Source organism: Anomaloglossus baeobatrachus, chromosome 4, assembly GCF_048569485.1.
Source record: "Anomaloglossus baeobatrachus isolate aAnoBae1 chromosome 4, aAnoBae1.hap1, whole genome shotgun sequence".
Classification (NCBI taxonomy): domain Eukaryota; kingdom Metazoa; phylum Chordata; class Amphibia; order Anura; family Aromobatidae; genus Anomaloglossus; species Anomaloglossus baeobatrachus.
Genome location: NC_134356.1, coordinates 684796305 through 684918849, shown reverse-complemented (window position 1 = coordinate 684918849; position 122545 = coordinate 684796305). Strand labels below are relative to the sequence as shown.

Below are 122545 nucleotides of genomic sequence, written 5' to 3'. Positions count from 1 at the left end.
CAGAACTGTTGGCCTCTATCTCTGTCTTTACTGTGGGAAGGACCTGGGGGGATAATCCATGGGCAACAAGCAGCCGCTCAAGAGGTATGTCCCGCATGTCACAGACCCTCGCACCCAGCCAGGCCCACACTACCACCAAACACAATATCCCCCACCCTGTGGGCATGGACGGGGCATCTGAGGACCGAGCCCCAACAGACAATACTGGGCCACACCCACACAACCCCCTGAGGAAGCCCATGCGAAACATCGGGGCATTTGGTAAGAATGCACAGACAGTGTCACATGGGTAAAGCATTTACTACACACTTCTCTTATACCAATGGTCATTCTTCTAACATTGTTTGGCGACCATTGCTCCTTACCTTTTTTCGGCTCCATGTGCCCAGGCCTCTTTTTGTGACTGTCACTGGGACAACTCACTGGGAAACCACTTTTTGTCTTTGGTGCTGAGCACATGGGCTCCATCTAGTGGTCAGTATTTATTACTACCTATATGTACCTTGCTACCACTGTTATTTCTGCATATGCTGTTGTCCTCGGAGCTGCCATATTTTGTGTCCTCACCGTTTACCTGCTACATACAGTCACTATTTATATTTTACCTATTATTTGATACATCTAATGAAATTACCATGCATATTAACATTACTAGGTCTCTTTAATGTTTCTTCCTATTGTCATTTTGTCATACATTGCAAAATATATTTTCTGTGATCATGTGATCTGTTGATTTATCCATCGTTTGTGGCAAGCATTATGACATGTCCTTAGAGTCTGTGGTGGATGCTGTATATAACCTCTATCTGCTGCTTCCAGAAACTTGCTGGTTGTTTGCTGTAAGCATCACAAACTGTTATTAACGTGTATTCACATTACACTACAATCTGTTGTGGATTCCATAACTTGCATCTGCAGCTTATATGACCTGCTGGTTAAACTATCATTTGCTGTAAGCATCACAAACTGTTATTAGACACTGTTTTGTTCATACCATGCTGCATGTTGTTGTCTATTCTTCTGCCCACATTTCAGTTCTACTTCAAACCTGCCATGATGCTCTTTATCTGCCCTCCTGGTTCAGTCACTAATCTGAAGTGCATTCTATAACTTGCATCTGCTGCTCCTGTGATCTGCTGATTAAACTATCATTTGCTGTAAGCATCACAAACTGTTATTAGAGACTGTTCATATTACACTGCCATCTGTTGTGGATTCCGCTACCTACATTTGAGTTCTAATTCAAACCTGCCGTGCTGCTCTTTATCTGCCCTCCCGATTCAGTAGATAATCTGTCATGGATTATATAATTTGTATCTGCTGCTTTTGTGACCTGTTCCGGCGCTCAGAAAATGGTTACACCATCATTTGCTGTAAGCATCACAAACTGTTATTAGAGACTGTTTGTATTACACTGCAATCTGTTGTTGATTATGGTACCTACATTTAAGTTATATTTCAAACCTGTTACTTTTCTTTTTATCTGCCCTCCTGGTTCAGAAGCTTTGCTTTTTTTGTCTTCCACCTAGCGTAGCATGTTATTCAAGCCCTTGCTGTTCCCATGCCAGTGTCATAATGAGACTACAGAATAGCAAGGGACAGGGGGCTCCTATACTGACCCTCATGCTAGGGAACACTAGGCTATCCCTGACCTCTGGATTACCCCTGAAGGTGGAGACGCCGGATCCTGTGCCTTATTGTTCTCCTGATCAGATGTAATCTGTTACCCGCCCCCTCTTCTCCTCCCAGGGAATGAAGGAACAGATTAAGACAGACAGGGCAAAACCAAAACACAGACACACTGCAAACTCACAGGAACAAGCAGTAACAAACTAAGGAGAAAAGCAAGAGCAGGACGGCAGCAAGGGTTAACACCACAACTGCTCACAGCAATAATAATCAACAAACTCTAGTAAGTCTGGATCATAACAGCTTACCAGACCAGTGTAGAGAAGCTATAGCTGGCATTAATGGAATACTCCAGCCAGCATATATAGGAGGGAAGGGAACGTGATTGGCTCCCCCAATACTTGTGATCAAGGAGACTAAAAAGCAGACAAACAGAGATTAACTCTTGCTAGTCTGCCTAATGCCGGCGTCACATGGTACGATATATTGGGCAATATGTCGTCGGGGTCACGTCGTTAGTGACGCACATCTGGCATCGTTAGAGATGTCGTACCGTGTGACAGCTCCGAACGACTGTGAACGAGCAAAAATACTCACGTTATCGTTGCTCGTTGACACGTCGTTCATTTTCATAATGTCGTTCCTCCTTCTGCGCGCTGGTTGTTAAATGTTCCCGAGGCAGTACACGTCGCTCCGTGTGACACCCCGGGAACGATGAACACAGCTTACCTGCATCCTCCGGCAATGTAGAAGGAAGGAGGTGGGCGGGATGTTACGTCCCGCTCATCTCCGCCCCTCCGCTTTTATTGGCCGGCTGCCGTGTGATGTCGCTGTGACGCCGAACATACCTCCCCCTTCAGGAAGAGGATGTTCGCTTCCCACAACGACATCGCCCGGGAGGTAAGTGCGTGTGACGGGGGATTAACGGCTTTGTGCGCCACGGGCAACTAATTGCCCGTGACGCACAAACGACGGGGGCAGGTACGACCGCTCGTGCGATCGCATGATAGATCGTACCGTGTGACGCCAGCATAAGTCTGTGGGTCAACACCTGAGTCTTCATACCCTGACTACAGACATCAGAGAAAAAATAGAATTTGTAGTCTCCACAGATCCTGACGCCGCCATGACAGTTGACAATGTCCACACATACCTCCATGTGACAGCCTCGCGTCCATGTGTCCGTCCTGACCTGCGGATTCATGAGTCCACCTCACCAGGTCGGCCCTAGCACAAGTCCAGCAATACTGCAGTATAGGGTATATGGAAAAACCAACATTAAAAAAAAAATGTAAAAAAAATCCTCCCGCTAAAAAATACAGGAATAAAAAAAAATAAACATAATTGCTATAGTTGCATGTTAGCGCCATCGATCAAAATATAAAATGATTAAACCATTGAAATAAATGTAATAAAGAAAAAAAATGGAGTTCCCGTTTCTCATCTAGAGAAAAAATGTAATGAAACACGAACAAAGCAACGTTTGTTCCCCAAAATCGTGTGAATAGAAAAACGTGAGCTCGTCAGATAAATATCCAGGCCCCAGCGGAAAGAGAAAACAATGATAGGGCGCTTAGAAAATGGCGACATAAGCAAAAAAGATAAAAACTAACCTCTTCATGACACATGACGTACTGGGTATGTTATGGATCGCGTGAGGTTAATCCCCGTGGGCAGTCAGCGGCGATCCGCACACATCAGCTGAAGACTCCTGCACCTATCATCAGTCACTTTCACTGCCTCGTGTGAGAGGAGAGCAGCTTTTCTCCAGATCTCAGCTCTGTAGCTGTGATCTGGAGAAATGGAAGAGCGATCAGACTGCAGATCATTATAGTCCCTTAAGGGAAAATAGTAAAATAAAAAAAAAGTTAAAAAAAAAGTTTTAAAAAATAAAAAAAATAAGAGTTCAAATCCCCCCCCATTCGCCCCATGGAAAATTAAAGAGTTAAAAAAAAATTAAATATATACACATATTTGGTATTGCGGTGTTCACAAATGCCCAATCTATCAAAGTCTAAAATCAAATAATCTGATCGGTAAACGGCGTAGCGGCAAAAAAATTAAAAACACCAAAATTACATTTTTAGTTGTCGCAAATTTTGCACAAAATGCAATAACAGGCGATCAAAAGGTAACATCTGCGCAAAAATGGTACCATTAAAAACATCAGCTCGAGATTCATCATTGAGCCCCTTTTCCCGAAAAATGAGAACGCTATGAGTGTTGGAAAATGGTGCAAAAATGCGCCATTTTTTGGACAAACTTGTGATTTTTTAACCCCTTAGATAAAAGTAATCTTATACATGTTTGGTGTCTACAAACTCGCACCGCCCTCAGGCATCAAACCCACACGTCAGTGGTGGGATAGCTTTATGCTTTTTTTGATCAAAAACAGTGTTTACTAAGTACCCTATGTTTATATGCACTATGCTTTTATTTAGTTACAGCAGGGTATGTTTTCACAATTTTTCCCTTGGTTTCTCTTAGTCTCATGGCCAGTGTGAACATGAGCTCACAAGTACCATGTATACCATCTCATACTCCGGCTCATTTTTTTGTTTTTATGTAGTTTTTTTGTATTCAGTACAAATGGGGTGTGGCCCTCCCTCTTGGTGAGCTGGACATTTCATTCTGTGAATCCCCCTGACTGTGTGTGTCCTGTTGGGACCCGGTCGCTCTCAGCCCTTAGCCACATTGAGGCCTATTTTAGACCCATGGTAAGGTTTTAATATTAGAGAGTGTAGGTACTATCCCAACTGGGTACACCTTGACGTTTGGTGGGATAGCTTTATGCTTTTTTTGATCAAAAACAGTGTTTACTAAGTACCCTATGTTTATATGCACTATGCTTTTATTTAGTTACAACAGGGCATGTTTTCACAATTTTTCCCTTGGTTTCTCTTTGTCAGTTTTACCATATAGTGAACATGGTGAATAAAATATCCCAAAAACTGTTTTCCAGCACACTATATAGTAAAACTCATGTTTTCATTTAAAAATACAGCTCGTTCCGCAAAACACAAGCCCTCATATGGCAAGATTGACAGAAAAATAAAAAAGGTACGGCTCTCAGAAGAAGAGGAGGGGAAAAAAATGGAAAAATGGAAAATCGCCCTGGGTGAAGATGTTCTATCTCCACCAGGTGGCGCTGTGTCATATGTACACGTGCATTATGTTCTATCTCCAGCAGGTGGCGCTGTCATATGTACACGTGCATTATGTTCTATCTCCACCAGGTGGCGCTGTGTCATATGTACACGTGCATTATGTTCTATCTCCACCAGGTGGCGCTGTCATATGTACACGTGCATTATGTTCTATCTCCACCAGGTGGCGCTGTGTCATATGTACACGTGCATTATGTTCTATCTCCACCAGGTGGCGCTGTGTCATATGTACACGTGCATTATGTTCTATCTCCAGCAGGTGGCGCTGTCATATGTACACGTGCATTATGTTCTATCTCCACCAGGTGGCGCTGTGTCATATGTACACGTGCATTATGTTCTATCTCCAGCAGGTGGCGCTGTCATATGTACACGTGCATTATGTTCTATCTCCAGCAGGTGGCGCTGTCATATGTACACGTGCATTATGTTCTATCTCCACCAGGTGGCGCTGTGTCATATGTACACGTGCATTATGTTCTATCTCCACCAGGTGGCGCTGTGTCATATGTACACGTGCATTATGTTCTATCTCCAGCAGGTGGCGCTGTGTCATATGTACACGTGCATTATGTTCTATCTCCAGCAGGTGGCGCTGTGTCATATGTACACGTGCATTATGTTCTATCTCCACCAGGTGGCGGTGTGTCATATGTACACGTGCATTATGTTCTATCTCCAGCAGGTGGCGCTGTCATATGTACACGTGCATTATGTTCTATCTCCAGCAGGTGGCGCTGTGTCATATGTACACGTGCATTATGTTCTATCTCCACCAGGTGGCGGTGTGTCATATGTACACTTGCATTATGTTCTATCTCCAGCAGGTGGCGCTGTGTCATATGTACACGTGCATTATGTTCTATCTCCACCAGGTGGCGCTGTGTCATATGTACACGTGCATTATGTTCTATCTCCAGCAGGTGGCGCTGTCATATGTACACGTGCATTATGTTCTATCTCCAGCAGGTGGCGCTGTCATATGTACACGTGCATTATGTTCTATCTCCAGCAGGTGGCGCTGTGTCATATGTACACGTGCATTATGTTCTATCTCCAGCAGGTGGCGCTGTCATATGTACACGTGCATTATGTTCTATCTCCAGCAGGTGGCGCTGTCATATGTACACGTGCATTATGTTCTATCTCCAGCAGGTGGCGCTGTGTCATATGTACACGTGCATTATGTTCTATCTCCAGCAGGTGGCGCTGTCATATGTACACGTGCATTATGTTCTATCTCCAGCAGGTGGCGCTGTGTCATATGTACACGTGCATTATATTCTATCTCCAGCAGGTGGCGCTGTGTCATATGTACACTTGCATTATGTTCTATCTCCAGCAGGTGGCGCTGTGTCATATGTACACGTGCATTATGTTCTATCTCCACCAGGTGGCGGTGTGTCATATGTACACATGCATTATGTTCTATCTCCACCAGGTGGCGGTGTGTCATATGTACACATGCATTATGTTCTATCTCCACCAGGTGGCGGTGTGTCATATGTACACATGCATTATGTTCTATCTCCACCAGGTGGCGGTGTGTCATATGTACACATGCATTATGTTCTATCTCCACCAGGTGGCGCTGTGTCATATGTACACATGCATTATGTTCTATCTCCACCAGGTGGCGGTGTGTCATATGTACACATGCATTATGTTCTATCTCCACCAGGTGGCGGTGTGTCATATGTACACATGCATTATGTTCTATCTCCACCAGGTGGCGCTGTGTCATATGTACACATGCATTATGTTCTATCTCCAGCAGGTGGCGCTGTGTCATATGTACACTTGCATTATGTTCTATCTCCAGCAGGTGGCGCTGTGTCATATGTACACTTGCATTATGTTCTATCTCCAGCAGGTGGCGATGTGTCATATGTACACATGCATTATGTTCTATCTCCAGCAGGTGGCGCTGTGTCATATGTACACTTGCATTATGTTCTATCACCAGCAGGTGGCGCTGTGTCATATGTACACTTGCATTATGTTCTATTTCCACCAGGTGGCGCTGTGTCATATGTACACATGCATTATGTTCTATCTCCAGCAGGTGGCGCTGTGTCATATGTACACTTGCATTATGTTCTATCACCAGCAGGTGGCGCTGTGTCATATGTACACTTGCATTATGTTCTATTTCCACCAGGTGGCGCTGTGTCATTTGTACACTTGTATTATGTTCTATTTTCAGCAGGTGGCGCTGTGTCATTATGTTCTTTCTCCACCAGGTGGCGCTGTCTCATATGTACACTTGCATTATGTTCTTTCTCCACCAGGTGGCGATGTTTCCCATGTACACTTGCAATATGTTATCTCACCACCAGGTGGCGCAGTGTCATATCAACACTTCCATTATGTTCTATTTCCACCAGGTGGTGCTGTGTTATATGTACACGTGCATTATGTTCTATCTCCAGCAGGTGGCGCAGTGTCATATGAACACTTGCATAGTTATTTTCTTTCTCCTCCAGGTGGCGCTGTGTCATTATGTTCTATCTCCAGCAGGTGGCGCTGTGTCATTATGTTCTATCTCCAGCAGGTGGCGCTGTGTCATTATGTTCTATCACCAGCAGGTGGCGCAGTGTCATTATGTTCTATCTCCAGCAGGTGGCGCAGTGTCATTATGTTCTATCTCCAGCAGGTGGCGCTGTGTCATTATGTTCTATCTCCAGCAGGTGGCGCTGTGTCATTATGTTCTATCTCCAGCAGGTGGCGCTGTGTCATTATGTTCTATCTCCAGCAGGTGGCGCTGTGTCATATGAACACTTGCATAGTTATTTTCTTTCTCCTCCAGGTGGCGCTGTGTCATTATGTTCTATCACCACCAGGTGGCGCAGTGTCATTATGTTCTATCACCAGCAGGTGGCGCAGTGTCATTATGTTCTATCTCCAGCAGGTGGCGCAGTGTCATTATGTTCTATCTCCAGCAGGTGGCGCTGTGTCATTATGTTCTATCTCCAGCAGGTGGCGCTGTGTCATTATGTTCTATCTCCAGCAGGTGGCGCTGTGTCATTATGTTCTATCACCAGCAGGTGGCGCAGTGTCATATGAACACTTGCATTGTTATTTTCTTTCTCCTCCAGGTGGCGCTGTGTCATCACGCAGACCCGTCACGTGACGCAATTACAGATTATTAAACAGAGGTGACTACAATCAAACCAGGTTGGGCAGTGAGTAATTTGCATAAAAAAAATTCGGGACCAATGAAAAACCAGCAGGTGGCAAAGGCGCTAAGTGATGCGAGAGCGTCAATAGCCAATAAAAATGGTGAAAGGCGGAGTCTTACATGACAACTCACCAATCACAGAGCGCTGCTAATCATCACCAAGGATACAAGCGAAGTGAAAGTGAAGAAAGGGCAGAAAAGGCGCGGTAATGACGTCACCCCGCTTTCAGCCGACGAACCAATCAGCGCTCCCCACGCTTTCGCCAGCTTGTCAGTGATTGGCCAGCGCTCTGATCCCGGATGCGTCTCCTGGAATGGTTGTCAGATGCGCGTTTGTGACAGCCGGAAGCGGAAGTGCCGCAGAGTCTGTGTGCAGGGGATGTGCAGCGCAGAGGGGTGACAGGCTGCAGGTGTGTGCTGCAGGGTGGCTGCTCTGGGCTCAGCTTCTCCTCCAGAGCTGCACTCCCCAGCCCATGTTATGTATTGGTGACTTCTGTATCCCCCAGGTGCAGCAGAGCGCTGACATGGAGCGAGCGCGGCGCGGTGTGAGCGGGGTCCTGTCCTCCCTGTCCCTCCTCTGCGTCTTCCTGGACCTACAGCTGGACGGTGAGTTCTGGAACGTCCTTCGCCCCCATGACAACTCTTCCTGTCTTCACGGCGTCCTCTGGGGGTCAGTCTGGGCTCTCCCTCCCTGTGACTGTGTCCTCTGGGGGTCAGTCTGGGCTCTCCCTCCCTGTGACTGTGTCCTCTGGGGGTCAGTCTGGTCTCTCCCTCCCTGTGACTGTGTCCTCTGGGGGTCAGTCTGGGCTCTCCCTCCCTGTGGCTGTGTCCTCCGGGGGTCAGTCTGGGCTCTCCCTCCCTGTGGCTGTGTCCTCCGGGGGTCAGTCTGGGCTCTCCCTCTCTGTGACGGTGTCCTCTGGGGGTCAGTCTGGGCTCTCCCTCCCCGTGACTGTGCCCTCTGGGGGTCAGTCTGGGCTCTCCCTCCCTGTGACTGTGTCCTCCGGGGGTCAGTCTGGGCTCTCCCTCCCTGTGACTGTGTCCTCTGGGGGTCAGTCTGGGCTCTCCCTCCCTGTGGCTGTGTCCTCCGGGGGTCAGTCTGGGCTCTCCCTCCCCGTGACTGTGCCCTCTGGGGGTCAGTCTGGGCTCTCCCTCCCTGTGACTGTGTCCTCTGGGGGTCAGTCTGGGCTCTCCCTCCCTGTGACTGTGTCCTCTGGGGGTCAGTCTGGGCTCTCCCTCCCTGTGGCTGCGTCCTCTGGGGGTCAGTCTGGCCTCTCCCTCCCTGTGACGGCGTCCTCTGGGGGTCAGTCTGGCCTCTCCCTCCCTGTGACTGTGTCCTCTGGGGGTCAGTCTGGGCCCTCCCTCCCTGTGACTGTGCCCTCTGGGGGTCAGTCTGGGCTCTCCCTCCCTGTGGCTGCGTCCTCTGGGGGTCAGTCTGGGCTCTCCCTCCCTGTGACTGTGTCCTCTGGGGGTCAGTCTGGGCTCTCCCTCCCTGTGACTGTGTCCTCTGGGGGTCAGTCTGGGCTCTCCCTCCCTGTGACTGTGTCCTCTGGGGGTCAGTCTGGTCTCTCCCTCCCTGTGACGGTGTCCTCTGGGGGTCAGTCTGGGCTCTCCCTCCCTGTGACTGTGTCCTCTGGGGGTCAGTCTGGGCTCTCCCTCCCTGTGACTGTGTCCTCTGGGGGTCAGTCTGGGCTCTCCCTCCCTGTGACGGCGTCCTCTGGGGGTCAGTCTGGGCTCTCCCTCTCTGTGACGGTGCCCTCTGGGGGTCAGTCTGGGCTCTCCCTCCCTGTGACTGTGTCCTCTGGGGGTCAGTCTGGGCTCTCCCTCCCTGTGACTGTGTCCTCTGGGGGTCAGTCTGGGCTCTCCCTCCCTGTGACTGTGTCCTCTGGGGGTCAGTCTGGGCTCTCCCTCCCTGTGACGGCGTCCTCTGGGGGTCAGTCTGGTCTCTCCCTCCCTGTGACTGCGTCCTCTGGGGGTCAGTCTGGCCTCTCCCTCCCTGTGACGGCGTCCTCTGGGGGTCAGTCTGGCCTCTCCCTCCCTGTGACGGCGTCCTCTGGGGGTCAGTCTGGTCTCTCCCTCCCTGTGACTGCGTCCTCTGGGGGTCAGTCTGGGCTCTCCCTCCCTGTGACTGCGTCCTCTGGGGGTCAGTCTGGGCTCTCCCTCCCTGTGACTGTGTCCTCTGGGGGTCAGTCTGGGCTCTCCCTCCCTGTGACGGCGTCCTCTGGGGGTCAGTCTGGGCTCTCCCTCCCTGTGACGGCGTCCTCTGGGGGTCAGTCTGGCCTCTCCCTCTCTGTGACGGTGTCCTCTGGGGGTCAGTCTGGTCTCTCCTTCCCTGTGCCGGTGTCCTCTGGGGGTCAGTCTGGGCTCTCCCTCCCTGTGACGGTGTCCTCTGGGGGTCAGTCTGGCCTCTCCCTCCCTGTGACGGTGTCCTCTGGGGGTCAGTCTGGCCTCTCCCTCCCTGTGCCGGCGTCCTCTGGGGGTCAGTCTGGCCTCTCCCTCTCTGTGACGGTGTCCTCTGGGGGTCAGTCTGGTCTCTCCTTCCCTGTGCCGGTGTCCTCTGGGGGTCAGTCTGGTCTCTCCCTCCCTGTGACGGTGTCCTCTGGGGGTCAGTCTGGCCTCTCCCTCCCTGTGCCGGCGTCCTCTGGGGGTCAGTCTGGGCTCTCCCTCTCTGTGACGGTGTCCTCTGGGGGTCAGTCTGGGCTCTCCCTCCCTGTGACGGCGTCCTCTGGGGGTCAGTCTGGGCTCTCCCTCTCTGTGACGGTGTCCTCTGGGGGTCAGTCTGGTCTCTCCCTCTCTGTGACGGTGTCCTCTGGGGGTCAGTCTGGTCTCTCCCTCTCTGTGACGGTGTCCTCTGGGGGTCAGTCTGGGCTCTCCCTCTCTGTGACTGTGTCCTCTGGGGGTCAGTCTGGTCTCTCCCTCTCTGTGACGGCGTCCTCTGGGGGTCAGTCTGGCCTCTCCCTCCCTGTGACTGTGTCCTCTGGGGGTCAGTCTGGCCTCTCCCTCCCTGTGACGGTGTCCTCTGGGGGTCAGTCTGGGCTCTCCCTCCCTGTGACGGCGTCCTCTGGGGGTCAGTCTGGGCTCTCCCTCCCTGTGACGGTGTCCTCTGGGGGTCAGTCTGGGCTCTCCCTCCCTGTGACTGTGTCCTCTGGGGGTCAGTCTGGTCTCTCCCTCTCTGTGACGGCGTCCTCTGGGGGTCAGTCTGGGCTCTCCCTCTCTGTGACGGTGTCCTCTGGGGGTCAGTCTGGTCTCTCCTTCCCTGTGCCGGTGTCCTCTGGGGGTCAGTCTGGGCTCTCCCTCCCTGTGACGGCGTCCTCTGGGGGTCAGTCTGGTCTCTCCTTCCCTGTGCCGGTGTCCTCCGGGGGTCAGTCTGGGCTCTCCCTCCCTGTGCCGGTGTCCTCTGGGGGTCAGTCTGGTCTCTCCCTCTCTGTGACGGCGTCCTCTGGGGGTCAGTCTGGTCTCTCCCTCTCTGTGACGGCGTCCTCTGGGGGTCAGTCTGGTCTCTCCCTCCCTGTGACTGTGTCCTCTGGGGGTCAGTCTGGTCTCTCCCTCTCTGTGACGGCGTCCTCTGGGGGTCAGTCTGGGCTCTCCCTCCCTGTGACGGCGTCCTCTGGGGGTCAGTCTGGTCTCTCCCTCCCTGTGACGGTGTCCTCTGGGGGTCAGTCTGGGCTCTCCCTCCCTGTGCCGGTGCCCTCTGGGGGTCAGTCTGGCCTCTCCCTCCCTGTGCCGGCGTCCTCTGGGGGTCAGTCTGGCCTCTCCCTCCCTGTGACTGTGTCCTCCGGGGGTCAGTCTGGCCTCTCCCTCCCTGTGACTGCGTCCTCTGGGGGTCAGTCTGGGCTCTCCCTCCCTGTGACTGCGTCCTCTGGGGGTCAGTCTGGGCTCTCCCTCCCTGTGACTGCGTCCTCTGGGGGTCAGTCTGGGCTCTCCCTCCCTGTGACGGTGTCCTCTGGGGGTCAGTCTGGCCTCTCCCTCCCTGTGACTGTGTCCTCTGGGGGTCAGTCTGGCCTCTCCCTCCCTGTGACTGTGTCCTCTGGGGGTCAGTCTGGGCTCTCCCTCCCTGTGACTGTGTCCTCCGGGGGTCAGTCTGGGCTCTCCCTCCCTGTGACGGTGTCCTCTGGGGGTCAGTCTGGGCTCTCCCTCCCTGTGACGGTGTCCTCTGGGGGTCAGTCTGGGCTCTCCCTCCCTGTGACTGTGTCCTCCGGGGGTCAGTCTGGGCTCTCCCTCCCTGTGACTGTGTCCTCCGGGGGTCAGTCTGGGCTCTCCCTCCCTGTGACGGTGTCCTCTGGGGGTCAGTCTGGCCTCTCCCTCCCTGTGACGGTGTCCTCTGGGGGTCAGTCTGGCCTCTCCCTCCCTGTGACTGTGTCCTCTGGGGGTCAGTCTGGCCTCTCCCTCCCTGTGACGGTGTCCTCTGGGGGTCAGTCTGGCCTCTCCCTCCCTGTGACGGTGTCCTCTGGGGGTCAGTCTGGCCTCTCCCTCCCTGTGACTGTGTCCTCTGGGGGTCAGTCTGGCCTCTCCCTCCCTGTGACTGTGTCCTCTGGGGGTCAGTCTGGCCTCTCCCTCCCTGTGACGGTGTCCTCTGGGGGTCAGTCTGGCCTCTCCCTCCCTGTGACTGTGTCCTCTGGGGGTCAGTCTGGGCTCTCCCTCCCTGTGACGGCGTCCTCTGGGGGTCAGTCTGGGCTCTCCCTCCCTGTGACGGCGTCCTCTGGGGGTCAGTCTGGGCTCTCCCTCCCTGTGACGGCGTCCTCTGGGGGTCAGTCTGGTCTCTCCCTCCCTGTGACTGCGTCCTCTGGGGGTCAGTCTGGTCTCTCCCTCCCTGTGACTGCGTCCTCTGGGGGTCAGTCTGGTCTCTCCCTCCCTGTGACGGTGTCCTCTGGGGGTCAGTCTGGGCTCTCCCTCCCTGTGACGGTGTCCTCCGGGGGTCAGTCTGGGCTCTCCCTCCCTGTGCCGGTGTCCTCTGGGGGTCAGTCTGGGCTCTTCCTCCCTGTGACGGTGTCCTCCGGGGGTCAGTCTGGGCTCTTCCTCCCTGTGACGGTGTCCTCCGGGGGTCAGTCTGGGCTCTCCCTCCCTGTGACGGCGTCCTCTGGGGGTCAGTCTGGGCTCTCCCTCCCTGTGACGGCGTCCTCTGGGGGTCAGTCTGGGCTCTTCCTCCCTGTGACGGCGTCCTCTGGGGGTCAGTCTGGGCTCTTCCTCCCTGTGCCGGCGTCCTCTGGGGGTCAGTCTGGGCTCTTCCTCCCTGTGCCGGCGTCCTCTGGGGGTCAGTCTGGGCTCTCCCTCCCTGTGACGGTGTCCTCTGGGGGTCAGTCTGGGCTCTCCCTCCCTGTGGCTGTGTCCTCCGGGGGTCAGTCTGGGCTCTCCCTCCCTGTGGCTGTGTCCTCTGGGGGTCAGTCTGGGCTCTCCCTCCCTGTGACGGTGTCCTCTGGGGGTCAGTCTGGGCTCTCCCTCCCTGTGGCTGTGTCCTCCGGGGGTCAGTCTGGGCTCTTCCTCCCTGTGCCGGCGTCCTCTGGGGGTCAGTCTGGGCTCTCCCTCCCTGTGACGGTGTCCTCTGGGGGTCAGTCTGGGCTCTCCCTCCCTGTGGCTGTGTCCTCTGGGGGTCAGTCTGGGCTCTCCCTCCCTGTGACTGCGTCCTCTGGGGGTCAGTCTGGTCTCTCCCTCCCTGTGACTGTGTCCTCTGGGGGTCAGTCTGGTCTCTCCCTCCCTGTGACTGTGTCCTCTGGGGGTCAGTCTGGTCTCTCCCTCCCTGTGACTGCGTCCTCTGGGGGTCAGTCTGGTCTCTCCCTCCCTGTGACTGCGTCCTCTGGGGGTCAGTCTGGTCTCTCCCTCCCTGTGACTGCGTCCTCTGGGGGTCAGTCTGGCCTCTCCCTCCCTGTGACTGTGTCCTCTGGGGGTCAGTCTGGGCTCTCCCTCCCTGTGACTGCGTCCTCTGGGGGTCAGTCTGGTCTCTCCCTCCCTGTGACGGCGTCCTCTGGGGGTCAGTCTGGTCTCTCCCTCCCTGTGACGGCGTCCTCTCGGGGTCAGTCTGGGCTCTCCCTCCCTGTGGCTGCGTCCTCTCGGGGTCAGTCTGGGCTCTCCCTCCCTGTGGCTGCGTCCTCTGGGGGTCAGTCTGGCCTCTCCCTCCCTGTGACTGCGTCCTCTGGGGGTCAGTCTGGTCTCTCCCTCCCTGTGACGGCGTCCTCTGGGGGTCAGTCTGGTCTCTCCCTCCCTGTGACGGCGTCCTCTGGGGGTCAGTCTGGTCTCTCCCTCCCTGTGACGGCGTCCTCTGGGGGTCAGTCTGGTCTCTCCCTCCCTGTGACGGCGTCCTCTGGGGGTCAGTCTGGTCTCTCCCTCCCTGTGACTGCGTCCTCTGGGGGTCAGTCTGGCCTCTCCCTCCCTGTGACTGCGTCCTCTGGGGGTCAGTCTGGCCTCTCCCTCCCTGTGACTGTGTCCTCTGGGGGTCAGTCTGGGCTCTCCCTCCCTGTGACTGCGTCCTCTGGGGGTCAGTCTGGTCTCTCCCTCCCTGTGACGGCGTCCTCTGGGGGTCAGTCTGGCCTCTCCCTCCCTGTGACTGTGTCCTCTGGGGGTCAGTCTGGGCTCTCCCTCCCTGTGACTGCGTCCTCTGGGGGTCAGTCTGGTCTCTCCCTCCCTGTGACGGTGTCCTCTGGGGGTCAGTCTGGGCTCTCCCTCTCTGTGACTGTGTCCTCTGGGGGTCAGTCTGGTCTCTCCCTCCCTGTGACTGCGTCCTCTGGGGGTCAGTCTGGTCTCTCCCTCCCTGTGACTGCGTCCTCTGGGGGTCAGTCTGGCCTCTCCCTCCCTGTGACTGCGTCCTCTGGGGGTCAGTCTGGCCTCTCCCTCCCTGTGACTGTGTCCTCTGGGGGTCAGTCTGGGCTCTCCCTCCCTGTGACTGCGTCCTCTGGGGGTCAGTCTGGTCTCTCCCTCCCTGTGACGGCGTCCTCTGGGGGTCAGTCTGGCCTCTCCCTCCCTGTGACTGTGTCCTCTGGGGGTCAGTCTGGGCTCTCCCTCCCTGTGACTGCGTCCTCTGGGGGTCAGTCTGGTCTCTCCCTCCCTGTGACGGTGTCCTCTGGGGGTCAGTCTGGTCTCTCCCTCTCTGTGACTGTGTCCTCTGGGGGTCAGTCTGGTCTCTCCCTCCCTGTGACTGTGTCCTCCGGGGGTCAGTCTGGTCTCTCCCTCCCTGTGACTGTGTCCTCTGGGGGTCAGTCTGGGCTCTCCCTCCCTGTGGCTGTGTCCTCTGGGGGTCAGTCTGGTCTCTCCCTCCCTGTGACTGTGTCCTCCGGGGGTCAGTCTGGTCTCTCCCTCTCTGTGCCGGTGTCCTCTGGGGGTCAGTCTGGGCTCTCCCTCCCTGTGGCTGTGTCCTCTGGGGGTCAGTCTGGGCTCTCCCTCCCTGTGGCTGTGTCCTCTGGGGGTCAGTCTGGGCTCTCCCTCCCTGTGACGGCGTCCTCTGGGGGTCAGTCTGGCCTCTCCCTCCCTGTGACGGCGTCCTCCGGGGGTCAGTCTGGCCTCTCCCTCCCTGTGACTGTGTCCTCCGGGGGTCAGTCTGGGCTCCCCCTGGGTGCGGTATCATTTGTGGTCACTCTGTGTCTGTGTTATCTCCGCAGGGTCCCTGGCTGCCGGGCAGGCGGAGGTGGAGAGTCACCTGGAGACGGGACGGAAGCTCTTGGCTGCAGGACAACTGGCCGAGGCGCTGTCTCATTACCACGCGGCCGTGGGTGAGTGGTCGGGATGTATATCAGGTGCTGCCCACCAGAGGGCAGCATATCCCACATCACTGACTGGTGGAGGCACAGGTGATGGACGAGCAGTACAGTGCAGTCACTATTCTGCTGTTACATTGTGTCTTATCCACCAATCCCCTCCAGAGCTGCATTCACCATTCAGCTGTGACATCACGTCTTACCCCCAGTCACCTCCAGAGCTGCACTCACTATTCTGCTATTATATTGAGTCTTATCTTCCAATCACCTCCAGAGCTGCAATCGCTATTCTGCTGTTACATCATGTCTTATCCCCGGTCACTTCCAGAGCTGCAGTTACTATTCTGCTGTTATGTCGAGTCTTATTCTCCAGTCACCTCCAGAGCTGCAATTGCTATTCTGCTGTTACATCGTGTCTTATCCCCGGTCACCTCCAGAGCTGCACTCACTATTCTGCTATTATATTGAGTCTTATCCTCCAATCACCTCCAGAGCTCCAATCGCTATTCTGCTGTTACATCATGTCTTATCCTCCAGTCAACTCTAGAGCTGCGGTCACTATTCTGCTATTATATTGAGTCTTATCCTCCAATCACCTCCAGAGCTGCAATTGCTATTCTGCTGTTACATCTTGTCTAATCCCCGGTCACCTCCAGAGCTGCGGTCACTATTCAGCTGTTGCATAATGTTTTTTCCTGCAGTCTCATCTGGTTTTATCCGCCCCTGTTGTGCCCTGATGCATTACAGCAGAACATGGTGAAAGCCTAAGGCTGTGTCCACGGTAGAATGTACCTGCGGATTTTTCTGCCTGAAAATCCGCGACTTTCGCGGCAAATCCGCACCCGCGGATTTGCCGCGGATTTTGATGCGGATTTTTTTTTTTTTTTTCCCCCATTCAAAACCAAAAATCCGCACCAAATCTGCACCAAACAATTGACATGCTGCAGATTTTTCCGGATCAAAATCCGCGGCAAATCCGCAGCGGAAAAATCCGCAGCATGGACACAGCATTTCCAAAATGCCATTGAAATGGCTTGGAAGTGCCGCTGCTGCAGATTTTCGGGAAATCCGCGGCAAATCCGCGCAAAATCCGCAGCGTGGGCACATAGCCTTAGGTGTAACAGGACAGCAGCAGAGCTGTGATTTCAGCTCTGGATGTGGCTGCAGTGTGTGATGCATCCCTGTTTATCCCTGTGATGTCAGGGGTCTGGGAGAAGATCCGGGGTCCGTCCTCAGGGACCGGTTGTCTCATGATTATATCTTTCTTTTCCAGATGGAGACCCCAAAAACTATCTGACCTATTACAAGCGAGCGACGGTGTACCTGGCCATGGGGAAGTTTAAGTTGGCGCTGCCGGATCTGAGCAAAGCCATCGACCTGAAGCCGGACTTCCTGGCAGTAAGTGCCCCCCCCCCTCCCCGCGATGTCACCCCTGCCGATTATTCGGGATCATAGTTGGGTGTTAGTCCTCCAGGACTTCAGCGCCTCTCGGAGAGTCTGTCCTCCCGGGGGCGGCAGCGCCTCTCGGAGGGTCTGTCCTCCCGGGGGCGGCAGCGCCTCTCGGAGGGTCTGTCCTCCCGGGGGCGGCAGCGCCTCTCGGAGGGTCTGTCCTCCCGGGGGCGGCAGCGCCTCTCGGAGGGTCTGTCCTCCCGGGGGCGGCAGCGCCTCTCGGAGGGTCGGTCCTCCCGGGGGCGGCAGCGCCTCTCGGAGGGTCGGTCCTCCCGGGGGCGGCAGCGCCTCTCGGAGGGTCGGTCCTCCCGGGGGCGGCAGCGCCTCTCGGAGGGTCGGTCCTCCCGGGGGCGGCAGCGCCTCTTGGAGGGTCGGTCCTCCCGGGGGCGGCAGCGCCTCTCGGAGGGTCGGTCCTCCCGGGCTGCAATCCCTCTCTATTCCTGTAGGAGCGCTGCAGAGGCAGTTATCAGTAGAACTGTGTTCACATTGTCCCGTGGTGTCTGATCTAGTCTTTTCCTCCAGGCCAGACTCCAGCGGGGGAATATCCTCCTGAAGCAGGGGGACGCGCAAGGGGCCAAAGAAGATTTCCAGGCAGTGGTGAGTGCGCCCCCGTGTGGTCAGGCAGGAGCGCTGCATTGTGGGAGCGTTTTCCTCCAGTGAGATGCAGTAGATTGTGCTCTGTACACAGACCCTGAGGTATTGAGGCTCGTGTCACTCCAGAGCTGCAATCACAATCCTGCTCTTGTTATTTCTCAGTCCCCGATGCACTTGCTTTGTCCAGAGCTGCAGTCATTTTGTTAATATTCCTGTACCTGAGATTACTGGTGCCTCATGTAGCGACAACATCCCCACAATGCACCACTTCTGAGGGGTGGTGTCTGATTCCAGCTCTTGCAGCTTTGTATGTGGCTGGAGTATAAGATGTGAATGCAGCCATGCCCCGGCCCACCATGTGAGGTTACTGACGTTATTGCTTTCTCCCTGTAGCTGGCGAGCAGCCCCTCCAATGAAGAAGCCAAGAGTCAGCTGGAGCGGGCCCTGGAGGTGGAGGCTCACAGGGACGCGGCCTGGGGGGCCTACAACCAGCAGGACTATGTGGGGGCCGTCAGCTCTCTGGACAGGGTGGTGGAGGTAATGATCAGTGGGGTCCTCACCTCCTGTGACCCGGGCTTCTCCCCGGCTGTTACTGTTCACGGTCCTGTGTCTTCCAGTATTCCCCCTGGGATCCCAGTATCCGGGAGCTGCGCTCCGAGTGTTACCTGCACAACGGCGAGGTGATGAAGGCCATCCAGGACCTGAAACCCACCACCAGGCTCCGCAACGACAACCGCGCCGCCTTCCTGAAGCTCAGCACACTCTACTTCATCATGGGCGACCACGAGGAGAGCCTCAGGTGGGGAGACAGCGGGGATGATGTCATAAGGCTTCAGTGTGTGATGTCATGTGCTCACTGTATGGTGATGTCACCTGTCCACAGGTGTGATGTCATGTGCTCCCTGTATGGTGTATGGTGATGTCATGTATCCACAGGTGTGATGTCATGTGCTCACTGTATGGTGATGTCACCTGTCCACAGGTGTGATGTCATGTGCTCAGTGTATGGTGATGTCATGTATCCACAGGTGTGATGTCATGTGCTCCCTGTATGGTGTATGGTGATATCATGTATCCACAGGTGTGATGTCATGTGCTCACTATATGGTGATGTCACCTGTCCACAGGTGTGATGTCATGTGCTCACTATATGGTGATGTCACCTGTCCACAGGTGTGATGTCATGTGCTCACTATATGGTGATGTCACCTGTCCACAGGTATGATGTCATGTGCTCACTATATGGTGATGTCACCTGTCCACAGGTGTGATGTCCTGTTGCTCCCTGTATGGTGATGTCACGTATGCACAGGTGTGGTGTCATGTTGCTCCCTGTATGGTGTTTTCTGTCTGTGACGCTGTGATAATCGTCGTCTCCACGCTCGTGACTCCCCGGGTTCTCCTGGAGGTGGATGATGAGGCGCCGTCTCCCCCCTCCTCACTGTGTTCTCGTCCTCTGCAGCCAGGTTCGGGAGTGTCTGAAGCTGGACCAGGACGATAAGGATTGTCACACCCATTATAAGCATGTGAAGAAGCTGTCCCGACAGCTGGAGGCCGCCGAGGAGCTGGTCCGCGAGCAGAGGTGGGTGCTGCCCTCTCTCCTGGAGTGGTGCTGACCTCCTGTCCTCGCCCTCCACCGCCGTGTACCGGGACTTTGCCTAATGTTATATTATCAGGGTGGATACTTCTCTGCAGATATGAAGCCGCCATCGAGAAGTTCGAAGCCGCCATGAAGTCAGAACAAGAAGTGGAGATTTACAGGAAGAGAGCGAAGGAGCGGATCTGTCACTGCCTGTCCAAGGTGCCCTACATACACCCCAATATGTCCCCCGCACTCCAGAGCAGCCATGAGAAGATCTAACCCCGTCTTCTCCTTCTACCCCAGAGTCAGCACATAGAGGCGGCCATCAAGGTGTGCACAGAAGCTCTGCAGAGAGACCCCCAAAATCCTCAGGTGCTGAAGGACCGGGCAGAGGTCTACATCCTGAACGAGGAGTACGAGAAAGGTCCGTCCAGGCCTGTGATGGGCACAGAAGACATCTCACATTTCCTCTATCCTCTTTTTTTTTTTTTTTTTTTCTTGTCTTTTTTTCTTTTTTTCATCATTTTCCAGTCCTTCCTTCATTATCCTTTTCTATGGTCTTCCGTGCCCCTTACCTTGATTGTTCATCTCGCTTCCACTCATCCATTCTTCCTTCCTTGCTCTCGCCCCTTCTCTCTTCTGCCCGGTTCTTTTCTTTGTTCCTCCCTTCTTCTCCCCTTCCCTTCTTCCTTTCCTTTGCTCAGTCTTCATCGTTCTCACAATTCTTGCCTCGTTCACTCCTTTCCTTTATTTCTCTGATCTCATCCCCTTCCTTTATCTCTCTCTGGTCTCACTGAGACTTTGTTTCATCCTTTTACTCTTGATTCCTATTTTTTCTAGTTATTTGGCCTCCATTTTTTTTTACTTGGTTCTTTTAACTCTTTTTCTTTTTTGTTGTCCCTCCCACTCTCTTTTCTTTGTGTTGTCTCTCCCCTCTTTGGTGCTTGCTCGTTTTCACTCCCCCTCTTTTGTGGGTCTTGCTTGTTGGCTCTCCCGCCCTCTGCTCCTCTCGCTCGTCGCTGGCTCTCCCGCCCTCTGCTCCTCTCGCTCGTCGCTGGCTCTCCCGCCCTCTGCTCCTCTCGCTCGTCGCTGGCTCTCCCGCCCTCTGCTCCTCTCGCTCGTCGCTGGCTCTCCCGCCCTCTGCTCCTCTCGCTCGTCGCTGGCTCTCCCGCCCTCTGCTCCTCTCGCTCGTCGCTGGCTCTCCCGCCCTCTGCTCCTCTCGCTCGTCGCTGGCTCTCCCGCCCTCTGCTCCTCTCGCTCGTCGCTGGCTCTCCCGCCCTCTGCTCCTCTCGCTCTTCGCTGGCTCTCCCGCCCTCTGCTCCTCTCGCTCGTCGCTGGCTCTCCCGCCCTCTGCTCCTCTCGCTCGTCGCTGGCTCTCCCGCCCTCTGCTCCTCTCGCTCGTCGCTGGCTCTCCCGCCCTCTGCTCCTCTCGCTCGTCGCTGGCTCTCCCGCCCTCTGCTCCTCTCGCTCGTCGCTGGCTCTCCCGCCCTCTGCTCCTCTCGCTCGTCGCTGGCTCTCCCGCCCTCTGCTCCTCTCGCTCGTCGTCTGCATCCCTTCCTTTTTATCTTGCTCTGCTTTCCATTCTCTCACCTTCTGTCTCTCCTTTTTCTCTTTTTTCCCTTCTGTCTTCAAGGTCTTCACTATAACGCCCACATTTTGACCCATTCTTTCTGCCTATCCTTCCAGCATTCTCTTCTAGTCTTCTCCATCCCATACTCTGTCCCTCTTGGTTACCTGCTCTCCTTTTATGTTGCTGCAGCGGTGGAAGATTTTCAGCAAGCGAAGGAACTGGATGGAGAAAATGAGGAGATAAATCAGGGTCTGGAGCGGGCGCAGAAGCTGCTAAAACAGTCCCGGAAAAGAGATTATTACAAAATCTTAGGTGTCAAAAGGTAACTGCTGAATTACATAAAGCTTGACATTAACCACTTCTTACACCGATGACGGCCTGTGTCCCTGCTTCTGATGCGCGCTCACATGCTGAGCCCGCATCTATTCCCACACATGACGTGATCAGCCGTGAAGTGCCACTGGCAGCCACGGGATATCCAGCCCCGGCTGTTAACCAGTCACATGCTGCTGTCAATCTCTGACAGTGACATGTAACACACATTTACTGGAAGCGTGTCTATAATCCCACCCATCGTTGCCCACATCACGTGAGCACGGGGCGCCGATGGTTTGTCATGACAGACGTGGGTTATCTGCGAGTCGACAAACGCAGGAGATGGTGATTTCTGCGGTGCTGACGCTGATCCTGACGCCCTGCTCTGCACAGCACAAGCTCAGCATTACTAGCCAACAATAACATTACATAATGACAATATGGCCGCTTCCTCCCAGAAACGCCAACAAACAAGAAGTCATCAAAGCTTACAGGAAGCTGGCCCAGCAATGGCACCCGGACAACTTCCAGTCAGAAGAGGACAAGAGAGAGGCAGAAAAGAAATTCATTGATATTGCAGCAGCCAAAGAAGTGTTAACTGATCCAGGTAAGTGACAAGAATATCTATAATACTGCCCCCATGTACAAGAATATAACTACTATAATAATGCCCCTATGTACAAGAATATAACTACTATAATACTGCCCCCTATGTACAAGAATATAACTACTATAATACTGCTCCCTATGTACAAGAATATAACTACTATAATACCGCCCCTATATACAATAATATAACTACTATAATACTGCTTCTATGTACAAGAATATAACTACTATAATACTGCCCCTATGTACAAGAATATAACTACTATAATACTGCCTCTATGTACAAGAATATAACTACTATAATACTGCCCCTATGTACAAGAATATAACTACTATAATACTGCCCCTATATACAAGAATATAACTACTATAATACTGCCTCTATGTACAAGAATATAACTACTATAATACTGTCCCCTATGTACAAGAATATAACTACTATAATACTGCCCCTATGTACAAGAATATAACTACTATAATACTGTCCCCTATGTACAAGAATATAACTACTATAATACTGCCCCTATGTACAAGAATATAACTACTATAATACTGCCCCCTATGTACAGAATATAACTACTATAATACTGCCCCCTATATACAAGAATATAACTACTATAATACTGCCCCCTATATACAAGAATATAACTACTATAATACTGCCCCCTATGTACAAGAATATAACTACTATAATACTGCCCCTATGTACAAGAATATAACTACTATAATACTGCCCCCTATGTACAGAATATAACTACTATAATACTGCCCCCTATATACAAGAATATAACTACTATAATACTGTCCCCTATGTACAAGAATATAACTACTATAATACTGTCCCCTATGTACAAGAATATAACTACTATAATACTGCCCCCTATATACAAGAATATAACTACTATAATACTGCCCTCTATGTACAAGAATATAACTACTATAATACTGTCCCCTATGTACAAGAATATAACTACTATAATACTGCTCTTATGTACAAGAATATAACTACTATAATACTGCCCCTATGTACAAGAATATAACTACTATAATACTGCCCCTATGTACAAGAATATAACTACTATAATACTGCTCCTATATACAAGAATATAACTACTATAATTCTGCTCCTATATACAAGAATATAACTACTATAATTCTGCTCCTATGTACAGGAATATAACCTTGTGTAACCACTATTCTAATTTTCAGAAATGCGTCAGAAGGTCGATGCTGGAGAAGATCCACTAGATCCTGAGAATCAGCATGGCTCTGGACACCACCAACAATGGCCTTTTGAGTTTAACCCTTTCAGTTCAGGAAACTTTCACTTTAAATTTAACTTTAACTGAGCCTCCGGGCCCCTTGTGGTGGCGGATTGGAGACCGGAGAACACTCCATACATGGCCGTTCTGTAAGGACCTCGTCCTTCTTCTAGCATTTACAGCGGTGGAGGAGGGGGCGTCCTCACGGGTTCTGTTACCTCCATACTTGATCGTGGTCAGTTCTTGGATTCTTTATGATGATGGGGTCACCCCTGGAACATTCAGCACATCAGCCCGTTCATGGACAGGGTTCACCCTCTGCATAAGAACGAGAGTCGCACACGTCCTCTGGAAACGGGATATACCGAGGATTAAAAAAATAAACTCTGGGTAGGGGCAGATGTATATTAAAATATCTATGATTTTAAGAGCAATGTATTATTGAGTATTTTCTACTGTTTCATTTATTCACAGCAGCACAGAGTATTTCAAGATATCCAGGACAGTATTAAACCTGGTGCTAAAATAATATTCCCATCAAGTACTCCAAATAATACTGCGATACAGCACTGATATAGTGGTGTCAAATACTGCCCTGCAACTCCATGCTGTGCTGTTTAGCATCCACACTTCCATACATTGCTTGACGTTAATTTCTCTATGGCTTTCTTGTCCTGCTTGACCGTTAGGTCAAAAGAAGAATTAGGAAATCCCCTGATACTTGCCCGGAGAAGCGAGGATGAGGACTCTTTATGGCTCAATCTCCTCCTTAAATCACAGGACTGGATGTAGAGTCGGGGAACATTGACACTCATGGACATGGGGTCACATGATGACCACCTCTGGATGGAGATGTTAGTCTTTTGACAGTGGAAAATGTTAAAAGCAGATGCAGCCATTGAGTACACGGTTGGTCAGGTGCCGAAAACTGCAGAAGGGCCTACGACTTCGAGCAGTGACCCTATGGAAGACTTCATGTCGGCTCTTACGAAGTAAGGCTGGGTCAAGCTTTAAATCAGGAGCAATCGCTGGAGAACCTTCCCCAAATCCAACCTGTACCTACAAGAATAAGCTATACCCCTAAATTCAGATTGTCTTCATATCCTACGGAAGATTCTGACCCACCAAGGAATATGCTATGGAAAGATCCAATATAACTAACCAAAGGGAAAATGGTTCTTGCCTTCCCTTTCCTCTTAAAACGTAGTGGGATATCCCCCAGGAAGATGTCCACTTTTAGGTAGTGGAGAAGACACCTTCTTGTGTCCAGAATATGACTACTTCCTTCGGAGACTTTGGGTTCCTCACAGAAGAACAATCTCCTGGGATCTATGAGAACTTTATGCAACAATAGGCAAAGATGATGGGTCTGGCTTATTGATCACTCTATCCGGAAGATGTCAAGAATGGAGCGAGCTGTGATGTCTGTCAGGAGAGTTAATGAATTACAGAATATCAACAGGACCGGTTTAAGAGTTCGGACCTTGATGGAAGCAGAATAGATTGGTGTGAAGAGACCTCAACACAAAGTTCAGATCCCATTGAACCACTCCGACCAGCAACCTGTCTGGATCTATAGGAAGCCCTGACAAATCTCCCCACCCTGGGTGATCAATAATTTTATAGTCAAACAGGTCCCCTATGACTATAATCTGAACTTTGTGCCAGTGGAGAAACCGTTCTTTGCCCTTTTTGCAAAAAACTAAAGGGTAGAGGATAAATGATAAACATTTCAGGAGAAGATATTTGTTGGAACTTGCAATGAACTTACTCTAAGTTCCATCATAAACTGGTGATTAAGTTACTCCTTTTTTTTTTTAGGAGAAAAAAGGCGAATTCTGAAGACCTCTCCCCTGGCTCTCAAAGCTACCTTTCAAATTTCAAGCTGTTACGTGTAGACTGTGCACCTGCGGATGGAGAAGTGGACCTTGATAAAATAGAAACTTCCGGAGGATCCATGGATTCGACACCTTTTAAGATTCCAAGTCACAAAGAGGCTATATGTATAAATCTTGGCCTGTTTTCCCAAATGTTCATTAATATCAACAGGTGGAAAGGTGTCAACTAGTAGATTAAAGACCTGGTTATCCAAATCGGAAGGGGGAAGAAAAGGAGGATATAGAAAAATAATAGATGAAGGGAAATCACTTCTTCTCTGAGGGACACCAAGCAGCCATGGCATCAACTAAAGACTACAGTCATTTCTCAGCAGTTGGCCTTCAGTTTCAGTAAGTGGATGGACCCCAAACACAGTGGGGAAAGGTCTGCAGCTGGAGTCTGCCTCATCCCCCAGAAAAGTTTTAGGAAATAAAAAAAGACATTCTTCCACCTCCACCAATCTGTTATAGAAAATACTCCTCAGAAACCATGTTCTGCTGCTTGGTGTCCCTCAGAGATGAAGTGATTTTCCTTCATCTGTTATTTTTCCATCTCCTCCCCCCCCCCCCTTCTGAGGGGAATACCCAGGTGTGAAGTGTGTTTTTTAAATTCTAGTTTACATATTTCTACCTTTTGATACTTTGATACTAAGGAAGATTTGAGAGGACAGGGCTAGAATTATAGATATAGCCTCCTTTTGGCTTGGGAGTCCTACAGATGTCGAATCTATGGATCCTTCCGAAAGTTTCCGATCTGTTTTCTCATCTGCAGGATGACATTTTACACCTAACGGCCTGAAATTTGAAAAGTAGATTTTGAAAGCTAGAGGTCCAGATTACAGACTTAGGGGACCTGTGTGATTTATAAAATTACTGATCAATCCGGGGTGCGGCGATATGTCAAGGCTTCCTATAGATCCAGGCCGGTTCAATGGTGTCACGGGGTCCTTCTCCAATATCCCACAATCAACAGAGCGAGAGATGAGTGACAATTCAAAGAATATTTCATGCAATCCAGAATGTCCATCAAATAATCCTCCACACAAAGGATGAAGTAGTCCAGCAATGGCAGAAATGTCCCAAGGATCAGTCCCACTTCTCCAGCAGTCCTTCTCCAGGGAAATCTGAGTTTCTCAGTCTCTCTGGGGTGCTGGCTGCAGCCTCAGCTTTTCCCTCAGAGGATCAATCCTTCGCTCTTGTCCTTCACAGCCTGAGTGACCCATTCTTCAAGTAAGCAGAGAGTTTAGGTGGATCCCAGGCCCCCCTCCCCCAGACCTAGGGACAGAAACACTAAAGGGGTGATTACGTACAGACAATACAATGTACACACAACAAATACAAATAATGGACAGTGAACCAAGCCTAAAATACGAACCTACACAACATGATACACAACCCCCCATATTTCACAATCACAAATGGGAACTCAGCTTTGTGTTGGGGTCTGTTTGAACCAATCTCTTCTACGGCCATCAATGTCTGAACTCTTCAAACAATCCTGTTCTTATTCTGTAATCCACTAACTCTCCTGACAGACATCACAGCTCGCTCCATTGTTGACTATTCTTCCGGATAGAGCGATCATTAAGCCGGATACATCCTCTTTGCCCATAGTTACATAAAGTTCTCATAGATCTCAGGAGATTGTTCTTCAGTCGTTTTGTAAGGACACCAAGTCTCGGAAGAATGTAGAAGGTCATATTCTGAACACAAGATGTCTTCTCCACTACCTAAAAAGCTGTATCTTCCTGGTGGAAATCCTCTTACCTTTTTAGAGTAATTTCACAAGGAAAGATAAGGCAGAACCAGGTTTTCTTTGGTTGGATGGGTTATATTGGGTCTTTCCATAGCATATTCCTTGGTGGGTCAAAATTTTCCTAAGGATATGAAGGCACACTCAGCTTAGCGGTAGAGCTTCTTATTGTAGATTCAGGTTGGATTTGGGGAATTCTTATCCTTTCTTTGGCAAAGGTTCTCCAGACAATGCTCCCTACCTAAAACTTGTCTTCTTATGCTACTCTATCTCTGGAGGATTGTCTTGTTTCCGGATCCCAAACCCAATATAAGAATCTGGGGAACTGAACTAACGGGCTCGATTCGAATAATGAGTATAATGGATGTCAATTATTGGGCATACAGCCAGTCGTAAACAGCATTTTGGGGGAAGGTAGGGCAGGGTTTGGGTTTTTTTTTTTTTGTTTACACACCACATCCTAAAATATTTTGTGTTTTTTCTTACCCCAGTGACAGCCATTGAGAGACTGCAAATGGCTCTCACTGGGCCGAGCACCCCGATACTCCATAGAGTGGTTCACATACGAAGAGCACCACAACTTGGACATAGACTTTTTTTAAAGACTATGTTTGGATTCGAGCCCCAGATACCCAGTTCGCTCATCCTTACTGATGGGTGGGCAGTACGGTGCTCGGTACTCTTAATGATGAGTGAACACTACGATACTCAAGTGCTCATTACTGGAGTTGAGCAGGTCAGACGCTCGGACAGGCTCAACTCGAGTAACGAGTATAATGGAAGCCAATGATTGTGCAGTTCGTCGATCCACCCACATACAGACAGCCATAAACAGCATTTGTGGAGGCGGGAGGATGCGGTTTTTTTTGAGGGACATGCTACATCCAAAAATGTTTTACCCCCAATGGGAGACATTCAGAGAATGTAAACAGCTCTCACTGGGGGGGCCAGCTTTTTGTGTTGGATCGTTCACTCGGCCAAGTACCAAGTGTACCCAAGCGCCCCAATGCTTGATCGAGTTTAGAGCAGTGGTAAGCATGCTCACTCATCATTAGACATTGCTCCAGAGACAAGTCTTCAGCCATTATGGGCCTTTTTTTTTTTTTTTACTGTCCAACGATTATCCCCAAGCCCCGTATTGAACTCAATCGGACAAACTGAATGTTCATGTATGTGGAGTAATTGGGAAAAAATGCTGTTGGCTAAATAAACATTTGGTTAACAAATCTTTTTATAGCCTAAGTCTAAAAAAACAAGAATAGGCTACAGATAATACCACAAGTTCAACTGTCTGATATCTAACAAGGTACCGAGTGGGGTCCTGACCGGAGAGCCACTCTTGCGGTCCCTGTGTCATGGAGAAAATGAGGCGGTCCCTGATGATGCCATCTCTGCCTATTCTTGTCACATGTAGATTCAGAAATGGTAGAAACAACCTCATAACAGAAGAACCTCAGTGAAAATTTCCCTGTTTAACCTTCTGTGGGACAGTCTAATGAGGGCCACATGGCGTCAGCGTGAAGATCCAATCTACTTTTTAGCATTGGCCCCTGAACCAACACTTGAAACGGAAAGATTTTTCTAAATGTATTGCCTATAATATTATGTGCTCCTGTCTCATACTGGGTTAGATCAGATGATGTCTCCAACTGGCCTACAGTCTCGAATGGAGACTTCACAATGACGTCATGCGAGAAGCCACCTCAAAAAGGGTGCACATGCGTGGCCTTACACACCCATGAGGCATCCCTATTATAGCTCCACATGAAGCTGGAGGACAATAGAAGGAACCATTGCCCATTATAATATCATGGGCGGAACCACATGATGCTACAATAGAATTAGAGAAACCTTTATTTTTCGAGAGTTAGTCCAATGGGTCAATGGTAAATACTAACACTCAACTGCCTTTAAGAGTAATGAGCCATTGAAGTAGTTGTCAATGTCTAAACTTATCACTGATCCTTTTTGGGGGGAGAATCGGAGCTGATGATGTGCAGTATACTCCTTATAGAGCCTCTATCACAGGAAAGACCCCCATAACTGGTCCCAGTGACTCCGCAGACCTTGGCATTGAGGTGTTGCATCTTTTCCGCCATTACAGTACGCTGTTGGCCGGCTCCGTCTTGTAAAATGTCGCAGAGGGCAGAGTTCTCGTCGGCTTGTTCCTGATCAGATAATTCGGGATATTTATGGCTGTATGGCTTTATTAGTCCAAACTCTAAGGCGATAACGGTTGTTTCCTGAGCTTGATAAGGTGCTGTTTCTACATCACGGGATACACCGGCTTATCTCCTGCTGATAGCCCGACGCTAGTGTGTGTATATATATATATGTATATACAGTATATAGTGGAGCCTCTATTTTCTCAACAGCTTTATGTCATAGAACTAGACTAATAGACAAGGGTGTGAGAGGTTTAGGCCATGGTTAATGCAAACAGTTGGTTGAACCCAAAGTTTGAGATACTGGTGGGAAATCCTGGTCGTTCTCACAATTTTTGTAGACACAAATCACTTCTAACGCACCAGTTTTTTTTACAGTAGAAGCCCCCTTAAAGGGACTGTCCAGCAGATTAAAAAATATTTATAAGACATATCAGACTGGTTTAAAGAACCCCCAGAATCATTACTAATCCTCACCGAAACCACAGATCGTGTTTCATTTCTAAAAAGGTGCAAAAATCCTACAGCAACCTCTAACTTCAGCCCAAGGCAGGGTTGTACAGGCAGTATGATCACTTTCTGAAATAACAGGCAGGCTCCCGGATATACGGGGAACCTCCCAGACTCCGGGAGGAATTGGCAAACTCCTGGACAGGGAACACCTTCACCTCTGGCCTCGTCCTTTATTATATGGATACAAGTGAAGATTAAGACGGAGAATAAGTTGTGCAGGAACACAGTGACTATTTGTAGGCAGAGAGTGGGCACTATTACCATATGGGGGCACAAAATGCCTCAAACACTGGGTGGTAATATAGAAGAGGCATTGCTACCCCATGAAGGCACAGAGAGTAGCTATTACTTTGGGGCGGCACGGTGGCTCAGTTGTTAGCACTGCAGTCTTGTGGTGGCTCAGTGGTTAGCACTACAGTCTTGTGGTGGCTCAGTGGTTAGCACTACAGTCTTGCAGCGCTGAGGTCCTGGGTTCAATTCCCACCAAGGACACCATCTGCAAGGAGTTTGTATGTTCTCCCCGTGTGTGCGTGGGTTCCTCCGGGTACTCCTGTTTCCTCCCACACTCCAAAGACCTACAGATAGGGAATTTAGATTGTGAGCCCCAATGGGGACAGTGTTCCTGATGTATGTAAAGCACTATGGAATTAATAGCGCTATATAAAAATAAAGATTTGATTTGATTACTATATGGGGCATTACTATCATGTTGAGGAACCACTACAGTGGCATAATGTACAGTGTGGGGTCATAGAGGGTGCAATATCACTATGTGTAGGCCCAAAGGGGGCAATATCACTATGTGCTGGCACAAAGGGGGCAATATCACTATGTGCGGGTACCGAGGGGGCAATATCACTAAGTGTAGGTACAGAGGGGGCAATATCACTGTGTAGGCACGGTGGGGGCAATATCACTATGTGCAGGCACAGAGGGGGTAATATCACTATGTGTAGGTACAGAGGGGGCAATATCAGTATGTGCGGGCACAGAGGGGTCAATATCACTGTGCAGACACAGAGGGGGCAATATTACTATATGTAAGCACAGAGGGGGCAATATTACTATGTACAGGCATAGAGGGGGTACTATAACAGTATGGAGAAACACGGGGAGCATTTTTATCATGGGGAGGCACATATTACTTCCTAGGACATTAGATAGTTATAGCACTACGTGGTTTGTGTCAACCAAAGATGCCTGAGGGCTGAATTCTGCAGAGACTGTGGTGGAGAAAAGAAATGGTCAAAGCAGTCTGAATCAAATAAAGGAAAAAAAGAATGAATGACTATGATCAGAGAGAACGTCACTGGTGAGTCACTAGATTTATCGAACATCATGCTTACATAATGCCTTAAAAAAGAATACATAGTCTGTGAACTTTTCCACATTTTTTTCAAACCTAAATGCATATTATTGGCTATTTTTTCTAACCTAACCCTGCTTTCCTCTTCTCTTTATCCCTGACCTGTCTGGTGTGTTCCTTGGTTTTCCTGATGCTGTTGATCCCTGACCTGTCTGGTGTGTTCCTTGGTTTTCATGATGCTGTTGATCCCTGACCTGTCTGGTGTGTTCCTTGGTTTTCATGATGCTGTTGATCCCTGACCTGTCTGGTGTGTTCCTTGGTTTTCATGATGGTGTTGATCTCTGACCTGTCTGGTGTGTTCCTTGGTTTTCATGATGCTGTTGATCCCTGACCTGTCTGGTGTGTTCCTTGGTTTTCATGATGCTGTTTGATCTCTGATGTGCTCACACAAACCTCTGAGGCCTTCACAGAACAGCTGTAGTTATACTGAGAAGACATTACACCCAGGGGGACGCAATGTATTAACTGGTCACTTAGGATTACATTTAGTAGTATCAGACTACAAGTGGGCTGAATACAAATGCGCATCACAATTTTCAGATTAATAGTTTTAAATTATTTAGAAAACTGTGTAACGCTTGGGGTGTGAGTGTAAGGAGGCATGTAAGGAGGCATGGCTTATCCTTGAACTTTTGCTATGGTGCAGACAATGTTTCGACAGGCTAAGTGTTAAAGAAAGTTCTCAAAAGTTGGCATGTATGAATGAGGGCATAACGTAGAAGCTCCTGTATGTAGTGCCCTTTCCCATAAAGGCTGCTTGTAAGGGGACACACAGAAAATAGAAGCCACCGAAGACTCCAACAGACAATGGAGCCAAGCTGGAGTCACTGATCATAGATGATCCTAACAGGGTAATGCAGAAAACCAACCAACAGGTTGACGCTGATGGACACAGACCAAGCCCTATACTGAAGATATGCTCATCATCTTATGTCCAATTTTTTTGTAGGATCTTAAGACATTTTTGAAGGTTATGGGATGCGTGAGTTCTTAGATTTCCCTGGATGGATTTGTGGCTATAAAACATGAGTCAGGCATAAGGTTTTCCATAGATAATGTATATATAGATAAATTCCATGGTTACCATATGCGTCAGTGTCACCTGGTCAGGGGCTCGGAGGTGACATCATCGAGGGCTCAGGCAGTGCTTATTTGCATCTTGGGGCATTGGGTCATCTGATCTTTCCCTCCTTCTTCCTACACACACTTTCCTGGTCCCATCCCCGGGCTGTCGCCAATAGCTTTCATGGACTTTGCCCATCAGCTTATCACTAAACCAACAAGTAGAATCCATCAGAGCAGACTCACCAGGCTCTCGTAGAAACCCGTCCCGGAGGTGCCAGGATGTGTACGGGAAAATGCTCCCGCTTTGTGGGGCTCTCTCTTCTCCCCATGGCTTTGATTTGTATGATCGCCAACCTCTTACTCATGTTTCCTAATGGGGAAACCAAATGGACCGACCATATAGCAGTCCAAGTCTGGCTGATGGCTGGTCTTCTGGGTAGTGGCCTTTTTGTAAGTATTTCTTGGGAAATGGAGATGATAGATGGGTACTTATTGGTTGCCTCTAGACTTCTGGGGTGATGAGGGTTCGATATAGCTGGATTATATCTTGGTTCCTCTTCAAGTATCGATGGGTGGATCATCCTCCTTCATGGGTCCAGGACAGAAACACAAGAGACCAACAAGTCTGACTCAATGCCATACCTGGCTGCATGGACCTGTGACTTGGCAGATGACCATTATCTGGCTTTGCCCATGTTTATGTTTGCTGTCTTCCCTCCCTGTAGATGCTGTGCCCATCCTGTAACGCTATCCGTGCTGGGGGTAAGGGCTGCTGTGGGGAAGGCTGCTGCGGAAATAGATGTCGGGTAAGTTTTGTTGACCCTTAAAATTGGATCAGAAAGACCTCTAGAAAGCTACGTTTTGATGCTCACGGTCCATCGGCACCTTAAGGTCCATCCAATTATTATACTATTGATGAGTTGTGCCATGGCCAATACTCTAGTTACTACCAAAGCTGCAACAGCTTAGCTCTGATTCCTCACTGAACTATGATTTTCATAGTTGTGACCACAGTATAAGACATGATGCCTACGTGTTCGCCACAGGATTTTATGGATTTAGTTACTGTGCACCTAAGAGCAGTGGCATAGTGAGAAATTGATCACCCCGGTGCAAAGTTTGGACCTGCCTACCCCCCCCCCCCAACCGTACACTGACACTCAGGGTACGGGATAATCACGCCGACACTCGGGCCACAGCATAGTGACACTGACACTTGGCTCTTTCCGTCAGCACTCAGGTTTCCCATGATCTGAAATCCCTGTTTCTATCAGCACCCAGCTTTCCTATGTTCTGATATCCATCTTGTCATCAGCACTCCCCTTCCCCATGCTCTGCTATACGTCTTTCCCTCCGCACACGGCTTTCCCGTGCTCTGATATACATCTTTCCCTCAACACCCAGCTTTCCCATAATATCAGAGCACGGCAAAGTTGGGTGCTGAGGGAAAGATGTAAAGCAGAGCATGGGAAAGCTGGGTGCTGAGGGAATGAGCCTTTCCCTCAACACAAAACTTTCTCATCCCATGCTTTTATCTTTGTCTCCCGTCGTATGTAGCTCTCCAAATACTATATTGGAATCCCACATAACCTTCTTTATAGTATAATGAGTCCCACATATCCCTTCATATATTAGAATGCACCCCCATAGTCCACCATGTAGTATAATGCACTCCCATAGTCCTCCAATTATAATGCACTTCCCATAGTCCTCCATGTATTTTACTGCAGCCACATAGTCCTCCATATTATATTATGTAGCCCCCCCCTATACCATTTAATGCAGCCCCATAGTCCTCCATATGAGTCCCCCTGACTCACAGGCCCCATAGCGGCTGCGTTGTCTGCCATTGAACAGCGCACCTTCTCTCTCACACAGAAGAGCTAGATGCTTCTCTGCAGGGAGACACTGGACCCCTAACCCTGCTGGGCCCGGTCACAATGGCGATCTCTGCGACCGCTATCATTATGCTCCTGCCTAAGAAGGTTGTGTGGAGGTTGTGCTAAACTATAGAAATAAAATTCTCTGTGTTCTTGAGAAAGGAGAAAGTGTTTTTACAGATGGTTTTTAATTTTATCCATTTGAGAAGATGAGAATAACCCTTTTTCTATGTTGTACGCTCTTTGATTGTAGTATGTTCCCACTGAAAATGCCGGTGTGCCCCATCATGGTTCCTATTGTACAGGCTTCGCAGCACCTCTCCTTTCAGGAACCTTTGACGCAGATCGTCACATAGTCCTCATCCCACCTACACCTTAGAAACTTAATGAGCACACAATATCTGTATTATATTATATCTGCCGCATCCTGATCAGGTCACCCCTGACAAAGCTTTGTGTTTAGTGGCGAAACCCTTTAGGAATCCTCCCCTTGCCCTCCAAACAGCTACTGCTCATATAGATATTTTACAGGCTAGAGAAAGTCTATAGCATAGGTGTCCAACCTGCCACATAAAGCCCAGGATAGCCATGAATACGGCCCAACACAACATCGGACGCTTACTGAACATATCAGGGGTTTTTTCCTTACATGTCGCAGTGTCATGTAGAATACACATACATACACTCTCTCCCTATTTTTACCCTGCGGCAGTGTGTGCTTCTACTGTGTTTTCTTACAGTAAAACTAACACCATCAGACGTTAAATGTGCTCATGGGGACTCTGTGAGGCAGTAATCATTAATAATATTGAATCGCTAGGAGCTTAATGTTACTTAGTACCGTGTGTTCCCGAAAATAAGACCTAGCCCAAAAATAAGACCTACCCTGAAAATTACACCTACCCCAAAAATAAGACCTACCCCCGAAAATAAGATCTACCCTGAAAGTTAGACCTACCCCCAAAAATAATATTTACCTTGAAAATAAGACCTAGCCCGAAAATAAGACCTAGCCCGAAAATAAGACCTAGCCCGAAAATAAGACATAGCCCAAAAATAAGACCTAGCCCGAAAATAAGACCTAGCCTGAAAATAAGACCTAGCCCGAAAATAAGACCTACCCCAAAAATAAGACCTACCCCAAAAATAAGACCTAGCCCAAAAATAAGACCTAGCCCAAAAATAAGACTTACCCCAAAAATAAGATCTACCCTGAAAGTTAGATCTACCCCCGAAAATAATATTTACCTTGAAAATAAGACCTAGCCCGAAAATAAGACCTAGCCCGAAAATAAGACCTAGCCCGAAAATAAGAACTAGCCCAAAAATAAGACCTAGCCCAAAAATAAGACCTAGCCCAAAAATAAGACCTAGCCCCAAAAAAAGACCTAGCCCAAAAAAAAGACCTAGCCCAAAAAAAGACCTAGCCCAAAAAAAAGACCTAGCCCAAAAAAAAGACCTAGCCCAAAAAAAAGACTTACCCCGTAAATAAGACTAACCCAGTAAATAAGACTAACACAGTAAATAAGACCTACCCTGAAAACTAGACCTACCCCAAAAAATAAGACCTACTCCGAAAATGAGACCTAGCCCGAAAATAAGACCTTCCCCAAAAATAAGACCTACCCCGAAATTAAGACCTACCCCAAAAATAAGACCTACCCCATAAATAAGACCTACCCTGAAAACTAGACCTACACCCAAAAATAAAACCTACCCTGAAAACGAGACCTATCCCCAAAAATAAGACCTACCCCAAAAATAAGACCTACCCTAAAAATAAAACGTACCCCCAAAAATAAGACCTACCCTGAAAATAAGGCTTACCCCAAAAATAAGACCTACCCAGTAAATAAGACCTACCCTAAAATCTTGCCCTACCCCAAAAATAAGACCTACCCTCAAAAATAAGACTTACCCCGAAAGCAGGCCCTAGCATCATTTTTTGGGCCTTTTTGAAGTATGCTTAAATAATAAGCCCTACTCTAAAAGTAAGCCCTAGTTGCAGATCATCATACTAATAGTATCCTGAAATAGAGCTTGAGCAGCCCTTTCAGGATATGTAACAATTATTGGTATATGTTTCTATAAGCCCCAGAAGTTTATAGTCACATGCCAGCTAGTTAAACGAATGAATATTCACCCCTCTTCCCGACCCTAATCCCACCCACCCCTCTGCCGGCATGAGTGATTGGAACTTGTGGTAATGAAATAATGAATATTCACCCCCTTCTCCGCCCATCCTTGTGTGCCGGGGGCTGACTGTAATATCGCTGGATCGCAGCGCAATGCTTGCACTGGCCGGCGGCTTTCCTCGTTACAGATACATAGAAATACACGCCATTCCAATCAATGACGCCGCCAGTAAAGGGGGTGAATATTCATCATTTCATTAACACGAGTTCCAAACACTGACACAAAACAAAATGTAGGACATGTCCTGAAAATAAGCCCTAGCGCTTTTTTTTGAGAAATAAAGTAGTTACATAGGTGTTCTTATTTGATTATTAAGGACACTTCTACACGTCGCTGACGCCTCACACGTTTCTTGCTGTGGTTTGCAGTGGTCTCACGGGTGGGAAAGTTTTAGGTGTTGCTACGTCTTTACTATGTATAATCATTACTGTCTGTACTGTGTAACCTCAGCTGTTATTTAGTGCATTTGTTGTGCACACTGGTTATTGCAGGTGAATAATTGGGGTTTTATATTTGCATAGGGGACTGTTAGGCGGCACACCGCCATATTAGTGCGTCATACCGCACGGCACGATTTTTGACCTTCATGGGTCGTTTTAATTGTTTGGGGTTTTTTTTACTTTTTTGGTGCAGTTTTTTCATGTTTACAAAGTTGTTATTTTGGTAGCACCATTTCTTGCCCTTCCTCTTCCTTCTGTTCATACGCAATAAAGGGATTTTATCGCTCTAAATGAGACAGGTTTATGGCAAAATCTGAGCACAAACTGTCTTCTCTGAGCGGCGTATAATTCATAGACTTACTGCACATTGGCCGATAAAGTGGTGAGGCCTCATCGAAAAGGGCACGGCATTACAGAACAGGGGGATGTGTGATCAGGAAAGGGGCTTAAAGGGCAAGGCAATACACCATAAAAATGCGCCAACATGGCGGCATAGATTGTCAGCACAAAATAAGCCAACTTTTGAGGGTGTAAACGTAGATTAGACATTTGAAATTGAATTTAGATTTATCAAACAGCACAAGACCCCATAATAACATAGTGCTTTCTAAGACTGCCTACTGTAAGTTCCACAATAGATAAATAGATGTGCATCCATCCATCCTTCCTACAGTCCCCAACCTGGATGTGCCCCCATCCATCCCTCCTACAGTCCCCACCCTGGATGTGCCCCCATCCATCCTCCCTACACTCCCCACCCTGGATGTGCCCCCATCCATCCCTCCTACAGTCCCTACCCTAGATGTGCCCCCATCCATCCCTCCTACAGTCCCCACCCTGGATGTGCCCCCATCCATCCCTCCTACAGTCCCCACCCTGGATGTGCCTCCATCCATCCTTCCTACAATCCCTACCCTAGATGTGCCCCCATCCATCCCTCCTACAGTCCCCACCCTGGATGTGCCCCCATCCATCCCTCCTACAGTCCCCACCCTGGATGTGCCCCCATCCATCCTCCCTACAGTCCCCAACCTGGATGTGCCCCCATCCATCCCTCCTACAGTCCCCACCCTGGATGTGCCCCCATCCATCCCTCCTACAGTCCCCACCCTGGATGTGCCCCCATCCATCCCTCCTACAGTCCCCACCCTGGATGTGCCCCCATCAATCCTTCCTACACTTCCCACCCTGGATGTGCCCCATCCATCCCTCCTACAGTCCCCACCCTGTATGTGCCCCATCCATCCCTCCTACAGTCCCCACCCTGGATGTGCCCCATCCATCCTTCCTACAATCCCCACCCTGGATGTGCCCCCATCCATCCTCCCTACAGTCCCCACCCTGGATGTGCCCCCATCCATCCTTCCTACACTTCCCACCCTGGATGTGCCCCATCAATCCCTCCTACAGTCCCCACCCTGGATGTGCCCCCATCCATCCTTCCTACACTTCCCACCCTGGATGTGCCCCATCAATCCCTCCTACAGTCCCCACCCTGTATGTGCCCCATCCTTCCTACAGTCCCCACCCTGGATGTGCCCCCATCCATCCTTCCTACAATCCCCACCCTAGATGTGCCCCCATCCATCCTTCCTACAGTCCCCACCCTGGATGTGCTTCCATCCATCCTTCCTACAGTCCCCACCCTGGATGTGCCCCCATCCATCCTTTCTACACTTCCCACCCTGGATGTGCCCCATCCATCCCTCCTACAGTCCCCACCCTGTATGTGCCCCATCCATCCCTCCTACAGTCCCCACCCTGGATGTGCCCCCATCCATCCTTCCTACAATCCCCACCCTAGATGTGCCCCCATCCATCCTTCCTACAGTCCCCACCCTGGATGTGCCTCCATCCATCCTTCCTACAGTCCCCACCCTGGATGTGCCTCCATCCATCCTTCCTACAGTCCCCACCCTGGATGTGCCCCCATCCATCCTTCCTACAATCCCCACCCTGGATGTGCCTCCATCCATCCTTCCTACAGTCTCCACCCTGGATGTGCCCCCATCCATCCTTCCTACAATCCCCACCCTGGATGTGCCTCCATCCATCCTTCCTACAGTCTCCACCCTGGATGTGCCCCCATCCATCCTTCCTACAGTTCCCACCCTGGAGGTACCCCATCCAGCCTTCCTATAGTCCCCACCCTGGATATGCCCCATCCATCCCTCCTACAGTCCCCACCCTGGATGTGCCCCATCCATCCTTCCTACAATCCCCACCCTAGATGTGCCCCCATCCATCCTTCCTACATTCCCCACCCTGGATGTGCCCCCATCCATCCTCCCTACAGTCCCCAACCTGGATGTGCCTCCATCCATCCTTCCTACAGTCCCCACCCTGGATGTGCCCCCATCCATCCTTCCTACAATCCCCACCCTGGATGTGCCTCCATCCATCCTTCCTACAGTCTCCACCCTGGATGTGCCCCCATCCATCCTTCCTACAGTTCCCACCCTGGAGGTACCCCATCCAGCCTTCCTATAGTCCCCACCCTGGATATGCCCCATCCATCGTTCCTATAGTCCCCACTCATCATCCCATAGTCCCTAGTGTACACTTATTTTAGAAAACCTAAAATGTATTTGGTCATGCCAATAAAGCTTATTTTATTTGATAAATCTGCCCCATTGTGTCTACATACCTAATGAATTTTGTCTGAAGAAGAGGGGCACTGACACCCCAAGTCTTGTTTATAATCCTCTCATTGGTGCTTCAATATCTGTCACTAATAACACAGTCATACCATCCCATAATGCGTCTGGTGACTTTATAATTTCTGCCACTTCTTGATTAATGCCCCTTTCATGGCTTTTCTTTTATTGTTTCAGATGTTACGGTCGGCCTTTTCTTCGATATTTGGGGGACTCGGAAGCTTCTACTGTGTGGCTGTGTCAGGAACGGCATTGGCTGATGGACCGATGTGTAACCTGAATGAACTCAGTGGCAAAGAGGCAAAGTGGGGCTACCACCTGAAGGGCTTAAAGTAAGGAACGTCGTCTATATAACGGCCACACTTATATCCTCACACAGACTGTTATCTGGAGATTGTGACATCACTGCCAAATGCACACATACTTGATGTCCTCTTAGAGTGGTGGTTATATAAAGAAGAAATGACAAAAGAGAGGGACACAATGGCATTTCTGTGTGCCGCCCCTGTGCCAGCAGCCGGTTGCTGCTCGGATCCGGGCCTTCAAGGGTGGTGGCTCGAGGGTCTCCGAACCCAGGGGTCTCGCGGACATGCCGAAAAAATGGGGGGACGTAGATGTACGGGCTAGGCCGTAGTAAGTTCGTGACGCCACCCACGGTGTGTGGTGAGGTGAGACACCACCGCTGCTGTTACGGGGCACCCAGGGGAGATGTTGTCCAGCAAGTTGTTAACCTCTCCGTGGGTAGGGATGGTGGCCCCGGGACCCGGTTGGCATGTGTAGGGGATGGCGACCGCAGGGGGTGCTGGTGTACTCACTGTTAGTAAAACACACTAGTCTCTGGTAAACCAAGGTGATGGTGGCCGGTGCCGCGGCCGGTTGCGTTCTCGTCCCCCATCTGGCTGGTGGTCTCTATACTTGTCCTGCACTGCTGTATGTAAGATGGACTTTCCTAGTGTGAAACTCAGGAGTCCGCTCCCGGCTGGATGTGGCCTACGGAGCCGTGCCCGCAGACGCTGGCCCATGGGATCTATGGGCCCTGGCAGTGACCTCTTATCCCTAATCGGTGGGCTGTTGTCTTCTATGAGGGACTTTGGGTGGGACAGGACCTCTAGTCCTGGCCTCAATCTGTTAATTAACCAGCTCCAGTTGGTTCTGGTCCTGGCTTCAGGGCCCGAGTACCCCCCTTTGTGCTCCGGTTTCAGGGTCGGTTCCCCGTGTCGGTACCGGCGGGCTACAACCCTGTCCCGGTCCACCTCGGTTCCACCGAGCCATCTTCCCGTCTCCTGCCGATGGAGACCACCATCTGCCTCCTAGCCAGTGGCACTAGGGCTCCTACCCTGGTACCGTTCAACTTGAACTTTCCTGCTGGAGCTACCATTAGCATCAGCCCACACGTCTCTCCAAACTGAACTCTCAGCTTAACTGTTTTTCCCGCCCCGGGCTGTCTGGACCCCTGGGTGGGCGTGTCCCAACCGCCTGGTCACGCCCACTGGTGTGTCTATCTTTCTCTAAGGGGGGTGACTAGGTTTTCTGGTCAGCGGTGTGTTTCCTAATGAGGGAAGGTGTAATGCAGGGGCCTAACTGTGACTACCTGGTTTTGCCAGGGCGTCACATCTGTAATGTAGACATTCTCTCGTAGGGAAGCCTCATATTTTAGCCAAATGGGAAGAAGTAACAGCTTTTATAGAAAGTCATATCGGGGGATCGAAGAGCGTATATTTACATCTAGCCTATGAAGAAATGGTCATGCAGTGTTCGATGTTTATTCAACAAAGTCCAAAGCTAGAAAATGGAGGGGAACAAGAACAGGAAGGGTTAATGAGTATGTGAAAGTGTACAAGTGAAGGCCTGGTAGGATCTTAGCCAGACGATCAACCTCTGTCCACGCTATCTCCATGAGTGGGAAGCAGTAGCTTCATGGTTCCCTCATCATTACATGGATTCTTCTTTGTTTTCTCCCCAGCGAGAGTTACCTGACCAACAAGGCCTCATGGAATGACTGCAAGCAGCCCCCCAACATCGCGCTCTGGCACATCGTCCTGTTCTCCATACTGCTGGGGATCGGAGCTCTGCAGTTTGTCCTCTGCGCGTTTCAGCTCATTAACGGTCTCTTGGGAGTGATGTGCGGAGACTGCAGGAAGAAAGATAAGGTGAGCACCTCCAAAATTACAATAAGGCTCTGTGCATAGGACGATTGAGCCCCCATCTGCCTAATGAAGCTCATAGAGTGTGCGAGAAACATCCATAGGGCATTATTCACCATATGGCGGCCAAAATACTGTTCTATTGACATAACTATGTGGATAGGCAGTGTACCGCTCTGGATCCTCAGCGCCCTCTAGTGGGCTACCATAAATATCAGTAAAACATCAGTATTTGCAGATGATACAAAACTATGTAAGGCAGTTAACACAATGGAGGACAGTTTGCAACTACAGATGGATTTGAGTAAATTGGAGAATTGGGCTGAAAAATGTCAAATGAGGGTTAACACAGATAAGTGTAAGGTTCTGCACATGAGAAGGAGAAACAGATGCTACGATTACTTACTAAATGGGAAACTGCTGGGGAAATCAGACATGGAAAGACTAAAGCGGGCTTTACACGCTGCGATATCGGTCCCGATATCGCTAGCGTGGGTACCCGCCCCCATCTGTTGTGCGACACTGGCAAATCGCTGCCCGTGCCGCACAACATCGCCCAGACCCGTCACAGATACTTACCTGCCCGGCGACGTCGCTGTGACCGGTGAACCGCCTCCTTTCTAAGGGGGCGGTCCGTGCGGCGTCACAGCGACGTCACTGAGCGGCTTAATAGCAGCGGAGGGGCGGAGCTGAGTGGGACGTAACATCCCGCCCATCTCCTTCCTTCCGCATAGCGGCCGGGAGGCAGGTAAGGAGAGCTTCCTCATTACTGCGGTGTCACACGGAGCGATGTGTGCTGCCGCAGGAACGAGGAACAACCTCGTTACTGCTGCAGTAATGATTTTTGAGAATGGACCCCCATGTCACATTTTTGCAACGATGCAAAATCGCTCATCGGTGTCACACGCAACGGAATCGCTAATGCGGCCGGATGTGCGTCACCAATTCCGTGACCCCAATGAGTTCGCATTAGCGATTTCGTAGTGTGTAAAGCCCCATTTTGGCATCTTAGTCAATAAGAAGCTAAAGTGGAGTGCCCAGTGTCAGGCAGCAGCCACCAAAGCAAATAGGGTGATGGGATGCATTAGAAGAGGTCTGGGGGCACGAGATGAAAACATCATTCTTCCTCTGTACAAATCACTCCTCACACCACACTTGGAGGATTGTGTGCAATTTTGGGCGCCAGCGCTCAAGAAAGACATTAGTGAACTTGAAAGGGTTCAGAGGCAGGCAACTAAAATAATAAAATGGGTGCATTACAATACCTATACAAAAAATGTGTTTAAAAGAACTGAGAGTTCTCAGTAGTTGATACCTTTTAATGGTAACTGAAAAGATGGTAATAATAGCAGGCTTTCCAGACTGCTCAGGTCTCTTCTTCAGGCTCAATATAACACAAAATCTGAAGAGTCACATATTTATACACAACAGGACATAGAATGGGGCAGTAAAAAAACAAGTTATGTGAAGCAGAACTATCACTATGGCAAGAGGACAAAGTGTTGTGGCCATAAATATTGCTGCAGTTCAGTGTGAAAGTGTTATTGTCCTCTGATAAGGGTCTGGTCCAGGCTGTGACACGCTCGGATGGTCAGAGGAGCACATCTCTTAATTGATGTAAAAAGACATGAATCCATGAGACACATTCATTCCTGCTCTGAATGTGTCAAAGGTCATCACAAGTTAGTACACCCAGACTCTCCTGTCTCTCTGAGACTTGAAGTTTCCTTTCAATACCAGCAATTTCATGTCCATGATGCTGTGGTCGTGGTTACAGAAATGTTTGGCCACAGGTAGATCCATCCTTTTTTCTCTAATTGTGTGGCGGTGAGAATTCATCCTTGTCCTGAGCTGTTGTCCGGTCTCCCCTACATACAGACCCCCAGTTGGACATTTGGTACATATAATTAAGTACACCCCATTGGTTGTGGTGCAGCTGAAGGTACCTGGGATCTTGTAATCCTGGTGTGATCTGGGAATCTTTATCTTGTCCGTTGTCAGTGTAAATGGACAGGGCTTACATGTTTTCTGGTTGCAGGGAAATGTTCCTGTTGGTGTTGGAGAGGACAGGGAGCTTCTGACAATGATGCTTCTTAGATTTGGGGGCTGTCTGAAACACAGAAGTGGGGGGTCTGGAGAAATAGATTTTAATTGAGCATCTTTTTGCAGTAATGGTTGTAGTTTCCGTGCAGCTCCTCTAAACACCTCCAGATGTGGATTGTAGGTGACTACAAGAGGGACCCGGTTGTTTTCTTCTTTAGTTTTATAATGTAGGAGATGATTTCTTGATATTCTGGTGGCTCTTGTAATCTGGTTTTCGATTGTTCTTGGGTGGTAGCCTTGATTCAGAAAGGTCTTTCTGAGGCCCTCAAGGTGATTGTCTCTATCTGTAGTGTTGGAACATATCCGATTGTACCTGATGGCCAGACTGTACACTATAGAGTTTTTTATGTGTTTTGGATGAAAACTGTCCCATTTCAGGTATGTTTGACGGTCAATTGGCTTCTTGTACAGGGATGTCTCTATTTCATTGTTCTGTAGTTAATGATGGTGTCCAAAAAGTTGATTTCAGTGCTGGAGTGGTTGAGTGTTGAGGGTTGATGGTGGGATGAAACTGATTAAAGTGTTCATGGAAGGTCTTCAGCTGCTCCTCAGACTCTGTCCAGATGATTAAAATATCGTCAATGTAACGGTAGTAGGCCAGAGGCCGGATAGGACAAGAGGATAAAAAGTCACTCTCAAGCTTGGCCATGAAAAGATTAGCATATTGTGGTGCCATTTTGCCTGACATACCTTTAAGAACTGATGAACTGATACCGGGGAGTCCAAGAATAGGCACATTCTGCTTCCTAAAATTCACAAATCTGGAAAACCAGGAAGACCCATCATTTCATGTGTGGGCACCCTCACTGAACAAGTCTCTGGATGGGTAGAGGGTATCCTTAAACCCTTTGTCAGGGATACAACCAGCTACAACCAGGACACTACTGACACTACTGGCAATAGGTCCTCTACCAGAAGGAACCATCCTTGCCACCATGGATGTGGAATCCATGTACTCGAATATTCCACACCAGGATGGATTGAATGCTTGCAAAGTTTTCCTGTAATATACAGGAATTGATGCCGAGACTGTGGTGAAACGTACAAAATTCATAATTACTTTGCATTTGATAATAACATATATCTACAGGAGACTGGGACTGCAATGGGACGCAAAATGGCACCACAATATGCAAATCTCTTCATGGCCAAGCTTGAGAGTGACTTTTTATCCTCTTGTCCTATCAGCTCTCTGGCCTGCTACCGTTACATTGACGATATTTTAATTATCTGGACAGAGTCTGAGGAGCAGCTGAAGACCTTCCATGAACACTTTATTCAGTTTCATCCCACCATCAACCTAACACTTAACTACTCCTGCATCGTGGGTCATGATTAAGCCAGCATAGTACTGCGAAACGTACGTCGGGTTTCCACAGGAGCTCCTTCCAACCACCTGCTCGTTCCGGCGCTGACATCCTGACTGGTAATATGCCTCACCGTTTTCCCCCTCTCCCACTGGGACTTACAATTTAGCCATTGTCTCTGGTCTGATTTTAAGGAGGGTTGAGCCTAAACGGTGTGGAGGCGGTGTATTTTTAGGGTGGGTCCAAGCTTACCCACTGTACCTCTTATCGTTGTCTCTTATACCTTAGGTCTTATTGTGTCACTATATATGCAGATTGTCTATTTATGTATCGCAATGAAACCTGTTTTTACTATTTCATACCAATAAAGCCATTTATATTTGTATCCTACAAAACTCCTCTTTTCTGTGTTCTAATTGGTTGATGGAGTAGGTTGTGAGCCCCCAGCTTTCATGTGACTGCATGGCTGCACTCACATTACATTAAAATGTGCAATATGTTTTTTGTTTCACTTTCTGTTATACTGAGCCTGATGAAGGACCTGAGTAGTCTCGAAACCTGCTATTATTACCATCTTTTCAGTTAGCCATTAAAAGGTATCAACCACTGACGACTTCAGTTCTTTTAAACAAACTTATTTTTATCTCTACTGGCTAACACGGTACAAAGATATATTTTACCTGTTACAATACCCAGAAAGTTATCAAAATTAGGTCTATTTACTCTAGAAAAGAGAAGACTTAGGGGAGACCTAATAAATATGTACAAATATATCAGAGGGCAATACAGAGATCTCTCCCATGATCTGTTTGTACCAAGGACTGTGACAAGAACAAGGGGGCATTCTCTTCGATTGGAGGAAAGAAAATTTCTACATCAGTATAGAAGAGGGTTCTTCACAGTAAGAGCAGTGAGGCTCTGGAACTCTCTTTCTGGGGAAGTGGTGATGGCCACTCACTGAATGAATGTAAGTGGAATGGATGCTTTTCTTGATAGCAACAGTATAGAAGGTTCTGAATAACATAATATTACAGGTAGAGAGGTGACCCAGCTTAGGAGTTGGGAAAGAATTTTTTTCCCTATGAAGAAAATTGGCTCCTACTCTGTGGGTTTTACCTTCCACAGGTTCAACACTGGAGAACAGCGGCACTAAAATAGGCTGAACTAGATGGACACAAGGTCTTCCTTCAGCCTTACAAGCTAGGTTACTATTTTAAATACTAAGACTCCCTGGAAACTCAGCACCCTCTAGTGGTCTACCATAGGTGCAAAGACTCATTCCTCATTGCCCTTTAGCGTTCTACCATACGTACTGAGTGTTCTAATATAAACACTGAAACGCTCTCATTTCTCAGAGCCCTCTAGTGGTCTACCATAAATAGTGAGACTCCCGGGTTCCTCAGAGCCCTCTAGTGGTCTACCATAAGTACGGAGAATCTCTGGATCCTTAGTTACTTAGGTTGAAAAAAGCCCCCGCTCCATCTAGTTCACCCTTCCTCCACCAATTATATATTTTGTAATTAAATCATTTATAACCAACAATGTTATGTAGTGAGGAATCATCTGCCCTGACAGGGTCGGCTCCAGGTTTTTGTGGGCCCCGGGCGGAAGAGTCCCGGTGGGCCCCATCCACACGCAGACACACACATACGTACACATACATATACATATTTAAAGACAAACTCACAAAAATACGTATAGAACTGACATCTATACAGTCATATACACTGACATACATAGATACACATTATACATGCATACAGACACACAACACAACTCTGCTAGATACATACATACAGACACACACAGCTATGCTGGATCCATACACACATAGCTCTGCTACATACATACACACATAGCTCTGCTGCATACATAGCTCTGCTACATACATACATACACACATAGCTCTGCTGCATACATACACACATAGCTCTGGTACATACATACATGAATCTGCTACATACATACATACACATAGCTCTGCTAAATACATACACACATAGCTCTGCTGCATACATACAGACACACACAGCTCTGCTGGATACATACACACATAGCTATGCTACATACATACACACAGCTCTGCTGCATACATACATACATAGCTCTGCTACATACATAGCTCTGCTACATACATACATACACAATACACACATAGCTTTGCTACATACATACATGAATCTTCTACATACATACACATAGCTCTGCTACATACATACACACATAGCTCTGCTACATACATACACACATAGCTCTGCTACATACATAGCTCTGTTACATACATATATACACACATAGCTCTGCTACATACATACATGAATCTGCTACATACATACACATAGCTCTGCTACATACATACACACATAGCTCTGCTACATACATACACACATAGCTCTGCTACATACATAGCTTTGCTACATACATACATACACACATAGCTCTGCTGCATACATACACACATAGCTCTGCTGCATACATACACACATAGCTCTGCTACATACATAGCTCTGCTACATACATACATACACACATAGCTCTGCTGCATACATACACACATAGCTCTGGTACATACATACATACATGAATCTGCTACATACATACACATAGCTCTGCTACATACATACACACATAGTTCTGCTGCATACATACAGACACACACAGCTCTGCTGGATACATACACACATAGCTCTGCTGCATACATACACACATAGCTCTGCTACATACATAGCTCTGCTACATACATACACACATAGCTCTGCTACATACATACATGAATCTGCTACATACATACACACATAGCTCTGCTACATACATACACACATAGCTCTGCTACATACATAGCTCTGCTACATACATACATACACATATAGCTCTGCTACATACATACATGAATCTGCTACATACATACACACATAGCTCTGCTACATACATACATAGCTCTGCAACATACATACATAGCTCTGCTACATACATACATACACACATAGCTCTGCTACATACATACATGAATCTGCTACATACATACACATAGCTCTGCTACATACATACACACATAGCTCTGCTACATACATACACACATAGCTCTGCTGCATACATACAGACACACACGCGGCTCTGGAGCACCCACACACAGCTCCAAGGGCCAGCACATACAGCACCGGGGGGGGGGGGCAGGACATACACCTAAGGGGGGAGAAGCCCATACAGCTCACCTGGGCCCATAAATCGGGGGGCGGGGAGGGCACATACCGCTCAAGTCACGGTGGAGAGGGGGCCACACAGCGCCGGAGAGAAGAGCTGTGCTGGGGGTCGCTGGCTGGCACTGCAACTCCTTCATCTGTGGGACTGAGCAGGCCGGTCAGTAGCTCCGCCCACAGATGAAGTTCAAACCAGGAAGTCTGCGTGCCTTAAAGAGACGGCGCTGCAGATTCCTGCCGAGGACTGCGGTCCCCGGAACTCGGCCCGGGGGCAGCAGAACTAAGGTGAGGGGGCCCCGGCCAAGGGGCACCAGAACTGACGAGGCCGAGTGGGCCCCCCGGCTCTCCAGGGCCCCGGCATTTGCCCGGGTATGCCGCGTGCTGACGCCGGCCCTGCGCCCTGATATAAAAGCTGTTATAGTATCTGCCATTACTACCTCTTGTGGTCGCATTCCACAGTCTGACTGCTCTAACTGTAAAGAACCCTTTCCTATTTAGCTGCCAGAATTGCTTTTCTTCCACTCGCAGTGAGTGCACCCTGGTCCTTAGTATTGTCTTTGGAAGAAATAAGTCATGTGTCAGTCCTTTATATTGACCACACATGTATTTATACATATAAATGAGATCTCCTCTGAGACGTTTTTCTCCACCTCTCATCACACGGGCGGCCTCCATTACTCATCATATGGGCGGCCTCCATTACTCATCGTACGGGCGGCCTCCATTACTCATCCTACGGGCGGCCTCCATTACTCATCACACGGGCGGCCTCCATTACTCATCACACGGGCGGCCTCCATTACTCATCATACGGGCGGCCTCCATTACTCATCATACGGGCGGCCTCCATTACTCATCATACAGGAGGCCTCCATTACTCATCATACGGGAGGCCTCCATTACTCATCATACGGGCGGCCTCCATTCCTTATAATAATCTAGTTGCTGCCTTTGAACTGACTCTAACTTCTGAATGTCCTTTTTAAAATGTGGAGCCCAAAACTGGATCCCATATTCCAGATGTGGCCTTACTAGTGATTTATAGAGGGGTAACAATACGTTGGGATCACGGGATCTAATCTCTCTTTTTATACACCCTAGAATCTTGTTTGCTTTAGCAGCTGCTGCCTGACATTGAGTGCTGCTGCTCAGCTTATTTGTAATGAGAATACCCCAGTCCTTCTCCTGTTCTGTAGTCCCGAGTTTACTTCCATTTAATGTATACGCAGCTATAGGATTACTCCGTCCTAGGTGCATTACTTTACATTTATCAACATTAAATCTCATTTGCCAAGTATCTGCCCATTCTGACATCTTATCCAGATCTTTTTGTAATATTGTACTATCAAGGTCAGTTTTTAATATCCTACATAGTTTAGTGTCATCAGCAAAGACTGACACTTTACTATCAATCCCATCCACAAGGTCATTAATAAAGAGATTAACCCCTTCACGACCGGCTGATTTTTCGCTTTCCGATTTATTTTTTTCGCCATTCTTTTTCTGAAAGACGTAACTTTTTTATTTTTCAGTCAATATAGTCATGTGAGGGCTAATTTTTTGTGGAATGAGCTGTACTTTTAAATGAAACCATCAGTTTTACCATATAGTGTACTGGAAAACGGCAAAAAAATTCCAAATGCAGAAAAATTGCAAAAAAAGTGCGATAGCACTATTGTTTTTGAGATATTATATTCACTGTGTTCACTATATGGTAAAACTGATGTGTGGGTGTGATGCCTCAGGTCAGTGTGAGTTCGTAGATACCAAATATGTATAGGTTTACTTTTATATAAGGGGTTAAAAAAAAATCGGAAGTTTGTCCGAAAAAAGTGGCGCACGTTTTACGCCATATTCCGTGACCCGTAGCGTTCTCATTTTTCGGGGTCTATGGCTCAGTGACGACTTATTTTTTGTGTCTCGAGCTGACGTTTTTAACGGTACCATTTTTGCGCAGATGCTACGTTTTGATCGCCTCTTATTGCATTTTGCGCAAAAGTTGTGGCGACAAAAAAATGTCGTTTTGGCGTTTGGAATTTTTTTGCCGCTACGCCGTATACTGACCAGATTAATTGATTTTATATTTTGATAGAACGGGCGTTTCTGAACGCGGCAATACCAAAAGTGTGTATATTTTTTATTTTTATAACCCTTTAATTTTCAATGGGGCGAATGGGGGGTGATTTGAACTTTTAGGGTTTTTTTTAATTTTTTAAAACTTTTTTTAACTTTTTTTTTAAATTTTACTAGTCCCCCTAGGGGGCTATTGCGATCAGCAATCCAATCGCTCTGCAGTATCTGCTGATCACAGCTACACAGCTGTAAACAGCAGATACGCTCTCTTTCTCTTTCGCTGTGCCGCTGGCACAGCGAAAGTGAAAGCAAGTCAGGTGTAGTACAGGAGTCATCACATGACCCTGTGCTACCATGACAACTATTGGAAGTCACGTGATCGTGTCACGTGACTTCCGGTATCGGGCGGTAAGTAAACGTTTACCGCAATCGCGCTTATAATGGCGCGGTCACGTATTGACAGCGCCATTTAAGGGGTTAAACGGCACGAGCAGATAACGATTCTGCTCGTGCCTAGCAGGCACACATCTCAGCTGTGAAAATCAGCTGAGATGTGCGCCGATCGCGGCATGCTGCCGCCGGAGGACCGCGGGCAGTAACATTTAGGATGTAATTTTACTGCCCGCGGTCGTTAAGGGGTTAAAAAGAATTGGTCCTAGCACAGATCCCTGCGGTCCCCACTGCTCCCAGTACAGATCCCTGCGGTCCCCACTGCTGACTATGGCCCATTTAGAGAATGTTCCATTTATGACTACTCTTTGTTTCCTATCTTTTAGCCAATTCCTTACCCAGTTGCATATAGTTTCCCCTAGTCCTTGCTTCTGGAGCTTTAGTATAAGGCTATTATGTGGTACAGGAGCAAATGCCTTTGCAAAGTCCAAATAAATCACATCAGCTGCATTTCCAATATCCAGGTTTGCACTTACCCCCTCATAGAAACCCAACAGGTTGGTTAGACACGACGTATCTTTCATGAATCCATGCTGTCTGTCAGTTATCATATTATTTTCTGCAATATATTTTTACATGTCATCCCTTAAAATACCCTCAAAAACTTTGCATACTACTGATGTCAGGCTTACTGGACAGTAGTTGCCTGGATCTACCCTCTTACCTTTCTTAAATATCGGTACCACATCAGCAATCCTCCAATCCTGAGGCACCAACCATGTTACAAGCGAGTCTAATGTAACAGCAGGCCCGGGATGCAGCGCACAGAGAAGGCAGACTCAGTGGTGACTCAACTGTATTTATTGATGCACAATCTGATGTAGGGAAAATACAGGGGAAAATGATCACAAGGAGAATTGTTCCAGTTTTCAGATTACACTAACAATAAACAAACAGTGGCTTATACAGATCCAGTCTATGAACTGAGGCAAAAACACTTCTCCCTAATAACTTGTAGGCCACGTTAATTACTAGGGGGGAAAGTGGATTCTCTTCGGGTATCCATACACATGCATGAAGTCCCACAGATAGCCAGGGCGGCGGACTCTGTCTTCTGATCCCTTGTGGGGGTTACAACTGTGAACTTCATGAAGTGGTCCGTCATTACCAAACAATATTTGGACCCGTTGTGGGCCCCGATGTCCTCAGCATCTACATAGGGGCCCATTGCTCGGGAGATTTGGCCAGTTCACATTGTTGACATGTCCGGCAAATGTGTTCCACTGCCCGATGTAACTGGGACCAGTATACCAGCCGCTGTACCCACTGAAAAATCTTCTCCACCCCGAAGTGAACACTTCTCTCATGTATCCACCGGTAGAGTAATCCCTTCTTCTAGTTGAGTTGTAGGTCCATGACAGACAGGCTCTCCCTCTCCCCTCTGCTGGGTCGTTGGTTGAGGGCCACCCACGCCCGCATCTTAGCCAGCTCAGGGTCAGTCTGCTGTAGTCACACCCACTCCTCCCTAGGACATTCCAAGATGGTAAGCACTTAGACATCTGCCCCAGACAGATATTCAGTGAACTTTTCAGTCATAGCCCAGACCAGGGCCAGTAGCTCCAGTTTGAATGAGCTATAGATGTCGGGGTTCTTTTCCGAGTCCCATAGGGAACGACTGACATAGGCGACTACCCTTTCTCATCCTTCTTGGGCCTGAGCCAGCACCCCTCCCAGTCCGTAAAGACCACTGTCATTGTATAGCACAAAAGGCTGAGTGAAGTCTGCATAGACCAACATAGGTGCATTAGTTAATGTCATTTTCAGGGTCCAGAATCCTTCTCCTTATTCGGGGCACACTGAACAGACCGATTTCAGGCGCCTCCCGCTGTCGCTCTCAACAGCTCATGCACAGGTACTGCGATCTTGGCAAAGTCCTTGATGAACTTTCTGTAGTACCCGGATAGCCCTAGAAAAGCCTGAAGTTCTTTCGGGGTCGTGGGGCTTGGACATTTTTGCACTGTGGCCAACTTTTCTGGGGTTGGATACACCCCCTCGCCGGATACGTTGTGACCAAGATATTCGATTTTCCTTTGGAACAGTTTGACCTTCAGCCCATGCCTCTGCAGTCGCTCCAACTCCTGACTCAACTGGTAAAGATGTTCCTCGAATGTGGCGGAGTAAATAATAATATCATCCAGGTATATCAAGGTTAACTCGAAGTTCAGGTCACCTAGAGACCTCTCCATCAGGCGCTGGAACGTCCCAGGGGCATTGGCTAGCCCAAATGGCATCCGGTTAAACTCGAACAACCCCATGGGGAGGATAAAGGCTGTCTTGAGCCAGTTATTTTCAGCTATGGGATCTTGCCAGTACCCACTTGCGAGATCTAGAGAAGAGAAGTATTTTGCCTTCCCCAAGACAGATAGGAATTCTTCTATTCTTGGTAAGGGATAGGATTCGTGGATGGTGCAGGCGTTCAGTAGTCTCTAATCCACACAAAACTGGAATGTCCCATCCTTCTTCCTAACCAAGATGATTGGGGCTGCCCAAGGACTCTGGCTTTCCCATATCACTCCATTCTGCAGCATGTGCGACAATAATTTTTTCACTTTCTGATACATACTAGGTGGAATCTGTCAGTATCTCTTTTGGATGGGGATAGTGTCCCCCGTTGGAATCTCATGCTGAATACTACTAATAGTACTATTCAATTCTTCTCTCACTTTCCATAACTCTGCCCGTAGTTTTCGGGCCCACTTTAGTTCTGTATCTGTTACTTCAGTAGCGACCACCTCCGAGCGCTGTACCACATTGGTGGCAACAGGTGCCTCCTACTCTTGCCTCCGCACACACTTCTAAGAAACTCATGTCAGGGCTACACTTTAGGTGTTCTCTCAGAGCCTGCCTCAGATAGGGGGTCTCGCAATCCGGCCACCATCTGAACTCACACTACTGGGTCCCAGGGTCCCAATTTTTGATGCTCTCCATCTGACTTCTGGGGGAGATGGGCCGTTTCCTTCCTGCAAGGCGTTCATGTACTGGGTCACCATTTCAATCTCCCCTTTGGACACCGTATCTCGGTCTTGTGGGGCCTAAACATCACAGTCAGTTGGGCCTCACCGTCCAGTGTCAGCAAAGCTATCTCCACCTGCAGAGCCAGCATAAGGGGAAGCATGCGCAGCATGCTCTTAAGTTGTTCCACCCAGTTACGAACTGCCAGATTTTCCCCCGTGCACTTTGGCCGATTACTGAGGATAGCCCCGAGTGGAACATTGCCCCTGCTGACCTCAGTCATGGACTGATCTGCCATCTCTGGCCTAGAATGTTGAATCCTGCCAACTACGCCAAATGGAACAGCAGGCCCCGGATGCAGCACACAGAGAAGGAAGACATGGTGACTCAGCTGTGGTTATTAATGCATAAAATGCTATAGGGAAAAAACAGGGCAAAATTATCACAAGGAGAATTGTTCCAGTTTTTATATAACTAATAAATAATAATAACTCGTAGCCTACATTAATTACTATGGAGGAAAGTAAATATATAGTACTGACCAAAAGTTTGGACACATCGTCTCATTCAGAGTTTTCTTTATTTTCATGACTCTGAAAATTGTAGATTCACATTGAAGGCATCAAAACTATGAATTATCACATGTGGAATGAAATACTTAACAAAAAAGTTTGAAACAACTGAAAATATGTCTTATATTCTAGGTTCTTCAAAGTAGCCACCTTTTGCTTTGATTACTGCTTTGCATACTCTTGGCATTCTCTTGATCAGCTTCAAGAGGTAGTCACCGGAAATGGTTTTCCAACAGTCTTGAAGGAGTTCCCAGAGATGCTTAGCACTTGTTGACCACTTGTTGCCTTCACTCTGCGGTCCAGCTCACCCCCAAACCATCTCGATTGGGTTCAGGTCTGGTGACTGTGGAGGTCAGGTCATCTGACGTAGCACCCCATCACTCTCCTTCTTAGTCAAATAGCCCTTACACAGCCTGGAGGTGGATTTGGGGTCATTGTCCTGTTGAAAAATAAATTATGGTCCAACTAAACGCAAACCAGATGGAATAGCACGCCGCTGCAAGATGCTGTGGTAGCCATGCTGGTTCAGTATGCCTTCAATTTTGAATGAATCCCCAACAGTGTCACCAGCAAAGCCCCCCCCCCTACACCATCACACCTCCTCCATGCTTCACGGTGGGAACCAGCCATGTAGAGTCCATCCGTTCACCGTTTCTACAAAGACACGGTGGTTGGATCCAAAGATCTCAAATTTGGACTCATCAGACCAAAGCACAGATTTCCACTGGTCTAATGTCCATTCCTTGTGTTCTTTAGCCCAATCAAGTCTCTTCTGCTTGTTGCCTGTCCTTAGCAGTGGTTTCCTAGCAGCTATTTTACCATGAAGGCCTGCTGCACAAAGGCTCCTCTTAACAGTTGTTCTAGAGATGTGTCTGCTGCTAGAACTCTGTGTGGCATTGACCTGGTCTCTAATCTGAGCTACTGTTAACCTGCGATTTCTGAGGTTGGTGACTCTGATAAACTTATCCTCCGCAGCAAAGGTGACTCTTGGTCTTCCTTTCCTGGGGCGGTCCTCATATGAGCCAGTTTCTTTGTAGCGTTTGATGGTTTTTGCCACTGCACTTGGGGACACTTTCAAAGTTTTCCCAATTTTTCGGACTGACCGACCTTCATTTCTTAAAGTAATGATGGCCACTCGTTTTTCTTTACTTAGCTGCTTTTTTCTTGCCATAATGCAAATTCTAACAGTCTATTCAGTAGGACTATCAGCCGTGTATCCACCAGACTTCTGCACAACACAACTGATGGTCCCAACCCCATTTATAAGGCAAGAAACCCCACTTATTAAAGCTGACAGGGCACACCTGTGAAGGGAAGACCATTTCTGGTGACTACCTCTTGAAGCTCATCAAGAGAATGCCAAGAGTGTGCAAAGCAGTGATCAAAGCAAAAGATGGCTACTTTGAAGAACCTAGAATATAAGACATATTTTCACACTTTGTTAAGTATTTCATTCCACATGTGGTAATTCATAGTTTTGCTGCCTTCAATGTGAATCTACAATTTTCAGAGTCATGAAAATAAAGAAAACTCTCTGAATGAGAAGGTGTGTCTAAACAAATATCAAAAAGACATTACAACTACAAAAGATATACAGCTGCACAGTAAAATGCTGGATGTGCGTATCAGTCTTTTTGATATTTGTAGTATGTCTTTTTCTGATTCAGCACTCCACCCTAAAACCAGACTGTGTCCATTACCATTCATAGCAGTAGTCTAGCTGTCCAGACATGGAGATTTTAACTCAGATACTGGCATTTCTACCCAGACATGGAGGTTTTTTTTCTAGATAATGGCATTAGGTTATGTTCCCGGTATAGACATTACCTTGCCGTGGTGACTGGGCTCACATGCATTGGCCAATACATAAGCTAAGTGTCTCTTTTTTCAAATATTCCTAGAGCTGTAAAGCAATACTAGAGATATTCCCTTTTTCATTGTTAGCATTTTAGTGTGCAGCTGTATATATTTTAAACTTGTGGAACAAACTCAACTTAAATAATAATAATAATAATAATAATCTTTATTTCTATAGCGCCAACATATTCCGCTTTACAATTCAGGAGGAACATATACATATCGTATACATAAACATATACAAACATGTAACAATTATAGAGGATACAATATTTAAAAGGAAAAATGGCAACCCTGCTCGTGAGAGCTTACAATCTACAATGAGATGGGGGGAGGGGCAAGGTACAAGTGTTTATTTAAAATGACAATCCAGCCAGCTCATGGGGGATAGATGATGGCTTCCTGGACCAGTTGGCCAGAGCCTTGAGATGCATTTGGGTGCCATGGAGTTTGACGTGGGGTTATGTTCTGAGAAGTTGTAGAGGGATTAGGTGAAATTAGTTTGGCTTAACTTAATTTAAATCACTATCATTACAGTCCCCGACATCAGGTGCCGCACGGCCGAGCAGGAAGCAACAGCCCGGCATATTCGGGTCACCCACAGATGGCTATCTTGACCATTGATGTCTGAGGCTTGACCACATAGTCCAGGTTGGGGGTCTTGACAGCCGGGGTTGGGGTCTTGACAGCCGTGGTTAGGGTCTTGACAAGAGAAGTCAGGGTCTTGACAGGCATGGTTGGGGTCTTGACAGGCGGGGATGGGACCTTGACAGGTGGGGATGGGACCTTGACAGGTGTGGTTGGGGTCTTGGTCTGGCAGGCTGGACTCGGGCACTTGGTGGGTGGTGCTGTGGCTTTGGTCTGGTGAACTAACTGTTCCGGTCTTCTCTTGAGCCGACACCAGGCCACTCGGCTTTTCTACAGGGCGGGTTTCCTTCCACACCTCTGCATGCACGTCCCTGCACTTGCTCCACTATGTGCCAGAACACCTCTTCCGGTCACCTCACGGGCACTTGTCTCCTGTTCCACTGTCGCTACCTCTTCCTGTACTTGTCCTTCCCTGAAATGCTTCCCTCCAGGACGAGGCTGACATGTTTTTGTTCCCTGGCTATTATTCTTTCTTCGGCCAGCAGAGGGCAGTGTCCCATCACTAATTCTGCCAGGTTGCTCCAATTGACCAGACTGTTGCGTCCACATTCCTACACTAAGAAGATAAGATACAATGGTCTGTCCATTACCTCAGCACCCTCTAGTGTTCTGCCATAAGTACAGAGACTCTCATTACTCTCTAGTGATTTATCATATATACAGAGACTTTTTCTGGATTCTCAATGCCCTTTAGTGTGCTACCATATTTACTGATACTTATACTATTTGGATTTTGAAGAGGGCTTTTGGCGGGCTTTGCACACTACGATATTGCAGCTGCGATGTCGGTGGGGTCAAATCGAAAGTGACGCACATCCGGCGTCGCAGACGATATCGTAGTGTGCAAATCCTTTTTGATACGATTAACGAGCGCAAAAGCGTCGTTATCGTATCATCGGTGCAGCGTCCAACATTTCCATAATGCCGCGACAGGTACGATGTTGTTTCTCGATCCTGCGGCAGCGCACATCGCTGTGTATGAAGCCGCAGGAGCGAGGAACATCACCTACCTGCGTCCCATCTGCAATGCGGAAGGACGGAGGTGGGCGGGATGTTTACATCCCGCTCATCTCCGCCCCTCCACTGCTATTGGTCGCCTGCCGTGTGACGTCGCTGTGACGCTGCACGACCCGCCCCCTTAGTAAGGAGGCGGGTCGCCGGCCAGAGCGACGTCGCAGGGCAGGTGAGTGCATGTGAAGCTGCCGTAGCGATAATGTTCGCTACGCCAGCAATCACAAGATATCACTGCTGCGACGGGGGAGGGGACTATCGCGCTCGGCATCACAGCATCGGCTTGCGATGTCGCAGCGTGCAAAGTACCCCTTAGGGTTGTACTATATACTGTGAATTTATTGTTCATCAGTGCCCTCATGTTTTATCACAAATACAGAGACTCTGGATCCTCAGCGCCCTCTAGTGGGGTATCATAAGTACTGAGACTCTGGATCCTCAGTGCCCTCTAGTGGGGTATCATAAGTACAGAGACTCTCTAGATCCTCAGCGCCCTCTAGTAGGGTATCATAAGTACTGAGGCTCTCTGGATCCTCAGCGCCCTCTAGTGGGGTATCATAAGTACTGAGACTCTCTGGATCCTCAGCACCCTCTAGTGGGGTATCATAAGTACTGAGACTCTCTGGATCCTCAGCGCTCTCTAGTGGGGTACCATAAGTACAGAGGCTCTCTGGATCCTCAGCGCCCTCTAGTGGGGTATCATAAGTACTGAGACTCTCTGGATCCTCAGCGCCCTCTAGTAGGGTATCATAAGTACAGAGACTCTCTCGATCCTCAGCGCCCTCTAGTGTTCTACCATAAGCAATGAGACTCTCTGGATCCTCAGCGCCCTCTAGTGGTCTACCATAAGTACTGAGGCTCTCTGGATCCTCAGCGCCCTCTAGTGGGGTACCATAAGTATAGAGACTCTCTGGATCCTCAGCGCCCTCTAGTGTTCAACCATAAGTACTGAGACTCTCTGGATCCTCAGCGCCCTCTAGTATTCAACCATATGTACAGACACTCTCTGGATCCTCAGCGCCCTCTAGTGGTCTACCATATGTACACACACTCTCTGGATCCTCAGTACCCTCTAGTGGTCTACCATAAGTACAGAGACTCTCTGGATCCTCAGCGCCCTCTAGTGTTCTACCATAAGTACTGAGACTTTCTTGATCCTCAGCGCCCTCTAGTGTTCTACCATATGTACACACACTCTCTGGATCCTCAGCGCCCTCTAGTGTTCTACCATAAGTACTGAGACTCTCTTGATCCTCAGCACCCTCTAGTGTTCTACCATAAGTACTGAGACTCTCTTGATCCTCAGCGCCCTCTAGTGTTCTACCATAAGCACTGAGACTCTCTGGATCCTCAGCGCCCTCTAGTGTTCTACCATAAGTACTGAGACTTTCTTGATCCTCAGCGCCCTCTAGTGTTCTACCATAAGTACTGAGACTCTTTGGATCCTCAGCGCCCTCTAGTGTTCTACCATAAGTACTGAGACTTTCTTGATCCTCAGCGCCCTCTAGTGTTCTACCATATGTACACACACTCTCTTGATCCTTAGTGCCCTCTAGTGTTCTACCATAAGTACTGAGACTCTCTTGATCTTCAGCGCCCTCTAGTGGTCCATCAGGACCGGAATAAATGTTATTATACATCGCTCTTCTCTTACCTGTTTCTGTCTCTTCCTTCCACAGAATGAAGGCTGAGGAGACGTGGCCCCCGTGGACCGGACACCGGAGACGGAAATCGATGTTAATAACTCCAATAAACCTGTGATACAGGAACTTTGTGAAATATAATATTCTCTATGTTATTAAAGGCGGTGATCGCAGGAGATGACCCGCTGCGTTTACAGGGAAATTGTAAATAAACATTTATAATTTTGACTAATGGACTCCACAGGAGGCAACTTTTTGGTCTTTTTTTTTTTTTTTTTTTACATTCCCAGAGATATAGGACTGTGTTCAGTGCAAATTTTTATGATATTTACCAAGTGGGTGGTGCCTATAGGGCAATTATGCAGATCAGCCTAAAGACACGCCCCTGAGGATCCTGCACGGATACACGGTATTGTGTAATTCTATGGCATCAGAGGAGAGCACTTTTCCAGGTACTACTCTGTGCTCTGGGCACCATCATGCTCCTACGGATCATGTACATTTCAGTATGAGGCCTCCTAAATAATCCACACACTTCATTAACGCCTTGTCCAGATTGAGATCCCTGTGCTCTCAACCATACTATTCCATTCTCTCCGGATCCCTTTGTCCCCTCCAGATTCCATTGTCCTCTGAAGACACCTCTCTACTTCAGACACCTCTCCTCTTTCCAGAATTCTCTGATATTTTGAGACCTCTTCGTCCCCTCATCATTGTCCCACCTGCTCTCTCCACATACGTCTGTCTACAGGACCAGTTTGCCTCTCTTCAGACACCTCTGTCACCAGCAGATCCTTCTGTGTTCCTCCGGACTCTTCTCCCCAGCAAACTCTGCTGTCCCCACCAGACCTTTCAGTCCTTTTCCAGACTCCACTGTCCACTCCTTCATGTCTGCCAATATGGACACCTCTGTCCTCTTTAGCAATCTCTCTTCTCCTGTCATCCTCCAGTCACCTCAGCCTCCATTAGACTCCTCTGTCCTTCTCCACATTCCACAGACTCTCTAATATTTATGTTCCCCACCTCTGTCCATCCAAACCCTTAAGTCCCCATCCAGACCCCTCTGTCTCCCCTAAAACTTGTCTCCTCCAGACTTAATTTCCATTTCTCTTTTCCAGACCCCATAGTTCATGCAGACTTAATATTGCACTTTACCATATATCACAGAATATATGATACTATAAGCTCCAATACTCCCAGCACATTATATCTCTTACTCCAATGTACGGCTTCAGCTAATCATAAAAAAATTGTAAATCTAAAAGAATAATAGTTGCTATCGTGCTCAGGAGTGCGGACAGCATCCTCCACTCACCTATCCAGTCCCCGTCCCTCCTGTCCTGCTCTGAGGCCCCCGGGTCTCCTCCACACCTCCGTTGGCACCCCCGATGCCTCCTTCACAGAAGCGCTGATGGTCTGCTCCTGCTGCCTCCTCCTCTGTGCTTTCTGGCCTGTAATCTGGCTCTTGAGCGCATGCGTGGTAGAACGTGCCTATGCTCCCTTTCCTATTCCTAAAGGCCCAGTGCCACCTTACCCAGAAGTCCTTCCTATGGTCTTTACAGGTTCTGGGTATTTAAGGCATCCTCCCCCATTGGGAGGTGCCTGTACAAACTGTGTCCCCATAGCTAGTCTGCCCGTGCTGGTTGTCAGGTCCTTGTGCTCTAGCTTGTGTGGCACCCCTAGGGGTATTAGCCACAATAAAACCATCATTAGTTACTCAACACAAGCACTAGAGCAGACACCGCACTACCACCTCTGGCCAGAAGGGGGAGCTCAAGAGACTCCCCTAGATATATTCTGATCTGAGGTAAAATTGAGAGTTTAGTTTTTTCAGTTGGAGCCGGGACGCTCAGAGGAGTAGTTACAGAGAGATTGCTCCGAGGTCCTTAGGAGAGACTGACAATTTCCAGGCCCAAGCCATTGGTCTGAGGAGGAGACAGAGAAGAGGAACATTTTAGGAACCGGGTAGCCATTAATATCTACCCCTGAAAAGGCGCAAATACGGACACCGGATCCGTGGCTGCATTAGTTTCACACAATACAGCAACCAGGAAAAGTGAAGGCGATTCAAGCTTCATCAGGGTCAGACACAGCAGCATCCAGAGAGTTCAGCGGTACTCCCGGAGGGGGTAAGCAGAGGAAAAGGACTCAAGTTGCCTGTTGAAATAGGACCCGGGAGGGACAGTTTGGGCCGGCAGCTAGTTCACACACAGCAGCAGGCCACACAGAGACAGCGCAAAAAAGGAGGCCAAGGACCTGGCAGGGCAGAGTAACTTAGTCCTCCTTATACAGACTCCGGTGACGGGACTTGTTGTTATGCAGTTTTTTGTTGAAGTAAACCGGTTAAACGTCGCCTGTGCCTCAGTCTCTCATTTGGGCAGTAGCCACCTATCCAGGATTGGGACCATCGAAGCTGAAAAAACCTATTGCTGATCAAGTAAGTGTCTGCGCCCCTAAAGTCTCCTCACAATACCATTATCTATAACCACCATTGACTTTTACCTCACCTGCCTGGGACCCACAGCCCTACCCGGAAAGGGCTTTCCACCTCAGCTGCCCCACATCATCATCCCCGGCCAGCTACTGGCAGCGGTGGCCATAAATAGCCACATTTATGCCGGGTGGCGTCACGAAAAACTCTTATAAACTTTTATTTATCCCCTGTAAATACCCCCCATTGCACTGTGCATCGCCTGAGACCACAGCCCGGGTCGAGCCACCCGTGACATCCCCTCAAGAAATAGACCCCCGGTCCGGTGCTGGGTACCCCGGTCTCCAGGGCGACACAAACTGGCGTCACAAACAGGATCTACCGTGCCCAGCTAAACTGGGTATTGTGTGTCGTGATTTCCAGTAAAATTGGTCAAAAACTGTGTGAAAAACATCAAAAATTGACTTTATTGAAGAAAATTTATTTTCCCCATTGAAAACCATTGAAATTGACTTTTTCCCATTGAAAGACATGGGGACAAAATGGCCGCCATCCTCTGAGGTAATCACCTCATAACTGCCAGGACGCGAGACTGTGTTATTTGAACAGCGCCACAGCCTGAGCTCTCACTAAAATAAATAAATAAATAAATCCTGCTGCACCACAGAACTATTGTGCGCCATCCCGACGGGAGCAGAGGACCGGAAGGGTCCAGATTAAATAAGGGGGCGCAACATGTCGCACCATGGAGATGCTGATGCACCAGGTGATGCGACCGCAGCAGAAGGACAAAATATGAATAGAGCGTCTGGCAGCCCAGCGGCGCAAGGAGCAGCGCCCATTATGCCATTTCTGATGCCCTATACTCCAGGTGCCCCGTGGCTACCACACTATGAAGGTAAGCCAAATACTCTTGATAACTTTAATGAGAAGCTGCAAGCCTACTTCAACATGTACCCTGCCCTGACAGAGATTCAGCGTGTTGGTCATCTTATGGGACAATTAGCTGGCAGTGCCCTGCGGGAAGTCACAGCCTGGCCAGTAGATGCAAAAGACACTGTTAAACATGGAATAGCCGGATTGAAAGCAGCTTTTGAAATCACTGCCGGCAGTAAGGCTAAAACAAGATTCTTTAATTGTAAACAGAAACCCAATGAGAGCGTTAGAGACTTTGCTTTAAATCTACAGGAGGCGCTGAAAGCACTTACATTCAGGGCCGTATTTACCATTAGGCACCCGTGGTCCCGTGCCTAGGGCGGCAGGATGCAGGGGGCGGCACTTTCTAGCAGTAAAAAAAAAAAATTTTTTTTTTTTACACATTCATTAAATCCACTGTATTTTCGGAGGGGGGAGGGGGGAGAGGTGCACTTTATTTATTTGTATCCACGTCAATTAAGACGCGAATGCAGACAAACTGCAGCGGCCGGGCACAGAGAGCTGATTGACCCCGGAACTGCCGGCGCCTGCACTTCCGGGGTCACAGGCGCGCCAATCAGCTCCTTCCTCTGTGCTGCGTCCAATGCTGTATGGATTTCACATGTAGAGCTCACAGCAGGACGCCGCAGTGGACGCCGCGATGGAAGCCGGTGTCAGAAGAGGATACTCACGTGAGCCAGGAAGATGACGGCGGGCCCTGGAGCAGGTAAGTGCTCGCAGAGCTGAAGATTCATAAGGAGCGTGGGGGTGTCTCTAATGCAGACTGGAGATCTGCGTATGGGGTGGGAGGAGAGAGGCTGATACTGGGGGAGACGTGGGGGAAGAGAAGCTGATACTGGGGGAGGCTGGGAGGAGAGAGTATGATGCTGGGGGAGGCTGATGTTGCGGAAGGCTGGGATGGGGGGAGGCTGACGCTGGGGGAGGCTGGGAGGAGGGAGGCTGATGGTGGGGGAGGCTGGGAGGAGAGAGGCTGATGCTGGGGGAGGCTGATGCTGGGGGAGGCTGGGAGGAGGGAGGCTGATGCTGAGGGAGGCTGATGCTGGGGGAGGCTGGGAGGAGAGAGGCTGATGCTGAGGGAGGCTGATGCGGGGGGAGGCTGGGAGGAGAGAGGGGGAGGCTGGGAGGAGGGAGGCTGACGCTGATGGAGGCTGGTGCTGGGGGAGGATGATGCTCTGGAGTCTGGGAGGAGGGAGGCTGATGCTGGGAGGAGGGAGGCTGATGCTGAGGGAGGCTGGGAGGGGGGAGGCTGGGAGGAGAGAGGCTGATGCTGGGGGAGGCTGGGAGGAGGGAGGCTGATGCTGAGGGAGGCTGATGCTGGGAGAGGCTGATGCTTCGGGAGGCTCGGAGGAGAGAGGCTGATGCTGAGGGAGGCTGATGCTGTGGGAGACTGGGAGGAGAGAGGCTGATGCTGGGGGAGGCTAGGAGGGGGGAGGCTGATGCTGGCGGAGGCTGATACTGGGGGAGGCTGGGAGGAGGGAGGCTGATGCTGGGGGAGGCTGGGAGGGGGGAGGCTGGGAGGAGGGAGGCTGATGCTGAGGGAGGCTGATGCTGGGGGAGGCTGGGAGGAGAGAGGCTGATGCTGGGGGAAGCTGGGGGAGAGAGGCTGATGCTGGGGGAAGCTGGGGGAGAAAGGCTGATGCTGGGGGAAGCTGGGGGAGAGAGGCTGATGCTGGGGGAAGCTGGGGGAGAGAGGCTGAAGCTGGGGGAGGCTGGGGGGAGAGAGGCTGATGCTGGAGGGGCTGGGAGGAGAGAGGCTGATGCTGGGGGAGAGGCTGCTGGTGAAGGCGGGGGAGAGCGGCTGCTGCTGGGGGAATGGGAGAGAGGGGCCAATCCTAGAGACAGAGGACAAGGGTTGAGGGATAGTGCAATGACAAAATCGATGGCGGGGGAGTGTAAGGACTCAGAATGAGATGGGGGCAGCATTGGGAGCTCATTATGGAGAAGGGGCAGCATGTGTGGGCTCAGTATGGAGTGGAGCAATGTAGGGGAGTCAATATCAAGAGTGGGGTAGTGTGTGTGTGTGTGTGTGTGTGTGTGTGTGTGTGTGAGGGGTGTCTCAGCATAAGCATTAGTGTGGTGGTCTTAGGATGAGTGGGGCAGCATGGAGGTGTCATTATGAAAAAGAGGAAGGCAGCATTAGGAGCTCATGGAGAGGGGCAGCATGCATGGGACATTGTGAGGAGGGAACAGCATGCATGGGAAACTGTGAGGAGGGAGCAGCATGCATGGGACACTGTGAGGAGGGGGCAGCATGCATGGGACACTGTGAGGAGGGGGCAGCATGCATGGGACACTGTGAGGAGGGGGCAGCATGCATGGGACATTGTGAGGACGGGGAAGCATGCATGGGACATTGTGAGGAGGGGGAAGCATGCATGGGACATTGTGAGGAGGGGGCAGCATGCATGGGACATTGTGAGGAGGGGGCAGCATGCATGGGACATTGTGAGGAGGGGGCAGCATGCATGGGAAACTGAGGAGGGAGCAGCATGCATGGGACATTGGGAGGAGGGGCAACATGCATGGGACATTGTGAGGGGGGACAGCATGCATGGGACATTGTGAGGAGGGAGCAGCATGCATGGGACACTGAGGAGGGGGCAGCATGCATGGGACATTGTGAGGAGGGGGCAGCATGCATGGGACATTGTGAGGAGGGGGCAGCATGCATGGGACATTGTGAGGAGGGGGCAGCATGCATGGGACATTGTGAGGAGGGGGAAGCATGCATGGGACATTGTGAGGAGGGGGCAGCATGCATGGGACATTGTGAGGAGGGGGCAGCATGCATGGGACATTGTGAGGAGGGAGCAGCATGCATGGGACACTGTGAGGAGGGGGCAGCATGCATGGGACATTGTGAGGAGGGGGAAGCATGCATGGGACATTGTGAGGAGGGGGCAGCATGTATGGGACATTGTGAGGAGGGAACAGCATGCATGGGAAACTGTGAGGAGGGAGCAGCATGCATGGGACATTGTGAGGAGGGGGCAGCATGCATGGGACATTGTGAGGAGGGAACGGCATGCATGGGACATTGTGAGGAGGGAGCAGCATGCATGGGACATTGTGAGGAGGGAGCAGCATGCATGGGACACTGTGAGGAGGGGGCAGGATGTATGGGACATTGTGAGGAGGGGGCAGCATGCATGGGACATTGTGAGGAGGGGGCAGCATGCATGGGACATTGTGAGGAGGGAACAGCATGCATGGGAAACTGAGGAGGGAGCAGCATGCATGGGACATTGGGAGGAGGGGCAACATGCATGAGACATTGTGAGGGGGGACAGCATGCATGGGACATTGTGAGGAGGGAGCAGCATGGATGGGACACTGTGAGGAGGGGGCAGCATGCATGGGACATTGTGAGGAGGGGGCAGCATGCATGGGACATTGTGAGGAGGGAGCAGCATGCATGGGACACTGAGGAGGGGGCAGCATGCATGGGACATTGGGAGGAGGGGGCAGCATGCATGGGACATTGTGAGGAGGGGGCAGCATGCATGGGACACTGTGAGGAAGGGGCAGCATGCATGGGACATTGGGAGGAGGGGGCAGCATGCATGGGACATTGTGAGGAGGGGGCAGCATGCATGGGACATTGTGAGGAAGGGGCAGCATGCATGGGACATTGGGAGGAGGGGGCAGCATGCATGGGACATTGTGAGGAGGGGGCAGCATGCATGGGACATTGTGAGGAAGGGGCAGCATGCATGGGACATTGGGAGGAGGGGGCAGCATGCATGGGACATTGTGAGGAGGGGGCAGCATGCATGGGACATTGTGAGGAGGGGGCAGCATGATGTGAGGTCAATGTGCAGATCATATTTCATAATTGAGGAAGGTGTGGTGGGTATAATTTATAAGGGAGGGCAGTGTGTAGTTTATTAGGGGCAGTGTGACAGTCACAGTATATAAGTGGGGACGGTTTGGTGGGAATATTTTATACTCATGCTATGTTTTGATGTGCCTGTGGTGATCCCCATTGGGGGGGGTTAGTGCCCTTCGTTTCTCATTGATACTTTTTCAAGTGTTTTACAGAGTAGATCTGCCTTAAACAGATGTCGTGTGCGAAAACTCAGTGTTACGTTGTCACTAAGGGGCGCGACCACTTAAAGTGCCTAGGGCAGCATGAAGGCAAAATACAGCCCTGCTTACATTAACAGAACCTGTTTTTACCACCGGAGCAGATAAGTTATTGAAAGATCAATTTATTGAGGGACTCTTAACCCCTTCTCACAGGGGGCATTTAAGCATGCTGGCCTTTAAGGATCCCGAACTGACATTTGCTCAATTAAAGGAAAGTGCCATTCGTCTCCAGCAGGCAGAGGCGCCCCGGGATCTGGATTTGTCTCAAACTATTGCAGAGGCACCTCAGCAGCAGGGAGTGCCAGTGACCTCAGCCATGTCAGGGGCTATTGCTAAATCTCTGGAGTCTAACACCAATGAGGCTCTCCATCAAAAGCTTGCTGCCCTGACAGACACCGTTGCTTCAATGGCTAAAATCATTCAGGAGTTGCATGGATCCCAGACTTCACCCAAGATCGAGTTGGCAACCAGCAAAGAGGACGTTCCATGGATGAGGCCCAGGAGGTACCCAGCGTGGAGAGGACGACCCAGCAACCGCTACCAGCCGGATGGACAGCCCATTTGCCGTCGTTGCAAGGAGCCAGGCCACTTTGCCCGGGAATGTGCTTTAAACAAGGATCTCCTGGGAAGGCGGGCTGCTTCTCAGGAATGAACTTTCAAGGTCCAACACCCTGGCACGACAAGTACATAGGAGGGCGTCCCGTTATCCCTATCGTGCTGGACGGTATTCCCCTCAACGCCCTGCTGGACACCGGTTCCCAGATATCATCGATTCAGCATATCCTTTATAAGAGGTACTGGGCTGATACAGACATTGATAAATGACCATCTAACGTTGCATTGAGTATATGGGCTAGTAATGGTGAGATAGTACCGCAAGTAGGTTTTAGGGAAATGACTGTCAAGATTGGTAGAGTAGAATTACAGAAGCAAGGTATTATTGTTGTTGATGTTGACCGGCGAGAACGTGAACCAACTGTATTGATAGGAATGAATGTAATAGAAAATTGTTTTTCCGAGGTCCTTACTGCCTTACAGCAACTCGCCAAGACAGCCAGATGTGACCAGCAAAGAATTCTACAGAGAGAGATAAAAGCTTTGGTGTTAAAGCAACAGGTAGAAGTTTCAGGTGGAGAAATTGGCAGTGTGAGGGTAAGTGATCCAACCCCTATTGTAATTCCGCCTAAAACCGAAATGTTGGTATGGTGCAGAGCCGCAATAGGCATAAAAGGGCGAGATTATCAGGCTTTGGTAGAACCCGTATACACTGATAGTAGGCTCACTATACTGACAGCCAGGGGAGTAGTCGAGGTACACCGGGGAAGGGTGCCAATACGTCTTTTAAATTGTGGAGAAGAAGAGGTCACTTTACCGAGGTATGCTACTATGGCGAAACTATATATCGTTGACAACAATGCCATCACAGCCATTGAGCCCTTGGATCCTTCATGTCAGGCGGACGACAATGGTTCACATGGAGAATTGGAGGATTGGTGTCAACAGTTGTACGTAGGAACAGATTTAACACCTACCCATCAAAAACAAGGGGTGTACAGGCTAGTGAGAGAATATGAACAAGTCTTCAGTAAACACCCGCTAGATTTTGGGCAGATCAAAGGGGTAGAACACACAATACCCACCGGTAACCACCCACCAATAAAAGAGAGATATAGCCCCGTACCGCCCGCTCACTACCAATGTGCAAAAGATATGCTAAGGGATATGAAACAAGCCGGGGTAATAAGAGACAGCTGTAGCCCCTGGGCGGCCCCTCTAGTGATGGTTAAAAAGAAAGACGGAACCATGAGAATGTGCGTGGACTACCGGCAGATTAATCACATTACCCATAAAGACGCGTACCCCCTACCTAGAATAGAGGAATCATTAGCAGCATTAAGATCTGCTAACTATTTTTCCACCTTAGACTTAACAAGTGGGTATTGGCAGGTCCCTGTGGTGGAGAGAGACAAGGAAAAAACAGCATTCACCACACCGATGGGTCTCTGTGAATTTAATTGTATGCCGTTCGGACTCTGCAATGCACCCGGTACCTTCCAGCGACTGATGGAGTGCTGTCTAGGACACAAGAATTTTGAAACCGTCCTCCTGTACCTAGACGACGTGATAGTTTACTCCAAGACTTATGAGCAACACCTACAAGACTTGGCAGAAGTATTGGAAGCCTTGTCCGAATATGGCATGAAGATCAAGCCATCCAAATGTCACCTTCTTAAGCCAAAAGGTACAGTACCTGGGACACATTGTAAGTTCAGAAGGAGTAGCACCGGATCCCGAGAAAGTAACCGTGATAAGGGATTGGCCAAGACCCACCAGCGTGAAAGAGGTGAGGCAATTCCTGGGACTGGTGGGCTACTATCGCAGATTCATTTACAAAGTTTACAAAGTTAGCAGCACCCATACAAGACATCCTGGTAGGTCAGTCAAAGAAGACCTCAGCCCGGAATCCTCCTTTCCAGTGGAGTGACAAGAGGGAAGAGTCCTTTGAGAAGCTAAAAAAGGCACTGACAGGAGAAGAGGTTCTAGCATACCCAGATTACCATCAACCCTTCATCCTCTACACAGATGCCAGTAATGTGGGACTAGGAGCAGTACTGTCACAAAAGCAGGGAGGCAAGGAGAAAGTCATCGCCTTTGCAAGCAGAAAGCTCCGGCCTACTGAAAGAAATCCGGAAGATTACAGCTCCTTCAAGTTAGAACTATTGGCAGTAGTCTGGGCTGTAACCGAGCGTTTCAAACACTATCTGGCAGCTGCAGAATTCACCATCTATACTGATAACAACCCGTTGACCCACCTGGATACAGCAAAATTAGGTGCGCTGGAACAACGATGGATAGCCCGGCTGTCTAATTACAACTTTGTGATCAAGTATAGAGCAGGCCGCAAGAATGGAAATGCAGATGCCTTATCCCGGATGCTACACTTGGAAAATGTGGAAGAGGAACCGGAGGGGCTTGAAGAAATTGAACTACCGGCCTTCCATCGTCCCAAGATAGGACAGTATCAGTCAGGTGCCTATCAGAAACAACAACAAGCGAATCTCAACCCATTAGCACACTACGGATGGGCTGACACGCAAGACAGCAATCCGGCTGTAAAGTTGGTAAAGGAGCTGCTGACGGAACAAGCTGCATTTCCCAACCAGAATGCCCCGGAAGAGACGCATCAACTCTGGAAAGAGAGAGGCAGAATGTTCTTGTATCAAGGAAAGCTCTGCAGAAGATACACTAATCCAAAGACACATGAATTAGTCTGGCAAATAATAGTGCCTAAACAAGATGTAAAGATGGTCCAGGAAGCTTACCACAATGGTGCCGGTCATTTTGGATGGAAGAAACTAGAAATACTCTTGAGAGAAAGATTCTACTGGGTTGGTATGAGAAGATCAATTGAAGAATGGTGCAGAAACTGTGGCCCGTGCAACCTCAGAAGGAAAGATCAACGAAACCAAACAGCACCACTCCAGCCCATAGTCACCAAGCAACCACTTGAGATTGTCGCCATAGACCATGTGAAGTTGACACCAAGCGCCGGTCTGGCTATATCTATGCCTTAACCATCGTGGACCATTACTCACGCTTCTTAGTGGTGGTACCCGTGTCGCGGGCGGAGGAGGGGACGCCGCGCTCTCCCACTGCTGCTCGGGTCCGGCTGCCGCGGCTGCTGCGGCCTGCTGCTGCTCGGTGGCTCGAGCGGTGGGCCGGATCCCGGGGACTCTAGCGGCGCTCCTCGCCCGTGAGTGAAAGGGGGTTGTTGGGTGTGGGGATGGTTTATTGTCCGTGACGCCACCCATGGTTGTGGTGATTTGTAGCACCACCGCTGCTCAATATGGGGATCCCGGGAGTGGTGATGCGGAGCAGCCAGGTGTTGTGTTGCCCCTCCGTGGGTAGGGGTTGGTGATCCCGGGGCCCAGTGATGGTGTGGAAGGTGCAGGGCCTGGTGGGCGCAGGGACGCGGGGGCAGCACTGTGCCTTGCGGCACTGTGGCACTCACTCAGCCTGAGACGTTGACACAGTTTTACGGTAAACTACACGGCTGGAAAGACGGTTCCCACGGACGGCTGCACTTGCTCTCCCAGTAGGTAACGGTGATGTCCCTTTGACCTGCACCTAGTGTTTCTGTGTTGGTAGCGATGGGTTCCCACCGGTAACCCGCTCCCCGGCTTGGATATGGGCCGGAGGAGCCCTACTTTGCCCGCAGGCGCTGGCCCTGAGAAACTGGTGCCCTGGCGGTGGCGGTGTTTCTCCTCAATGGTTGGACTGTTGCCTTCAGTCGGGACTTGGTTGTTGGGGGATCGACGTCCCCTTCACTGACGGATTCGGCAAATTATGGCGACTCCTAGCCTTGCCGGGGTCCGAGAGGCCCCTGCCCTGGTGCTGACTGTCCTTCGTATACTGCTCCAGACCGCCGGGCCACTACCCGTCCGCAGTCCTTCCAGCAACCTCCGAGCAGTCCCCCTCCAGACGATCACCGCTGTTGCTGACCTTGCTGACTCTGTCCTGCACTTAGCTGGACTAACTTCAGGTCTTTCTACGCTCACTTTTGCTCCTTTTCTTCTTTGCTCCACTACCACTTCACTTTCACTTAGCTGTTTACTCCTTCCTCACTCTAGCTCTTCCCTGAGCTGACTCCTCACTCTCTTCACTTAGCTCCTCACTCAAGCTCCCCCTGAGCTAATCTGCCTGGTTCTTCCTGCCTCTAGGGCTGTGTACTCCTCGGTGGGCGGAGCCAACCGCCTGGCCCACCCCCTGGTGTGAACATCAGCCCCTGGAGGAAGGCAACAAGGATTTTAGTAGCTTTGGTGTTCCTAACTGGGATGTAGGGTGTGGTGGTGTGATGACCTGTGACCCCTGGCTTGCCCAGGGCGTCACATTCCCCCTTAGCAAAATGCAGACCGTCCGCGGGCTGCCCGTCCAACACCGGTTTTATTTTCTGTAAAAGTATAAAAAGTAAACACATAAATCATAACATCATCCCACAACGGGAGGCACATTTCTTAAACGTTACTAAACGGTTTTACGGGTACGGTTTCCGCTCTCTCCCACCCAAGCAACCTGGCCCTGATGCTGCCCCTAAAGCCCAGGCAGCACCCCTTGACCCACAGTCCAGCACAAGTTACCTGAGCGGGATCTGTCCTTCCCCTCCAGAGGGTAGCCACCGGTTCCTTTGGTGGCTGGGCCCCAGCTGGCTCTGCTGAGGGCCCTCCCTTCAACCTGCCTCTCCGGAGGCGGCAACTGCGGAAAACGGTATGGTAAAACAACATATTTACAAGCCACTTAACGTTTGTGGTTGCCCTGCAAGTTCACGGGCTTGTCCATGGATAGTTCCCATGCTAAACTTTTTAAACGGTCCCCACGAGGACAACGGTGCCGGCTCCGGCCGGTTCAATCACTGTTAATCAGGTTAAACTTCGGTTATTATTTTGCTTATCATTTTCAAAACTTTCAAACACTTTTTCAACAAACACAAAGGTGGTCCCAACGGGGACTGGACAACGGTGCTCCGCTGCCCTACTCCAGACCTTCAGCTTCATCCGAGGGAGGGGGTGCAGGACTCACTCTGCTCTCCTGGCTGCCCCGCAGTTTGGCATCTAGGGCAAACCACCCCCTCTCTCCGCAGTGTCGGGTGTACTGCACAATATCCTCCGGCATCAGATTACGGCCGGGGTGCTCCTCAGGCAGGTGGGCATTCACATCCCGCCGGGCTACAAACACTTCGGCCTCCAGGCCCGGTTCATAGATAAATCCGTAGCCCCGGCGGACATCAAACCGCCTCACCTGCCCCTCGTACAGCGGGCCCCGGACACGGAATGTGGCCTGGCGGAGATTTTCCTTCTCCCTTATCGCTCGGGCCACCAGCTCGGCCTTCTTCCTCTCTCTCTCTCCGATCTCCAGGCCCAGCGGTACCGGCTCCCTGTCCCAATACGGTGCTGCTGCGAGCTCCGGCGCACGGGTCGGGCCCCGCGGGACATCCTGGACGTTGCCCACTGTCAGGAATCTGGGCGGCGGGTCCCGCGGTGTCTTGGCCTTGGGCGCTGCCTTACAGCTACAACCCGGCGCTACCTCAGCCGAGGTGTGGGGGATGGGCACAGGGGCTTTCCGCGGCTTGGCCTTCGGCTCGGAACGAGTCATCAGCTCCGGCTCGGGGAACTTCTCAGGGGCCGCCTCCGGTGCAGACTTCGGGGCCTTCCACGGCAACACCTCCGGCTTGCTACGGGCTCCGGCTACAGGTCGGCCCGCCGGGGCGGGCATGCTGGGTATCGCTACCGGTTGCGGTGGCAGCAGGCCTAGTGGCGGGGTCACGGCCCCCGAGACGGGTGGCGAAGGAGGCAGCGGAGGGAGAGGGCTTGGACCGGGTCCCTCAGCCGCAGCGACCGGTCCCTCGGGGACATAGGGGCGTGGGTCACTCACCCTCCCTTCCTCCGCCTCCTCCTCGCGTCTCCGCACGGTGGCTATAACGTCCGCCATGTCGGTCTCCCACTCCTCCAAGAGGAGCTGCATCTTGACCTGCAGCCTTAGGTGGAGCTGCGCGGTCCGGATTTCCACCCACGCTGCGGTTCCCGGCGCGGGGGCCACGGTGTTTCGGGACGGCATCCACATAGTGACTTCTTCCAGGAACGGGGTGACTGCAGAGTTCTGGCGTCCCTGCTTTTATAGCTGCTTTCACATGCAGCCAGCCGCCATCGCGTCCCCCTTAGCTTCTTTCCGGCCACTCCTCTATTGGGGCGGAGTGTTGGCCTTCGCGCCTCTGCTACTCGAGAAGACGCTCGAGCGGGAACTTTTTGCGCCAAAGATGGCGACTTCTGGAAATTTTCAGCCGGATACCTCCGGCGGTCACAAGGCGCACCTCTACCCAACGGCAGAGCGGTAAGATCCTCTTCATGACGCCAAGTTGTCGCGGGCGGAGGAGGGGACGCCGCGCTCTCCCACTGCTGCTCGGGTCCGGCTGCCGCGGCTGCTGCGGCCTGCTGCTGCTCGGTGGCTCGAGCGGTGGGCCGGATCCCGGGGACTCTAGCGGCGCTCCTCGCCCGTGAGTGAAAGGGGGTTGTTGGGTGTGGGGATGGTTTATTGTCCATGACGCCACCCACGGTTGTGGTGATTTGTAGCACCACCGCTGCTCAATATGGGGATCCCGGGAGTGGTGATGCGGAGCAGCCAGGTGTTGTGTTGCCCCTCCGTGGGTAGGGGTTGGTGATCCCGGGGCCCAGTGATGGTGTGGAAGGTGCAGGGCCTGGTGGGCGCAGGGACGCGGGGGCAGCGCTGTGCCTTGCGGCACTGTGGTACTCACTCAGCCTGAGACGTTGACACAGTTTTACGGTAAACTACACGGCTGGAAAGACGGTTCCCACGGACGGCTGCACTTGCTCTCCCAGTAGGTAACGGTGATGTCCCTTTGACCTGCACCTAGTGTTTCTGTGTTGGTAGCGATGGGTTCCCACCGGTAACCCGCTCCCCGGCTTGGATATGGGCCGGAGGAGCCCTACTTTGCCTGCAGGCGCTGGCCCTGAGAAACTGGTGCCCTGGCGGTGGCGGTGTTTCTCCTCAATGGTTGGACTGTTGCCTTCAGTCGGGACTTGGTTGTTGGGGGATCGACGTCCCCTTCACTGACGGATTCGGCAAATTTTGGCGACTCCTAGCCTTGCCGGGGTCCAAGAGGCCCCTGCCCTGGTGCTGACTGTCCTTCGTATACTGCTCCAGACCGCCGGGCCACTACCCGTCCGCAGTCCTTCCAGCAACCTCCGAGCAGTCCCCCTCCAGACGATCACCGCTGTTGCTGACCTTGCTGACTCTGTCCTGCACTTAGCTGGACTAACTTCAAGTCTTTCTACGCTCACTTTTGCTCCTTTTCTTCTTTGATCCACTACCACTTCACTTTCACTTAGCTGTTTACTCCTTCCTCACTCTAGCTCTTCCCTGAGCTGACTCCTCACTCTCTTCACTTAGCTCCTCACTCAAGCTCCCCCTGAGCTAATCTGCCTGGTTCTTCCTGCCTCTAGGGCTGTGTACTCCTCGGTGGGCGGAGCCAACCGCCTGGCCCACCCCCTGGTGTGAACATCAGCCCCTGGAGGAAGGCAACAAGGATTTTAGTAGCTTTGGTGTTCCTAACTGGGATGTAGGGTGTGGTGGTGTGATGACCTGTGACCCCTGGCTTGCCCAGGGTGTCACACCCGTAAAAGATCTCACAGCAAAAACAGCAGCTAAGGCATTTCAAACATACTTTTGCAGACCCCATGGATACCCTGAGCAAGTACTTGCAGACCAAGGTACAGCCTTTGAATCAGAGATCTTCAGAGAGTTCTGCAATATGTATGGTTGCAAGAAGATCTGGACAAGAGCATATCATCCTCAAACAAATGGCTTATGCGAAAAGATGAACCATATTGTAATTGACTTATTGAAGACCTTGCCGGAGTCAGAAAGAAATCAATGGCCAGAGAAATTGCCCGACTTGGTAGACCTATATAACAATGTCCCAGTAAGCTCTACAAATTGCACCCCAGCTTATCTTATGCGTGCAAGACCCGGTAAGCTACCAATTGATCTCGAAATGGGAATTCTGAAACCGGATGCAGAAGTGCAAGATTCCAATTGGGATACCCTACGTCAACAGCAGTATCGCCAAGTACAAGAGTGTGTGGAAAGAAGTCTCCAGCAAGCTAGAGAAAGACAAGAACGAACTTATAATCAGCATGCTCTAGCAACCCCGTTAAAACCTGGTGACCAAGTACTAAAGAGAAATCGTCGCACCAATAAACTGGATAATCAGTGGGAAACAATCCCATACACAGTTTTACCAGCAACAGTGAACAATCCTAAAATGTGCCTTATCAGCAAAAACGGAGGGATAACATCAGTACTAGTGTCAAGAGACAATCTGAAACTATGTCCTGAAACCTTGAAAGAGCCAGAAGTTATCCAATCGGAACCTGAAGTAATCCAACCCGTACAGGTTCAACCAGTTAAGGAAGAGGAAGAAAAAATTCATACAGTCTTAGGAGACTTTCCTAAAACCTGGCCCACGTACCATGGTGCAGTGGTAGTACCAATGATGGCCTTTTACCAAGTACCAGAACTAACACCAGAGTCGATACAACCAGAAGCCCCAAGACAAACAGAATCAGAAGTTGACCCTGTACCACAAGAAGTCCCAAGACAGGAAGAACAGATTCCTAGTTATAGTGATCCCGGTCACGGTGGACTTGCCAACCCCACAAACGTGGAATCACCCTTAGCAGAACCAGAAGCACCCGGTAGGTACACATCCACTTATACCATCACGCTAAGTACGCCTAGTACACTAGCCTTACGTAGGTCCCAGCGTAGTACTCAAGGTCAACTACCGGTAAAATATGCAGATTATCAAATGTGAATAACTTAAAATGTGAGCTGTGTATATGTTATGTAGTACATTTAACAGAATTTAGAAAAATTTAGTTTAGTCATTAGTAATTAGTTTGCAACGTTTAAAGCGGGCTTTACACGCTACGACATCGCTAATGCGGAGTCGTTGGGGTCACGGAATTCGTGACGCACATCCGGCCGCATTAGCGATGCCGTTGCGTGTGACACCGATAAGCGATTTTGCATCGTTGCAAAAACGTGCAAAATCGCTAATCGGCGACACGGGGGTCCATTCTCAAATCTCGTTACTGCAGCAGTAACGAGGTTGCTCCTCGTTCCTGCGGCAGCACACATCGCTGCGTGTGACGCCGCAGGAACGAGGAAGCTCCCCTTACCTGCCTCCCGGCCTCTATGCGGAAGGAAGGAGGTGGGCGGGATGTTACGTCCCGCTCATCTCCGCCCCTCCGCTGCTATTGGGCGGCGGTTCAGTGACGTTTCAGTGACGTCGCTGTGACGCCGCACAGACCGCCCCCTTAGAAAGGAGGCGGTTCGCCGGTCACAGCGACGTCGCCGGACAGGTGAGTATGTGTGACGGCTCTGGGCGATGTTGTGCGGCACGGGCAGCGATATACCCCTGTCGCGCAACAGATGGGGGCGGGTACCCACACTAGCGATATCGGGACCGATATCGCAGTGTGTAAAGTAGCCTTTAGCCCAGTACCTACAGAGACTTTCCTGTATGAACTACTTACATATTCTTGAACTTTTCTTCATTATTAACTATGAACCATGCCACAGGACTGGTTGTGGTAAAACTACTTGTAAATAGTTACCAGCCCGGAGGCGATAGACTAAAACTCCGGAAAGACTGCTTTTGCTTTTTGATCTTTTTCGACTTTCTTTTAGACTTTCTTTTAGACTCTGTTGGAAAAATGGAACCGAGTTCCAGGACGCTAATTTCTAGCGGATAGTTAGTTATTTCAATATCTTCAAGAATAGAACTGTATTAATGGACGCTGTTTGAAGTGACTTTTTACAGAACTCTATTTTTGCCCTTTGAGTGGTTTTTGTAATTTTTTTATTTTTACGACTCTGTAAATATTAATTGTTATATCATTTGTTTATTGTATCACAGTCCCGGAGTACTGTTATTCACTAAGGGGGAATGTGGCACCCCTAGGGGTATTAGCCACAATAAAACCATCATTAGTGACTCAACACAAGCACTAGAGCAGACACCGCACTACCACCTCTGGCCAGAAGGGGGAGCTCAAGAGACTCCCCTAGATATATTCTGATCTGAGGTAAAATTGAGAGTTTAGTTTTTTCAGTTGGAGCCGGGACGCTCAGAGGAGTAGTTACAGAGAGATTGCTCTGAGGTCCTTAGGAGAGACTGACAATTTCCAGGCCCAAGCCATTGGTCTGAGGAGGAGACAGAGAAGAGGAACATTTTAGGAACCGGGTAGCCATTAATATCTACCCCTGAAAAGGCGCAAATACGGACACCGGATCCGTGGCTGCATTAGTTTTACACAATACAGCAACCAGGAAAAGTGAAGGCGATTCAAGCTTCATCAGGGTCAGACACAGCAGCATCCAGAGAGTTCAGCGGTACTCCCGGAGGGGGTAAGCAGAGGAAAAGGACTCAAGTTGCCTGTTGAAATAGGACCCGGGAGGGACAGTTTGGTCCGGCAGCTAGTTCACACACAGCAGCAGGCCACACAGAGACAGCGCAAAGAAGGAGGCCAAGGACCTGGCAGGGCAGAGTAACTTAGTCCTCCTTATACAGACTCCGGTGACGGGACTTGTTGTTATGCAGTTTTTTGTTGAAGTAAACCGGTTAAACGTCGCCTGTGCCTCAGTCTCTCATTTGGGCAGTAGCCACCTATCCAGGATTGGGACCATCGAAGCTGAAAAAACCTATTGCTGATCAAGTAAGTGTCTGCGCCCCTAAAGTCTCCTCACAATACCATTATCTATAACCACCATTGACTTTTACCTCACCTGCCTGGGACCCACAGCCCTACCCGGAAAGGGCTTTCCACCTCAGCTGCCCCACATCATCATCCCCGGCCAGCTACTGGCAGCGGTGGCCATAAATAGCCACATTTATTCCGGGTGGCGTCACGAAAAACTCTTATAAACTTTTATTTATCCCCTGTAAATACCCCCCATTGCACTGTGCATCGCCTGAGAACACAGCCCGGGTCGAGGCACCCGTGACATCCCCTCAAGAAATAGACCCCCGGTCCGGTGCTGGGTACCCCGGTCTCCAGGGCGACACACTTGCATGTCGTGTTTGTCTGTGACTTTGTCTCCATTCCACCTAGTAGTGCCCGTGTACCTGCCTCTGACCATCCTGTGTTCTACAGACCCTGGAAGCTTTCACCACAGTGGCCTACAGAGTACCAGCCTGCTCTGGACTGCACCAGCTTTGGTTTCTTCTGCCTTCCGTCCTGTGGTGCCAGCTGCCGAGGTGTCGGGATCTGCCCCCTGGCGGACACTTACCAGTATGTGTGCCAGGTTCCACCTCCGGTGGTAGTAGGGAAGACTTGATGGCTGCCCAGGTCCGCTTCTCTGGGTCAGTGAATGGTACTTTGGACCAGTGGACCCACTTCATCCTCATTCGGTACCAGGACATGACCGCTAAAAGGAAAAAAACAATATGGCATTTTCTAACAGACAAATGTGAACAGGTGCAAACTGAATATGAAATACACTGTAACAAATACACAGCTGCACTCTAAGGTATGCAAACATTGAATACAAGAATTTAGAAATGCATTACTGTTAAGGAAATACATTTAGAAATGTAGACACTTTGCACATAAAAGGGCCAGTTTTATGTGCACCCAGCAGCCAGCGTCTAGGCGTATCTCTTTTTGCCTTATCCAGACTGAAAAAGCCTACAATTTTATGGGCGGGCAGGAACGTGCTTATAGAAAGTTAAACATTATCTTAAGGAGAGGAGTGCTCAGCCAGAAAACATGAAAAAAAACAAACAAACGGCAAAGTGACAGACGCCTTGACGACGGCTGCTGGGCTCACATAAAACTGGCCTTTTTATGCGCTGTCTCAATTTCTAAATGTATTTCTTTAGCAGAAATGCATGTCCAAATTCTTATACTCAATGTTTGCTTCAGAATGTAGCTGTATATTTGTCATGAAACAAAAACATGATTTATCTAGAAACAAAAAATATAAAACATACTGATCCCAACATGATCTACTGCCCTTGGATTGAAATGCCGCCATATGGTAAGTTTATTATATTTCCATTATTTAAAACAAAAGTCTAAAAGGTTTGAAAGAAAAAAAAAAATCAACAAACAACATGTAAAATTATATGAACACTGAAAATATAAAAAACATTTCAGCCAAAAGTCTAGTAGATATTTATAATCGTGACCCCCAAACACACCAGTACTTACAACAATACTTTGCCCCTAATTGTGATTGTACTTGGACCTGATAAACTATAAAGATATTTCCCTGCAGAGAACGCAGTGTGGAGACCACAGAGGTGACTCCGGGACACGGACAGCGCTCAGCCAATCACAGAGCCCAGATGGGACCAGGGAGCAAATTACACATTTAATGTTGTCCCATGTCCCTAAACTTCTAAAACTGCTACATTCAACTTTCACCAATCTGAAGCCCAACTGTGCACATTCCCTACATTTGAAAATTGTTTGGGTCATTTTATAATACTGCCCCTATGTACAAGAATATAACTACTATAATACTGCCCCTATGTACAAAAATATAACTACTATAATACTGCCCCTATGTACAAGAATATAACTACTATAATACTGCCCCAATGTACAAGAATATAACTACTATAATACTGCCCCAATGTACAAGAATATAACTACTATAATACTGCCCCTATGTACAAGAATATAACTACTATAATACTGCCCCCTATGTACAAAAATATAACTACTATAATACTGCCTCTATGTACAAGAATATAACTGCTATAATACTGCCCCTATGTACAAGAATATAACTACTATAATACTGCCTCTATGTACAAGAATATAACTACTATAATACTGCCCCCTATGTACAAGAATATAACTGCTATATTACTGCCTCTATGTACAAGAATATAACTGCTATAATACTGCCCCTATGTACAAGAATATAACTGCTATAATACTGCCCCTATGTACAAGAATATAACTACTATAATACTGCCTCCTATGTACAAGAATATAACTACTATAATACTGCCTCTATGTACAAGAATATAAGTACTATAATACTGCCCCTATGTACAAGAATATAACTACTATAATACTGCCTCTATGTACAAGAATATAACTACTATAATACTGCCCCCTATGTACAAGAATATAACTTCTATAATACTGCTCCCTATGTACAAGAATATAACTACTATAATACTGCCCCTATATACAAGAATATAACTACTATAATACTGCCTCTATGTACAAGAATATAGCTACTATAGTACTGCCTCTATGTACAAGAATATAACTACTATAGTACTGCCCCCTATATACAAGAATATAACTACTATATTACTGCCCCCTATGTACAAGAATATAACTACTATAATACTGCCTCTATGTACAAGAATATAACTACTATAATACTGCCCCTATGTACAAGAATATAACTGCTATAATACTGCTCCTTTGTACAAGAATATAACTACTATAATACTGCCTCTAAGTACAAGAATATAACTACTATAATACTGCCCCTATGTACAAGAATATAACTGCTTTAATACTGCTCCTATGTACAAGAATATAACTACTATAATACTGCCTCTATGTACAAGAATATAACTACTATAATACTGCCCCCTATGTACAAGAATATAACTTCTATAATACTGCTCCCTATGTACAAGAATATAACTACTATAATACTGCCCCTATATACAAGAATATAACTACTATAATACTGCCTCTATGTACAAGAATATAGCTACTATAACACTGCCTCTATGTACAAGAATATAACTACTATAATACTGCCCCCTATATACAAGAATATAACTACTATATTACTGCCCCCTATGTACAAGAATATAACTACTATAATACTGCCCCCTATATACAAGAATATAACTACTATAATACTGCCCCCTATATACAAGAATATAACTACTATAATACTGCTCCTTTGTACAAGAATATAACTACTATAATACTGCTCCTATGTACAAGAATATAACCACTATAATACTGCTCCTATGTACAAGAATATAACTACTATAATACTGCCCCCTATGTACAAGAATATAACTACTATAATACTGCCCCTATGTACAAGAATATAACTACTATAATACTGCCCCTATGTACAAGAATATAACTACTATAATACTGCCCCCTATGTACAAGAATATAACTACTATAATACTGCCCCCTATGTACAGGAATATAACTACTATAATACTGCCCCTATGTACAAGAATATAACTACTATAATACTGCTCCCTATGTACAAGAATATAACCACTATAATACTGCTCCTATCTACAAGAATATAACTACTATATTACTGCCCCCTATGTACAAGAATATAACTACTATAATACTGCCCCCTATGTACAAGAATATAACTACTATATTACTGCCCCCTATGTACAAGAATATAACTACTATAATACTGCCCCCTATATACAAGAATATAACTACTATAATACTGCCCCCTATATACAAGAATATAACTACTATAATACTGCTCCTATGTACAAGAATATAACTACTATAATACTGCCCCCTATGTACAAGAATATAACTACTATAATACTGCCCCTATATACAAGAATATAACTACTATAATACTGCCCCTATATACAAGAATATAACTACTATATTACTGCCCCCTATGTACAAGAATATAACTACTATAATACTGCCCCCTATGTACAGGAATATAACTACTATAATACTGCCCCTATGTACAAGAATATAACTACTATAATACTGCCCCCTATGTACAAGAATATAACTACTATATTACTGTCCCCTATGTACAAGAATATAACTACTATAATACTGCCCCCTATATACAAGAATATAACTACTATAATACTGCCCCCTATATACAAGAATATAACTACTATAATACTGCTCCCTATATACAAGAATATAACTACTATAATACTGCTCCTTTGTACAAGAATATAACTACTATAATACTGCTCCTATCTACAAGAATATAACTACTATATTACTGCCCCCTATGTACAAGAATATAACTACTATAATACTGCCTCTATGTACAAGAATATAGCTACTATAATACTGCCTCTATGTACAAGAATATAACTACTATAATACTGCCCCCTATATACAAGAATATAACTACTATATTACTGCCCCCTATGTACAAGAATATAACTACTATAATACTGCCCCCTATATACAAGAATATAACTACTATAATACTGCCCCCTATATACAAGAATATAACTACTATAATACTGCTCCTTTGTACAAGAATATAACTACTATAATACTGCCTCCTATGTACAAGAATATAACTACTATAATACTGCCTCTATGTACAAGAATATAGCTACTATAACACTGCCTCTATGTACAAGAATATACTATAATACTGCCCCCTATATACAAGAATATAACTACTATATTACTGCCCCCTATGTACAAGAATATAACTACTATAATACTGCCCCCTATATACAAGAATATAACTACTATAATACTGCCCCCTATATACAAGAATATAACTACTATAATACTGCTCCTTTGTACAAGAATATAACTACTATAATACTGCTCCTATGTACAAGAATATAACCACTATAATACTGCTCCTATGTACAAGAATATAACTACTATAATACTGCCCCCTATGTACAAGAATATAACTACTATAATACTGCCCCTATGTACAAGAATATAACTACTATAATACTGCCCCTATGTACAAGAATATAACTACTATAATACTGCCCCCTATGTACAAGAATATAACTACTATAATACTGCCCCCTATGTACAGGAATATAACTACTATAATACTGCCCCTATGTACAAGAATATAACTACTATAATACTGCTCCCTATGTACAAGAATATAACCACTATAATACTGCTCCTATCTACAAGAATATAACTACTATATTACTGCCCCCTATGTACAAGAATATAACTACTATAATACTGCCCCCTATGTACAAGAATATAACTACTATATTACTGCCCCCTATGTACAAGAATATAACTACTATAATACTGCCCCCTATATACAAGAATATAACTACTATAATACTGCCCCCTATATACAAGAATATAACTACTATAATACTGCTCCTATGTACAAGAATATAACTACTATAATACTGCCCCCTATGTACAAGAATATAACTACTATAATACTGCCCCTATATACAAGAATATAACTACTATAATACTGCCCCTATATACAAGAATATAACTACTATATTACTGCCCCCTATGTACAAGAATATAACTACTATAATACTGCCCCCTATGTACAGGAATATAACTACTATAATACTGCCCCTATGTACAAGAATATAACTACTATAATACTGCCCCCTATGTACAAGAATATAACTACTATATTACTGTCCCCTATGTACAAGAATATAACTACTATAATACTGCCCCCTATATACAAGAATATAACTACTATAATACTGCCCCCTATATACAAGAATATAACTACTATAATACTGCTCCCTATATACAAGAATATAACTACTATAATACTGCTCCTTTGTACAAGAATATAACTACTATAATACTGCTTCTATCTACAAGAATATAACTACTATATTACTGCCCCCTATGTACAAGAATATAACTACTATAATACTGCCTCTATGTACAAGAATATAGCTACTATAATACTGCCTCTATGTACAAGAATATAACTACTATAATACTGCCCCCTATATACAAGAATATAACTACTATATTACTGCCCCCTATGTACAAGAATATAACTACTATAATACTGCCCCCTATATACAAGAATATAACTACTATAATACTGCCCCCTATATACAAGAATATAACTACTATAATACTGCTCCTTTGTACAAGAATATAACTACTATAATACTGCTCCTATGTACAAGAATATAACCACTATAATACTGCTCCTATGTACAAGAATATAACTACTATAATACTGCCCCCTATGTACAAGAATATAACTACTATAATACTGCCCCTATGTACAAGAATATAACTACTATAATACTGCCCCTATGTACAAGAATATAACTACTATAATACTGCCCCCTATATACAAGAATATAACTACTATAATACTGCCCCCTATGTACAGGAATATAACTACTATAATACTGCCCCTATGTACAAGAATATAACTACTATAATACTGCTCCCTATGTACAAGAATATAACCACTATAATACTGCTCCTATCTACAAGAATATAACTACTATATTACTGCCCCCTATGTACAAGAATATAACTACTATAATACTGCCCCCTATGTACAAGAATATAACTACTATATTACTGCCCCCTATGTACAAGAATATAACTACTATAATACTGCCCCCTATATACAAGAATATAACTACTATAATACTGCCCCCTATATACAAGAATATAACTACTATAATACTGCTCCTATGTACAAGAATATAACTACTATAATACGGCCCCTATGTACAAGAATATAACTACTATAATACTGCCCCTATATACAAGAATATAACTACTATAATACTGCCCCCTATATACAAGAATATAACTACTATAATACTGCCCCCTATATACAAGAATATAACTACTATAATACTGCTCCCTATATACAAGAATATAACTACTATAATACTGCTCCTTTGTACAAGAATATAACTACTATAATACTGCTCCTATGTACAAGAATATAACTACTATAATACTGGTCCCTATGTACAAAAATATAACTACTATAATACTGCCCCCTATGTACAAGAATATAACTACTATAATACTGCCCCCTATGTACAAGAATATAACTACTATAATACTGCCCCTATATACAAGAATATAACTACTATAATACTGCTCCTTTGTACAAGAATATAACTACTATAATACTGCCTCTAAGTACAAGAATATAACTACTATAATACTGCCTCTATGTACAAGAATATAACTACTATAATACTGCCCCTATGTACAAGAATATAACTGCTATAATACTGCTCCTTTGTACAAGAATATAACTACTATAATACTGCCCCTATGTACAAGAATATAACTGCTATAATACTGCCTCTATGTACAAGAATATAACTACTATAATACTGCTCCCTATGTACAAGAATATAACTACTATAATACTGCCTCTATGTACAAGAATATAACTACTATAATACTGCCCCTATGTACAAGAATATAACTACTATAATACTGCCTCTATGTACAAGAATATAACTACTATAATACTGCCTCTATGTACAAGAATATAACTACTATAATACTGCTCCTATGTACAAGAATATAACTACTATAATACTGCCTCTATGTACAAGAATATAACTACTATAATACTGCCCCTATGTACAAGAATATAACTGCTATAATACTGCTCCTATGTACAAGAATATAACTACTATAATACTGCCTCTATGTACAAGAATATAACTACTATAATACTGCCCCCTATGTACAAGAATATAACTTCTATAATACTGCTCCCTATGTACAAGAATATAACTACTATAACACTGCCCCTATATACAAGAATATAACTACTATAATACTGCCTCTATGTACAAGAATATAGCTACTATAATACTGCCTCTATGTACAAGAATATAACTACTATAATACTGCCCCTTATATACAAGAATATAACTACTATATTACTGCCCCCTATGTACAAGAATATAACTACTATAATACTGCCTCTATGTACAAGAATATAACTACTATAATACTGCCCCTATGTACAAGAATATAACTGCTATAATACTGCTCCTATGTACAAGAATATAACTACTATAATACTGCCTCTATGTACAAGAATATAACTACTATAATACTGCCCCTATGTACAAGAATATAACTGCTATAATACTGCTCCTTTGTACAAGAATATAACTACTATAATACTGCCTCTATGTACAAGAATATAACTACTATAATACTGCCCCTATGTACAAGAATATAACTGCTTTAATACTGCTCCTATGTACAAGAATATAACTACTATAATACTGCCTCTATGTACAAGAATATAACTACTATAATACTGCCCCCTATGTACAAGAATATAACTTCTATAATACTGCTCCCTATGTACAAGAATATAACTACTATAATACTGCCCCTATATACAAGAATATAACTACTATAATACTGCCTCTATGTACAAGAATATAGCTACTATAATACTGCCTCTATGTACAAGAATATAACTACTATAATACTGCCCCCTATATACAAGAATATAACTACTATATTACTGCCCCCTATGTACAAGAATATAACTACTATAATACTGCCCCCTATATACAAGAATATAACTACTATAATACTGCCCCCTATATACAAGAATATAACTACTATAATACTGCTCCTTTGTACAAGAATATAACTACTATAATACTGCTCCTATGTACAAGAATATAACCACTATAATACTGCTCCTATGTACAAGAATATAACTACTATAATACTGCCCCCTATGTACAAGAATATAACTACTATAATACTGCCCCCTATATACAAGAATATAACTACTATAATACTGCCTCTATGTACAAGAATATAACTACTATAATACTGCCCCTATGTACAAGAATATAACTGCTATAATACTGCTCCTTTGTACAAGAATATAACTACTATAATACTGCCTCTATGTACAAGAATATAACTACTATAATACTGCCCCTATGTACAAGAATATAACTGCTTTAATACTGCTCCTATGTACAAGAATATAACTACTATAATACTGCCTCTATGTACAAGAATATAACTACTATAATACTGCCCCCTATGTACAAGAATATAACTTCTATAATACTGCTCCCTATGTACAAGAATATAACTACTATAATACTGCCCCTATATACAAGAATATAACTACTATAATACTGCCTCTATGTACAAGAATATAGCTACTATAATACTGCCTCTATGTACAAGAATATAACTACTATAATACTGCCCCCTATATACAAGAATATAACTACTATATTACTGCCCCCTATGTACAAGAATATAACTACTATAATACTGCCCCCTATATACAAGAATATAACTACTATAATACTGCCCCCTATATACAAGAATATAACTACTATAATACTGCTCCTTTGTACAAGAATATAACTACTATAATACTGCTCCTATGTACAAGAATATAACCACTATAATACTGCTCCTATGTACAAGAATATAACTACTATAATACTGCCCCCTATGTACAAGAATATAACTACTATAATACTGCCCCCTATATACAAGAATATAACTACTATAATACTGCCCCCTATATACAAGAATATAACTACTATAATACTGCTCCTATGTACAAGAATATAACTACTATAATACTGCCCCTATATACAAGAATATAACTACTATAATACTGCCCCTATATACAAAAATATAACTACTATAATACTGCCCCCTATGTACAAGAATATAACTACTATAATACTGCCCCCTATGTACAGGAATATAACTACTATAATACTGCCCCTATGTACAAGAATATAACTACTATAATACTGCCCCCTATGTACAAGAATATAACTACTATATTACTGTCCCCTATGTACAAGAATATAACTACTATAATACTGCCCCCTATATACAAGAATATAACTGCTATAATACTGCCTCCTATATACAAGAATATAACTACTATAATACTGCTCCCTATATACAAGAATATAACTACTATAATACTGCTCCTTTGTACAAGAATATAACTACTATAATACTGCCTCTATGTACAAGAATATAACTACTATAATACTGCCCCCTATGTACAAGAATATAACTACTATAATACTGCCCCCTATATACAAGAATATAACTACTATATTACTGCCCCCTATGTACAAGAATATAACTACTATAATACTGCCTCTATGTACAAGAATATAACTACTATAATACTGCCCCTATGTACAAGAATATAACTGCTATAATACTGCTCCTATGTACAAGAATATAACTACTATAATACTGCCTCTATGTACAAGAATATAACTACTATAATACTGCCCCTATGTACAAGAATATAACTGCTATAATACTGCTCCTTTGTACAAGAATATAACTACTATAATACTGCCTCTATGTACAAGAATATAACTACTATAATACTGCCCCTATGTACAAGAATATAACTGCTTTAATACTGCTCCTATGTACAAGAATATAACTACTATAATACTGCCTCTATGTACAAGAATATAACTACTATAATACTGCCCCCTATCTACAAGAATATAACTTCTATAATACTGCTCCCTATGTACAAGAATATAACTACTATAATACTGCCCCTATATACAAGAATATAACTACTATAATACTGCCTCTATGTACAAGAATATAGCTACTATAATACTGCCTCTATGTACAAGAATATAACTACTATAATACTGCCCCCTATATACAAGAATATAACTACTATATTACTGCCCCCTATGTACAAGAATATAACTACTATAATACTGCCCCCTATATACAAGAATATAACTACTATAATACTGCCCCCTTTATACAAGAATATAACTACTATAATACTGCTCCTTTGTACAAGAATATAACTACTATAATACTGCTCCTATGTACAAGAATATAACCACTATAATACTGCTCCTATGTACAAGAATATAACTACTATAATACTGCCCCCTATGTACAAGAATATAACTACTATAATACTGCCCCCTATATACAAGAATATAACTACTATAATACTGCCCCCTATATACAAGAATATAACTACTATAATACTGCTCCTATGTACAAGAATATAACTACTATAATACTGCCCCTATGTACAAGAATATAACTACTATAATACTGCCCCTATATACAAGAATATAACTACTATAATACTGCCCCTATATACAAGAATATAACTACTATAATACTGCCCCCTATGTACAAGAATATAACTACTATAATACTGCCCCCTATGTACAGGAATATAACTACTATAATACTGCCCCTATGTACAAGAATATAACTACTATAATACTGCCCCCTATGTACAAGAATATAACTACTATATTACTGTCCCCTATGTACAAGAATATAACTACTATAATGCTGCCCCCTATATACAAGAATATAACTGCTATAATACTGCCTCCTATATACAAGAATATAACTACTATAATACTGCTCCCTATATACAAGAATATAACTACTATAATACTGCTCCTTTGTACAAGAATATAACTACTATAATACTGCCTCTATGTACAAGAATATAACTACTATAATACTGCCCCCTATATACAAGAATATAACTACTATAATACTGCCCCCTATGTACAAGAATATAACTACTATAATACTGGTCCCTATGTACAAGAATATAACTACTATAATACTGCCCCCTATGTACAAGAATATAACTACTATAATACTGCCCCTATGTACAAGAATATAACTACTATAATACTGGTCCCTATGTACAAGAATATAACTACTATAATACTGCCCCCTATGTACAAGAATATAGCTACTATAATACTGCCCCTATGTACAAGAATATAACTACTATAATACTGCCCCCTATGTACAAGTCTATAACTACTATAATACTGCCCCCAAGCTGTGAGGTTGTGTGTGAGCAGTTCTCCTGATGTCTGGAGCAAGCCCAGGGCGGGGCCCCCCTGGGCGGGGAAGCTCCCCAGGCAAGGCCCAGGCTTCCCGGCCTACACTGGGACATGGCTCCCAGGCCTCTTCCATTGGGAATACCACCCCCAGAGTCGTTGTGAGACCTGTGACTGTAGCACAAAGCTCCAGCAAGAAAGGAGAAGATAAAGAATCTGTGTGTAATGTTTTGGGAGGAAAACAAACTCCAAGTGCAGTAAAGAAGCCAGAAGTGTGTAAAGAAATCCAGCAAAGTCTGAAGTCGTGTGATTCCTCCAGAGAAGCCCCGGTCAGTGCACAGCTCCAGCCGCAGCTCAGCCTCCATCACCATCAGCTGTGCAGCTCAGCTCTCCGGCCCGCAGACAGAGGACATCTTTGGAGAAGCAGACCCTGCAAAAAAATCTCCAGCAGCAGCATGTGGTGTCCGGCATGGCGAGCTCAGGCCGCACCAGGTCGCAGTCCAGTGCCAGTGGTAAGCAAGTCCCAGTGCCTGGGTCCAGCAAGGCCACCATGAAATCATCTGTGGTGGAGGCCTGTGACAAGCCTGTATTCAAGGTCCCTGCACCTGTGGCCAAGCCTGAAGCTGTGGAGACGGGGCGTGCGCCCGAGCTGCAGCTGGCGGAGGAGATACCCGGACTGGTCAGGAAGATGGGTGAGCTGCAGATGCATAAACAAATGCTGCAAAGTGAAATAGACTTTATTTACCACCTGAAGAGCGGTGACCCTGATAACAATGCCACGTACGACATGAGGCTGAATGCGCTGGGTGTGGAGCTGGCCGGGGTGGTACAAGACATGGACTGTTGTCTGGAGGCGATGGGGCCCCTGAAGACCAGTCACCCTGATAACAATGCCACGTACGACATGAGGCTGAATGCGCTGGGTGTGGAGCTGGCCGGGGTGGTACAAGACATGGACTGTTGTGTGGAGGTGATGGGGCCCCTGAAGACCAGTAACCCTGATAATAATGCCACGTATGACATGAGACTGAATGCGCTGGGTGTGGAGCTGGCCGGGGTGGTACAAGACATGGACTGTTGTCTGGAGGCAATGGGGCCCCTGAAGGAGACCTACGTGAATCGGGAGCGGTTTGCCTCCTATACACAAGACTGTGCTGTGGAGACCAGGACCCCCCACATAAAGTCAGAGACTGTTCAGGACGAGACCCCCCCAGCAGCAGGCACGGCCGGTGGTACAGGCTGCACGCTTCTGCTTCCAGGAGGGAGCACCACTGCAGCAGCAGGGACAGCCTGTAGAGTCTGAACAGGAGCATACGCCTCAAACTCCAGCAGAGGCACCACAAGTCTCAGCATGCTCCTCACAGGAGCAGGACAGTATGTCTGAGACTGACTGTGCTGATGAGGCCGGTGCACAGCCTGGGCATAGTGACACTGTGCCTGTGGGGTCGGGGGCTGGAGGGGATTCACAATCTGTGATGGACATTGCACTGTCTGATAATGATGTTGCTCAGGATAATGTACATGACGTATGTGACTATCCCCCTTTACCATCTAGTCTACAAGGTGTGACAGCCCCCCCTGCTGCAGATCCTCTCCCTGTCAGTCAGCCCAGTGTGACCCAGCGGGTGCCCCCCAGGAATGCCTGGAGCCGTGGCGCCCCATCTTTCACCTCCAGCGCCCAGTATACCGGCCAGACGTTTAAACGTATAAATGTTGTGTGTGGCACCCCAGGGTTGCCACAGTAACAACACAAAGGGTTAACTCCCCACACACAACACCAAGACCTCCTGGCCAGAAGGGGGAGACCAAGCTGCTTCCCTGTATATTCTGGTGGGGGGGAGGAAATGGTCAGAAGTAGTTTCAGTTTGGAAGTTCAGTGCAGAGCACTGAGGAGACAGGATCTGCAGGTTGGAAGCTGGCTTTAGCTCACCTCAGGATCCACTGACCAATTCCAGGCCTAGCTGAGGGTCTGAGGAAAGGAGACAGATTACACAGAGAACATTCCTGGGAGGCAGAGCATTGCTGATCATCCCAGTGGAGCACACAGAACGGATGCTGGATCCGAGACTGCAGGTTACATACTGCACAGTTACCACCAGAGAAGTGAAGATTCCAGATCTTTCACCTGTACCACAGACACAAGCAACAAGCGCAGAGTTCAGGAACATACTAGTAAGGACTCGAGTTGCCTGTCAGGTCGGTACCTAGGAGCAGAGCAGAGCAGAGCCGGCTGCATAGTTCACTTAGCAGCGGGGCCACAGACACACAGTGCAGGCAAGGAAGCCAAAACGGCCCGGCTGGGTGGGAGAAACCCTGAACCCCTCACAGACTCCGTGGACAGTACTCTGCTGAATACCATCATCAGTAAAAGACAAAGAAACTGCAAAACCGTGAGTCTGCCTGTTTATTGTGCTCGTGTCCTGCACTCCCCCCATAGACTAACACACTGCCCCGGGGAAAAGGCTCTACCCGTGGGGAGCCGTCCCATCTCAAGCTGCCTTCCATCACCCCGGAGGTTCTGCAGCAGCGGTGGTCATCTCTGATCACATTCCACGGGTGGCGTCACGAACATAACCCCCCTTTTTATTGTGGAACCAGGGAGCACGGACCGGGCCACGACACCGTGATCCCCTTTCCAGAAGCAACCCCTTGGCCCGGTTCTGGGTATCCCCTTAACCCCTGGCGACACAACTTTGGCGTCACGAACAGGATGCGGACTGGACCCGGCTGCAACCCGGGTGACGTGCGCCTATAAAGACTTATTGCATCGCATAAAAGACTTGCACTGTGAATTGTTGCAACAAAGAACGGACTTTAAACTTTGCAAAGATACCTGGAAAAATCCAAAAACATCATTGGTAAAATTTTCCAGGCGCCATCTTTAATCGCGCCATTAGCTGCTACGCGCGGGAAAACATCGCGCCTAAACTAAGACTCCGCCCACTGCTTGCTGAGGAGGTGCGCTCGGTGCTGCGACTCGAACGAAAACGCAGAAAAGTGTCCCAGGCTTACTGTCAAGAAGACTGGTGAAATTAACTAAGGGGGCGCAAAGATGTCGCAGCAGGGAGACGCTGTTGTACCCGGAGGTGCAGCGGCACCTATCATGCCGTTCCTGATGCCGTACACCCCGGGTGCAGTGTGGCTGCCGCAGTACTCAGGTGAGCCCAACACACTTAATGACTTTATCGGAAAGCTAAAAATCTACTACAGCATGTACCCCCTGACAGAAGCCCAGCGTGTTGGTATGCTTATGGGACAGTTAACTGGCAATGCCCAGCGGGAGGCTACATCCTGGCCAGACGATGCAAAGGACACTGTAGAGCATATAATAGCGGGACTAAAAGCAGCTTTTGAATCCACTGCTGGCAGCCGGGCTAAAATGAGGTTCTTTGGATGCAAGCAAAAACCTAGAGAGAGCGCAAGAGACTTTGCCTTAAACTTGCAGGAGGCGCTCAGAGCACTTAAAGTAGCAGAACCTGCCTTAGCCCCTGGAGCAGATAAGCTGCTGATAGACCAATTCCTGGATGGACTCTCATCCCCTTCCCACCGGGGACAACTGAGCATGATGGTGATCCAGGATCCAGGACTAACATTTGCCCAGCTAAAGGATAGAGCCATCCGCCTCCAGCAGGTGGAGGAGCCGCAGGATATAGACTCTGTTCAACACCTTACAGTGGCACCCAAGCAGCCAGTAGTGCCGGTGACATCGGCCATGTCAGCGGCTGCTGCTAACCACCTGGAGCCCATCACTAATGAGGCTCTCCATCAAAAGCTTGAAGCCCTTACAGACACTGTTGCTTCCATGGCTAGAATCGTCCAGGAGCTGCGTGGATCCAAGTCTGCACCCAAGATTGAGCTGGCGACCAGCAAGGAGGATGTCCCATGGATGAGGCCTAGGAGATACCAAGCGACGAGAGGACGACCCAGCGACCGCTACCAGCCGGATGGACAGCCCATTTGCCGCCGTTGCAAGGAGCCAGGTCACTTTGCCCGTGAATGTGCTTTAAATGGGGATTCCCTGGGGAGGCGGGCCGCTCCTCAGGAATGAACTCTCAAGGTCCTTCACCCTGGCACGACAAGTATGTGGGGGGACGTCCAGTCATCCCCATCGTGCTGGATGGCATTCCGCTCAACGCCTTGCTGGACACTGGTTCCCAAATATCATCAATTCCGCATGTCCTTTATAAGAGGTACTGGGCTGATTCAGACGTTAGCAGTGGTCCATCTAATGTTGCATTGAATATATGGGCTAGCAATGGTGAATTAGTACCACAGGTTGGTTTCAGAGAAATGACCATTAAGATTGGGAGAGTAGAATTGCAGAATCAGGGTATTATCATTGTTGATGTTGACCGACGAGAACGTGAACCAACTATGCTGCTAGGAATGAATGTAATTGAAAATTGTTTTGCAGAGGTAATTACTGTCTTGCAGCAGATCGTCGAGACTGCCAAACCTGGGCAACAGAGACTCCTGCAGAAGGAAATTAAAGCCTTGATGCTGAAGCAGCAGGTAGAAATGTCAGGAGGTGAAATTGGCAGTGCAAGGGTAAGTGACCCAATACCTATTGTAATTCCTCCCAAAACAGAAATGCTGGTCTGGTGTAGAGCCGCAATAGGCATCAGAGGGCGAGACTATCAGGCCCTGGTAGAACCTGTGTACTCAGACAGTAGGCCCACTGTATTGACGGCCAGAGGAATAGTTGAGGTACACAGGGGAAGAGTGCCAATACGCCTTCTAAATTGTGGGGAAGATGAGGTCACCCTACCTAAGTATGCTACCATGGCTAAGCTATATACGGTTGATAACAACGCCATCACCACCGTTGAGCCCTTGAAGCCGTCAAATCAGGCGGAAGACAATGGCTCAGAGGGAAAGCTGGAGGATTGGTGCCAAAAGCTACATGTAGGCACCGATTCTACACCCTCCCATCAAAAGCATGGAGTATACAGGGTAGTGAAAGAATATGAACAAATATTCAGCAAACACCCATTAGACTTTGGACAGATCAAAGGGGTAGAGCACACTATACCCACAGGTAACCATCCACCCATAAAGGAGAGGTATAGACCAGTACCACCGGCTCACTACCAATGCGCCAAAGACATGCTCAAAGAAATGAAAGAAGCAGGGGTAATAAGAGACAGTTGTAGCCCCTGGGCAGCCCCACTAGTGCTAGTTAAGAAAAAAGATGGGACCATGAGGATGTGTGTAGACTACAGACGGATCAACCGCATTACACACAAGGATGCATACCCATTACCTAGGATAGAAGAGTCATTGGCTGCATTAAAATCCGCTACTTACTTTTCCACCCTAGATCTGACTAGTGGGTATTGGCAAGTTCCTGTGGCAGAGGCTGACAAGGAGAAGACAGCGTTCACCACGCCGATGGGCCTCTGTGAATTCAATTGTATGCCGTTTGGACTCTGCAATGCACCTGGAACCTTCCAGCGACTGATGGAGTGCTGCCTAGGACATAAGAACTTTGAAACTGTCCTCCTGTACCTGGATGACGTCATAGTCTACTCCAAGACCTATGAGCAGCATCTACAAGACCTGGCAGAAGTGTTTGAAGCCTTATCCGGATACGGCATGAAAATCAAGCCATCCAAGTGTCACCTTCTAAAGCCAAGGGTACAGTACCTGGGACATGTCGTGAGCTCAGAAGGGGTAGCACCAGATCCTGAAAAAGTTACCGTGATCAGAGATTGGCCGAGACCCACCAGCGTGAAAGAGGTGAGGCAATTCCTGGGACTGGTAGGCTACTATAGAAGATTTATAAAAGGGTTCACGAAGCTAGCAGCTCCCCTACAAGACATCCTGGTAGGACAGTCACAGAAGTCTGCAGCCCGAAATCCTCCTTTCCAGTGGAGTGATGAGAGAGAAGAGTCCTTTAAGAAGTTGAAGTGGGCACTGACAGGAGAAGAGATCCTGGCATATCCAGATTACCATCAACCCTTCATTTTGTACACGGATGCCAGCAACGTAGGACTGGGAGCAGTATTGTCTCAAAAGCAGGAAGGCAAGGAGAAAGTTATTGCCTTTGCAAGCAGGAAGCTCCGGCCTACAGAAAGAAACCCAGAGAATTACAGCTCCTTCAAGTTAGAACTACTGGCAGTAGTTTGGGCTGTAACAGAGCGTTTCAAACACTACCTGGCAGCTGCAGAATTTACCATCTTTACTGACAACAATCCGTTGACCCACCTGGACTCTGCAAAATTAGGTGCGCTGGAACAGCGATGGATAGCCCGACTGTCAAACTACAACTTTGTCATCAAGTACAGGGCAGGCCACAAGAATGGGAACGCAGATGCCTTATCCCGGATGCCACACTCGGGGAACGTGGAAGAGGAACCGGAGGGACTGGAAGAAATTGAGCTGCCGGCCTTTCACCGTCCTAAGGTGGGACAGTATCAACCGAGTGTCTACCAAAAACAACAGCAGGCAACTCTCAACCCATTAGCACACCACGGATGGGCTGACACACAAGACAGCGATCCAGCTGTGAAGCTAGTGAAAGAACTGCTTACACAACAAGGTGCTTACCCTAATCAGAATGCCCCAGCTGAGACGCAACATCTCTGGAAGGAGAGAGGTAAATTGTTCCTGTACCAAGGGAAGCTCTGTAGAAGGCACACCAATCCAAAAACACATGAGTTGGTCTGGCAGATCATCGTGCCCAAGAGAGATGTCAAGATGGTTCTGGAAGCTTACCACAACGGTGCTGGTCATTTTGGTTGGAAAAAGTTGGAAGTGCTCTTAAGAGAAAGATTCTACTGGGTTGGCATGAGAAAATCAATTGAAGATTGGTGTAGAAAATGCGGACCGTGCAACCTCAGAAGAAAGGATCAACAGAACCAGAGAGCTCCACTCCAGTCCATAGTAACCAAGCAACCACTCGAGCTAGTCGCATTAGACCACGTCAAGTTGTCACCAAGCCGGTCCGGCTATGTCTATGCCTTAACCATCGTGGACCATTACTCACGCTTCTTAGTGGTGGTACCCGTGAAAGACCTTACAGCTAGAACAGCAGCTAAAGCATTCCAGACTTACTTTTGCAGACCCCATGGTTACCCAGAACAAGTCCTTGCAGATCAAGGTCCAGCTTTTGAATCACAGATTTTCCAAGAATTCTGCAACATGTATGGCTGTAAAAAGATCCGCACAACAGCATACCATCCCCAAACAAATGGCTTATGTGAGAAGATGAACCATATTGTGATTGACCTGTTGAAGACCTTACCAGAGTCAGAAAGAAATCAATGGCCAGAGAAATTGCCAGACTTGGTGGACTTGTACAATCATGTCCCGGTGAGTTCTACAAACTGCACCCCCGCTTACCTCATGCGTGCAAGGCCCGGTAAACTGCCAATTGATTTAGATATGGGAATTCTGAAGCCAGATGCGGAAGTTCAAGAATCCAATTGGGATACCCTACGTCAGCAGCAGTATCGCCAAGTACAAGAGTGCGTAGAGAAAAGTCTCCAACAAGCTAGGGGAAGACAGGAGAGAACCTTCAACCAGCATGCTCTAGCAACCCCATTGCAACCTGGTGACCAAGTTCTCAAGAGGAAACGGCGCACAAACAAATTGGATAATCAGTGGGAAACCACCCCATATACAGTCTTACCATCCAGTATGGATAATCCCAAAGTGTGTCTCATCAGTAAGGATGAAGGAAGGACATCAGCTGTCGTTTCAAGAGATCAACTCAAACCGTGTCCTGAAACCCTGAAGACACCAGAAGTCACCTTACCCATACAGGTACAACCTGTCAAGAAGGAAGAAGATGTGTTCCATACAGTCTTAGGAGATTTCCCAAAAACATGGCCAAATTACTATGGAGCAGTAGTAGTCCCAATGATCGCCTTCCCTCAAGTGGTGGAACCACAATCAGAACCCATTCCACAAGAAGTCTCAAGACAAGAAGAACTGGAAGTCGAAACCGTAGAGGAAGAACAGATTCCTGGTCCCAGTGAGCTTGCCAGTCCTACAGTCAGCCCCCCATCCTCACAAGTACCAGAAACACCAAATAGGTACACTTCCACCCACACCATTATGCTAAGTACACCCAGTACACCAACAGTACGCAGATCACAGCGTAGTACTCAGGGTCAGATACCAGCAAGATATAAAGACTAATGTGGAATTGCATATAAAATGTACATATGTTATAATGTTTATATGAAAAACCGTAACAGTTTAGTGTACAGTAAAGGTGAGAGAAGAGTGGTGTAAGGTGGCAGCACGGAGAGTTACAACTTGATCACATTGTTGGTGGCCCGAGGGCCGTGAGGTCTACTGCACTTATGACCAGAGTAGAGACACCTTTAAGAAGTGTTTGTTGATTGAAATGTTTATTTAATTGCAACGTTAAGACCAAAAGCCCAGTACCTACAGAGACTATACTGTATGAACACTTATATATTCATGAACATTTTGGACTCTTTTTGAGCTTTAAGGTTTTTGTATTTTTCCTTTTGAGACTCTGTATTTATATATACACTTATTGTTGATAACTTGTTTGTTTGTTTCACAGTCCCGGAGTACTGTTCTTCACTAAGGGGGAATGTGGCACCCCAGGGTTGCCACAGTAACAACACAAAGGGTTAACTCCCCACACACAACACCAAGACCTCCTGGCCAGAAGGGGGAGACCAAGCTGCTTCCCTGTACATTCTGCTGGGGGGGAGGAAATGGTCAGGAGTAGTTTCAGTTTGGAAGTTCAGTGCAGAGCACTGAGGAGACAAGATCTCTGCAGGTTGGAAGCTGGCTTTAGCTCACCTCAGGATCCACTGACCAATTCCAGGCCTAGCTGAGGGTCTGAGGAAAGGAGACAGATTACACAGAGAACATTCCTGGGAGGCAGAGCATTGCTGAGCTCATCCCCAGTGGAGCACACAGAACGGATGCTGGATCCGAGACTGCAGGTTACATGCTGCACAGTTACCACCAGAGAAGTGAAGATTCCAGATCTTTCACCTGTACCACAGACACAAGCAACAAGCGCAGAGTTCAGGAACATACTAGTAAGGACTCGAGTTGCCTGTCAGGTCGGTACCTAGGAGCAGAGCAGAGCAGAGCCAGCTGCATAGTTCACTCAGCAGCGGGGCCACAGACACACAGTGCAGGCAAGGAAGCCAAAACGGCCCGGCTGGGTGGGAGAAGCCCTGAACCCCTCACAGACTCCGTGGACAGTACTCTGCTGAATGCCATCTACAGTAAAGGACAAAGAAACTGCAAAACCGTGAGTCTGCCTGTTTATTGTGCTCGTGTCCTGCACTCCCCCCATAGACTAACACACTGCCCCGGGGAAAAGGCTCTACCCGTGGGGAGCCGTCCCATCTCAAGCTGCCTTCCATCACCCCGGAGGTTCTGCAGCAGCGGTGGTCATCTCTGATCACATTCCACGGGTGGCGTCACGAACATAACCCCCCTTTTTATTGTGGAACCAGAGAGCACGGACCGGGCCACGACACCGTGATCCCCTTTCCAGAAGCAACCCCTTGGCCCGGTTCTGGGTATCCCCTTAACCCCTGGCGACACATGTGCGTTTTAAGTACATGGGTGCCAAGGAGGATCTGCCGCAGCGCAGATATGTGGTGAGGGAGCTGCTGTGCCGCCAGATGGGGTTTGTGGTGCATGAGATACTGGCGGTCTCTAATCTGCAGGACAGGCAGGGCTATGACGTCAGTTTTAAGCTTGTTGGTGATCTGGACAGATTCTGGGCCCATTATCCCAAGTTCAGGGACACCGAGGGCTGGAATAAGTTCTTATTGATTCCTATTTCCAGGCCAGATACTGTCACTGTGAATGTCACCTTCTGGAATGAGGCCATTCCCCCACAGGACATCGAGGTGTGGCTCCGGAGACATTGTGACCTCGTCTCTGGACTCACCAAGGTCAGAGATGAGGACGGTATCTGGACAATGGGGTGGAAGGTCATGGTGAAGCTGAGGCAATATAGCAACATCACTGCCCATCTGCCCAACTCCTTCTTCATTGGGAGGGAGAAGGGGAGATGTTACTATCCCGGGCAGCCCAGAAAGTGCTTCAAATGTGGTGGAAAGGGTCATCTGGCTAATGCCTGTACCGTGGTGAAGTGCGGCCTGTGTGGGGAAATTGGCCATGTCGCTGCAGATTGCCGGGACGTCCGGTGCAACCTCTGTGGTAAGATGGGCCATCCTCACAGGGACTGTCCAGGGACGCCTGGCACAACATCTGTAGAGCCTTCCCGGATGAGGATGTGATGGCAGGGGCAGAGGTTCAGGAGGTAGTTGAGGTTGTGGCAGGGGCACAAGAGGAGGAGGATGTAATGTCAGGAGGGATATCGACCAACTCAGATGCCCACCAGGAGTCCACCCATGTGACACCGGAGCAGCAGGGTACAAAGGGGAACATGGAGGTTGTCCCTCAGGTCCAGCAGCCTCAGGTAGGCCCCTCTTCAGCATCACTCTTTGTGTCTGAGGACTGGAGTGTTAAGCACAATAAGAGGAAGAAAAAAAATGCGTCCTCTCGTAAACCTGAGGCAGAATATGACTCTGGTCAGAGTGCTAGCAAGAAAGTCTTGGGTTCTGAAGAAGCAATGGTTGTGTCCGGCAGGTATGGGGTGTTATCAGAATCTAATTGTGAAGAATATGAGAATGAGTTGAGGAAAATTGATGCTGAATATGACAGGGACGTAGAGGACCATCCCCCGCCGAAAAGGAAGCCCTTATCTGTAGACCCTCAGGTAGAGACTGACATGGACACCAGTGGTGGACAGAACATCTTTGATTCATGATGATGGCTGTTACTCTGCTCCTTTTATACTGTGTTGTGATGGCCGGGTTCTCATTAACAATAACCTCGAGTAATGTGAATAGCATTAAGGTGAGGAGGACGAGACATACGGTATATGAACATCTCCGATACCTGGGCACTGATGTCATCTTCCTGCAGGAGACGCGACTGACATCCCTGGGGCTTATGAGGGAGGCTGAGAGGGAATGGCGGTCCGGTCCATCATTCTGGTCACTGGCTGTGGAGCCTTACGCCGGGGTCGCTGTCCTGTTTAGCACCAATGACGTGACAGTACATAGGATGACGGAGGTGGTCATGGGGAGGTGTCTGGTTCTGGAAGTCACTATCCATGGTAGGCGACTCCGGCTTATTAACATCTATGGGCCACAGACTGTGACTGACAGGATCCAGCTTTATAATGACGTCAAGCCTTACCTCTTCACTTCTCTTCCAGTGGTGATGGCAGGGGACTTTAATGCGATACTGTCATCAGGTGACAGTTCCTCAGGCAGGACAGTGACCAGGGATGGTAAGGTCCTACAGAACATCATAACACAGGCAGGGCTGACTGACGCTTTCACACGGGGAGGTCGGCAGCCTAAGTTCACATATTCTTGTTCCAACAGAAGCAGTAGGATAGATTTTGTGTTTGTGAGTCCTACTGAGGCTGTCGGCGCCCTGAGTGAGAAGGTCGTCCCTTACTCTGATCACCTCGCTTTGTGCTTGTGCCTAGGGGTCTCTACCCGTCCGGACATTGGTAGAGGGATGTGGAGGCTTAATTCCAGTCTCCTGGATGATGTTTATGTCCAGAATCGTATCCACTCCCTTATGGAGCTTCATCTAGACAGGGCTGACTTCTATGACAACATGACCGACTGGTGGGAGGACGTCAAGGAGGATATCAGATCCCTCTTACAGAGACTGTCGGTTAATAAAGGGAGGAATAAGTACAGCCAGTACCTAAGACTGCGTAAAGAATTGGAGTCATTGTATTCGGCGGGTGGGAATGACAGAGTAAGGATTAACCGGCTGAAATCTGAGATAGGGCAGTATCAGTACAGTAGGTACACCTCCCTGGTTCTTGAGCGAGATTATGGGTCCTTAGGGGCCCCTGATCCGTTTGAGAATTGCAGGGAGAGGGTGGCCAAGAAAATGGTCACAGGTCTCACTGATTCCCAGGGTGTATTGCAGGATTCACGGGAGGGTATCCTGGGGGTGGTGAGATCTTACTATGCTGACTTGTTTCAGAGGAAGGTTTTGGATAGAGATAAGATGGCTCAATTCTTGGAGGCAACTCCAGTGCCTGATACTAATGATCTGGACTTTTCTCCTTTGACAGCAAAATTAACGGTGGAGGAAGTTAAAGAGGCTATTGATAAATTATGTCTGAAGAAGGCACCAGGTCCAGATGGTATTACAGCAGAGTTTTATAAGAAATTTAGAGACCTCCTGGCTCCAATCCTTGTGGATGTGTATAGCAATTGCCTAGAAACTCACCTGATGCCTCCATCCATGAGAGTCTCCTCGTTGGTTCTGCTGTCTAAAGGTAAAGAGCCGAGCGACATCAAGAACTGGAGGCCGATTGCCCTCTTGAATGTGGACAGGAAGATTCTGGCAAAGATCCTCTTTTCTAGATTAGTCTGTTTGTCTCCAGCACTGTTGGCAGGCTCTCAGTTTGGCACAGTAAAAGGGCGGAACATCTCTGGAGCAGTCATCTCGATACGGGAGATGTTCGAGAGATGTAAAGCTCAGCGGTGTGGGAGATATGTTGTGAGTCTGGACCAGGCTAAAGCCTTTGACAGGGTTGATCATGACTATCTGTGGGCGACTTTGTCAAAGTACGGTATTCCGGGAAAATTTGTGGATTGGCTGAAGACACTGTACAGAGAGGCGGTGAGCTTTCCTCTGATTAATGGTTGGCAGGGTGACACTTTTGGAGTTGGGGCAGGGGTGAGACAGGGCTGCCCATTGAGTCCACTCCTGTATGTTTTTGCCCTGGACCCGTTTCTGAGGTCACTGCAGGAGTGCGATTTTCAGGGGGTGTCGGTCCCCCACTGCTTGCCTCTGAATGTTGTTGCCTATGCGGATGATGTGACGTTGGTGATCTCCAATCCTTGTGAGGTGCAGATGTTATCTGCGTCCATCAGAAGCTACTCGGAGGCCTCTGGGTCTCTGGTCAACCTTGAGAAGAGTCAAGCTCTGTGGACATTAGACACTGATCCTGGCTTTGATCTGCCGCAGTTTGCCAATGCCTCCACCCATATTAAGATCCTAGGGGTTAAATTTGGGAGGTATGATAATGCCAGGCTAAATTGGGAGGAGAAATTGGAAACCGGAAATGTGAAGGTTCAGCGATGGAAGAACTGGAGGCTGACCTACAGAGAAAGGGTCACTATGTTGAAGACTTACCTGGTCCCCGTGTTTTTGTATGTCTCTGTCATTTTCCCTTTGCCAGAGCCTTTCTCAGCGAGGCTCTTCAGCCTGTTCTTCCAGCTCTTGTGGGGGAATCGGCTGAACCTAGTAAAGAGGGGAGTAACGTACTTACAGCGGAGAGAGGGGGGGTTGGATATGTTGAATCCAAGGGTTTTCTTTGACTCCTTGTTTCTGAAGGTGAATTTTGGGAACATGGACTCAAACAGTAGCTCCCTGTGGGTGAATAGTATCAGGTACTGGATATTGCCTTTTGCAGAGTCTTGGGTGCGAGGCGGCAGTCTCAAGAGGAGGAGATGGACGGGTGACCACCTCCCCCAGTATTTGGACTATGGTCTGAAGTGTGTCAGGAAGTGGGGACTGGAGAGGTCTTACATTGAGAGCAACACGAGAAGAGACCTGTATGCTCGGATATGTGGGACTTTCTTCCATTCTCCACTGGCCCTGAGGGACTGTGTCACGACCACCCTTCAGGACAGTCTCAGGTTCCTGAACGGGAGACGACTTCCTTCCAAACTGTTCGATGTTACTTGGCTTTCGCTCCATAGTCGGCTCTTTGTCAGGGGGAATCTGAAGTTTCTGAGCGTCTCTGATCGGACCTGTCCCCTTGGTTGTCGGCAGGAGGAGACTATGGATCACTTTATATGTGATTGCTGGGGAGGAAGGAAGATCCGGGAGGAAGTGTCCGATCGTCTCCAAATCCCCAGACTGCGGACCCTAAAGTATCCTGACATAGTGTACGGTGTCCCCTCTAACGTCAGTAATATCAACAGAGAGACCATGTATATCATAATTAGTGTCATCAAGTACTACCACTGGCACATGAGGACCCGGGTATCACTGCACAATGAGCCATTTGATCACACCGCTGCGGCCGATCAGGTTATGTCGGAGCTCCGGTGGATCAAAGCCATAGAAATTGGAAGGAGTCAGAGGAACGCAACATTATGGAGGAATGTGAGGTTCAGTTAGGAGATATGGTGTTTTTTTTTTGGTTTGTTTTCTCTCCCTCTCTCTCTGCTAACGGTGGACTTCATCACTTATTTATGCATGTAATGTGATTATTTAGTGCTTTTGTATATGTGACTGCAGAATGCAGTGATTTGTGTTTTCTTCGGGCAATTTTGTGTTTTTATAATTGTATTTGTTTGTTTTATAATAAAAATTGCCCCTATGTACAAGAATATAACTACTATAATACTGCCCCCTATGTACAAGAATATAACTACTATAATACTGTCCCCTATGTACAAGAATATAACTACTATAATACTGCCTCTATGTACAAGAATATAACTGCTATAATACTGCCCCTATGTACAAGAATATAACTACTATAATACTGCCTCTATGTACAAGAATATAACTACTATAATACTGCCCCCTATGTACAAGAATATAACTGCTATATTACTGCCTCTATGTACAAGAATATAACTGCTATAATACTGCCCCTATGTACAAGAATATAACTGCTATAATACTGCCCCTATGTACAAGAATATAACTACTATAATACTGCCTCCTATGTACAAGAATATAACTACTATAATACTGCCTCTATGTACAAGAATATAAGTACTATAATACTGCCCCTATGTACAAGAATATAACTACTATAATACTGCCTCTATGTACAAGAATATAACTACTATAATACTGCCCCCTATGTACAAGAATATAACTTCTATAATACTGCTCCCTATGTACAAGAATATAACTACTATAATACTGCCCCTATATACAAGAATATAACTACTATAATACTGCCTCTATGTACAAGAATATAACTACTATAGTACTGCCCCCTATATACAAGAATATAACTACTATATTACTGCCCCCTATGTACAAGAATATAACTACTATAATACTGCCTCTATGTACAAGAATATAACTACTATAATACTGCCCCTATGTACAAGAATATAACTGCTATAATACTGCTCCTTTGTACAAGAATATAACTACTATAATACTGCCTCTAAGTACAAGAATATAACTACTATAATACTGCCCCTATGTACAAGAATATAACTACTATAATACTGTCCCCTATGTACAAGAATATAACTGCTATAATACTGCTCCTTTGTACAAGAATATAACTACTATAATACTGCCTCTAAGTACAAGAATATAACTACTATAATACTGTCTCTATGTACAAGAATATAACTACTATAATACTGTCCCCTATGTACAAGAATATAACTACTATAATACTGCCCCTATGTACAAGAATATAACTACTATAATACTGCCCCTATGTACAAGAATATAACTACTATAATACTGCCCCAATGTACAAGAATATAACTACTATAATACTGCTCCCTATGTACAAGAATATAACTACTATAATACTGCCCCTATGTACAAGAATATAACTACTATAATACTGCCCCTATGTACAAGAATATAACTACTATAATACTGCCCCAATGTACAAGAATATAACTACTATAATACTGCCCCAATGTACAAGAATATAACTACTATAATACTGCCTCTATGTACAAGAATATAACTACTATAATACTGTCCCCTATGTACAAGAATATAACTACTATAATACTGCCCCCTATGTACAAGAATATAACTGCTATAATACTGTCCCCTATGTACAAGAATATAACTACTATAATACTGCCCCTATGTACAAGAATATAACTGCTATAATACTGCTCCTATGTACTAGAATATAACTACTATAATACTGCCTCTATGTACAAGAATATAACTACTATAATACTGCCCCTATGTACAAGAATATAACTGCTATAATACTGCCTCTATGTACAAGAACATAACTACTATAATACTGCCTCTATGTACAAGAAAATAACTACTATAATACTGCTCCTATGTACAAGAATATAACTACTATAATACTGCCTCTATGTACAAGAATATAACTACTATAATACTGCCCCTATGTACAAGAATATAACTGCTATAATACTGCTCCTATGTACTGCCTCTATGTACAAGAATATAACTACTATAATACTGCCCCCTATGTACAAGAATATAACTTCTATAATACTGCTCCCTATGTACAAGAATATAACTACTATAACACTGCCCCTATATACAAGAATATAACTACTATAATACTGCCTCTATGTACAAGAATATAGCTACTATAATACTGCCTCTATGTACAAGAATATAACTACTATAATACTGCCCCCTATATACAAGAATATAACTACTATATTACTGCCCCCTATGTACAAGAATATAACTACTATAATACTGCCTCTATGCACAAGAATATAACTACTATAATACTGCCCCTATGTACAAGAATATAACTGCTATAATACTGCTCCTATGTACAAGAATATAACTACTATAATACTGCCTCTATGTACAAGAATATAACTACTATAATACTGCCCCTATGTACAAGAATATAACTGCTATAATACTGCTCCTTTGTACAAGAATATAACTAATATAATACTGCCTCTATGTACAAGAATATAACTACTATAATACTGCCCCTATGTACAAGAATATAACTGCTTTAATACTGCTCCTATGTACAAGAATATAACTACTATAATACTGCCTCTATGTACAAGAATATAACTACTATAATACTGCCCCCTATGTACAAGAATATAACTTCTATAATACTGCTCCCTATGTACAAGAATATAACTACTATAATACTGCCCCTATATACAAGAATATAACTACTATAATACTGCCTCTATGTACAAGAATATAGCTACTATAATACTGCCTCTATGTACAAGAATATAACTACTATAATACTGCCCCCTATATACAAGAATATAACTACTATATTACTGCCCCCTATGTACAAGAATATAACTACTATAATACTGCCCCCTATATACAAGAATATAACTACTATAATACTGCCCCCTATATACAAGAATATAACTACTATAATACTGCTCCTTTGTACAAGAATATAACTACTATAATACTGCTCCTATGTACAAGAATATAACCACTATAATACTGCTCCTATGTACAAGAATATAACTACTATAATACTGCCCCCTATGTACAAGAATATAACTACTATAATACTGCCCCCTATATACAAGAATATAACTACTATAATACTGCCTCTATGTACAAGAATATAACTACTATAATACTGCCCCTATGTACAAGAATATAACTGCCTATAATACTGCTCCCTTTGTACAAGAATATAACTGACTATAATACTGCCTCTATGTACAAGAATATAACTACTATAATACTGCCCCTATGTACAAGAATATAACTGCTTTAATACTGCTCCTATGTACAAGAATATAACTACTATAATACTGCCTCTATGTACAAGAATATAACTACTATAATACTGCCCCCTATGTACAAGAATATAACTTCTATAATACTGCTCCCTATGTACAAGAATATAACTACTATAATACTGCCCCTATATACAAGAATATAACTACTATAATACTGCCTCTATGTACAAGAATATAGCTACTATAATACTGCCTCTATGTACAAGAATATAACTACTATAATACTGCCCCCTATATACAAGAATATAACTACTATATTACTGCCCCCTATGTACAAGAATATAACTACTATAATACTGCCCCCTATATACAAGAATATAACTACTATAATACTGCCCCCTATATACAAGAATATAAACTACTATAATACTGCTCCTTTGTACAAGAATATAACTACTATAATACTGCTCCTATGTACAAGAATATAACCACTATAATACTGCTCCTATGTACAAGAATATAACTACTATAATACTGCCCCCTATGTACAAGAATATAACTACTATAATACTGCCCCCCTATATACAAGAATATAACTACTATAATACTGCCCCCTATATACAAGAATATAACTACTATAATACTGCTCCTATGTACAAGAATATAACTACTATAATACTGCCCCCTATGTACAAGAATATAACTACTATAATACTGCCCCTATATACAAGAATATAACTACTATAATACTGCCCCTATATACAAGAATATAACTACTATAATACTGCCCCCTATGTACAAGAATATAACTACTATAATACTGCCCCTATGTACAGGAATATAACTACTATAATACTGCCCCTATGTACAAGAATATAACTACTATAATACTGCCCCTATGTACAAGAACTATAACTACTATATTACTGTCCCATATGTACAAGAATATAACTACTATAATACTGCCCCCTTATATACAAGAATATAACTGCTATAATACTGCCTCCTATATACAAGAATATAACTACTATAATACTGCTCCCTATATTACAAGAATATAACTACTATAATACTGCTCCTTTGTACAAGAATATAACTACTATAATACTGCCTCTATGTACAAGAATATAACTACTATAATACTGCCCCCTATGTACAAGAATATAACTACTATAATACTGCCCCCTATATACAAGAATATAACTACTATATTACTGCCCCCTATGTACAAGAATATAACTACTATAATACTGCCTCTATGTACAAGAATATAACTACTATAATACTGCCCCTATGTACAAGAATATAACTGCTATAATACTGCTCCTATGTACAAGAATATAACTACTATAATACTGCCTCTATGTACAAGAATATAACTACTATAATACTGCCCTATGTACAAGAATATAACTGCTATAATACTGCTCCTTTGTACAAGAATATAACTACTATAATACTGCCTCTATGTACAAGAATATAACTACTATAATACTGCCCCTATGTACAAGAATATAACTGCTTTAATACTGCTCCTATGTACAAGAATATAACTACTATAATACTGCCTCTATGTACAAGAATATAACTACTATAATACTGCCCCCTATGTACAAGAATATAACTTCTATAATACTGCTCCCTATGTACAAGAATATAACTACTATAATACTGCCCCTATATACAAGAATATAACTACTATAATACTGCCTCTATGTACAAGAATATAGCTACTATAATACTGCCTCTATGTACAAGAATATAACTACTGATAATACTGCCCCCTATATACAAGAATATAACTACTATATTACTGCCCCCTATGTACAAGAATATAACTACTATAATACTGCCCCCTATATACAAGAATATAACTACTATAATACTGCCCCTATATACAAGAATATAACTACTATAATACTGCTCCTTTGTACAAGAATATAACTACTATAATACTGCTCCTATGTACAAGAATATAACCACTATAATACTGCTCCTATGTACAAGAATATAACTACTATAATACTGCCCCCTATGTACAAGAATATAACTACTATAATACTGCCCCCTATATACAAGAATATAACTACTATAATACTGCCCCCTATATACAAGAATATAACTACTATAATACTGCTCCTATGTACAAGAATATAACTACTATAATACTGCCCCCTATGTACAAGAATATAACTACTATAATACTGCCCCTATATACAAGAATATAACTACTATAATACTGCCCCTATATACAAGAATATAACTACTATAATACTGCCCCCTATGTACAAGAATATAACTACTATAATACTGCTCCTATGTACAAGAATATAACCACTATAATACTGCTCCTATGTACAAGAATATAACTACTATAATACTGCCCCCTATGTACAAGAATATAACTACTATAATACTGCCCCCTATATACAAGAATATAACTACTATAATACTGCCCCCTATGTACAAGAATATAACTACTATAATACTGCCCCCTATATACAAGAATATAACTACTATAATACTGCCCCTATATACAAGAATATAACTACTATAATACTGCCCCCTATATACAAGATATAACTACTATAATACTGCCCCCTATGTACAAGAATATAACTACTATAATACTGCCCCCTATATACAAGAATATAACTACTATAATACTGCCCCCTATATACAAGAATATAACTACTATAATACTGCTCCTATGTACAAGAATATAACTACTATAATACTGCCCCCTATGTACAAGAATATAACTACTATAATACTGCCCCTATATACAAGAATATAACTACTATAATACTGCCCCTATATACAAGAATATAACTACTATAATACTGCCCCCTATATACAAGAATATAACTACAATAATACTGCCCCTATATACAAGAATATAACTGACTATAATACTGCCCCCTATGTACAAGAATATAACTACTATAATACTGCCCCCTATATACAAGAATATAACTACTATAATACTGCCCCTATATACAAGCAATATAACTACTATAATACTGCCCCCTATATACAAGAATATAACTACTATAATACTGCCCCCTATGTACAAGAATATAACTACTATAATACTGCCCCCTATATACAAGAATATAACTACTATAATACTGCCCCCTATATACAAGAATATAACTACTATAATACTGCCCTATGTACAAGAATATAACTACTATAATACTGCCCCCTATGTACAAGAATATAACTACTATAATACTGCCCCTATATACAAGAATATAACTACTATAATACTGCCCCTATATACAAGAACTATAACTACTATAATACTGCCTCTATGTACAAGAATATAGCTACTATAATACTGCCTCTATTTACAAGAATATAACTACTATAATACTGCCCCCCTATATACAAGAATATAACTACTATATTACTGCCCCCTATGTACAAGAATATAACTACTATAATACTGCCTCTATGCACAAGAATATAACTACTATAATACTGCCCCTATGTACAAGAATATAACTGCTATAATACTGCTCCTATAGTACAAGAATATAACTACTATAATACTGCCTCCTATTAAAGAATATAACTACTATAATACTGCCCCTATGTACAAGAATATTACTAGCTATAATACTGCTCCCTATGTACAAGAATATAACTACTATAATACTGCCCCTATGTACAAGAATATAACTACTATAATACTGCCCCTATGTACAAGAATATAACTGCTTTAATACTGCTCCTATGTACAAGAATATAACTACTATAATACTGCCTCTATGTACAAGAATATAACTACTATAATACTGCCCCCTATGTACAAGAATATAACTTCTATAATACTGCTCCCTATGTACAAGAATATAACTACTATAATACTGCCCCTATATACAAGAATATAACTACTATAATACTGCCTCTATGTACAAGAATATAGCTACTATAATACTGCCTCTATGTACAAGAATATAACTACTATAATACTGCCCCCTATATACAAGAATATAACTACTATATTACTGCCCCCTATGTACAAGAATATAACTACTATAATACTGCCCCCTATATACAAGAATATAACTACTATAATACTGCCCCCTATATACAAGAATATAACTACTATAATACTGCTCCTTTGTACAAGAATATAACTACTATAATACTGCTCCTATGTACAAGAATATAACCACTATAATACTGCTCCTATGTACAAGAATATTAACTACTATAATACTGCCCCCCTATGTACAAGAATATAACTACTATAATACTGCCCCTATATACAAGAATATAACTACTATATACTGCCTCTATGTACAAGAATATAACTACTATAATACTGCCCCTATGTACAAGAATATAACTGCTATAATACTGCTCCTTTGTACAAGAATATAACTACTATAATACTGCCTCTATGTACAAGAATATAACTACTATAATACTGCCCCTATGTACAAGAATATAACTGCTTTAATACTGCTCCTATGTACAAGAATATAACTACTATAATACTGCCCTCTATGTACAAGAATATTAACTACTATAATACTGCCCCCTATGTACAAGAATATAACTTCTATAATACTGCTCCCTATGTACAAGAATATAACTACTATAATACTGCCCCTATATACAAGAATATAACTACTATAATACTGCCTCTATGTACAAGAATATAGCTACTATAATACTGCCTCTATGTACAAGAATATAACTACTATAATACTGCCCCCTATATACAAGAATATAACTACTATATTACTGCCCCCTATGTACAAGAATATAACTACTATAATACTGCCCCCTATATACAAGATATAACTACTATAATACTGCCCCCTATATACAAGAATATAACTACTATAATACTGCCTCCTTTGTACAAGAATATAACTACTATAATACTGCTCTCTATGTACAAGAATATAACCACTATAATACTGCTCCTATGTACAAGAATATAACTACTATAATACTGCCCCCTATGTACAAGAATATAACTACTATAATACTGCCCCCTATATACAAGAATATAACTACTATAATACTGCCCCCATATATACAAGAATATAACTACTATAATACTGCTCCTATGTACAAGAATATAACTACTATAATACTGCCCCCTATGTACAAGAATATAACTACTACTAATACTGCCCCTATATACAAGAATATAACTACTATAATACTGCCCCTATATACAAGAATATAACTACTATAATACTGCCCCCTATGTACAAGAATATAACTACTATAATACTGCCCCCTATGTACAGGAATATAACTACTATAATACTGCCCCTATGATACAAGAATATAACTACTATAATACTGCCCCTATGTACAAGAATATAACTACTATAATTACTGTCCCCTATGTACAAGAATATAACTACTATAATACTGCCCCCTATATACAAGAATATAACTGCTATAATACTGCCTCCTATATACAAGAATATAACTACTATAATACTGCTCCCTATATACAAGAATATAACTACTATAATACTGCTCCTTTGTACAAGAATATAACTACTATAATACTGCCTCTATGTACAAGAATATAACTACTATAATACTGCCCCCTATGTACAAGAATATAACTACTATAATACTGCCCCCTATATACAAGAATATAACTACTATATTACTGCCCCCTATGTACAAGAATATAACTACTATAATACTGCCTCTATGTACAAGAATATAACTACTATAATACTGCCCCTATGTACAAGAATATAACTGCTATAATACTGCTCCTATGTACAAGAATATAACTACTATAATACTGCCTCTATGTACAAGAATATAACTACTATAATACTGCCCCCTATGTACAAGAATATAACTGCTATAATACTGCTCCTTTGTACAAGAATCATAACTACTATAATACTGCCTCTATGTACAAGAATATAAATACTATAATACTGCCCCTATGTCAAGAATATAACTGCTTTAATACTGCTCCTATGTACAAGAATATAACTACTATAATACTGCCTCTATGTACAAGAATATAACTACTATAATACTGCCCCCTATGTACAAGAACTATAACTTCTATAATACTGCTCCCTATGTACAAGAATATAAACTACTATAATACCTGCCCCTATATACAAGAATATAACTACTATAATACTGCCTCTATGTACAAGAATATAGCTACTCATAATACTGCCTCTATGTACAAGAATATAACTACTATAATTACTGCCCCCTATATACAAGAATATAACTACTATATTACTGCCCCCTATGTACAAGAATATAACTACTATAATACTGCCCCCTATATACAAGAATATAACTACTATAATACTGCCCCCTATATACAAGAATATAACTACTATAATACTGCTCCTTTGTACAAGAATATAACTACTATATACTGCTCCTATGTACAAGAATATAACCACTATAATACTGCTCCTATGTACAAGAATATAACTACTATAATACTGCCCCCTATGTACAAGAATATAACTACTATAATACTGCCCCCTATATACAAGAATATAACTACATATAATACTGCGCCCCCAATATACAAGAATATAACTACTATAATACTGCTCCTATGTACAAGAATATTAACTACTATAATACTGCCCCCTATGTACAAGAATATAACTACTATAATACTGCCCCTATATACAAGAATATAACTACTATAATACTGCCCCTATATACAAGAATATAACTACTATATACTGCCCCCTATGTACAAGAATATAACTACTATAATACTGCTCCTATGTACAAGAATATAACCACTATAATACTGCTCCTATGTACAAGAATATAACTACTATAATACTGCCCCCTATGTACAAGAATATAACTACTATAATACTGCCCCCTATATACAAGAATATAACTACTATAATACTGCCCCCTATGTACAAGAATATAACTACTATAATACTGCCCCCTATATACAAGAATATAACTACTATAATACTGCCCCTATATACAAGAATATAACTACTATAATACTGCCCCCTATATACAAGAATATAACTACTATAATACTGCCCCCTATGTACAAGAATATAACTACTATAATACTGCCCCCTATATACAAGAATATAACTACTATAATACTGCTCCTTTGTACAAGAATATAACTACTATAATACTGCCTCTATGTACAAGAATATAACTACTATAATACTGCCCCTATGTACAAGAATATAACTGCTTTAATACTGCTCCTATGTACAAGAATATAACTACTATAATACTGCCTCTATGTACAAGAATATAACTACTATAATACTGCCCCCTATATACAAGAATATAACTACTATATTACTGCCCCCTATGTACAAGAATATAACTACTATAATACTGCCCCCTATATACAAGAATATAACTACTATAATACTGCCCCCTATATACAAGAATATAACTACTATAATACTGCTCCTTTGTACAAGAATATAACTACTATAATACTGCTCCTATGTACAAGAATATAACCACTATAATACTGCTCCTATGTACAAGAATATAACTACTATAATACTGCCCCCTATGTACAAGAATATAACTACTATAATACTGCCCCTATGTACAAGAATATAACTACTATAATACTGCCCCCTATGTACAAGAATATAACTACTATAATACTGCCCCCTATGTACAAGAATATAACTACTATAATACTGCCCCCTATATACAAGAATATAACTACTATAATACTGCCCCCTATATACAAGAATATAACTACTATAATACTGCTCCTATGTACAAGAATATAACTAATATAATACTGCCCCCTATGTACAAGAATATAACTACTATAATACTGCCCCTATATACAAGAATATAACTACTATAATACTGCCCCTATATACAAGAATATAACTACTATAATACTGCCCCCTATGTACAAGAATATAACTACTATAATACTGCCCCCTATGTACAGGAATATAACTACTATAATACTGCCCCTATGTACAAGAATATAACTACTATAATACTGCCCCCTATGTACAAGAATATAACTACTATATTACTGTCCCCTATGTACAAGAATATAACTACTATAATACTGCCCCCTATATACAAGAATATAACTGCTATAATACTGCCTCCTATATACAAGAATATAACTACTATAATACTGCTCCCTATATACAAGAATATAACTACTATAATACTGCTCCTTTGTACAAGAATATAACTACTATAATACTGCCCCTATGTACAAGAATATAACTACTATAATACTGCCCCCTATGTACAAGAATATAACTACTATAATACTGCCCCCTATGTACAAGAATATAACTACTATAATACTGCCTCTATGTACAAGAATATAACTACTATAATACTGCCCCCTATATACAAGAATATAACTACTATAATACTGCCCCCTATGTACAAGAATATAACTACTATAATACTGGTCCCTATGTACAAGAATATAACTACTATAATACTGCCCCCTATGTACAAGAATATAACTACTATAATACTGCCCCTATGTACAAGAATATAACTACTATAATACTGGTCCCTATGTATAGGAATATAGCTACTATAATACTGCCCCTATGTACAAGAATATAACTACTATAATACTGCCCCCTATGTACAAGTCTATAACTACTATAATACTGCCCCCAAGCTGTGAGGTTGTGTGTGAGCAGTTCTGATGTCTGGAGCAAGCCCAGGGCGGGGCCCCCCTGGGCGGGGAAGCTCCCCAGGCAAGGCCCAGGCTTCCCGGCCTACACTGGGACATTGCTCCCAGGCCTCTTCTATTGGGAATACCACCCCCAGAGTCGCTGTGAGACCTGTGACTGTAGCACAAAGCTCCAGCAAGAAAGGAGAAGATAAAGAATCTGTGTGTAATGTTTTGGGAGGAAAACAAACTCCAAGTGCAGTAAAGAAGCCAGAAGTGTGTAAAGAAATCCAGCAAAGTCTGAAGTCGTGTGATTCCTCCAGAGAAGCCCAGGTCAGTGCACAGCTCCAGCCGCAGCTCAGCCTCCATCACCATCAGCTGTGCAGCTCAGCTCTCCGGCCCGCAGACAGAGGACATCTTTGGAGAAGCAGACCCTGCAAAAAAATCTCCAGCAGCAGCATGTGGTGTCCGGCATGGCGAGCTCAGGCCGCACCAGGTCACAGTCCAGTGCCAGCGGTAAGCAAGTCCCAGTGCCTGGGTCCAGCAAGGCCACCATGAAATCATCTGTGGTGGAGGCCTGTGACAAGCCTGTATTCAAGGTCCCTGCACCTGTGGCCAAGCCTGAAGCTGTGGAGACGGGGCGTGCGCCCGAGCTGCAGCTGGCAGAGGAGATACCCGGACTGGTCAGGAAGATGGGTGAGTTACAGACGCATAAACAAATGCTGCAAAGTGAAATAGACTTTATTTACCACCTGAAGACCAGTAACCCTGATAACAATGCCACGTATGACATGAGGCTGAATGCGCTGGGCGTGGAGCTGGCCGGGGTGGTACAAGACATGGACTGTTGTGTGGAGGCGATGGGGCCCCTGAAGACCAGTAACCCTGATAACAATGCCACGTACGACATGAGGCTGAATGCGCTGGGTGTGGAGCTGGCCGGGGTGGTACAAGACATGGACTGTTGTGTGGAGGTGATGGGGCCCCTGAAGACCAGTCACCCTGATAATAATGCCACGTATGACATGAGACTGAATGCGCTGGGTGTGGAGCTGGCCGGGGTGGTACAAGACATGGACTGTTGTCTGGAGGCGATGGGGCCCCTGAAGGAGACCTACGTGAATCGGGAGCGGTTTGCCTCCTATACACAAGACTGTGCTGTGGAGACCAGGACCCCCCACATAAAGTCAGAGACTGTTCAGGACGAGACCCCCCCAGCAGCAGGCACGGCCGGTGGTACAGGCGGCACGCTTCTGCTTCCAGGAGGGAGCACCACTGCAGCAGCAGGGACAGCCTGTAGAGTCTGAACAGGAGCATACGCCTCAAACTCCAGCAGAGGCACCACAAGTCTCAGCATGCTCCTCACAGGAGCAGGACAGTATGTCTGAGACTGACTGTGCTGATGAGGCCGGTGCACAGCCTGGGCATAGTGACGCTGTGCCTGTGGGGTCGGGGGCTGGAGGGGATTCACAATCTGTGATGGACGTTGTACTGTCTGACAATGATGCTGCTCATGTTAATGTACATGACGTATGTGACTATCCCCCTTTACCATCTAGTCTACAAGGTGTGACAGCCCCCCCTGCTGCAGATCCTCTCCCTGTCAGTCAGCCCAGTGTGACCCAGCGGGTGCCCCCCAGGAATGCCTGGAGCCGTGGCGCCCCATCTTTCACCTCCAGCGCCCAGTATACCGGCCAGACGTTTAAACGTATAAATGTTGTGCGTTTTAAGTACATGGGTGCCAAGGAGGATCTGCCGCAGCGCAGATATGTGGTGAGGGAGCTGCTGTGCCGCCAGATGGGGTTTGTGGTGCATGAGATACTGGCGGTCTCTAATCTGCAGGACAGGCAGGGCTATGACGTCAGTTTTAAGCTTGTTGGTGATCTGGACAGATTCTGGGCCCATTATCCCAAGTTCAGGGACACCGAGGGCTGGAATAAGTTCTTATTGATTCCTATTTCCAGGCCAGATACTGTCACTGTGAATGTCACCTTCTGGAATGAGGCCGTTCCCCCACAGGACATCGAGGTGTGGCTCCGGAGACATTGTGACCTCGTCTCTGGACTCACCAAGGTCAGAGATGAGGACGGTATCTGGACAATGGGGTGGAAGGTCATGGTGAAGCTGAGGCAATATAGCAACATCACTGCCCATCTGCCCAACTCCTTCTTCATTGGGAGGGAGAAGGGGAGATGTTACTATCCCGGGCAGCCCAGAAAGTGCTTCAAATGTGGTGGAAAGGGTCATCTGGCTAATGCCTGTACCGTGGTGAAGTGCGGCCTGTGTGGGGAAATTGGCCATGTCGCTGCAGATTGCCGGGACGTCCGGTGCAACCTCTGTGGTAAGATGGGCCATCCTCACAGGGACTGTCCAGGGACGCCTGGCACAACATCTGTAGAGCCTTCCCGGATGAGGATGTGATGGCAGGGGCAGAGGTTCAGGAGGTAGTTGAGGTTGTGGCAGGGGCACAAGAGGAGGAGGATGTAATGTCAGGAGGGATATCGACCAACTCAGATGCCCACCAGGAGTCCACCCATGTGACACCGGAGCAGCAGGGTACAAAGGGGAACATGGAGGTTGTCCCTCAGGTCCAGCAGCCTCAGGTAGGCCCCTCTTCAGCATCACTCTTTGTGTCTGAGGACTGGAGTGTTAAGCACAATAAGAGGAAGAAAAAAAAATGCGTCCTCTCGTAAACCTGAGGCAGAATATGACTCTGGTCAGAGTGCTAGCAAGAAAGTCTTGGGTTCTGAAGAAGCAATGGTTGTGTCCGGCAGGTATGGGGTGTTATCAGAATCTAATTGTGAAGAATATGAGAATGAGTTGAGGAAAATTGATGCTGAATATGACAGGGACGTAGAGGACCATCCCCCGCCGAAAAGGAAGCCCTTATCTGTAGACCCTCAGGTAGAGACTGACATGGACACCAGTGGTGGACAGAACATCTTTGATTCATGATGATGGCTGTTACTCTGCTCCTTTTATACTGTGTTGTGATGGCCGGGTTCTCATTAACAATAACCTCGAGTAATGTGAATAGCATTAAGGTGAGGAGGACGAGACATACGGTATATGAACATCTCCGATACCTGGGCACTGATGTCATCTTCCTGCAGGAGACGCGACTGACATCTCTGGGGCTTATGAGGGAGGCTGAGAGGGAATGGCGGTCCGGTCCATCATTCTGGTCACTGGCTGTGGAGCTGTGGCGCCCCTGACCTGGTCAGGCACCACTGAGTACTGCACCCATGCTGGGGACAGTACAAAACAGGTAATCCAGAAGGCTGACAGGGGTGTGGTACACAGGCGCATAGTGATCAGGTCTCACACATGTACCCATGAGAGGACCCCTGGGGATCCCAGGAGGGGGCAAAGCCTTCACCTTCACTGGAATAGTGGAGGGGGCCAAAAGCCTCCATCTCCTCTCAAGGGGTGTGGTAAGAGAATCTGGTTGCTAGGTGGCGTAGGCAGGCACAAAAGGGAAAAGAGAAGGAGGAGTAAACAGTCTAGAGTCTGCAGCAGAGTGTGGAGTGAGGAGCAGGAAAGTGAAGCTCAGACAGGAGCAGGAGTGAAGGTCCCAGATGTGAGCCGGTTCAGAGCAGAGTCCAGGGAGCTCCGAGGAGAGCTGACCCCTTCCCCTGGGCTGCTGTAGTCTGACAGCGTCCGCGCAGTGGCTACCGACGGGGGAGAACGGTCAACTAGGAGGGCTACCCGAAACCCATCTCCAGCTAGAGAGAGAGCACAGAGTGGGAAGTAAGGAGACTGCTAGGGAGTACCAGGCCCAAACGGGCGGCAGATCCCGAAGCGGAGATAGATCCAGCTTTCTTTTGCTAAACCTGCCGATGTGGGGCTCTCAAAGCCCACGCCACAACACCACAAAAGCCGCAGCCACGTAGCCACAGTTAGGGCCCATAGCTCACAGGAGGCAAGAAGCTGGAGTGATCTGGCCCAGGCAACAAGCACACGGCAAACGAAGGGGAGTGAGGCTTCAGCAACTTCCCTGGGTGACCCCCATAGGGACTCAAAGTCGGGGTCACTCCAAACCACCAAGGGCTAAGGAAGGCGAGTTAGTAGTCACCCTCACAAGTCAGCCTGAAGGACACCTGGTTCCCGCCTGGTTCATCCCAGCTACGCCCGGGTTACTCACCCTGCCACCTGAAGTGAGTAAAAACCCTGAAAGACATTCTGCCTGTGTGGAGTTATTCTGCGCCTTGTGGTACTACGCACCTACACAGGGCCCTGGGGCTTGCCTCGCTCTCAGGGGGCTATTCCAACTAACTGCACTCACCATCAGCCCCAGGCGTCCCTCAACCTGCAGTGGCGGTCCCCCACTGACCGCAATACTGAGAGTGGCGTCACGACAAGAAGAAGATCTCCTACCTGTGACAAGATCCAGCCGAGTGGAGTCCCTGAAGGTAATGCACCGACACAACACTTGTGGGGCTTCACATCTGGCGTCACGAACAGGATAAGGACTAGACCTGTTCAGACAGGTGACCATGTGCCTGGGCGGTCCGCTTGAAAAATTGGAAGCGCCGCCATATTGCCACCATGAAAAGCGCGCCGAAAAACAACAGCAGCCCGCGCTGGAAGAAGTTACCGCCCACGAAGAGGTGTGGCTACCCAGAGATCCCCTGCAGAGTTCTGACCTCGCTTGTGAAGAGAGCGGAAGCGTCCAGAGACGGCGGGAAGGAAAGAGAGCCACAAGCCTGCTGCTGCAGAGAGAAGAGATGGAGTCCGGACGTGGATACCCAGAACCAGGCTCTGCTGCCTGGTGGTGCCGGGAGCTTGCTATCTTCTGCGATCAGCTGGAGGCCAGGATTATGCGACAGCTCAGTGAGGGACGCACGGAGCTTCTGGAGATGGCTGCGGCGGTTCGGACCTACGAGGAGGGAGCCGCGCGACGCCTGCCAGATCGAGCGGCGACGACTCAGATCCCGATGGTGCCACCGATGGGTGAGTCCAGATTTGCCCCGGCCAGCGCAAGCGCTCCGACCCCTGCTGCTACGACCGCGGTCCCAGAAGAGGCGCCCGGCGCGGCGACGCTGAGCCAGGCCGCAGCCATGCCAGGTGCGGCCCGCCAAGCCCAGGCCGCCGCAGCGATGCCCTGCTCGGCCCGCCAAGCCCCGGCCGCCGCAGCGATGCCCTGCTCGGCCCGCCAAGCCCCGGCCGCCGCAGCGATGCCCTGCTCGGCCCACCAAGACCCGGTCCCTGCAGCGACGCCCAGCCCAGCCTGCACAGATCCCATCGCAGCTGCGACGCTGATCCAGGCCGCCGCCATACAGGGCGCGGCCCGCCAAGACCAGGCCGCCGCCATACAGGGCGCGGCCCGCCAAGACCAGGCCGCTGCCATACAGGGCGCGGCCCGCCAAGATCAGGCCGCCGCCATACAGGGCGCGGCCCGCCAAGAGATTGCATCACCATTTACCCCGGCCTGCAAGGCCAGAGCAGACACCGCTCCCCAGCCTAAGGAAGTCCCTACTAGGAAATCCCTGATAGGTGAAGACTCCGCATACTGGCAGCTGAAGGCTGACCTGGAGGCTAAGTTCCCACAGGAGATGGTGGACCGATACATGCTCCCTCCGAACGCCCCTAAGGCAACCCCTGCAGCAACCACGCTGAAGAGTCCACCGCCTGGGCCAGCTGAGGAACACTCATCCCCAATGCTGCCACGACCAGAGTGCAGCGAAGAACTAAGGGGGAGAGGAGGCCAGGAAACTGAGGAGCTGACTCAGGAGCCAGCAGCAGTGCTAGTCCCAGAGCCGGAGATGCTGCCATATTCCCGCTGGGACGAGGAAGACCTGACACCTCCTGCTGACGAAGAAGACCTGCCCCAAAGCCTCACCTGGGAGCTTGTAAGCTGCACTTCGCAGAATCCAGCCCGCAAGACACAGCGCCGCAGCAGAACCCAGTTTTCCCCTGCACCGCCATCCCCAGAGCAGAGAGAAGTCACGGCCAGAGACCTACAGGAGAAAAGGTTCCTGAGAAGAGCCAAAGCCCAGGCCAGGGGACCCCTTTGCAGAGGAGTAGTGGAGGACTTCAGCCTGAAGTCAGGATATGGGTTCATCGTAGCACCTGGTATAAAAGAAGGTATTTTTGTCAATCGGAGAGACGTCAGAGCTAATCTGCCCAGAGGACACCCTGGCAGAAACTTAAAAATGGGAGACTCCGTACAGTTTACCCTGCATCGAGGCGAAAGAGGCTGGTATGCCCTAGATGTAGTACCATGTCCCAAAGAAGAAAGGAAAGATAGAAAAGGAACAGAGAAAGAACCTACTGATGAGACCACTACAGATGAGGAAAAAGGTCAAGAAACCAACAGGTGCCGCAGCCCTACAGGCCCAAGCCCTGGTGAAGAGGAATCCGCCTAAGTTTAAGTAAAGTACAGCAAGTTTTGACCAGTTTGGAAAGTTTGTTTTGCAACGTTTTAAAGTTCAAGAATGTGCCCACATAAACTGATGTGAGAAATAAACCTTAAGGCTATGAACTGGCTATAGCCACAAACTCTCGCAGTGTAAATAGTTACACCAAAAGGGCACCACCACCACCAGAGTCAGCCTGTTTAGGGGCTTGGCTCGTCTGCAACCAGGAGGAGCCCGTCCGTATATAGGGCCTTGGCTCACCTGCGACCAGAGAGCATGCCTGTTTATGGGGCCTGGCTCTCCACCACAAAGAGGGTACCTGGTCAGCACCAACTGTGGAGGCCGCCTCTGCATCCTGCCAGAAGAGGCTGAAGGCGCGGATCCACCAGGCCAGGTATACCCTGAAACCACCAGCCCATGTAAGCCGCCTCTACATCCTGCCAGAAGTGGCTGAAGTCGCGGCCAACGTGAAAGGGTTTTGGGTGGGTTAACGGACTTGTGGGTGGAGGGTGGTGATGTAT

The 122545-nt window shown here is 46.9% G+C and overlaps 2 protein-coding genes across 2 annotated transcripts; both read left to right on the top strand.

The window, feature by feature from the left end:
• The first annotated feature begins 8282 nt into the window (after positions 1 to 8282).
• On the top strand, positions 8283 to 23465 carry LOC142302160 (dnaJ homolog subfamily C member 3-like). The gene is made up of 13 exons (XM_075343241.1): positions 8283 to 8387; positions 8484 to 8583; positions 15561 to 15671; positions 16930 to 17054; positions 17628 to 17702; positions 18093 to 18236; positions 18317 to 18498; positions 19162 to 19281; positions 19395 to 19500; positions 19585 to 19705; positions 21041 to 21173; positions 21625 to 21773; positions 22985 to 23465. Exons 1-13 carry the CDS (start codon positions 8292 to 8294, stop codon positions 23122 to 23124), a joined length of 1602 nt encoding a protein of 533 aa, XP_075199356.1. The 5' UTR covers positions 8283 to 8291; the 3' UTR covers positions 23125 to 23465.
• Positions 23466 to 31971: 8506 nt separating this feature from the next.
• On the top strand, positions 31972 to 59134 carry TM4SF5 (transmembrane 4 L six family member 5). The gene is made up of 5 exons (XM_075343240.1): positions 31972 to 32226; positions 32502 to 32582; positions 39127 to 39281; positions 40913 to 41099; positions 58943 to 59134. The coding sequence occupies exons 1-5, from the start codon at positions 32056 to 32058 to the stop codon at positions 58952 to 58954; spliced, it is 606 nt and encodes a 201-aa protein (XP_075199355.1). The 5' UTR covers positions 31972 to 32055; the 3' UTR covers positions 58955 to 59134.
• Positions 59135 to 122545: the final 63411 nt, after the last annotated feature.

Coding starts and splice junctions, on each gene's coding strand:
- LOC142302160 (XM_075343241.1), top strand. CDS start 8,292: ATGGTTGTCAGATGCGCGTTTGTGACAGCCGGAAGCGGAAGTGCCGCA. Junction 8,584..15,560: donor CCTGGACCTACAGCTGGACG/GTGAGTTCTGGA, acceptor TTATCTCCGCAG/GGTCCCTGGCTGCCGGGCAG. Junction 19,282..19,394: donor GAGCTGGTCCGCGAGCAGAG/GTGGGTGCTGCC, acceptor ACTTCTCTGCAG/ATATGAAGCCGCCATCGAGA.
- TM4SF5 (XM_075343240.1), top strand. CDS start 32,056: ATGTGTACGGGAAAATGCTCCCGCTTTGTGGGGCTCTCTCTTCTCCCC. Junction 32,227..32,501: donor TTCTGGGTAGTGGCCTTTTT/GTAAGTATTTCT, acceptor CCCTCCCTGTAG/ATGCTGTGCCCATCCTGTAA. Junction 32,583..39,126: donor GCTGCGGAAATAGATGTCGG/GTAAGTTTTGTT, acceptor TTATTGTTTCAG/ATGTTACGGTCGGCCTTTTC.